Genomic DNA, 103,359 nt, shown 5'->3' with positions numbered 1-103,359 from the left:
CAAATCATGAGTAAGCCAACCGAGACTCCACCCACTACAAGCGCTGTTTTTTCATCGATATGTTGTTGATTTTTAGCCTCAATATGCGGTGGTACTTGTGCGTTAGTAGATGGTTGTGAAACATGTGGTGTTTACGGCTTGACTATTCCCTTTTCGCCCGTGATCGTTTGCGTTATTAATTCGACGTTAATATCTGAATTTATACCTGGTTTTTGTTGATCGGTAGCGATAACAATTTTATTATTATAACCTATCACTTGACCGATCTTAAGTTCCATATTACTCGGAGACATGTATAGTCCCGGCGCATAAACGAAGTCCACTTTGGATTGAGCGTACTGTAATGCATCTTGAAAACGCTTTATAGACGATGGTATGTCAACTGGTGAATTAATGGCGTCCTCCACGTTTGAGACAAACTGTTTTTGCGCATCGAACGCCGTCCCAGTACCGATAATGGATGTTCGTGTTTGCGATTGTGCTCCGAGAATTGCCCATACATAAGTTCTTATCGATTCATTAATTCTTTCAAATCCTGGGTTAGTAAAATTTTTTTCCGTTTTATCATTAAGAAATTCATTCCAAGCATCTGTTGTATCGTTTGGATGCACAAACTTTGTTATAAGATAAGGAATGCCACTCTCAAAGTTCATACGATCTGCTCTAAACTGTTTACTCGAGAGAGCAAAGCCTGAAGGGATCACACCCGCTTTAATTAAATAACCGCTTTTATCTTTAATAGTTCTTTGTCCATTGTACGGAATACCTAGACCATGGCTAGGTCCTTTAATGCACCAATCTTTACTCGTAGAAACATTAAATTCATTACAAATATGTTCGAAGGCCCTCTTATTATAATGATTATTTGCATGATTCCATGCTGGATCCATCGGTAATGGAGCACTAATTTCTTTAAGTATACGTCTAATCTGATAGTACACGTGAAATAATATAACAGACTTATATAGTTTAAATCCTGGGGCATTAACAGATACGCCACATCCCGTTGTGGCACACCATACGGCAAAGTTTAACTGATTCTGCCAAAATTGCATCGGACGGTTAAACCAATCGTCAATCATTTTATCGTTAGTTGCCGTGAAACTGTATTTTTCAAACTCAGCACCGGAGGCAGTTACTATAATCGATTGATTAGTAATGTGAGTCGATTTCATGTTTAAGTTATGATATAGTATCATTGTATATTTAATATGTATGTTACACTCCCGGGAATAACAAATGGTCAGTCTATTGAACTGCTTCATACTATCGATAACTCGGATGGTCAACTCGAAGTAGCCCTATGCGATGTAACGTATTACCCGCGGTGGACCAATATAAGTGCTGCGAAAGAAAATAATGAGATATTTTTACTGATAAACGAACGTACAATTGACAGATTAATTACTATTCCTGATGGGTATTACAGCGTATGCTCACTCAATGATGAAATTTTTAAGCCTAATGGAATGAGTCTCACACAAAATGAGTCGAATGGGATGCTGAAATTAGCCACTGGAGAAAAAGGTTTAATTATTGGTCTCAACTTAGTACCTACACTTGGATTTCAGGACGACTCTAAATCTATACCGGTAAACAAGATAAAACCCAACATAACAACACAGGGAGTTAAATTACCCGATTTAGTTCCCTATAAAGAGTTGTTCATCCATCTTGATCAAATAAGCACGACGGATAATATTCAACAAGAAAGTCCTTCAACTCTGCTCAGAAGTGTTCCAGTGAAAAATGAAAAATACAATAGCGGCAGAACGGAATCTTTCTCGTCATTACAATATAAAAAATTAAAGCGGGGTATTATTTCAGACCTCAAAATTTCTGTATTAGATGTAAAACATCAACCTGTACATATAGGATACTTAAGTGTAACACTCCATATTAAAAATAATGGTTGATGCATCAGGCCCTGGAACAGTAAGACAATGTAATACAATTGCGCTTTCCGATCTCGGAGACAGAAGGATTTGATAAACCCGGTACCAATGGTAAGTTATACGCTTTACACTTACACGATAATGTATACAATCGGAAAGAAGTCACATTCACGGGTAATCTAGGAGATTTAAGCGATGTCGACGTTAGTAGACTCCTTAAAAACACTTCGTACAATATTACTCGCAACGATGATAATAAATGGACTATGGTCGAAGCAAACATCGAGTGGCTACTGAATATCGTCATTACCCCACCTTATGTGATGATGGGTAAGGGACATAATTTAACTAAGATAATAAATAGTGGCATCGTACTCGCGGCTTATATCCCGTCAAAACGAAAAAGTGTGTTAGTTACCCCCCTGCCAGAAAACCCAGGTCATATGTTATATAGTCGTCCGGCCTTAAAAAATGTTACTTTAAATTTGGTTACTGAATTCGATGATATTAAAGTTAACCTGAGTGCAATACCTAATCTTTCTACGCTTATTATTGAAGTCTTGTTCGGAGATGCACCGGAAGATGCCTTCGATATATTACCAGGTCTATCGATTAAATGGCTCAAGAAACACGAGCGTCAACGTTGCAGTATTATTCATATCGGAGCATCGCCCGTTGCAACCCTCGAGGGGGTCCAAATTATTAAAAGTGACAGTATTTCTCTTTCTAAGATATTCTTGCCGTATAATATACATTTGATAAGATTGATGTATAGTCTCAAAACATTTAAGCAAGACCAATTAAAGACTATTATATGATCGTTATATACACTATGAGTTTATATCCGACGCTCGGTGAAGCATTTGAAAAGATGGATACTGTTGATGGATTTCGATTACATCAAATAAGCGACATAAAACATCGAATAGGGAAGGAGAGGGAGTTGAGACTTGGATTATATAAAAAGTATCGCAGAGCCGTGAATGCTCTGGACGGAGTTGACACCGTGCTTTTAGTATCTGGCATGGGACTCGGTGTAGCGGGTATCGGTTTACTATCAACTATAATCACCGCGCCTATCGTGCTCGGCATGGAAATAACTGCTGGAGTCTCTGGACTGGCAGGAATAGCGATAAAATTCATTTCTCGTAGGTTACAAAAGAAAGCATTAAAACACGATAGTATTCGGATACTCGCCGAAGCAAAGTTGAACAGCATTGAGGATCATATTTCGACAGCAATGGCCGATTGTAAGATATCCGAGGATGAGTTTCGTTTAGTGCTGTCGGAACTCACCAAATACAACAAAATGAAGCAGGAGATTCGATCAAAATCTCGTAAGACCAGTGGTATTAGCGAAGACGAGAAAAAAAAGTTCATAGAAGAGGGGAGGCAACAAGCGCGTCAATTATTCCATGCCAAAACCAAAGAACTGGTTGGAGATTAAAAATAGATTGCTTACTATCGTTTGATCACATTTAGACAAATGCTTACATAAATATATAATAATGGAGAAAGCTATTCAATGGAAAGAATTACCACAAGGTTTTTATTATATCAGTGATGTCAAACCAACCAAATACGGTTATCAATTGTTTCTTATCAATTTACAAAAAGAGTGTAGTTATATAGTCTGGTCTCCTAGTAAAATGAACGAAGAACTTAATAAAAATGTTGAATATCGCTTTATCGATAAAAATAATAAAGAATATTTTTATTACCATTTAGACTCATCTAAAGCAATGATTGGCCCCAGGTATTGGTGAGCTAGACCCAATCTCATGACTATCGTTAAATCGCATAATCATTTTGGCATAAAAAATTCCATCTGTAGTAGCAGTATAGGTATATGAATCTGGCTCCAGTGGAAGTGGTCCAGAACCCCCATTACCTATACTACTGCTGTCATGGCCAGATTCGTACGCCTGTTGGCGGCAGTGAGAGTAATTAAGAGTGATCAAATACCCATTAACATGACAGGCTAGATCGTTCGAGAAGTTTCGGCATACAACCGTTTCTAGGAGGCTGGCTGTACCTATAAAACAGCTTCGTGAAGGAAATTTATCATGTCTAATATAATAGGTATTAGCCGGACTTGCTGATCATCCTGAACTTGCTTATCGTGCTGATTTAGACTTATCCCACTATTGCAATAACACTCAATTTGAAATGAGTTGCCCATGTCACTTGGGCCACACTCGGTTGTTTTAATACCATCTTGTTTTGTTTATTACGTTGTTACTTGAACAGAGAAATATTACCACATATTTACATTAAATATCTTTCAATGTACATACGAGTATATTGAATGGCCAAATGCTTACATGTGACTTAACATTACTTGACAATGGCTTAAAGAACAAAATATTTTCAACCAGCTGTAGAGATTTAGTTGATAAAAGGAAGAGGAAAGGAATTATATATATGTGGAGAATGTAAATCTGTTTTTCAACTTTTAATTTGGAAATATATATAATTTTGTTAATGGATTTGTTGTTATATTAGGTGAATGGAACTGAACCCACTCGTGGACTTGGAAAACTATTAAAATATTAAGATAACCTAAAGCCAACGAATTTGTATTAGACAATATCAAGGATTATTATTGGAGGGATATAAGGAGGAATTAATTTAGGGCTCCCTGTATAAATATGCATGGTGGAAAAAACAACAGTGGTATATTTAATACGACATAAAAATGAACTATTTTACCTGGACAGAAATCAGATCATTCTCGAATGACATTATTCTATAATTATAGTCTACGCAAATATACATTGTCAAGAATGAGGGTGTGGTTTCTGCATATTGATCAATTCCCTTCTTTTTAATCAATAACATACAAACATAAGAAACTGAAGATGGATATTCAGAAAATACAACAACAACTGATTGCAGTACGAAATGGTAGAGACGTAAATTTGAAATTAGTTATTGTCTTTTACTAGAAACCTTTCTAATCAAAGTTAGAGTTAAAGAGTGAGTGAGTGAGCGAGTATGGTTTTATGCCGCTTTTAGCAATATTCCAGCAATATCACGGCGGGGGACACCAGAAATGGGCTTCACACATTGTACCCATGTCGGGAATTGAACCCGGGTCTTCGGCGTGACGAGCGAACGCTTTAACCACTAGGCTACCCGACCGCCCCTAGAGTTAAAGAATATCCATTTCTTCTTAAAATAAGTATCAGTGACAAAACAATTAGAAACAAAAAGAAACAGAAAAAATGTCAACTAGCAGAATTATCAAAATAAAAAATAAAAATGCAACAAATTAAGGAGTTAGAGGTATAGAAATAAAACAATACATACTGAAATGGTTTGAAGAAGGCGAAAAACAAACAAATTTTTCTGCCATCTAGAAAACAAGACCTATGTTGTTAATAGCATAATTACAGATTGAAAATTACTATTCAGTGAATTACATATACCAACAAAAACCTTTAAATTGCCGAAAAACATTATGAGTAAAATGTAACTGACCTAAAAGCTGTTAATACCCCGAAAATAGAAAATCAAACAAGTAAAAACATAGAAAAAGAAATAGATCTTCAAGAAATGCACAAAAAAAATACCAACACCAGTGATTCATTTGAGCGTACTAACAAAGTGGTTAACGTTGTATGAAAGGGTCACTGAAAATAAGTGACGTCAAAACATGTTTGCGAAGAAAATATATTTGCAATAAAAATACGTAAATACTGAAAGGCCTTCTATTGAAAACTCCTAACAAACATGAGTCCAATTACCCTCTTAAATGCATTTAATTATATTGAATTATTAGCGACAAGAACATCAGACTGTATTAAAGTAGCATTGGAATGTTTCTTACATGAAGATCGAACTGTATTTATTCCTTACAGATGTATCTATGTAAATGCAAGGATAGTAATGATGACCTTATGTTGGAAACTAGGAGGGAGATTAAGCAATCAGGATTGTTCCTGTTAAAGTATTCAGAAAAAAGCTTTTCATACGTCTCTAAGCATTTTTCAACAAGGCTTTGCTGAAATTTTGTTTTGGTCCAGAAATGGATAAACATGTTAACCTCTTATACTTAATCATGAGTGATCCGAAATGGACACCTATCACATTTCTTTACTTATGAGTTGAGGTGAGGTGAAATGGGGTTTAACGTCGCGTCCAAGATTATTGCACTTATATAGCGACGTGCATGTACGTGTGTGTGTTTGTGTGGCTGTTTGTACTAGTCCGGACTGATGTCGATTATTAGTGCTAGCTCACTGAGATACCATGCCGCAGTCTAACATGAATACCCCACTCAGACACAGTATACTGACTCCGAGCCAACCAGTCCTTGTTTTAGCCCCTTAATGCCGAGCGCCAGACAGGGTAACAACAAGTACCATCTTTTAACGTCTTTTGGTATGACGCGGTCGGGGATCGAACCCCGGACCTTCCGCTCTCCGGGCGGACGCTCTACCGCTAGACCACGGAGGCGGTCTTTCTTTACTTATGAAAGGGGTTGTAGTCTTGGTGATCCACAATATCTATATCTCCGACGAAAACCCCCCAAATAAAACGAATTGTATATCTAAACATAGAACGTAAATTAAGAAAGTATACTGATGAAACACATGGACGAAAGTCTATATGCAGCAATGGAAACACGTAATACATTTTATAAAATGTCCCGACTTAAAATAGAAAACAAAAGCAAAGTGGATAGGTTCAAAGGCAGGTAGCTCAGACAAAATATGTATGGAACTAAGCATTAATTGGCATGTAACTAAATTTAAATCACTTGGCATTAAATGTAACCCAGATCTAAATAAAAGCGATAAAAGCATCTCCATAGTCATAATATATCTCGATTGTACGATTCTGACTACATCATGAGCATGTGTTAATGAATCACAATCAAATAGTGATGATACCAGGTGTTCGCATCCTGCCCCTGGGTGGCATCGCCACAAACACATGGAAACTATTTAGGCAAGTCAATTTACATTGGGTAATAAACACACACAAAATTAGATGGCATGTTTAGGTTACAGTTAACTTGGAGGAAAAACAAACTTACTCCGATAGTACAGTAGTTAAAGAATTATTCTCTTCATTGCCCAACCCCCGAAAGTGTTTTGTCGTATCTATTTACAAAGATGTTTACAAATATACATGGAATGATAAAATAGTTAAGATTAAAAGAAGCATTTTAATAAGAAAGTATTAAGAAGGTTGTCCTAGTATAGCTGATCTGAAATCATTTATTGAATCACAAAAATACCGATCAACTTCGAGTTTTTCTAATCCAATATTCCTATTACAGATATACGCACCTTACGTGCAAATGGAAGAATGCATTAAAAAGCCTGGAACACCTTTTGCAAAAAAAGATACTTGTACTTGAATTAGAAAATGTGGAAGAACTTAAATTTCAACCTGCATTACGACTTCTGCATCACCATTTCAAAAATACATCGCATAATAAATTGGGTGAGGTGAGGTGAAATGGGGTTTAACGTCGCGTCCAAGATTATTGCACTTATATAGCGACGAGCATGCACGTGTGTGTGTGTGTGTGTGTGTGTGTGTGTGTGTGTGTGTGTGTGCGTGTGTGTGTGTGTGTGTGTGTGTGTGTGTGTCTGCTTGTACTAGACCGGACTGATGTCGATTTATAGTGCTAGCACACTGAGATACCATGTCGCAGTTTAACATGAATACCCCACTCAGACACAGTATGCTGATTCCGAGCCGACCAGTCCTTGCTTTAACCCCTTAATGCCGAGCGCCAGACAGGGTAACAACAAGTACCATCTTTTAACGTCTTTTGTATGACGCGGCCGGGGATCGAACCCCGGACCCTGTTCTCCGGGCGGACGCTCTACCACTAGACCACGGAGGCGGTTAATAAATTGGGTTAACAACAGCATGTATAAACAAAAATAATAGAATTATAAAGATTTCTAATGATTCAGGCTTATACGCTCGGAATAACATCTTTACTGGCTACAGAAATAAAATTAAAGACGTTAAGCTACTAGACTTTCAAACTATCTATGTGGAATTAAAGGAATCAAACCGAAAATAAACAACTGCATCTGTAAACTTTACAAGCTATCTTTTCAGTGGAAATATACATAACCATATAAAATATAATTTAAACATTTTCAATAAAGAAAATGGTCATCTCTATTCACAGCTTTAGGAAAGCAAGCCTACAATTATAATAGTTGTATTGCATAGTACAATAACCAGTCTCGATTATCCGCCCCAAACAGATTCAAACAGTCTTGATGAATGGATACCTGAAATTCAGTGATGACACCAGGTTTTCGCAAAAAGGGCAACCATGTCCTGCTCAGCCTGTAGCACCCGCCACTCATTATGTTAAAAGAAAATGTATTAATGAATATGTAACATATATAAAGATAAATACACACCACCAACAGTGGGAATCACAGAATTAATTTTCCAAAATGTATGCCCATGTGCTCTCGTCTATAGTAGCAGTGTCTATCGACAAACCCGAAGCGTTAATGTTAATTCAAATTCTGCCCTGAAGGCCGTCGTCTGTGTTTGCATAAGGACTCATTCGACCAATGTTCTGGTATGTACTTTCAACAACTGGCTCCTTGGTCGTTTCATCTAAAGATATGTAATTATCTTCAGGTTTCTTGTTTCTTAAGGCATGGGTCAGTTCCTTTTTCAATCTGAAATATCATAAGATATAACGCTTGATATGTTTAATCATCAATATCGTTTAATGATTTCTTGGCATTGAAGTAATAAGTTTCCATGTACGTGAATAGGACGGTGCTAATAACGTTGTTCATTGCCATGTTCGAAGTACTGGATCAAATATGATTTGATCAGCATCTTTTGCACATTCACGAGGTAAGCATCAATGCAATCGGTAAATCAACAGAAGAGAAAACATTGTTTTAGCTGTTAGTTGTTGTGTTATTTACACTAAATAAAGTGGATTTTGTGGTCATTTAGTCGTTCACCAATTGTCGTTATTGGATCGTCCATATGTTACCATAAAATAGCTCTCACAGCCTTCTGCTGAGACAACATTATACTGTTAATCAGCATAAAGCAACACAACGCGTTGCTACTTTCTACTTAAAGTAATCGTTAGTACTCTGCATGTAAAACCATGTGATCGTGGTTATTACCTTCTGATGTAGAGGATGCAAATCAGCATAGTGATGGCAGCCAAGACGAGTAGTGTACCAAGTATTGCTATAACTGGCGTCTCCCAGGTTGAACTGTCATCTGACAGGAGTTCTACAATACACGTTCAAAAATAATAGTGGCTGTGTCTACGGAATGTTCTGAGTGGGGTTTTCCAATTTCCATTAGGGACCTCAAAATGTTACTTTCAAAGTTTAGAGTCATGCACACATTGTGTTTTACAGTACTAAAGTAGTTGCAAGTGTTTATAAACTGAATTATATCCTGTTAAACAATGACATAAAACCTATTTACGATTTTTTCAGAAACAAACGAAAAACGGTTGCAATCCAGAGATAGTACAACTGGACGTATGGTCAGTTGTTGATAACTAAACACATGTACATGTACTCCACTTTACATGCATCAGAAGATGGTCCCTGACACCTATACCGGAAACACTTCTAACACATTTATATTGGCAGTGAATAATACACGACTGTATTAAACACGCTTTAACATTTATCTTTTGGTGTCCACAATAGCATTGAGACGTCTTTACATGAAAAGTGTTAAGGTTATAGGCATGCTAATATGTCACATGCATCAGCAGATTGTGGAGCAGATTCCGCCAACACGGGTCGTAAAATACACCCAGGTTAGGACGCCCTAGATCTACAACACATCTCCAAGGTCGTATCATAAGGACCACGAGTCTTCAGAACCAACTACATACACAGCGCTACCTGTGTTTTAGTTTCGAGGCAGGCCCCTGAAAATCGCGGCATTGTGTGATAATCTGCTTACTCTATGGGCTTGTATAATAGTAAAACTTCAGCCCGACTCCAATAGTATAGACAACTTATATACACCGGAGGAATATTCGATGGTTCAGACGAATCTAAATGTACCCGAGACTTCCTTGATTGACATGATCGTGCTTTGATTCATCGACGCATGTTCATGATATTGTCAGAATTGTACATTCGACTCTGGTCATGTCAGATATTTGTGTATTGTCGCTTTTATTTCAACGTGGCACTAGACGGCTGTCTGCGTAACAGGAATGGCGTTTGTTCAATTATGGTATGTGTTGGGATTACCATGACAAACAGAAAGTCATTAGACATTGTCAGTCGGAAGGTCGCAGAACAGTACTGCCACGACACCATAATTGCGCCTATCCTTCTATCATCTGCAGGTTTCTATATGTTGCCAAGTTGTCAATGCACATGAGCATACTAGCAGCGACAGAACACATTTCCAAAGTTGGCACTCATCTTTCCTTATTTGAGCATCACATACTGTCCAAGCCAAGCTATATGGGACCTTGCACTTCATGAAATGTTGGTCAGGATACCTCAAATTACGGGCGATCAAGAACATTCCACATTGAATAAACGAATACTTGAATACTGAATCATGGTACATTCAGCTGTTACTAATGAACACACATGGAATGTTCATTTTTCAGAATGCACCCACGGTTAGTTAAGTGTTTTACCTTCAGTTTCCCTCCAGGACATAAACTCGTGAGATTAACAGATCCTTCAATGTTATGACCCAATCAATAACATCTTGAGACTTCCGTAGTCATGTTTATTGGCATTAATTTAATATACCGTTGATATTTCGTTAATATGATATAGGACAGGTAACAGGTAAATGAAAGGGCCAAACAAATTAACTTTGATAAGTATGAAGAAACATATTCTAACTGAAAGCTTGAAAATGTGTATACAACTAAAATTAGTAAGACGTTTCTCCTTGTGTAGTTTACCTGAAGCATGTGCTGCCACCTGTGTATATTTCAGTCGGAAACCCTGCCCCACGTCTTGATCATCTGTCCTGAACCTGATTGTGAGAGCAGGTCCTGTGCTTTGTACAGACGGTGTGTTATTCCCGCACCAGGTGAGAATGACTTTGTCAGATGGAGATGGACCTTTTACGAAATCAACATTTATATCTTATAACTACATTGGACACATTTGCACTTCATTATTAACTCATAAACTGACACTCGTGACAATGATGACTTAAACGTCAAAAGCAATCATGTTGAGATTTAGTATATCTTTGCATGCATTTACCTTATAATAATATTTTTATCAAAACCTTCTAAAGAGAATATCAATATGGGACATTACCTGATATATTTTAAAATATGAATAGACAACAAATGTATTTTAGCTAAAATAATACCAAAACATGTGTACATATGAGACAAGGTTCATCAACATTTCTACCTGTGATGTCATACAGTATATCAATCAGTTGGGTACACCGTATGTTGCGTTTTCTTTGTGTGCACACAATATCGTACATGTACATATATCTTAGTTTCAAAAGAAAATAAGGGAGTGGCTGCTGGTAGTATAAGAAAAATGAACATTACCAACTTATACATTGTGCAACCTGTAGCACAATATTGTATAGGTAATATATACGTGTGATAACATACCTGATGTAGGCAATGTCTACATTGGCTGTTACGTACCGTCATAGATGCTCACATAGTCGGACCTACAGTTAGCATCCGACTCAAGATCAGACACGAGAACTTCAACTCGCACCACATCTGAAGGGTTCATCGTGGTAATTGTCCATTCACATTCTATGTTGCTTAAACACACAAAAAACCTTTCCAGGACACTATCACCTTCATGTTCCGTGTTTATGAAGTGAACTCTGAGCTTATATTTCAGACACCCTTAAACTTGAAAGCGCTAACCAAACAGAAAAGTACGTATACAATTCATCACTTTTCAATGTCATTTAATTTGTTGTTTCGGTAATATGGTGATGGGGATTTTTTGGAATCTCATATTATTGAAAACTTCATCTTTGAGTTTAGTCATTTACAAAGTGAGTTCTCGATATTAACAAAACGTGTAGTTTTCCTCCTTTCGTTTTGAAATTAATACAGCAATATATCATATATAATCAGATAAAAAAAATTCTCTGGTGTTTTACTGATCGAAACATAACTTACTTCACATAAGTCTTTGGATAGGCAGGTGACGTCAGGTATTCGTTTAACACCGATGCAGTAAGGTTTGTTATTCCACAACCAGGACGTAAAGTTGTTTGTACTTAAAATTAGTATATGGACAGGTTATAGTTCAGCTGTTACTAATGGACACACATGGAATGTTCATTTTTCAGAATGCACCCACGGTTAGTTAACTATTTAACCTTCAGTTTCCCTCCAGGACATAAACTCGTGAGATTAACAGATCCTTCAATGTTATGACCCAATCAATAACATCTTGAGACTTCCGTAGTCATGTTTATTGGCATTAATTTAATATACCGTTGATATTTCGTTAATATGATATAGGACAGGTAACAGGTAAATGAAAGGGCCAAACAAATTAACTTTGATAAGTATGAAGAAACATCTTCTAACTGAAAGCTTGAAAATGTGTATACAACTAAAATTAGTAAGACGTTTCTCCTTGTGTAGTTTACCTGAAGCATGTGCTGCCACCTGTGTATATTTCAGTCGGAAACCCTGCCCCACGTCTTGATCATCTGTCCTGAACCTGATTGTGAGAGCAGGTCCTGTGCTTTGTACAGACGGTGTGTTATTCCCGCACCAGGTGAGAATGACTTTGTCAGATGGAGATGGACCTTTTACGAAATCAACATTTATATCTTATAACTACATTGGACACATTTGCACTTCATTATTAACTCATAAACTGACACTCGTGACAATGATGACTTAAACGTCAAAAGCAATCATGTTGAGATTTAGTATATCTTTGCATGCATTTACCTTACAATAATATTTTTATCAAAACCTTCTAAAGAGAATATCAATATGGGACATTACCTGATATATTTTAAAATATGAATAGACAACAAATGTATTTTAGCTAAAATAATACCAAAACATGTGTACATATGAGACAAGGTTCATCAACATTTCTACCTGTGATGTCATACAGTATATCAATCAGTTGGGTACACCGTATGTTGCGTTTTCTTTGTGTGCACACAATATCGTACATGTACATATATCTTAGTTTCAAAAGAAAATAAGGGAGTGGCAGCTGGTAGTATAAGAAAAATGAACATTACCAACTTATACATTGTGCAACCTGTAGCACAATATTGTATATGTAATATATACGTGTGATAACATACCTGATGTAGGCAATGTCTACATTGGCAGTTACGTACCGTCATAGATGCTCACATAGTCGGACCTACAGTTAGCATCCGACTCAAGGTCAGACACGAGAACTTCAACTCGCACCACATCTGAAGGGTTCATCGTGGTTATTGTCCATTCACATTCCATGTTGCTTAAACACACACAAAAAACTTTCCAGGACACTATCACCTTCACGTTACCTGAATATGAAGTGAACTCTGTGCTTATATTTCAGACACTCTTAAACTTGAAAGCGCTAACCAAACAGAAAAAATATATATACAATTCATCACTTTTCAATGTCATTTAATTTGTTGTTTTGGTAATACGTGATGGGGATTTTTTGGAATCTCATATTATTGAAAACTTCATCTTTGAGTTTAGTCATTTACAAAATGAGTTCTCGATATTAACAAAACGTGCAGTTTTCCTCCTTACGTTTTGCAATTAATACAGCAATATATCACATATAATCAGATAAAAAAATTTTTATGGTGTTTTGCTGATCGAAACATTACTTACTTCACGTAATTCTTTGGATAGGCAGGTGACGTCAGGTATTTGTTAAACACCGATGCAGTGAGGTTTGTTATTCCACAACCAGGACGTAAAGTTGTATGTCCTTAAAATTAGTATATGGACAAATTATAGTACCATAGATAGAGGAAAGATTATAGTGCCATAGATTGAAACAGTTATATCATTGCGTGTCTTTTTTGTTGTAATGAGCCTGTACAGTCAAACACCGTTGTGTCCAAGTGGAAGGAACCTACGTAAATACTTCGAGTTATTCCAGGTTCGACACATCCGAAAATGATGAAAAAAGTATTAATATGCAGGGACCAAGCTTCTTCTTCGAGAAAAGCGTAATTTCGACACATCAAAGTTAAACACAACGCCATGTTACTGTATTTATACCTTGAACTGTGTTTTTATAACTACCTATTTCTATTTAAATAGTTCAAAACCTAACTAATATATTAAGTGTTCATTATCACACAATAAAGGGTCAGCTCATTTTATTTTGAGCAATATGACGTGTCTACTCACCGCGCACTGGGGTACTGAAGTACCCATACATCCGAAAAGCTCCTAAACCAGTGACGAGTACGCCAAACGGACATGCCGATGAATTACTGTCAATGACAAGGAAACCAGCGCTGGGTTGAAAGCTTGTTATGGCGAACGTCTGTGATTCTGTTGGCTGATTCGTCCATGTTCCATTAACGTTTACATGTGAAGTACAGTGCGAACTGGTGATGATGGTAACATAGCGTGTGTACGATATGGTACTTGTCTGAATGTCTGGTATTATACAGCCAGTGCCATAGGCGTCAGTTGCTGGAACAATGGTAGAAAAGCTACGTCCTCCTTTTCCGCTTATTTGTAATACCAGTATTGGTTGAGAGCTTTTTATGTATGTGACGCTTGTAGTACGGAAGTCTTCATCGTGTATCTCTGCTTCATTTAAAATAATAGACTCGACTCCATCGAATGCTTCAATGGTGATATTGGTACCATTATACCCCGATGTAATTCGAACGCGGAATTGTTCCATGACAGGAGCCGGCGGCAAAATGAACGACGTCCCCCATGTCTCTAATGGGGAAACTTGACTCAAAGCTCCATCACACCAACGAGGATAGCATAACATGAGAGCGCTAGAGAACACTGCAACTGAATGACTGATCTCTACGACCGTCCCTCCCAGATCGCAGGTGTCGGAAGCACTACTCTGTGAAGAAGCAATCTGGAGGACTTCTCCCTGCAGCAGGGTTATACTTAACTGGCTTCCCCTTCCGTAGATGTTCCCTCTGAAAGGGGTAGGAGCAGGTGGAGTTGAGATGGACAGTGACGTTTGTGTTGTTATAGATAGCCACCACCCCGAGTAAAGCGTTGTTTGGCACAGATGGTACGATGTACTTTGTAGACAGAGACTGCACTGGAAGGACTGGAAATGCATCGGCTACACCATAGGAAACAGCTTGTTGGAGGACAATCAGAGTTACTTCCGTTGTGCAAATAAGCTCCACTGCACGATCCTCCTCCACAGCAACTCCCGGGGTTAACACTCTGTCTGTCGGTAGATGGAACTGTGTGACAATGTTGTTTCCAATAAGCTTGATATCATAATCTGTCCCGTGACTCTCTGTCACAGTGCATCGGCCTTCCCGCGTATGTGCAATAAAAAGGAAATAAGCAGTCGCGTCTTCATTGCCAGTTTCATAGGCTGGGAATCGTGCAAAGATGAATTGATTGCCGCTGTACGTTGCTGTACCTAATGTTTGAAAAGGAAAAGAAAGGAAACCTTTGATACAAGTAGTACATTGACCTTCCCGTGTATATACAATTAAAGGGAACTGAGGCACTTGAGTGCCATTTATATAAACTGGGAATAGTGCAAAGATGAATTGGCTGCCGCACTTTATTGCTGTAAATGTCGAAAAATTAAAACACATACGAAAGGAAACCATTCGATTTGATACAAATACTGTCATTGTGTTTTTTGTTGCCCGCCTCTAGATTCGAATTCATGTTGATATTGTTATAGCGCAAACCATTTTAATAAATACCGTAAGATTTGATTTATCCAAAATACCTAATTGTGTCAATATGTTTCAAAAGTGAGCCGAAATTCTGTCTCCTTTGTCTGTTAATATATTCACAAACATCCCCTCTAATCACAACCCCCACTTAGGGCAGGATCCTTAATCTCGAGCGCTATCCATAAATGTCAATTAACACATCACGTCACAGGATCTTACGTATGTACCTGCACGTGGGTCACGGATTGTATGCCAAGCTAATTCCATCTTGCCGTCATTAAAATGGCTATCGTTTTTACGTTCTACAAGACGGCAATTGACCATCAGCTTGATGTTTTCTTCAGTAATGAGGAGGTATCGAAACTGTATTAAAAATCAACAGGTGTTATCAATTTTTTACACTTTTGCTTGTAAACTGTTCAAGATATTAAAACATCCAGGCAGCAATCTGTCACAGTGCATCGGTCTTTCCCAGGTTTGTGCAATAAAAAAGAAATAATCCGTTAAGTTGTCATGCCCAGAATGAAATGAATTGATTATTGCTGTACGATGTTGCGTCTGATGTTTGAAAAGAATGTACCATGACTTTAATGCGTTCTCTCTCAAACCGAACTGGAAGGCAACTTTCACAATCATTTTACTCAACAATTTGAAATACCCTGTTTATGAAGGTAAGCAGGTCTGACAACGTAGAGTAATGGTTGAAACTTCCGTACATCGGAGAGCTACTCTATTACAAACGTGGCGTCGTGTCTTCCGCGTCACTAAATAAATGCGTCAACTTCCCATCCGTTGAACTAAACTTTGCTGTACTTGCTTCTTTGAATTATATCTGCACGATGAGATTGTATTACAAATTAACAATGTAATAATTCTAAATTACAGCTTGATGATATGTGAGGAAAAATGCGAGAATTAAAGTCAAAAGTAATTGATCCCAGACCATTTTACCCACACAAAACAACACTTGTTGTTTTGTACGTTGTTGTTTAACACCGCAATCGGCAAATTTCACTTATATGACGGTGGTCTGTAAATAATCGAGTTTGGATCGGTCAATCCAGTGACTGAAATCTTAAGCATCGATCTACACAATTGGGGTACGATGACATACATCAACCATGTCGCCGAGTCTGACCATCCGATCCCATTAGTCGCCTCTTAGAGCCAGCATTGGTTGCTGAAGTGAGTCAAATATTACTCACTATAATTTCGCACATTTTCAGTGATACAGAATGTATACTTCAAACATTTTCAGAAAGAAAAACCCTGAAAAACTCCATGACTTGGTAAGTGCATGTTACGTTGATAAATTCCATAACGTGTTGTTTTGTCTTTTTCATTTATCAAACAGTTCCGCCACACTTGAATTGTTGTCCAGCGGCGTTTGTGTTAGGACACATAATTCTGTACCACAACATGATTTAAATTTACAACACATAGCGAGCTGTCAAGTGAATTTCTTACCTGCAACCGTATTTGCAGCGAATAACATCCACAGTAGTCTGGGGACAAGCATGGCTTTGGGTAGTATTCTTACTGCTTTCTGTTGACAAAAATACAATGTTACACATACAGTGGTCCTATGTAATATTCGGAGGCAAATCTACATGCCAGCGATGGTACATTGGTCAACGCTAATACTTCCAATATTTCCTTTAATGCATTATTAGATCATATTCCTAGTACACATACACAGAGTTCTTGGGGAGTATTGGCTTGTCGAAACAGGGCACTAAATTTTATCTTGTGTTCTTTTTATGCTTGAACGTCACACCATAGTGATTTGAAAATCATTGTGTGCCTCGTAGAAAGCTTCAGAATGTCAAGATAGGTCATAACCCTACCTTGAACTACTTTATGTTTTTGCTGTTTTCTGTTGGCAAGTTTAATTTATTTGACTGATTTTAGATTGCATTGTCTTTGTGTAATTGTGTTATAATAGTGTCGGTATATATCCATATGCATCTTTAATCTGATTTCATATTCATGCATGTTGAACTACTGTCTGAAGTAACAAATGTTATATTTGGGATACCACTTTATTAGTAAAGTACAGATTCTCGTACTTTTTACACTTGTCAGAGGGGTACTTAAAGTACATGTTCTGGACTACCAGTTGTCGGACTTTCATTTAGTGGAAGTCTCGGTGTCTGAGTGGGTTAGAACTAAGTTGGATGGTATGAGAGTTGATATCGACGATGTGACGGAGAGATTTGAGACCGTTGAAGAAAGGTCCCCTGAGGGAGATCATTATGCACGGAGAAAGCTGCAAGATAGATTAGAGCAGATGGAGATGGAGATAGACAAACAAGAGCAGTATAGCCGAAGGAACAATGTGATATAATATGGGTTGTCAGAGAAGACTGACGATACTGTTGGCCAGTGTAAGGAGTATGTGTGTTCAGTTCTAAACAACAACTCGGATCCAGGGGACACGCCCATTAATATTGATTCCATCGCAGTTGCCCATAGACTAGGACCGAACACAACAGGACCAAGCAGGACACCTCGATCCATGATTGTGAAACTATTATACGGTGAGGACAAGGTATGGGCCTTGGGTAGGAGGAATAACTTCAAAAAGAACTCTGTTGGAATTTCGAGCGACCTCGCTATAAAACAGCGAACGGTGTTAAAGAACTTGAGAGAAGATGATAATGTGGGCTACTTTAAGTATAGCAGGCTATTCATAAAGGAAGCCGAGCGTCAGACTAACCAGAATGATAGCTCTTCACAGGACCCAATCACCAATCTAGAGACGGTAAACGCCAAGAAAAAAATCAGGGGATCGAAGTGAAGATAGTCGCAGACGCCTGCGATCTTACATGGGCTCTCAGCATGACACTGGAACTGGGAAATAAGGGTGTGGCCGTGCCCGTGATCTTGATTCTAGTCAAGGTATCATCCCCCATGTTATTTTGCTATTCTGGAATGTGAATGGCTTGATAACAAAGTTATCAGATAATGACTTTATCTCATTTCTCCACAGATATGACATTATTGACCCATCAGATATTGACCTCCAAAACTTATATTTTAACTATATCTATTACAGTGTTAAGGCAGTAAGAACTGCACAGTATGGGCGATTAGCCTGTGGAATTGTGCTTCTTAGTAAAAAAATCTGTGAAACCTTATATAATACTTGCACACATTGGGCTCAATGCGTTTTTTGTGTTATTCGAAAAATCTTCATTTGCACATGGTAAAACAATTTTGTTATGTTCAATGTATATAAACCCAGATAGGTCATCAAGGTATGAAAATATGTATTGCAAGTGTGGTATCACTTTGTTCCAAGAGGACCTGCTTGATGTTATCAAGACAATTGGTGATGTAGATATTTTCCTGGCGGTGATTGTAATGTCTGCACAGGTACCCACTGCAGGTAGATTTCGTTACTGAACAGATTTCTTTGATTTTATTTCAAACAGTTTGAATCTTGTGAGATACTCTTGTGATAAAATTGTGCACAAATATGGTAAAAAAATGTTAGATCTGTGTGCAATCTTGAACTTAAACATACTAAATGGAAGGGCTAGTGTAGGTGCAGGAATAGGCGATTTTACTCATATAAGGTCCATTGGAACAAGTGTGATCGATTATATTATCGCTTCCAGTAATTTGTTTACCCTGTGCAGCAGCTTTAACATTATCTCGAAAGGGGAATCCCCGCATCTGCCAGTTGCATGTTCATTTCGGTCGCCGGCTCAAACCGTGCCTGATGCTGGGAGGCGAGATGGACGGGCTAGTGTAAATGTCAATTACAAATACATGTGGGACATTGACATGTTGTCTGGGTTTCGAGAACATCTTTTGTCTCCAGCTGTTTCAGACATGTCAATGCCATTCTGTGATAAGCATTGAATGATATTGACTCCGCTATAAGTATATGATCTCAAAAACGTATCAATTCTTTAAAATAGTATACATAATCGACAAGACGTTACTGTGATCAAGGCTTTTTCTTTTTCATCTTTGTTTTTTAGAATGATATTTTGATCGTATCCCGAGCAAACTACCTTTGTACAAATGAACTAGTTCAGTGATTCACCTGCTAGACAAGAGTAGCCCTGAAACGTCATTGTCCACTAAAAGCCACAAAACCATATATATAACACAATCCAAATTTCAATATAATACAAATACATCAATTTATCATGGCATAGTTTGAGTACAAAACAACTGTCACAAGGTGGACAGTTTTGGTTTGCAGCATGAACTATTCTTTCCGGTAAACCTGAAATATTTCAGTATAGATAGCAGATATGGCCAAGTCACATGGCGGAAAATATTGGTGACCTGAATTATGTTTCTGGATAGATACGTGATGAGGAAAATGTGGTATAGACTTATCTCTTTCACACCCATTCGTCCTGTTAACGTAATCTGCAAATGGATTGAGTGAGTGAGTGAGTGAGTGAGCGAGCGAGCGAGCGAGCGCGTGCGTGCGTGCGTGCGTGCGTGCGTGCGTGCGTGAGTATATCTTTGTGTGTGTGTGTGTTGGGAGAGGGGGGTGGTGGCGTGATTTCTCTGGCGTTGACGATGGACGTTCTGTAAATCTGAAAACTTACTGACGTTGATTACATGAAATAGCATAAACCATATGTTTACTTTCATATAGGCCAAAGGCCAAAATACAAAATAACAACACAAATACAGTATGCACATGTTTGCAGCAGAGACCAGTGTTCCCTCACCCTAGTCCCCCAACATTACAATAACCTAACCTAGATAACAGCTATATTACAAAGCTAGCTCACGGACACACCCGTTCGTCCAGTTAACGTAATCTGGAGTGAGCCAGTGATTGAGTGAGTGAGTCAGTGGGTATTCTTTGGCGTTTTGGATGTACGTTATCCATCGCTTTCACTAACTTACTGACGTTGATTATATGATAAAGCATAAAACATATGTTAATTTTTTAAAGGCCAAAGTCCAAAATACAAATTAATGACAAAACTACAGTATGCGCATGTTTGCAGCGAAGACAGATAGTTATCTTCTCCCCGTACACCAATCCACCCAAAGACCAGGCCCACGACAATAGGTGATTCAATAGATAACAGCTGCATTTCGAACATAGCTCAAAGACATATGAAAGTATAATTATCTCTAACTTTGATGTCTTTGTCTTAAAATAATATAACATGGACACACCATAACGACATGATATTCATCTGCAAATTCATAAATACACAAAGGGCAAATACGATTTTCCAACGCTAATTTAATATTTGCCCACCTACCCTTTTCAATCATTTTTCAGCAATATTCCAGCAATATCACGGCGGGGGACACCAGAAATGGGCTTCAAACATTGTACCCATGGAGGGAATCGAACCCACGTCTTCGGCGTGACAAGCAAATATTTTAACCACAAGGCTCCATATTAAATACTTTTCGGGGGCTTATTTCGTAATCGCTAATTTGTATCAACCTTCAAGAAGAGAAAATATGCCTTAAATTAAATGTATTGATATGATAAAATATCGATAGGTGTGCATGCCAAATTAGTAAGTACATGTCAAGACAGAGGAACACCTATAATGGGTTTTACGTATTGTAACCATATGGTTATTAGAACACGGATCTTAGCAACACCACCAACTACCCAGCATGTAACAAGGAAGCAAATACAAGGAATATTTGCCTTAATGTCATATCAAATCATGATGCTACTACATGACGTTTTAAATGCCAAGAAGCCATATAACTCAAATAGAGGCTTATCGATTTGCAAAATATAAAAAAACGAATGAATAATATCGATCTAGTACAGTTTCTACCAGAACGTTAATGTTTCTCCGTCAGGGAATTCATTTCCAAAATGTGCATTTTTCATAATTTCGAGAACTGCTCACATTGTATGATTTAATGAGACCACGCTGGAATACATCAACAATTTCATTGCGATAAATCCAAAAACTGATAATGACACTTACCTTTATAGATGACTCTGTTTTAATACAAGCTGTTGACTACACATATGTATATACAAGGTCTGGTTCCTCTGGCCTCTCCCTGGCTGTAGTCATCAAGTGACATAGCTGTTAATTATATATTAGTCTTAATAAATCATTGAGCCAATGTCTGCGCAGGTGGTCATAATAGCTATATATCAGTATCCATGACCACACACGGCTTTGCCTTAATTTAAGTCATGTAGAAATGAAATTGTGAGCATTTGTGATATTTTTGGGGAAACATATCGCTCGTTTTTATTTTAGAGTTGGTGGGTATGCACACGCATTTTCCGTATAAACACAATGGACCTTTATCTGCGAGCTGGAATCTGATATACTTGTTGGTTCAATTCCGTCACAGGAAAATCATATGGTGGGGGATTGTTTTCATGGCAGTGTCAATTGGGCATTTCAGTTTTAGATAAAATACCGGATTTTGGTGAGTGTATTTCACATGTACGTTTACAGTTCCTTGCGACAACTGGCAACAGTTAATGGTACTGATCTAGCAGTTAAACCTTACAAACACATAAGGATAGTAGCGTGTAATTGAGGTAATGAGTGCAGAGTTTATGGTTAGCTTAACACAAAGGACCGTTATCTGCGATTTTGGAATTATACGTTTCTATAATTGACAGTTAAGGCACTCACCTGTCGCTGATATTTAGGTGATGTTGCAATCATACTTTAGGCTGACCGCCTCCGTGGTCTAGTGGTAGAGCGTCCGCCCGGAGAGCGGAAGGTCCGGGGTTCGATCCCCGGCCGCGTCATACCAAAAGACGTTAAAAAATGGTACTTGTTGTTACCCTGTCTGGCGCTCGGCATTAAGGGGCTAAAACAAGGACTGGTCGGCTCGGAGTCAGTATACTGTGTCTGAGTGGGGTATTCATGTTAAACTGCGGCATGGTATCTCAGTGAGCTAGCACTATAAATCGGCATCAGTCCGGACTAGTACAAGCAGCCACACAAACACATACACGTACATGCACGTCGCTATATAAGTGCAATAATCTTGGACGCGACGTTAAACCCCATTTCACGACCACCATACTTTAGGCTCGCCCGGCTGAAAGGCTGGTGTGGTTCGTATGTCAAGGCCTGGTTTTCCATATTCACAGGCATTTCCTCCTTTGAATCAAACCGGGCTCTCACTTGAAGAATGTTTCGCGAGAGAAGAGGTCAGAGTATGCTTTAGTTAGTGTCACTGTCACTTTCAGTGACACACCCAGGGTCTTTTGACTGGAACCGTGAAATCTTCACGGGATTAATCATTATGTTTCCTCCAGTAATGTTCCAAGCAAACATAATGTTGACACCGTCAGAAACATTTATAATTTGAGACCTCTGGCGATTTGGACATTTCGCGAGGGGCCGCTCATCAACAAGCTGGGATGTCACAGTGTGGGATTGAGTGTTTTCGTGAAATTATGTTGGATATTTGCTTGTGCTGGACAGGATGCTTGTGGTAATAGTAGTGTAGGAATGTGAAATGAGGCGTGCAGAGAAGAAAATGTTACAGTAGTTTCCGTTATTTTAAAAAAAAGGTTTGGTGCCGATCTCAGGGAGTCACCACATTCTTGCAACCCACAAGCACGCGTATGAAGAATCTAACAGACCGAAATCATAATCAGGTATATCTAGGATACAAACCTTCACTCGTCGGTTTCTGGCATGACTAAGAGAATCAACTCTTCACAACGAATTTTTACAAACCTGTAGAGGTTATGAATTCTCTGATGAAATCCTCCTTGGGGCACTTATTGCATTTTCCTTGCTCAAGAAAATCTACATGACATAGTTGTAACCATTTTCCTTAATAACAAATGTTACCACACAAAAAACTTCGTTTTTGTATGATATACGACCACCCTTACGGGGCCTCACCCCCAACGGCGCCTCACGCCAGGGTAGCAACTCTCACCCAAATCACTTTCCATATGTTAAATGCTGACGGAATGTGGGGAGGTGGGTGGCCGTGCCCCAAGGAGGATTTCATCAGAGAATTCATAACCTCTACAGGTTTGTAAAATTCTCTTTCTGATTAAATCCTCCTTGGGGCACTTATTGCATCAAGACAGACTCCCAAAGATAATCTAGGAAGTGGCATCCGTCAGCAACAGGCGTAAATAAATACATCGTATTTGATTATTCAACAGAATAAAATATTGAGTTCAATAAATGGAACCAACCTTATCGTGAGGCACCACCGTCGAAAGGCGGGGGCTAGAGACAGGGCGTGGTCGACCATATATTATGATAAAGCCTGTTTTTGCGGCTTGTCATAAGTTGAGAATTCGAAACACCTCCCACCCCCCCACACTTTTTTTGAACAAGTGATATAAGGGCGTAGATCACGAGAGAACATAACCAGCGCTGAGCTAGGCCAGAGGGTCCCCGAGGATCCAAGGAGTGCGTGCGCAAAATACGAGTATTATCGAGTAGTAAGGACTGATACTTATCGACCGCAGAAGATAAAATCCGGACCATTACTGAGCAGTATAACCGGAAGACTGTCTAAAATCTCGAATGCTCAATCAGCTAGAGATTAGAACTTTGCCCAGTTCGGAGAACTGACTGACCAAACCGAGTACGCTCGCTTGAGTGTTTGTCGAGTTGGTAAGGTTTGATGAATCGTGCTCGGCTGGCTCCAAATAGCCGCGGAGCAGATCTGCTCAATGGGCAGAGCCGCGGCGTACGCTTTTGACGCAGCCACTCCTCTAACCTAATGAGCCTTCAACCTGGTAGGGGGGTCCCTGCCTGTAAGCGTATACGCTGCACAAATGGTTGAAACTATCCACCTCGAGATAGATTGTTTACTCGCAGGTGAGCCAACCTTCCTACCGCAGTAACAGGAAAATAGTTGGTTATCCTTACGGACACCCATATTTCTGCTGATATAGGCCTTGAGAGTCGTGCGGACATCCAAGACATGAGCATGTCTTGCAGTGGCCCCCGACGAGGAAGGCTGTGAAAGAGCAGGTAGCTCAATAGGAGCCGTTCACGTGGAATCGTGTGCGACCCTAGGACGGTAATAGTCCGGTAGACGAAAACTGACTGTCCCGGTGATATTTATCGACCCCATGGAAGACAATTATTTTGGGATCGGCTGACATAACACGAATGTCGCCTACCCGTCTGCCGGACGTTACCACCACAAGGAACGCCGTCTCCCAGCTCAACAGCTGAAGAGAGAGAGACGACAGACCCCGAAAGGAAGGACCGGACAGCCAATCGAGAATGATTGACAAGTCCCAAGGGGGACTGATCCGCCGGACTGGCGGTCGGATCCTGTCCACACCTGCTAAAAAGCGCTGCACTAATCGGTGTGCACCCAGAAGTGCCCCGTCGACAGGGACGTGAAAAGCTGCGATAGCTGGAGAGTACCCTCGGACTGTTGATGCGGCCAGGCCGTCATCTAGTCGCGACTGGAGAAACTCAAGCACGGATACGAGATCTGCAGAAAAAAGATCTGCAATCCTTCTATCGACACACCAGGGCGCATAGCAGGCCTATCTATCGTACTTAACGTTTGTCGAATCCCTCCGCGAAGCCAGTATTGTGTCTGCAACTCGTGCAGGAATACCGCTCTTCTGGAGGCGATTCCTGACAGTGGCCAAGCCACCCATTCGGGTGTAGGGCCCCGTTCTGGGATAGGAGGTCCGGTCGTAAAGGTAATATAACAGGAGGCTGAGCCAGAAACCTGAGTATTACTGGAAACCCACTCTGCGCCGACTAAAGAGGTGCCAGGAGCACAATTAGTCGCGCAGGCTGAGTGGCTAGCTGAGACAGGACCTTGGAAATCAGAGGTACTGGGGAGAATGCCCACAGAACTGTCCGTCCAATCTAGCTGAAAGGCGTCCGGTGCCACCGACCTCGGGTCGTGGACTCGGGAGCAGAACGTTGGTGTCTGGTTATTAAACCCAGACGCAAACAGATCCACCTGTAACGACCTGTATAACAGGGAGAAAATCCCGAATATCCCCGGGTCGAGCCTCCACTCGTGAGGAGCGAGGATCCGGCAAGACAGAGCGTCCGCACGGACGTTGTCCACCCCCGGGAGATAAACAGGTAGCACCCTGATATCGTGAGAGTCGCACTATAGTAGGAACTGCCACGTCTTTCGTCGAAGCGACGGAGACGCCGTTCCCCCCTGCTTCCGGATGTAAGTCATCGCCGTTTGGTTGTCCATCTCTAGACGAACCACTTGGCCACGAAGCAGATCCGGGAAGCGTTGGAACACCAACCTGACCGCTCTCAGTTCTAGCACATTGATATGCAGTTTGATCTCCTGCTGGGACCATAGTCCCGAGGCAGTATGATCATTCAGAACGCCTCCCCAGCCGGAGAGTGACGCGTCTGTTTGAACTGTGAGAGACGGAACGGGAGTGATTCCCGACCTCGGTCCACCACTGGAGGTGTGTAATGAGCCACTACGGAGTCTCGAGCACAGTCTCGAGATCTTACGAGTTCGCCCAAAGTCGACGGAGTGCTTGTTGAATGGGACTCATTCTCAAGCGCGCCCGCCAGACCAAATCCACTGTCGCCGCCATGTTGTCCAGTAACTGGAGCCATGTACGAGCAGTGTGACTTGCGCTTAAGGGACTTGATATCTTGTGACAGAGATACACGTCCTCTCACCGTGTTGAAATTAGCCACTAGGAAGACTAGATTCTGAGTGGGGCTCAGATCTGACTTCTTGAGATTGACCATCCACCCTAGAGTGATCAGAATATCTATCACTTGTTGTGTAGCTATCTGACTCAGGGATTGCAATAGAGCTCTTAGTAACCAGTCGTCGAGGTACGGATGGCAGAACCGACCTTTTGACCTGGCCACTTGGGCGGGAATCAACATCAGCTTGGTGAACACCCTCGGGGCCGTGGAGATCCCGAATGGTAGAACCCTGAACTGATAACACCTCCCGTCGAAAGAAAACCTCAGGTATTTCTTGAACTCGGGGTGTATTGGTATGTGGAGATAGTGGAGATGTGGAGATCTCCTGTCTCGACAGTTGAGATCACTGTTTGGTGACTAGGAAACAAGTCGAGTAGAAGCCCTCGCTTTCCTGTCCCTCGGGACCCGGTTCGATCGCAGCTTTCATAAGAAGTGCGTCGACCTCGGCACGGAGGAATTCCGCCTTCTCTCGGGTAGCAGGCACCGGAGTGTGCTTTATCCCGGAAAAGTGGAGGAGCGGATGAGTTTTCCACCGAGGCAAATGGCCATCCCTTAAAATGGACGGGGTCCGGGGATTGTGATGTAACTGTCTCCCATTCCTTCAGGAATAGAGCCAGTCGGCCGCCTACGGGGACATCCGGCTGGAGGCAGTGGACCCCGGCTGTCGGCAGTTCGATAACTTGCGACTGTGGGTTCACCCGGGGCTCTTCGGGCGCTAATGGGAACCCATCGTTCCCAGCCCCGCGAAAAAGCTGTTGGCCTCGACCAGCTGCCTTGCCCCGGCCCGTGCCTCTCTTGCTCCTCCCGGCGCCCTTATACCTGAAGGAAGCGGCGGCTTCCAAGCAGGTGTGGACGTCTGACCCGTGCGTTAGCGTAGGAGGGGACAATTGGAGAGGCCCGCTTACGCGTTTTTAACGCTTGGTACCTCCAACAAGGCCTTATGAGTCTTTGATGGAAGTATACAATTGAGCAGCCTCTCGGACCACCTGCTGAGCCCCAGGGAAGAGGGTGGCACCCTCTTATACGGCAAAGCAAGTAGGTCTTGGCGTGTGTAAGTCGAGTATTTAGATACCGACATCCACCGCCTGCGCAAGCCCATAACAGCGCACATCATCTGCGAGGCACAGCTACGAATAGCGTCCCGCGCAAGATAACTGAACTTCCGTTAGTTGCGCGGCCAACTCCGAAGAGTCGGCCGGCCCCTCTCCCGCTAACTCCCTCTGTACAGCCGACAGATACGCGGAGTGTAAGGACACACGGAGCTGTTGGCATGCATTATGATATTGCTCCTCGAAGCATATGTAAGCAGCCTTCAACTCCGCACCGCACACGGGAAAGGGGGGGGGGGGGGGGGGGGGGGGCAACCGCCGGCCCTGCTTGACCTTAGTCAAGTTGGGTGTCTCCGACTCTGGCATGGGCGCAGCCACCTGAGGCAGTACCTGGACAATCCTGTCCCGCACGTGTCTCTGCACCCGGCCCGAGGCCGAGTCCCGTGAAAGCCTTGGCCTCGGAAGAGGCGTCTGGCTCCGCTAGGGAAAATTGTGCGTCGGTAGTGCACGGGCCGGGGCCGGCGCCCGCCACCCCTTCGCTGGGGAGCGATTTTGAGCCAGAGCCGAAGCTCGGTCTCGGATCGTCCCCGAGACAAAGGGAACCAACCTGGCTCCGGGCTAGGTATCCACCAGTGGAAGCCTCGGCCTCGGAAGAGGCGTCTGGCTCCGCTAGGGAAAATTGTGCGTCGGTAGTGCACGGGCCGGTGCCCGCCACCACTACGCTGGGGAGCGACCTCGAGCCGGAGCCGAAGCTCGGTCACGGATCGTCCCCGAGACCAAGGGAACCCCCCTGGCTCCGGGCTACGAATCCACTAGTGAAAGCCTCGGCCTCGGAAGAGGCGTCTGGCTCCGCTAGGGAAAAATTGTGCGTCGGTAGTGCACGGGCCGGCGCCCGCCACCCCTCCGCTGGGGAGCGACCTCGAGCCGGCGCCGAAGCCCGGTCTGAGATCGTCCCCGAGACCAAGTGGCCTGCCTCGGCCGACGCCGGGCATATCACAAGGTCTCGAAGCCGCGTCCGGCGCCGACAACGGGGAAGGCTCGGTCCGCATCTCCTCTCGGAGCTGAGACTTTACCTCCTCCATCATCGACGCCATCTGCGACTTAAGTAACGCAGAAAAGTCTGCCAAAGACAGTGCAGGAGAGGGTGCAGTGCTTACTACGGGGACCCTCGAGCCTTCTCCCCCGGCCCCCGGAGAGGGAGCGGGGGAGACAATCTCGGCAGCTTTTTTACCCTTTTAAGGTGGTGAGGGAGGGGATGTCTTAGTAGATCTGATATCTACCCCCGCCTTTAATAGACCTCTTTAAAGTGGAACAAGTCAACTTGTCTCTTTTTGGGGGCCCCGGGGGGTAAAGGCATTGTCCTCCGCCAGACATATTAGGCAGCGTTCGTGCCTGTCTTAGAACAACCCGTACACAGTTGGAAGGTCTTGTAAACAAGACCGTAATTTCTGAGGTGGGCGGGAAGGGTATCAACGTGTATCAGTGCGATATAAAGATCGGAAAGATACGTGCATAAATTGTGAAATTAGAAGCAAAGGCGTAATGTAGAATGCGATTTGTAACGCGATACTAATAGCCAATGTCGTAGTATAATTATAACACCAAAGGGGCGTGTTACGCGCTAAGGTGTAAAACACGTAAAAAAGGTAAGTGTAGTTTATGAATTAACACACCACCTTGGGTTTTGTAAAGGAAAAAATTGTAGACCAATGCTGTATGATATAACAAAACCCCAAGCCGTTTCTTAATGGCCTTGGTGTTACATGTATCAGCCCGTGGAACTACAATATGGACGCCATTACGGCCATTTGAATTCAAAGGTACCGTGCACGTGGCGTATTATTACAACTCTATAACTTCACAATGCGAGGTATTACGCCTTTGCAATGAAAGAAATGTACCATACATACAGTTTGGTCAGCCATGGTTCTTGTCGAACTATAGATTTCTCTTATTTTTGTCTTGTGTGAAAAATCAACACGTCTGTCTCTTACAGATGACATAAGGAAAGTGATTTGGGTGAGAGTTGCTCCCCCTGGCGTGAGGCGCCGTTGGGGGTGAGGCCCCGTAACGGTGGTCGTATATCATACAAAAACGAAGTTTTTTGTGTGGTAACATTTTTTATTAAGGAAAATGGTTACAACTATGTCATGTAGATTTTCTTGAGCAAGGAAAATGCAATAAGTGCCCCAAGGAGGATTTAATCAGAAAGAGAATGTGATGTATGGGCCCACCCGTACCCGGAAGTCCTCAAAGCACATCACACGGTCTAATTACTCATGCTCTGCGTACATGTTCACGAAACCCCTGAAACGTGACTCTCTTTATCAGTTTTGTGTTTGCCAGTTTTGGTACGCTAGTCAACAGTCTGTACCTTTACCTTAGACATGTACACTGATCTAAATTAAAAGTATCGTGTTTCTTTTCAGAAAACCATTTTAACAATGTAAATTAATTTATATAGAACACGAAAAATGGGTCGCCAAATATCCCATTGTTCGAGGCTAAATTCCTACTTTACTATCAATGATTTACAGGTACTAAATGCGATATCTTTCTTTACTTTCTTTTTTTGCTGAGGTAATTTGAGAAGCTGCCTCAAATTCCAACATGAATCAGCGTTCCAATGTTCACGTCATGGTAGTGCTATGATATGTCATAGTTAAAGATGCTGTGCACCAAAACCATAGCAGCTCTTGAATGTAAATCTCGGTAGGATATTATGATGACCGATGTGGCCTTGTATTTACTCACATATAAGTACACCTGTGTCTTCAAAACCCAACTACCGGGATCGTTGCTTGAGATATCAATCACTGGATTGTCTGGTCCAGACTATATATACTAGCATAGCTTTGCTGTGTGCGGCGTTAAACAACAAAGCACACACATATAAGAGACACCGTCGTCCACATCTGAAGAAAGAGTTTCCTGTTCCTCCGAAAGTAATTTAGCCACGAGCGACCCTTTTCATGCTCTATGAAAATCCGATAACACTAAATCATCATGTTAATATAGTTTGACAACAAAACAATATCACAGGGCGGACAATTCCGATTTATAACATTAATTGTGTAATGGAATAAACATAAATTCTTTTCCATTAGACAGGTGATCAGGACAATTTGAAAGAACGTTTGTTTCGCACTTTTCTTGTTTCAGCCAAACATCTTTTTTTCTCTAACACACCCATTATATCTACATATAGAAGAACTACGCGATAAATCGTAAAGAACAATGAAGAACGAAGCGTAGTTTATTTCACGATAAAACGTTGTTCAATCATGACGTCATTCTGGAGTTTCGAAAATGCGTTCGCAACTTGATGACGTCGTTGTTTGACGACGTTATTTTTAAGGGGGGAGTGTCAAGTGAGTTGTTCCCTATATATGTAGCTTGGCAACGCATATAAATTCGATGGTCTAACGATCGCAACCAAAACAAGGAGAGATATGAAAATCGGTATTGGGAGAAAAGGTACAGGTAATCGACGTAAGGATTGTGAGAATATGCGGGAAATGGGCTTGTCCGACGTTGCCGAGGTCGGATTCTATTGAGGAAGTCACCATTACTTAAATGGGGGTAAACATTTTGTTAAAGCTTTACACTTTATCAACATCCTTAAAGAGTCTTTACATTATGTTGATATTTCATATACGAAATAAACGACTCGTCGTCGTTTATCGTACAATAAAACACTGCAGGTAGAATATTTATTTCTTAAACAGTAAAAATCATCTACAAATGGAGGGAGTGCATGTGTGGATGGGAGGGTAAGTTAGCGGGTAGGTGATCTTCGAGTGTGTGGTAAGGGTGAGTAGGTTATTTATTTATGGTTGAGTGAGTGAGTTGATGGTTGGGTGGGTGCTTTTGAACTCATTACTCTTATCTATGTTTTTAAAACTGTTCACAATATGAGTAAAAAATCTACCTGGACAATGGAATAGTCCCCTACTGTATCTTTACCGGAACTGCCTTTATATTACAGTTTGACCAAGCGGTTATATGTATGTTATATTGTGCGATTAGCTGCGTGTGTGTGCGTGCGTGCGTGCGTGCGTGCGTGCGTGCGTGCGTGCGTGCGTGCGTGCGTGTGTGTGTGTTAGGATGCCGCGGTGGGAGAGGGTGAGAGCATCAGTCCGCTAGGTATTCTGTGAAAATTTTTATTGACATATATCATTACATTAATATTTGGTGACCTACTGCTGACATGTATTTACAATCAGTGTGTTGTAATAGTAGAAATACGTATATGAATACCAACATTTAAATGTATCTGGCAATTATTATTTGCAGTTGTCAAAGACCACAATCACAGTATGACAATCTTAAAATGAAACACATATAGTATAATCCGATCTGTCAATGTTGTATTGTAGACATGGGTTGTTGGGTCGTCTAAAGCGTTGGCTTGTCCTGATGAAATCAAAGGTTTATATCTGACATGTGTGTAAGATGTGTAGCCGATCCCTGGTTTCCATCCTCGTGATGTCGTTGGAAAACTGCTGAGCATCGCTGGGCAATAGTGTAACCTCCTATTCACTCACCATATAGCGGAGTCTAATAAGTGACTTTTCAATTTGTGAATCTGGAACCAAGTGTATGGCTTTGTATCAGAGCAACGGTGTTTTGGTGCAGTTATGAATGTGGATTTACAAATACAAATATCTATTTTTAAAAGTAAAAGTGTTTACTCATCAAATTGCACGTGTTTCACGTGGGTGCGTTGTTCCTAGAGGTGTAGTTTATGCATTGTAGTATTAACTTAAGGCCTCGTGGCTTCACTTACAGTTTCTAGCTCAGAAGAAAATATGTTTTGAGTAGGAAACAATGTCATTCTTCCCAGCATCGAGTCACAAAATATATGTAAGTGTAGAGACACGCGTGTATATAAAGGGAGGGGGAAATGCAGACACATTAAGAGCACAACAATGAACTGCTCCAATTAATACAACTGTCTTCCTACATGTTAATGATCAGTTATACGTGACTGTAAACAATATTTTCTTGACATTATCAAAAACATTAGATGCGATGTGAGCGATTTATCATTCGTGGGCACTCATATTTACTTCCTCCAAACACATTTTAACTGTTGCAGGTGAGCATTTTAACTTGTGGTGTGTTACCAAGCGGTAGTGTGGCCTTTCTAAATATGATCTGGCCATAGTCCATGTTAGATAGTGGAGGCTAGGAAGTATGCACGCACTCAACTATTTATGTAGGAAATACATATATTAATAATAACTGTGGCTGTCCCGTGTTATCATCCGAACGTGTTTATAAAGAACATACCAGAGTGCATTATACCAAGTCTGTATTATAACTCCATAATTGTACCTTGGTTGATATCACAACTCGATCGCATACAAATCTAATATCATTTTAAATTCATCGCCCTTGTTCCATGCACGGAGCAGAGGGACAGCCCGATGTTAAAGAGTTGGCTCGTCACGCTAAAGGTTCAATTTCCCACATGGGTGAAATTTGTGAAGCCCATTCCTGGTGTTCCACGCTGTCATGTTGCCGGAGATTTGCAGTAAAACCTCACTCATTGACTCACTTACTCTTCAATGCAAAAATTCATTCAACTTTCTCGTGTCTTTACGATCCTTACCTTTCATTGTAATTTCGGCACCTCTGATTATCCAAGCCGTCAACCCTATTGCAAAGACATTAAGCGTTTCCTTCCAGAGTTGTACTTTAATGAACAATATATTAATATCTCGTACACTGGGAACAGTTTTTCAATAGAGTACTGTATTGCGTTTGTCAGGCATTGAGTTGATTAATATTGTTTACACATTGTTCCATAAGCTCGCTCAAAGTATTCCATCAGTGTCTACAACCATGTACACGTGTTACAAATAGAATCAGTGGCTGGGTAAATATTGTTTTTTATATCAGTCCTCGTAAGTGTATCAGTTTCTGATCTATGATACCTATTCATCGTAAGTGTATCAGTTTCTGATCTATGATACCTATTCATCGTAAGTGTATCAGTTTCTGATCTATGATGCCAATTCATCGTAAGTGTATCAGTTTCTGATTTATGATACCTATTCATCGTAAGTGTATCAGTTTCTGATCTATGATACCTATTCACTGTAAGTGTATCAGTTTCTGATCTATGATACTTATTCATTGTAAGTGTATCAGTTTCTGATCTATGATACCTATTCATCGTAAGTGTATCAGTTTCTGATCTTTGATACCTATTCATCATAAGTGTATCAGTTTCTGATCTTTGATACCTATTCATCATAAGTGTATGGGTTTCTGATCTATGATACCTATTCATCGTAAGTGTATCAGTTTCTGATCTATGATGCCTATTCATTGTAAGTGTATCAGTTTCTGATCTATGATACCTATTCATTGTAAGTGTATCAGTTTCTGATCTATGATGCCTATTCATTGTAAGTGTATCAGTTTCTGATCTATGATACCTATTCATCATAAGTGTATCAGTTTCTGATCTATGATACCTATTCATCGTAAGTGTATCAGTTTCTGATCTATGATACCTATTCATCGTAAGTGTATCAGTTTCTGATCTATGATGCCAATTCATCGTAAGTGTATCAGTTTCTGATTTATGATACCTATTCATCGTAAGTGTATCAGTTTCTGATCTATGATGCCTATTCATCGTAAGTGTATCAGTTTCTGATCTATGATACCTATTCATTGTAAGTGTATCAGTTTCTGATCTATGATGCCTATTCATTGTAAGTGTATCAGTTTCTGATCTATGATACCTATTCATCATAAGTGTATCAGTTTCTGATCTATGATACCTATTCATCGTAAATCTATCAGCTTCTGATCTATGATACCTATTCATCGTAAGTGTATCAGATTCTGATCTATGATGCCTATTCATCGTAAATGTATCAGTTTCTGATCTATGATGCCTATTCATCGTAAGTGTATTAGTTTCTGATCTATGATGCCTATTCATCGTAAGTGTATCAGTTTCTGATCTATGATACCTATTCATGAGTAACAACGTAATCAGCGTCTCAGGCAGTAAGAAAGAAAGGATCTTTCCAAAAAGTGAGTACGGTTTTACGCCGCTTTTAGCAATATTCCAGCAACTTCACAGCGGCGGACACCAGAAATGGGCTTCACACATTGTACCCATGTCGGGAATCGAACCCTGGTCTTCGGCGTGACGAGCGAACGCTATAACCACTAGACTACCCGACCGCCCCGCTTTCCAAAAGGAAAGAGATACGATGTCAATGGGCCACCATCAGACGACAGTATGTCGGGACGCATTCTATTAATAAAACTTACCTGAGTAGCAAGAAAATACCAGTTCAGCAATGATTTATATGCAAAGTTTTACATGTAACAATCATACCTTATGAGCTAAGCCATCGAAATAGAACCCTAGTCTCTATGAACACTAAATTTCATTATTACAAAGAGCATACTTTCAGCTACTGAACTATGCTCCGGAAATGAATCCAATTTTTATTTCCATATGAATAAGACATACTATTATCAATATCATAAACACCAAATTCACGAAATTAGAACATCTCCATTCAATGGAATAAAATATAGCTCAATAATATAAAACTTGTTTCAGTGTAGACGAGGGGCTATGCGATTTTTTAAGAGTCAGTAGGAAGTTTATTTATTATGAAATTGATTGCAATTAGCGTTAAGAAACATCCAAATAACGGTGCACCGGTTGACACGTGGACGCCATTTCCAACAACTGTCCACTTGGTCCAAGGGGTCCTACTCCCATTTTTAAAAGGAAGCCCGAGGTCTTTAATTAACTGCCCGACAAAGGAGTGCAGTTGAAAAGACCGAGGGATTCTGCAAATGATTCTGCCCTGAAAAAAGCGTCACCGCACAAAAATGGATAGAATTTGTTATCAAATAAAAATAAACAACAATGTCGGTTTTGAAACATTTACTGCAATCAACACACAACGAATGACACTGATCCATTTTACAAATATGAAAACGTCATAGAACAAATCAGATGACGTCACTATTGAACATCGGTCTTTTGAAGTGCCCTCCTTCGCCGGGCAGTTAATGGAAAACCTCGGGATCCTGCAAATGAAAATGCCCTGAAAAATAGCGTTACCATAATTATAGCTAAAATAGATAAAATTTGTTATCAAATAAAAATAAACAACAATATCGGTTTTGAAACATGTATTAAAATCAACACGAATTTCACTGACCCACTTTTAGAAATATGGAAACGTCATATAATAAACCAGATGACGTCACTATTGAACGTGGCATCACCTTTCCCTATCCCTATGACGTGCCACTATGTTGCGCGCGCTGTAACAGACTTTTTTAGTCAACAAAACATTGTTGTACTGCCATGGTCGTCTGTTTCTCCAGACCTCTTAACCATTGAACATGTCTGTGATGACATGGACAGACGCCTTCGAGAGGACCAGAACCAGCCGGTAACGCTAGCTCACTGCTGTCAATCTTTTTGTTGACATTTGAAACAACATCCCCAGGCTGTTTTCAAACATCTCGTGTCTTCAATGCGCCGCTGCTGCCTCACCTATATCAACGCATATGGTGGTCCTACAAGATGTTGATGTTGTTAAATGAGTTGTAACACCACCCCTCCGGTTTGTAGAAGAAAACCTAATCCTAAAATCACATGTACCCCGAGTGATACTGCTACAACGAATGTATCTCTTTATCATGTTTCAATCTGCCTTTGTAAAAAAATATTAAAACAAATTGAAAAGCTGTTCGATTGAGCTGAGTTAACTCGTGCTGTGCCACAGTACACAAGAGAGTGGTGGTACAATATCCAATGACAATACATAATATGATGGCAGTGGTCAGTATTAAATACAAAATTACATTTTTAATATTTAGCGATAGCAAAAGTCAGGGATAATAATATATTCACCCAACGACGAGTGTTCTAGCTTCCGAGAAGGGCCTTGGCAGGGAAGCCGGGGTGACGATTGAGCTTCACACGAAAGCTGGTCTTGTATATGCCGTCGAACCAGCCACGGGGAATTTCCACATAGTGCCCTCACAACATAGATGAGCATACTGACTCCGAGCTGAACAGTCCTTGTTTTAGCCCCTTAATGCCGAGTGCCAGACACGGGTAACAACAAGTACAAGTACAATCAAGTACCTCTCTTTTGGTATGACGCGGCCGGGGATCAAACCCCGGACCTTCCGCTCCTCGGGCGGACGCTCTACCACTAGACCACGGAGGCGGTCCTCACAAAATAGAATATTCCACATGTTTCTATGACACACAATCACAGTCCACAGTATTTCGAAAATTTACACATGACCCTTGCATCTTAATATAGTAACTTCCTCAAAACTGTTTACAATAAACAGTACTACTTTCCTGACAACTAAGCACTGTCAAAATACAGTGCAATGAACTTCCACTGAATCTCAACAGAAACAATATAACACAGTTTCAGTCATTGTTCAACAATAAAATACACTGCCATATAACTCTTGAAAGTCAAAATCGTAAAATGGACTCTGCTTTTGGCAGAGGTTTCATATGATTATGGAAATGCTTTTGTCGCGTTTATTGTATCTTTAAAGATATTAAAAAACATTGCAAGTTGTAGTGTAGTGTTGTGAAATATGGCATATGGAGAAGAAATAAGAATATAAATGTGTAGTTTCTGTTATATGAGACAAGGCTCAGAGTATCGTCATCTATTTCTTTCTGTGTATGGATAATAAGGTAGATTTGAAGCAAATGATAAAAGTATATCCATGAACCTATCATTTTCACTTTACTATGTCACAATATATCAACTTTAATAAAAACGAACACACACAGTTGTGGAAGTCAAGACAGTGCTATGATGTATCATAGCTAGAGACGCTGTGCACCAAAAGCCAATACAGCAGACACTCTTAAATCGGCAAGACATTACATATAACATTTGTAAATGGAAGCAAACCCTGAGGAGAAAACATGTACAAAATGCACTAATCTCGGTTAGATACTAGAATGACTGATGTGACTTTGATCTGTAGTATTCACTCAAACATAAGTACGTCTGTGTCTTCTTACCCCGACAACTTGGATCGATGCTCACTGGATTGTCTGGTTGCGACATTACTAGTATTGTATTGAAGATTGCGGCGTTAATCAACAAATCTGCATTCAACGGAGTGGATCCAGAGAGACGGTCGACTCATCGAGTCAATTATGTTATGTTGGGCTATGTGATTCCATACGAGTCAGGCAGTTTATACGTCATGACATTGATTGTAATTATCGTAAGCATCACAAATGACGATGCACAAAAGACACGGGAATGCATCTGTTGACAAGAAGACAACATTTCTTTAATTTGGTGGAATACTGCGAAACATAAGTGCGAGTCCGTTTTCCTTCTCGTTTTCCAACGTATCTGTTCTCAAATCCTGCAAAAGAGCACATGCAATTGTACAATCTCAAGGATAAATTCAAAGAAAATATGTCAATAATGCAGTGAGTTGTGAGATGCATACATGTTATGTCTATCCATCTTTGGAGTTTGGTGAACATTCTAATTCATCGGGAGTAGATTATCCGTCATAGAGTAGAGGAAATACAATGTGAAATACAGCCTGTATGTTTGTTAAGAAGCGATATCGTGAACGGGTGAGATATATAGACTTTATTTTGATAATTGAGAACCCCTTTGTACAGGAAGCTTAAGGAAATGTTGTAACAAAGAAGCACATTTACCTGAACTGATTTGTCTGAGCAAGCATGAATAGTTCTGGAAGGAGCAGGGATTGCATCGGGGTGCCCGAGAAGAGGTCCTCATTGCATAGCAGGTTTTCTATGAAAACAGAATACATGGCTCAAATAATACATTTTTAATTGTAGCAAAGGTTACCGTGACAATAATGAGGATGAATTAATTTCAAAATTAAACAATTTGAAAACTGAAGCATCATCGATCTATTGTTCATTCAGGATCGTTTTGAGACACATATATAAAAAATGTATATAAACATCCTTTTAAGAAGCAGCCTGGGAGATTTGAAGAGGTACAAATGAAAACATTACTGAAGTAACCAAATAGTCAACATAGTAAGTACCATATACTCTTCTATTGTGGTGACGGTGTCAGAACGACAATAGCCCCAACCCCCATCCCCACCACTAGAATATTATATGATCGGATCCTTTTTACACCAACAGAAAATAATCAATAATTTAAAATTCTTCTCTTTCATTGACACGTGGGCAACAATTTCATTTTCCAAAATGTTCTAATTTGATTCTCTTGAGGTTGTTCATGTATGCTTAGGAATGAATTGCAACTCACGATTCACCGTTTAGGCTGTGGAAACTGCCCAGAGCTTAACATTCGTAACATTCAACCATATACGCATTGCACAGGACATGGGAAAAGGCAAGATAAGCAGGAAATGGTAAGAAGCATACACTAATGACAAGGAACAAGTTTCCCCATGTGTACATATGTGTCAGTACTATGCACGAAAGAATATTAGTTCTGCAGAAAGAAATGGTTCTGCGGGTGGATAGGCATTTTAGGTAAATGGTAAATGAAATATATTTGAATAACTGATAATGACTCACCTTGAACATGCAGCACGAGGCTCCAGAGGTAAGCGTTCATTTCACATTTTCATTTTAATTGTTTTTCTGGTATGTGTTCGTTCAACAACATGATACAGTCACACCTTTCGAGCTTAAAAACACACGTTCAAGTCACCAGCACACATTTGTCAAGCACTATACATTCACTAAACACATACGTACGTCACATGCAATATTGGTTTGCTAATGCACATATAATTTAAACAATCCACTTTCACATGGCGGTCATTCTCAACAAAGGTACTTAATGTTAGGGCAGTTACTGAACATAATTTGATTCTGAGTCATATTATCATAAATAGTTTTAAATGACAGGATGCCATTTGATACAAATAGAAAATATGTGTAACAACATAATGCTCATGTTCTTCACTTCCATCAGTTATAACTAGTTTACCTGAATCCTGTCCTGCCACCTGTGTATATTTCAGTCGGAAACCCTGCCCCATGCCTTGATCATCTGTCCTGAACCTGATTGTGAGAGCAGGTCCTGTGCTCTGTACACTCGGTGTGGTATTCCCGCACCAGGTGAGAAGGACTTTGTCAGATTGAGATGGGCCTTTGGCGAATAAATGTTATGATCTTATTGGGATATATTTTCCTTTTATTATTAACTGACACATATAACACTTTGTTATAATCCAACATATTTTGCAATTTAGAAAATCATTTGTGTATACATTTACCTTGCATGTATCATGTATCTACCGGTAATATCATCTGGTATGTTAACCCGTTGTGTACACTATTTGTAACGTGTTCTATCTTTGCAAACGTTTCAAAGAACAATATTTTCGCTGAATAGTATCCCTTAAGAAATAGTGTGGCAAAATATTATGCAACATCTCACATCATAATGTGTGGATAAGATATACAAGTGATAACATGTAAGGCAAATGTATTTACGTTGGCTGTTACGCACCGTCGTAGATGCTCACATAGTCGGACGTACAGTGAGCATCAGACTCAAGGTCAGACTCGAGAACTTCAACTCGCACCACATCTGAAGGGTTCATCGTGGTAATTGTCCATTCACATTCCATGTTGCTTAAACACAAAAAATACAACTTTTCAGGACACTATCACCTTTACGTTACGTGTATACGAACTGAACTTTGTGCTTATATTTCAGACACTCTTAAACTTGAAAGTGCTAACCAAACAGAAATATAGGTATACAATTCATCATTTTTCAACGTCATTTAATTTGTTGTTTTGGTAATACGTGATGGAGATTATTTGGAATCTTCTATTATCGAAGACTTTATCTTTGATATTAGTCATTTATAAAATGAGTTCTCGATATTAACAAAACGTGTAGTTTTTCTACTTTCGTTTTAAAATTAATACAGCAACAGCTGTGTTTATTACATTAAATCAGATAAATAAATATTCTTTTTGGTGTTTTACTGATCGAAACATTACTTACTTCACATAATTCTTTGGATAGGCAGGTGACGTCAAATATTCGTTTAAAACCGATGCAGTGAGGTTTGTTATTCCACAACCAGGACGTAAAGTTGTTTGTCCTTAAAATTAGTATATGGACAGATTATAGTACCACAGATAGAGGAAAGATTATAGTGCCATAGATAGAAATTCTTATATCACTGCTTGTCACCGTTGTGTCGAAGTTGAAGGAACCTACGTAAATACTTCGAGTTATCCGAGGTTCGACACAACAGAAAATGATGAATACAGAATGAATATGCAGGGACCAAGCTTTCGCTTCGAGACAAGTGTTATTTCCACACATCAAAGTTAAAAACAACGGTATGTTACTGTATTTATACCATGAACTGTGTTTTATAAACTGTGTCTCGCTATTTCTATCCAAATAGTTCAGAACCTAATTGATATATAAAGTGTTCATTATCACACAATAAAGGGTCAGCTCATTTTATTTTGAGCAATATGACGTGTCTACTCACCACCACTGTCACCGCGCACTGGGGTACTGAAATACCCGTACATCTCATTATTACCAAAACCAGTGACGAGTACGCCAAAAGGACATGCCGATGAATTACTTTTAATGACAAGGAAACCAGCGCTGGGTTGAAAGCTTGTTATGGCGAACGTCTGTGATTCTGTTGGCTGATTCGTCCATGTTCCATTAACGTTTAAATGTGAAGTACAGTGCGAACTGGTGATGATGGTAACATAGCGTGTGTACGACATGGTACTTGTCTGAATGTCTGGTATGAGATAGTCAGTCCCATAGGCATCAATTGTTTGAACAATCGCTTTGAACACACGGTAATCTAGTGAGTCATCGGCCATTTGTAACACAAGTATCGGATGAGAGCTTTTGATGTATGTGGCGTTCATATTACGAAAGTCTTCATCGTAAATTTCTGCTTCATTCAAAAGAATAGACTGAACTCCTGAGAATGTGTCAATGGTGATATTAGTACCATTATATGCTGATGTAATCCGAACGCGGCTTTGTTCCATGTTAGGGACCGGGGGCACAATGAACGACGTACCCCATGTCTCTATTGGGGGAACTTGACTCATAGTTCCATCGCATCCAGCATAGCACAACATAGTAGCGCCAGAAAACACTGCAACTGAATGACTGCTCTCTACAACAGTTCCTCCCAGATCGCAGGTGATGAAAGAAGTACTTTGTGAAGAAGCAATCTGGAGGACTTCTCCCTGCAGCAGGGTTATACTTAACAGGCTTCCCCTTCCGTAGGTGTTCCCCCTAAAGGGGTAGGAGCAGGTGGAGTTGAGATGAATTGAGACGTTTGTGTTGTTATAGATAGCCACCACTCCGAGTAAAGCGTTGTTGGGCACTGATGGTACGATGTACTTTGTAGACAGAGACTGCACTGGAAGGACTGGAAATGCATCGGCTATACCCCGGAAAACACGTCGTTGCAGGACACTAAGGCTGACTTCCGTTGTGCAAATAAGCTCCACTGCACGATCCTCCTCCACAGCGACTCCCAGGGTTAACACTCTGTCTGTCGGTGTGACACTGTTGTTTCCAATTAGCTGGATATAATAATCTGTCCCGTTACTTTCTGTCACAGTGCATCGGCCTTCCCGCGCATGTGCAATAAAAAGGAAATGAGCAGTCCCGTATTCATCGCCAGTGAAATAGGCTGGGAATCGTGCAAAGATAAATTGATTGCCGCTGTACGTTGCTGTACCTAATGTTTGAAAAGGAAAAGAAAGGAAACCATTGATACAAGTAGTACATTGGCCTTCCCGTGTATATACAATAAAAGGGAAATGAGGCACTTGAGTGCAATTTATATAGTCTGGGATTTGTGCAAAGATGAATTGGCTGCCGCTCTTCATTGCTGTACCTGTCGATGAATGAAAACTCAGAAGAAAGGAAACCATTCGATTTGATACAAATGCTGTCATTGTGTCTTTTGTTGCCCGCCTCTAGATTCGAATTCATGTTGCTATTGTTATAGCGCAAACCATTTCAATATATTTCATTTATCAAAAATATCTAATTGTTTCAATATGTTTCCAAAGTGCGCATACGCCGAAATTCTATCTCCCTTGTCTGTTTGATATATTCACATCCCCTTTAATCATAAGCCCCTCAGGGCTGAACCCCTAATCCCGAGCGCTGTCTGTAAATGTCACCTGGCACATCACGTCGGCGGATCTTACGTATGTACCTGCACGTGGGTCACGGATTGTACGCAAGTCTTAGCTTTGGTTACGGCCGTCGCCTCACCAACGACTACGTCGACGCTGAAGAACTACATCCTGCCTTTGCGCAATGACAGAGCGGGTCTCCGCACCGGGAACGTATTGGCCGCTCGGTCCCGGTGTGCGCTCTGTCACGTGTTTGCCATAACTTGTACCATTTCGACCTATTTCAACCTGCATCATTAAACATGGCTGCTGTCTTTTAAATCTTCACCCCTGAGTTTTGAATTCCGTCGACCGGGGGAACGGGTTGCCCAGTCGTCTAAGGCGCCGCGATTCGCTGTGCAGAGTTGCGTCCCTTTGGCATGCCAGAAACCTATGATTGTAGGTTTGAATCCCGGTTCGCCCCCATTGTGTTTCTAGGTTTGTTAGCACTACACCCGTACTCGTGGGTTTCACCAAAGTGGTAAACGTCTGAAACCTGGGCTTTCCTCACACATTAACCTAATACACAGTGATATAACTGGAATACTGTTAAAAGCGGCGTTAAACCTAACACACTCATTCACTCTTCCGTCGACCACCCTGAACTACCACCCGACGGTAAAATGTACGCTCTTGGACAATATTGTTACAGTTGTAAAGGCATCAATTAACCGTTTTGTCGCGTTCTTCTGGAGTAAGTCGATCATGCCGTCGTAATGGCTATAGTTTTGCCGTACAATGTTTTCGTTCTACAAGACAGCAACTGACAATGAGATAGCTTGATGTTTTCTGCAGTAATGATGGGGTATCGAAACTGTATTAAAAATTAAACAGTGTTATCATAAATTTAAACTTTTTCTTGTAAACTGTGCAAGATATTAAAACATTTAGGTACCAAATCATGTTCTCTGTCACAGTGCATCGGCCTTTCCCGGTTTTGTGCAATATAAAAAAAAATAATCCGTTAAGTTGTCATGTCCAGAATGAAATGAATAGATTTTTGCTGAACGATGTTGCACATGATGTTTGAAAAGAATGTACCATGACTTTAATGCGTTCTCTCTCAAACCGAACTGGTAGGCAACTTCAATCAGACATTTTACTCAACAATTTGAAATACACTGCATATGTAGGTAAGCAGGTGTAACAACGAAGATTAATAGTTGAAAATTTCGTACATAGGAGAGCTACTCTATTACATAAGTGGCGTCGTGTTGACCACGTCAACTTCCCATCTGTTGAACTAAACTTTGCTGCTGTTGCTCCCTTGAATTATATCTACACGATAAGACTCTAACGACTTGCCCCTTAACATTGTAATATTTCTAAATTACAGGTTGATCATAAGTGTGGAAACATGCGAGAATTAAAGTCAAAAGTAATTGATCCCAGACCATTCTACGAACACAAAACAACCCTTGTTCTTTTCTACTTTGTTTGTTTATTTGTTTGTTGTTTAACACCGCACTCAGCAATATTCCAGCTATATGACTGGTCTGACCGAGCCTGACCATCCGATCCCGTTTGTCGCCTCTTACGACCAGCATTGGTTGCTGAAGTGAGTCAAATATTACACACTATAATTTCGTACATTTTCTGTAATAAGAAATGCATATTTTAAACATTTTCAGAAAGAGACACCCTGGAAAACTCCATGAGTGCATGTTAATTATGTTGATAAATTCCATAACGTGTTGTTTTGTCTTTTTCATTTATCAAACAGTCCCGCCACACTTGAATTGTTGTTCAGCGCTGTTTGTGTTAGGACACATAATTCTGTACCATTTACAACTCATAGCGTGCTGTCAAGTGAATTTCTTACCTGCAACCGTATTTGCAGCGAATAACATCCACAGTAGTCTGGGGACAAGCATGGCTGTTGAAAGTATTCTAACTGCTTTCTGTTAAAAAAAGATACAATGTTACACATACAGGGGTACTATGTTATCTTCGGAGTCTAATCTACATGCCTGCGATGGTACATTGGTTAACATTAATTATTCCAATATTTCCTTTAATGCATTATTAGATCATATTCCTAGTACACATACACAGAGTTGTGGAATTCTTATACGGTGAGGACAAGGTATGGGCCTTGGGTATGAGGAATAACCTCAAAAAGAACTCTGTTGGAATTTCGAGCGACCTCACTACAAAACAGCGTACGGTGTTAAAGAACTTGAGAGAAGATAATAATGTGGGCTACTTTAAGTATAGCAGGCTATTCATCAAGGAAGCCGAGCGTCTGACTAACCAGAGTCATAGCTCTTCACAGGACCCTATCACCAATCTAGAGACGGCAAACACCAAGAACAAATCAGGGGATCGAAGTGAAGATAGTCGCAGAGGCCTGCGATCTTACATGGGCTCTCAGCATGACACTGGAACATGGAAATAAGGGTGGGTCCATGCCCGTGATCTTGATTCTAGTCAAGGTATCATCCCCAATATTAGTTTGCTATTCTGGAATGTAAATGCATCGATAACAAAGTTATCAGATAATGACTTTATCTCATTTCTCCACAGATATGACATTATTGGCCTATCAGAGACCTGGGTCAAAGATAATGACCTCAAAGATTTATATTTTGACTATATCTATTACAGTGTTAATGCAGTAAGAACTGCGCAGTATGGGAGATTAGCCGGTGGAATTGTGCTACTTATAAAACATCTTTGAAACCTCATGTAATATTTGTACACAATGGTCATAATGCGGTTTTTGTGTTATTCGAAAAATCTTTATTTGCGCAAGGTATTTGTTTTGTTATGTTCAATGTATATAAACCCAGATAGGTCATCAAGGTATGATAATATGTATTGCAGGTGTGGTATCACTTTGTTCCAAGAGAACCTGCTTGATGTTATCCAGACAATTGGTGATGTAGATATTATTCTTGGCGGTGATTGTAATGCCCGGACAAGTTCCCAGGTAGATTTTGTATATGACAACATTGCTGAACGTCTAGATACAGACTTCTTTGATGTTATGTTTAACAGTTTGAATCTTGTGAGATACTCTTGTGATAAAATTGTGCACAAATATGGTAAAATATTTTTAGATCTGTGTGCAATCTTGAACTTAAACATACTAAATGGAAGGGCTGGTGATGATGCAGGAATACGCGATTTTACTTATATAAGCTCCATTGTAACAAGCGTGATCGACTATATTATAGCTTTCGGTAATTTGTTTACCCTGTGCAGCAGCTTTAACATTATCTCGAGATTATCCCGCATCTGCCAGTTACATGTTCATTTCAGTCGCCGGCTCAAACCGTGCCTGATGCTGGGAGGCGAGATGCACGTGCTAGTGTAAATGTCAGTTACAAATACAAGTGGGACATTGACATGTTGTCTGGGTTTCGAGAAAATCTTTTGTCTCCAGCTACTTTAGAAATTACTTCCCGATCTTGTTCAACTTTTTTTTATATTATTTGCTGATGACATCATTCTGATATTCTGATATCATTCGCTCCAAAATGGTAAAATTAATTGGGCTTCAAAAATTAGAAGTATTTAATCAGCTGATAGGTTTTGGCCTTGTGTGGGAGCAGCAATGTATTACGAATATACCCATGTATATAAATGAATTTCTATGTAGATTATCTTCATATGAAAAAGACTGCATGCAACTCTTTAAGAAAGCTCTAAATCATATAACATTCGTTGTTTAAGCAAACGTTGAGCCTGGAAATGTATATTACTATGTTACCACAAGAGAAATTGGAACCTATAGTGGAACGAGTTTGCCAAGCATGTAAATACAATTATGTTGAAGATGAGTACCATTTTATTCTAGTATGCAAATGTTACCAGATTCTGAGGGCAGAAAATATTATGAATTCCCAGCAAGGCACAAGTTCAACATCATAATGCCATCTGTCCATCGAGCAACTGTAAAAAGCCATGTATCTTAGACAATCATTGTTAAATACATAAATGTGATCCGCGGACTTCCACTGTAAATTTACCGTTTGTATCATGGGCCTATGGCCTACATTACACTTGAATAAAGACTACTAGAGTGGGTTAGATCGCTGACTATGTGCGCTGGCGATTAGGTGCCTCGATCTGGCAGTGTGGATTCGAATCTCGGACGGGACGCAACCCAAAATAGTACGAGAATCTGTATATAACATTTGTTACATTTGACTACTTTCTAAATGGCATTGTGTATTCATACTGTTTGAAGACAAAACAGCATATACATGTCTCATATGACATTAAATGTTATGTGGCAGTAGATATTATTGCAGGTTTATTGGTAGTGGTGGTCAAAAGTGGCAGTTGATGAGTGAGACATTCGTATAATACCGAATGCTGTAGTTGCCTATCTGCACCAGAAATGTTTTTAAGAGTTGTCTGCCCTTTACAATTCTCAACCACAGGACAAATATGGTTGTTCGAGGCGGTTTGTGATGTGGCAGTTTCTAGAAGGCCGGTTGAACCTATATAAAAGTGACACGAGGACGATTCATTGCCTTTTGCGAACTGACTTATATACTTGACTTGTGCGGCAGGATACCTATCTGAAAACACCGGATTCCTGAAACCTTCCAACACTATTCCAAATTCAAGAACGGAGCATCTGCCTCTCTCAAGTGATTTAAGCCCTGATATTCGTGAGTGCACTTACATTATTTCTAGGGCCTGTTACATATTGCTGCTGTCACTTATTTCATCAATTGCATTGCCTTTTGTGAGTATTTACCTAATATTCCGTGTTTCAATATACTTTGTTAATTATTAATTTGATCTAGGGTGTCCATTTACTAATTACTGAGTTAACCTTTTCGTTTTACTTCGGAAATCACTTTGCAACATCATGCAAATCCAGAAAAATAATAAAATACAAAGTTGTAGAGTAATCAGTGAAACTCATGCATACATGTTTAACTGTATTAGAATGTGTATCAGATTTCTAAATATGTAGAAAATAAACCTAAAATGACGTGTTTGGGTTTTGAGAATTTGGTTGGTATCATAAGTATGCTGCAGATTTTATCATGTGTAAGATTTTGCAACGATTTCTAAGTAGAAATTTTAACAAATCCGAGAATTACTCCAAATTTAAGAAGGTGACGAGAGACAGCAATAATTAAAGATATAACTATTAAACTTTGAAAGGTCAACTACTTTTAAGGTATTATTCTTAGGAATTAGAGGAAACACGTGAGTAAAATTGGGTTAAACGCCGCCTTTAATTGTAATTAGAATTATATCATTGCGTGTCAGATCAATGTGGGATGAAAGCCCGAAGTGTTGCAGTATATCGTACTGACAAACCAAGACTCGAGATCATTGTACCCACCATTATAGAATCCTTGACTTCCTGAGGGACAAATCCTCCGAAGAGATATGCAATGTTCACATATTGTACAGTCAAATTGTAGAGGACTGAAGGCTAAAATAAATGAATTAAAGCTATTTATTTGCCCAGGATTTTAATCCATCAACATTCCGTCTACAGGAAACGTATCAAAAGGAGACAGATAATTTCAACTTATGTAAGTCCATTGCATACCATTATTTTTCTCTGCCGGGTGATAAGGCCACTGTTACGACGTAAATTGTAATAAAAAGGTAAATTGTAATACTTGCAGCAAATTGTAATACTTTTGACGTAAATTGTAATAACAACGTAAATTGTAATAATATTTGACGTAAATTGTAATACGCAAATTATAATAAAAAGTGACGTAAATTGTAATAATCTCTACTTGCGGTAAATTGTAATAACTTTTTACGTAAATTGTAATAACCTTATAAGTTTAGTGTCAATGGCGTTAAATGACTAGAACCTATCCTTGTCAGAGTTGGTACAGGGTTTATCGTACAATCGTCTGGGTGTGGGGGAGGATTGAGGTCGTTATCGTACATTGTTGTATAATTATATGTATCTGTAAACGCATTGGAATTTCATTTCTATGGTTGTCCAGAAGAGGATTAATTACTAGAATGAAATTAGTTTTCTTATTTATTTGAGAAATACTCTGTGTGTTTTGTATTATATTTTGACGAAGAATTCAACAAATACAACAAATGAGTGACAGATCTCCTGTGCAATGTCAAATGAAATAAAACAGGCGTCAGCAACTGCAGCATAGATTTCCCATGGGAAAGAAGAATACTTAATACATAACATTATGTACAATGTTTATATTAATATCAAAAGAGGTGCGTGGATGTTCTTTACCTACATTGCATATACTATTAGATATTGTGTATTCTCGATCTCTGTGAACTTCTCACAGATTAAGAAATGATAATAAATAAATGCAAACCATGTTAACTTATGCAATATTTGTAGCAATGTATGATTAACATATGGATCATTAATATAACAGAAAAATATTTCCTTTCATAGAAAGAAGTATATTTAATGAAATAAATGAATAAGTGTAACTGTCTGGATTCCTTTCATATGTCATGAAGAACTAACAACAACTTACTGACAACTTTTGCTGGCATAATAATTCCTTGCCCTGACAACAAATACAGAATCCATCGTGATAGCGGCACGAAATCATAATTCAAAGCATACACAAATAATATCCGGTATCTTCGGGCATGTCTTGTTGAGTTTCAAAGAGCATCAGAATGTTTAATAAATTTGTTGCAATCTGAAATATATCTGTTTTGATCAAAATTGAAAGGATGGAAAATCTATAATGAAAAGGGTTTTGTCACTAAAATAAATATTCTCTTTGACCTTTGACGAAGAATATTCTAAGATCATTAAACTCGGCAATCGTTGGTGGATTGCGCCAAGCAACCTTGATACCAAATTTGGTACCTCACGTATAATGCGGTACATAATTTTCGAAACAGATAATTACGTTTTTCATAAGTTATCACTAATTTGTGACATACATACGGACAAAAATTACCTCAGAGGATAATCTTCTATGGGGGTTTAAGAGGATTAAAATAAGTCCAGCTAACATCAAGCACTGTAATAAAATATTGAAATTATAGCATACCTTCTTAACATTCCAATGAAAAGAATAGTGACTAAGTAAGAAATCAAATTATATTTATCTCCAATACTATGCCCTCATCAGTATACACACACACATACACACACACACACACACACACACTAACAAATGAACAAAGTAAGATATTTTAAAATATAAAATAGAAACACAAACCTATAGACATACGAATTAGAATGTAGCAAATACATTAGATAAACGTATCTTCTACGTAGATAAAAGTATGTCCAACGAAGACATAAGTATATTCTTCGTATATAATACGTTTTTCATTTTTGATCACTAATTTGAGACGGACAATAATCCCCTGAAACATAACTTCCTTTGGGGGTTTAAGAGGGTTAAAGTAATTCCAACAAACGACAAGCACTGTAATGAAATTACAACATTCTTTGTTAAAATTCTGATGAAAAGACTAGTAACTTTCTAAGAAACCAAATCATACTGTTGCATGCATGCATGCGTGCGTGCGTGCGTGCGTGCGTGCGTGTGTGTGTGTGTGTGTGTGTGTGTGTGTGTGTGTGTGTGTATGTATGTGTGTATGTGTGCGCGCATGTAGGTGTGTATGTAATGACAGTAAATGTGAGCTCTATGTCATTGGTATCACATATATGACTGCACTTCTACATACTCTAGATGACAGTATCATGTACGTTGATGAAAGTATGTAAGTGGACGATAGTATCTAGATGGCATACTATCATCTACGTAGAAGATACTATCATATACGTAGATGAAAGTATCTTCCATGTAGATGATAGCATGCCACAAACATCACATCACTTCCAATAAATGTCTTTCACTATGTTGACACCACCCTTTTATGACGAGTGTACGATAAAGTCTATACCAACCATCCCTAACTTAACAGTTTTGTACGTTTGTCATCATACACAGTATTTCTCGAGTTGTACATGTGAAACGCAAGCTCAACTGACAAAGATCATTTCTAGTCATTTGGCGTCTTGGACACTACGGTAGTAAGGTTATTACAATTTACGTAGGAATTTATTACATTTTACCGCAACTAGTGATTATTACAATTTACGTCAATTTTTATTACAATTTGCGTATTACAATTTACGTCAAATATTATTACAATTTACGTTGTTATTACAATTTACGTCAAAAATATTACAATTTACTGCAAGTATTACAATTTACCTTTTTATTACAATTTACCTCGTAACAGCCACTGTGGGGATCTTCGAATTCAATTACTTTGCGGCAGGATGTTAACCACGGTCCTGTTGTACTTAAAAAGTTAAAACCAATCTCCAAACCTTTGCAGTGCGACTTACTTTACATATTGCATTTACATCTTGCTCTCTGTATTTACCGTCTCCTTAAGCTCTTCAGCAGCCTGAACTTCAAACACTTTACGACCAAGCCCTGTGTAATCATTGGTGATTTAAATGGCCACGACCCACACTCGGGTGGTACAATCAATGATACTAAAAGTAAAATACTTGAGGATTTCATTACCAATACCCATGCGTGTTTAATGATGACTCCAACACTTACATGCATCCCGCACCTGGCACCTTCTCTTCTTCGAATGGTCAGTAGAAATATTTGAACGTTAAAGAAGAACAAGAAAAATAGAAAATTAGTTTTACTTCTGGTAATGGTGAGGATTGAAATGAACTCTTTTAAATCCATTATAAATTGCTTAAATATTTACCTGATTCATGCTCAGAAACATTGTTTAATGTATTTGATCATATCTCAACAACGGGAAACTTCCCTTCATCTTCGCGAAAAGGTGTTATAATTCCAATACCTGAACCTGGCCGGAATCATTTTGGTCCTTCCCATTATAGGCCAATTTTGCTCACAAGCTAATTAAGACCGTGGAAACGCTGGGCAATAAGAGACTTAGAAACAAATAATCTTATTTCAAATTTTGAGTGTGATTTTAGAAAAAAATAGAAGTACTATTGACCACTTGGTTAGATTGGAAACGTTTGTTAAATAAGATATCACCAATAAACAACCAACCATGTCTAAATTGTTCGATATGAAAAAATAAGTAAAATAAGACAGGGGAATATGGAATTTTAAAAGATTCTCATGAGATTGAGAGGCGGTCTGCCTGATTTTACATTCTATACTATATAAAATATCTTAAAGCATTGAAGGCACTGGAGTTATTAATAATAGTTTCCCATTGCAAGTGGGGAGGGGATCAGTCAACCCTCCTTCACTTGTATAATCACTAATTTGTGCTTAACACGACTATTGCTTCTTAAACTACTTGATTCGATTCCTTCATTTCAGAACCTCTCCTATTGACAGTGGGTACGTTAGGGCTGATGAGGGCCGTATAAAACTATCTTTACAATACATAACAAAATTACCCGACCCAGCATTTAGCTGTGTGTTTAAGATCCTCAATGAGAATCGTTACAATAAGAAGTCATCTTTTATTCCACCTCCAGGAATAAGAATGAAACCTTTAATTTCTGCTGCTAATATTAAACTTGAAAATATATCCCCTCTACGTTTTGTGTCTTCTTCTCCGCGGCAACTGATAAAGTACGAACCAACCACCTGTGGCTTTATCTAAACTAAAGGAATCTGAAACAAATTCAATATCAACAAGAATGTCATCAGGTAAGAAGGGGATATGATACGTTCAAATCAATATGTACGTATGTATCAAAGGGTTTTGACACAGTCGTTGGATCCACAACCACATCAAGATTACCCAGAACATCTCTTTTTAAAGCCTTAAAACAGTTGTCGAACCACGTATTAACACAATAAATTGCTCACTTTGACATTTTTGGACTGGTTGAAACATGGGAAAATGATGTTGACAATTTTATTAGTCCTTGATTTATTCAGCAACATTTATTAACGAATACAACCTGGTGCTATTAAAAACTCAAGCATTGTATTTGGACGGTGATTAATTGTCAGGAATGTAGACCTATTTAATGAAAGCAGTGGCGAGAAAATGGAGTAGGCGCATCCGTGCCTTATCTTCCGTTTCATCACTCATTTAATCCCACTTTACATCAAGACCCGCTTTCGTGTAAAGATCACTTATCACCCCGGATTCCCAGCCTTGGCCTATCTCGGAGTTGTTGCGAGTTGACCATTATTCTTGTCATTGTCATTTGTACTGCTCTCACATATCATACTGCCATTGAATAGTGTTCAACCACTCTATTGTGTACTGACATTGTAATTGTTGTGCAGTAATTTGAATGACATCCTTCAGTTTTTTGGTGACGACGGTCAAAGATGTATTAAAAAGGGGTACTATGGTTTCATGTTGTTGTTTGCTGACGATGTGGTGTTATTTGAAAGCATTGTAATTGGTTTACAAAGGAGATTAGATAAATTATCTGTGTATTTTTACAAATGGCAGTTGTTGGTAAATGTGGGTAAAATTCAGGTTATGATATTTCGAAAAGCTGGAACGTTTTTTATATTTTAACGGTTCCAAATTGGAAATTGTTTCTTTCTATAAACATTTGAGGGTACATTTCTCCAATACAGGGTCTTGGTATGTCCCACAAAAATAACAAATTCCGAACAAGCCATAAACATCTTCCGTACATTTAATCCAGCAATTAAAGTTGTATTATACATATATGATGCTAAGGTTCTTCCGGTGCTGCTGTATGGTTCTGAAGTCTGGGGGTTTCATCGATTTCCAGCCGAAAACAACTATTACAAACCGGTTCTTCATTTAGGTTGAGCAACTCCGAGCAAGGGGGTGAGTTAGGTCGCCGATTGATAAGCGTCAACGAATATATCAAATATTGGGTCAGCGTTTTGTATCGGCAAGATTATAGTATTTAATGTAAAACTTATGAACTCGAGTATTCGCTTCAATGTTGGGCAGTCACGCTAAAGAGCCAATCATTAGTTATGGATTTGGTTATGTTCGGTTCCGTCAAGATGTTGAGTGTGCAAAACTTTTATCTCAGAATTTAAAGAGAGATGTTTTATTGATAAACAGGCTTGGTTTGAAATATCAATAAAATTTCAAAAATAGATATGTTGGGAAGTAGAACTAGATATTAGATGCGAAATTTCTAGCACATATATCTGAAAATGAATATTGTTCTAAAATGTTAAACGCAGCACTAAATTTTTCGGGTACATGTCAAATTGTAAATTTTCCAGGTAAAATAGTGTGACACTGACATATACCAAAGTACAACACACATGACATGACAGGGAGTCAACACTGTGAAACATGTGTTCATCACACAATGGGAAGTTTGTCTATAGTCAAGGAACCAGTATATAGAAACGCCCTGTGTAATTTCCGTTGTTCAAATCATATATCAATATTAACTGCAGAAGAAAGAAAACTTAATCTTCCACGTTGCTTAAAGCTTTGTCCATACTGTGTATTTCGCTGTGTTGTATCTTAATCTCACTTTTGCTTGATATGTCCATTTTAAAGTAAAGAATAGATGTCCAGGAACTTCTAAAGTATTACACATTTATAACTGTATTTATATATAAACAGCTATTGTCATCTATTTATAAATAATTGTCAATCGTTTTGCCAACTTTATATTTCTTGGTAGGAAAATGCGAAGCAATTTTATTTCTCGAAACACAATGTCTAAAAAAAACATGTGACATGATGTGCATGACATTTACTTTTTTATGGGGCTTCTGTCAATTGTACTTGTGTAATGAGCCTGAGGTTCCCTTGCAGAAATATACTTTATCTCAGTCAGTTAGTAGCTACATCAGAGATCTAATAAAAAGATAGTGGGACAAGTAGGTATGCATAAATTACATGCAATAAAACAAACTATTAGGGTGTCAGTCCAGAGGTCAAAATGCGACGATGTTATTCTCGTAAAACACATGAATATTTATTGAAAGGTGTGCATCCTCCGTTTTGATTTTGATTTGACTGATTTTGTGGATTTTACCGCCATACGTGTTACATATATCAAAATTTCATTGTTAAAAGGACAATTTTCTTAAAGGTAATCTTCATTTAATTATTTTCAAACGAAACATGTTCACTTGATAAATTTTGATGTTGCACCAGTAAATAAGGTTTCATATTGTATGGATTGGTGGTGTATATCGCAAATGTGATTGCCAATGGCTGTGCCCTCGATGGAAATTGGAGTAGCGTAAAATTATTGTCCCCCTGACAGAGTACCGTAAGTTCATGTCATTCAGCCTCCGTGGTCTAGTGGTAGAGCGTCCGCCCGGAGAGCGGAAGGTCCGGAGTTCGATCCCCGGCCGCGTCATACTAAAAGACGTTAAAAGATGGTACCTGTTATTACTCTCTCTGGCGCTCGGCATCAAGGGGCTAAAACAAGGACTGGTCGGTTCGGAGTCAGTATACTGTGTCTGAGTGGGGTATTCATGTTAAACTGCGGCATGGTATCTCAGTGAGCTAGCACTATAATTCGGCATCAGTCCGGACTAGTACAAGCAGCCACACAAACACATACACGTACATACACGTCGCTATATAAGTGCAATAATCTTGGACGCGACGTTAAACCCCATTTCACTTCACCTCACCTTATGTCATTCAAAGATTATTTGTTTGTGCCACTGTTTTAAACGTAGAATATTTTTCTTTTGAAATTTTAGCTACAATTGCTAACTATCGCCGGCGACTATATGGATGGTGATCATCCTGCTGGGTTCCATGCAGGAAGCAGAGGTACTGAAAGTCCCCATGTTCCATAGTATGGTGGCCAAACTGGATGCTGGTGATCAACTGCCCGTTGTTTTAGTGTATTGTTATGTACAATCAAATCTATTTATTGTTCCATGTTAGTTTCAACTACAAATCTTTACTGTCCATTGTCGCCAGGTTTTAAACAGACTAAATGTATTATTATTGACAAATCAAGTGTCTGTTCAAGTCACTATATGACTGACGAAATATTTACTCACTCACACACTTCTAGTTGTGAATAGAACACTGTGGTAATCTTGTTGCTTTACTGTCCATTGTCGACAATTTTTAAATATTCTAATTGTATTTATTATCATTATCATTATTACATACTGATTAAATTACAAAATGAAGCAAAGAGGGTTTGGGTGATCCTGGCAGAGTCAGGCTGGTTAGGCTCATCATCAGCCCCCTCTACACGCAGACCAGACAGCAAATGGGACTTCTCCCAGGAAGCGCTGCCCAGTCAAACCCACCCAGAACTCTTCGGAGAATGTGAAGCCTCCCCTACACCACAGCCTTCTGCATTACCCAGATTGTCACAAGGGCTGTATTCCTGATGGGAGAACTCGGGTACTCTCCCAATGTTTGTCAACAGGCACCGTGAACAATGGGGAACTTGGTACTTGGGTTGGTTGGTCAGTTGGTTTGTTGTTTAACGCCGCTCTCAGCAATATTCCATCTATATGACGGCGGTCTGTAAATAATCGAGTCTGGACCAGACAATCCAGTGATTAATATCATGAACATCGATCCACGCAATTGGGATCGATGACATGTATCAACCAAGTCAGCGAGCCTGACCACCCGATCACGTTAGTCGCTTTTTACGACAACCATAGTCGCCTTTTACGGCAAGAATGGGTTGATGAAGACCTATTCTACCCTGGAATCTTCACGAGATGAAAGCGAGGTCCGCATATTTAAAATGTTTTTTCCCGAATCTTGTCAATCACGTAACTATAAAAAAGGACAGAAAATTCAATAACATAAATGATTTCATTTATCAAAAAGGACAAGATCAGGTTCGTTGGCATGGATACGTCTGAGGCTGTAAACGAGCCTATTCCAAAGAATGTTATATTTATCATTTTCTATGAAGCCCTGGGGCGGTCGGGTAGCCTAGTGGTTAAAGCGTTCGTGTTCGGAGTTCGACTCCCGACATTGGTATAATGTGTGAAGCCCATTTCCGGTGTCCCCCGTCGTGATACTGCTGGAATATTGCTGGAATATTGCTAAAAGCGGTGAAAAACAATGACGCCCTCTACATATTCCGGGTCACCATGGGTGGACCTCTGTGTCATAACCACTAGCATTGCGGAGACGGTAATAAATGATCGATCTACACTATCATGTCACTTAAGATACGGTGTTTTTGCCAAAGCTGGGCATCCAATGACAATGTGTTTAATTAATTGCATAATCTACATTAGTAGTTGTGAGCAGCGCTCTGGGACCGCTCCTGGCTTCTGATTGGTCGAGATGATCACGTGACCTCTGTGACGTCAAATCCGGTCACGTGACCTGCGCATGCGCGCAGGGCATGCTGAGAGTTGCGCGCGCATCCAAGATGGCGTCACATCCGTTTCCGGTGGCGCGCGCCTCCAAGATGGCGTCGCCTCCGTTTCCGGTGGCGTGCTCACATCCAAGATGGCGTCGCCTCCGTTTCCGATGTCGTGCGCCTCCAAGATGGCGTCGCCTCCGTTTTCCGGTGGCGCGCGCAACTCCAAGAGGGCGTCGCTTCCGTGTCCGGTGGTGCGCGCACTTTCAAGAGGGCGTCACCTCCGTTTTCCGGGGGAGGAGCAGGAGGAGGAGGAGGGAAGGGGTAAAAAACCCAGAGAAGCGGTCGTAAAAGGTGAACAAGATCGCCATGGTTGGTGTGGGTGTGGTGGTGACAAGGACATAGACAAGGCGGCGGTGGTGAAGGGAGGAGGGAGAGTGGTGGTGGTGGTAAAGGGAGGGAGGGAGGGAGGAAGGCGGGAAGGGAGTCGGGTTCTTTGTTTTGTTTTGTTTTGGTGGGTGTGTGGCGATGGCATGTGGAGATGATAGCTCACTGAGACGAGCTTATCATACACAGTCGACGACTCTGCCACTTTGTTGCTAGGTTGACGTCATATCGGCGAAGGATCTTGCAACAACATTCCACAAATCATGTCATCGGGTATGGTGATGTGTTTGTCAACTTTGAGGTGTAAGGTTTCGTTCTACAAGGCGACCGTGTATTGTAGCCCACTATGACAGCAGTTCGTCTAAGTTAAAAGTCGGTGAGTGGCGAATTTAAAGGTGCTAAAGGTGTTGGCTGAATTATAAAGGTGAATCGACAGGCACAGACATGAACGTGATGTAAGTATATGCCTACGTACTGTCATTCGTGTCTCCATGCAAACAGGGTGCCGCGCGTGACGACAAACAGACGTTGACGTTGATCCATAGGATGATTATTACTATGAATTATACCGAGGAGTTGGCTCTCGTGTAGGTTGACATGTGTACTGTCACTCTGTGTCTACATGTACACGTCATGTACTTCGTGTTGCCATGCAAACGCGGTGACACGCGTGACTACAAACACATGTTTATCCTTAGGATGATGACGCTGTCATTCGTTCATTTATGCCGAGGTGCTGGCACTCGTGTAGGTTGACATGCGTACTGTCATGCGTGTCTTCATGTACGCGTACTGTCATTTGTGTCTCCATGCAAGCATGGTGCCACGCGTGACGACAAACACGTTTATGCATAGGATGATGACGTTGTCACTCGATCGTTCATTTATACCGAGGTGCTGGCACTCGTGTATGTTGACATGCGTACTGTCACGCCTGTCTCCATGCACACGTGATGTACTTCATGTCTTCAAACACACATGGTGTACTACGTCTCTCCATGTAAACGTGATGTACTTCATGTCTTCATGCAAAACGTAGTGTCATGTGTGTAGGATTATTAATTATACCGAGGAGTTGGCACTTGTGTATGTTTGCATGTGTACTGTCACGCGTTTCTGCAAACAGACGTGGTGTACTTCGTGTCTTCAAACACACATGCTGTACTACGTGCCTCCATGCAAACGTGATGTACCAAGTCTCTCCATGTAAACGTGGTGCCACGCGTGTCTTCAAACATTTATCCATAGGATGATGACGTTGTCACTCACTCATCCCTGCTGAGGAGTTGGTACTCGTGTATGTCTACATGTGTACTGTCACGCGTGTTTCCATTAAACGTGATGTACTTCGTGTCTCCATGCAAACTTGGTGTCATGCGTGTCTCCATGCAAAACGTTGTGCCACGCGTGACTACAAACACGTTACTAGAAGTATAGATCGATATACATGCGTGACGTTTGCAAACGTACTTCGTGTCGCGATGCGAAAGCAGTGTCACGCGTGTCTCCATGCAAACGTGGTGTCATGCGTGTCTTCAAACAGACGTTCCTGATCGATAGACATACGTGGTGTTTGATTCTTGTCTCCAGGCAAACGTGATGCTACTCGTGTACACCACCATACATACATACATATTTATTTTATTTTATTTTGAGACGTTCCATGGTGGTGTCACGCATAGACGTGTACCTCCAAGAGGACTGGGGTGGGTGTGGGTTCTTTGTTTTGGATTGTTGTTTGGGTTGACAAAGCAAAGGATGAAAAGCGTTCTTTTGGGTGAGATGGGTGGCCCTGAAAAGGGCCGTTGGAAACAAACTGGAAGCAAGCTGGACAAGGATTGTCTCCTTGATGATTACATTTCTTTCCTTGATCTCGATACTAGATAATAATACGGACCACCCCAACAGTCGGGTACGTCAATTCCGTGTTGAATAGTTCGTTGTAATGCTGCCATAGCCTCAGACTTGGTCTTAAACCAGTGTGGGCTCTGCGATGGGATCGTCTCCGATTAACCCCGTGGGTAGGCCACTATTGTCCACGAATAGACTTTCCTCCTCCGTTGGCATTGTTGACTGTTGGTCTGACACGTCAGACAGTTGCATCGAGGCGACATGGTTGATCTCTCCTTCAGTGCTCGGACTGTGACGGTGTGCGTGGCTTCACTCTTGTTTTGTAGGAGAGGCACTGAAACCCTGCTTCCTGATTGGTCGAAAACGCAGCACGCTGATTGGTTCGTTCCGGCGCCTGGTCTCGGATCTTTTTTTTTCCAAACCGGAAATACATACCCTTGTGATGGATGTACAGTCTGTCTGTCTTACAGTGGTGTACATTCAGTCTTACAGGGTTGCATGGTCAATATTACATGGGGTGTACACTCAGCCTTACAGGGGTGTACACTCAGTCTTACAGCGGTGTACACTCAGTCTTACAGGGTTGTACAGCCAATCTTTCAGTGGTGTACACTTAGTCTTACAGGGTTGTACACAGTCAGTCTTACAGAGTTGTACAATCATTCTTAAGGGTTCTACAGTCAGTCTTACAGGGGGTTGTACAGTCAATCTTACAGCGGTGTACACGTAGTCGTACAGGGTTGTACAGTCAATCTTACAGTGGTGTACACGTAGTCGTACAGGGTTGTACAGTCAATCTTACAGTGGTGTAAACGTAGTCTTACATGGTTGTACAGTCAATCCTACAGTGGTGTACACGTAGTCGTACAGGGTTGTACAGTCAATCTTACAGTGGTGTAAACGTAGTCTTACAGGGTTGTACAGTCAATCTTACAGTGGTGTACAGTCATTCTTACAGGGTTGTACAGTCAATCTTACAGTGGTGTACACGTAGTCGTACAGGGTTGTACACTCAGTCTTACAGCGGTGTACAGGTAGTCTTACAGGGTTGTACAGTCAATCTTACAGTGGTGTACACTTAGTCTTACAGGGTCGTACACTCAGTCTTACAGAGTTGTACAGTCATTTTTACAGTGGTGTACACGTAGTCGTACAGGGTTGTACAGTCAATCTTATAGTGGTGTACACTTAGTCTTACAGGGTCGTACACTCAGTCTTACAGAGTTGTACAGTCATTCTTACAGTGGTGTACACTTAGTCTTACAGGGTCGTACACTCAGTCTTACAGTGGTGTACAGGTAGTCTTACAGGGTTGTACAGTCAATCTTACAGTGGTGTACACTTAGTCTTACAGGGTCGTACACTCAGTCTTACAGAGTTGTACAGTCATTCTTACAGTGGTGTACACGTAGTCGTACAGGGTTGTACACTCAGTCTTACAGCGGTGTACAGGTAGTCTTACAGGGTTGTACAGTCAATCTTACAGTGGTGTACACTTAGTCTTACAGGGTCGTACACTCAGTCTTACAGAGTTGTACAGTCATTCTTACAGGGTTGCATGGTCAATATTACATGGGGTGTACAGTCAGTCTTAAGGGTTGTACAGTCAATCTAAAAGAGTTGTACAGTCAGTCTTACAGGGTCGTACACTCAGTCTTACAGAGTTGTACAGTCAGTCTTACAGGGTTGCATGGTCAATATTACATGGGGTGTACAGTCAGTCTTAAGGGTTGTACAGTCAATCTAAAAGAGTTGTACAGTCAGTCTTAATGTGGTGTACAGTTAGTCTTACAGTGATGTACACTCAGCCTTAAATAGTGTACAGTCAGTCTTACAGAGTTGTACACTTAGTCTTACAGGGTTGTACAGTCAGTCTTACAGCGGTGTACAGGTAGTCTTACAGGGTTGTACAGTCAATCGTACAGTGGTGTACACTTAGTCTTACAGGGTTGTGCACTCAGTCTTACAGTGGTGTACAGGTAGTCTTACAGGGTTGTACAATCAGTCTTACATGGGTAGACAGTCAATCTTACAGGGGTGTACGGTCACTCTAAAGGGTTGTACAGTTAGTCTTACAGGGTTGTACAATCAGTCTTACAGGGTTGCACAGTCAATCGTACAGTGGTGTACACTTAGTCTTACAGGGTTGTGCACTCAGTCTTACAGTGGTGTACAGGTAGTCTTACAGGGTTGTACAATCAGTCTTACATGGGTAGACAGTCAATCTTACAGGGGTGTACGGTCACTCTAAAGGGTTGTACAGTTAGTCTTACAGGGTTGTACAATCAGTCTTACAGGGTTGTACAGTCAATCTTACAGTGGTGTACACTTAGTCTTGCAGGGATGTACACTCAGTCTTACAGTGGTGTACAGTCACTCTTACAGAGTTGTACAGTCAGTTTTACGGGGTTGTACGGCCAGTCTTACGGGGTTGTAAAATCATTCTTAAGGACAGTTCAGTCAGTCTTACAGAGTTTTACAGTCTGTCTTACAGGGCTGTACAGTCAATCTTAAGAACTTGTATAGTCAGTCTTACAGTGGTGTACAATCAGTATTACAGTGGTGTACATTTAGTCTTACAGGGTTGTACACTCAGTCTTGCACATGAGTGTACATTCAGTCTTACAGAGTTGTGCAGTGAGTCTTAAGGGGTGTACAGTCAGTTGATGTAAGTTAATTCAATGGTACAAGGTTACCGACAGTATTACCCGAGCGTACTGTCAGTCGTACGTCAGTGATCAATCAGTTTTATAATTATGTTGAAATCAATATGGATGTACAGTCAGCCTTACATGGGTGTACAGTCAGCCTTACAGGGATGTGCAGTCAGTCTGACATGAGTGTACAGTCAGTCTTACATGGATGTACAATCAACCTTGTATGGTGTACAGTCAGTCTTAAGGGGTGCACCAAAACAAAACAAAACAAAGAACCCGACTCCCTTCCCCCCTCCCTTAACCACCACCACCACCCTCCCCCTTCCCTTCACCACCGCCGCCTTGCCTATGTTTAGAACCACCACACCCACACCAATCATGGCGATCTTGTTCACCTTTTACGACCGCTTCTCTGGGTTTTTTACCCCTTCCCTCCTCCTCCTCCTGCTCCTCCCCCGGAAAACGGAGGCGACGCCCTCTTGAAAGTGCGCGCACCACCGGACACGGAAGCGACGCCCTCTTGGAGTTGCGCGCGCCACCGGAAAACGGAGGCGACGCCATCTTGGAGGCGCACGACATCGGAAACGGAGGCCATGCCATCTTGGAGGTGAGCACGCCACCGGAAACGGAAACGACGCCATCTTGGAGGAGCGCGCCACCGGAAACGGATGTGACGCCATCTTAGATGCGCGCGCAACTCCCAGCATGCCCTGCGCGCATGCGCAGGTCACGTGACCGAATTTGCCGTCACAGAGGTCACGTGATCCACTCGACCAATCAGAAGCCAGGAGCGGTCCCAGAGCGCTGCCCACAACTACTTACATTTCATATTTACATTTTGATGCAAAATCACACATTGACGGTTTCGAGTGGTTCTGAGCAGCTAACAGAAAACCTTCTGTTTCACTTTTCAGGCCAGCCGACTTCATCGAAGCGAAGGACTCTGCAGTGTTGCTGATCTTCTCAACACACAAAACTGAGTCTGAGCTGACTTAATATGACACGTATAGGCCTGACCTTCCACGAGGTGGTCTATAACTCCTCCTCCTGACTGATACTCCCTCTTCTACCTTGCCACGTTTCAGATAAAGAACGTTGCATTTGTCGAGTCCAAAGGACATGCCGATATCATTAGAAAAGGACTCGACAAGGAGTATATGTTTTTTAGTGTGGATAGTAAGTTCAAGGTCATCCATGTAAAGGAAGTGAGTAAGGGGTGTTGAGGATCTGTCCTGTGAAGGTCCAGGATGATAACCGTCCTCTTTGCTAAGCAAAAAACTTAAAGGATTTAGTGACAAACAGAAAAGCAAAGGACTGAAGGAATCGCCCTGAAATATTCCTCTTCAAATAGTAATGGGTTCCGAAGTCGCCACCTGCGTCTGTGAATACGTCTCAAGTTGAGTTGACCAAAAATTCATTAACGACTAAAAACAAGTAGTCGCTCGGGAGGTCAATCCATTCCGGTGACTTCAAAATCCATTCGTGAAGTACAGAATCATAAGCTTTTTTTAGTCTATCCAATACATTGAGAAGTTATGGTGGTAAGTTTTAGCATCTTCAAGGATCATTTTCTAAACCAGCAATTGATCCTTACAACCCCAACATCCCTTTCTGGCTCCTTTCTGCTCCATGTAGATAATGTCATTCGAAGCGCAGTACGATGACACGAGATCTGTATGTCACCCTGTAAATATTTTGTACTCTGTGTTCAAACAAGTACTTTGGCGGAAGTTTTTAGGGTCAGTCAGATCACCTTTCTTTGGGACAAGTATTGTTCGCCCTTTGCACAAGACTCAACATCCCCTGCATCCGCAAGGGAATTAAACCAGTGAAGTAATGGCGTTTGGACACATGAGAACAGTTTCCAATACCGATTTCGAATACCATCAGGCCCTGGCACCGTTTAAGATTTGGACTTTTCAATTACATTTTACATTTAACATTCAGGTGTAATGAAACACACCAATAGTGACCTTTTCTTTTCGTGTACACGATCATAGTAATCCTCTACCCATGGTGCCGGGTATAGACCACACCTGTTTCCAAAACCTTTCACTGGAATCCATGGCGGGTCTTTTCTCATCACTGTCATTGGTTGCATTCAATTGCTTGTAAAATTGTTTTTCATTTGGACGAATGCCGGTTTTATTACAAGTTTTAGCAGGATCACGATGGCCACATGGGGTTTTATGCGTCTCATTACTATAATGCAGTGAATGGTTGGGAGCTCAATAAAAGTGAGCTAAAAACGTATCAATTCATTAAAATATTATGCATAATCGACAAGACGTCATTATGATAACTTTCCTTTTCACCTTTGTTTGTTTTTTAGAATGATACATTGATCGTATTACGTGCAAACATAAACTACATGTACAAATAACCTAGTTCAGTCATTCATCTGCTAGACAAGAGTAGCCCTGAAACGTCGTTGTTAATGTGGCATAGTTTGAAAACAAAACAACTGTGACAAGGTGGACAGTTTTGGTTTGCAGCATGAACTATTATTTCAGGTTTGGGAGCGTTTGTTCTCTGGCGTTGACGATGGTCGTTCTGAAAACTTCCTGACGTTGATTGTTTGAAATTGCATATATTTACTTCCGTATAGCCCAAAGGCCAAAATACAAAATAATAACAAATATATTGTATGCACATATATATAGCAGAGTCAGATTGTTCCTTCACCCCAGTCCCCAACCTACCCAAAGACAAGATCAGCGACCAACGGTGCTTAAATAAATAACAGTTCTATCACAAAGTTAGCTCACGGACATATGAAATTATAATTATCTCTAACTTTAAACATATGAAAAATGTATTTAAATCAGTTATGAATTGTTTTGGGACGTTCATCTTGTAACAACTTAAGAAATCGTAGTACACTTGGAAATCTACATACGTTTTGAGATAAATAGTAATGTAATGTAATATGGACACACCATTACATGGTATTCATCTTCCAATTCATTAATACAGAAAGGGCAATTACGATTTTCCAATGCTAATTTAGAATTTGCCAAACTCCCCTTTCCAATCATCAATTATGAGAACGCACTCTGAACCGAGTTCAGACTATTCTATATTTGGAGATATCAATTTTCAATAGTAAGGGAATGTTTAATATTCAAATATAGTCTAGTTTCACAGATTGGAAATAGAGACCTAGACAAATATCGGCAATCGTCTAAAGTAAGGTTTCGTACGACAAAGTCTAAAGTCGTCCAGTTAAATACCTTTCTGGTGCTTATTTCGTAATCGCTAATTAGTATCAACGTTTATGAAGAGAAGATATGTCAAAAAGTATGTATTGATATGATTTAAAATGTCTGATGAAATACCGATTGGTGTGCATGGGAAATTAGTAGGTATATATCACGACAGGGGAACACCTACAATGGGTTTTACGCATTGTAACCATATGGGTATTAGAACACGGATCTTAGCAATACCACCAACTACCCAGCATGTAACAAGAAAGCAAATACAAGGAATATTTGCCTTCGTGTCATATCAAATCATGATGCCACCACATGACGATTTAAGTGCCCAAGAAGCCATATAATTCAATTAGAAGCTTATCGAATTGCAAACTTGACAAAAGAAAACGAATGAAAAATATCGGTCTAGTAAAATTTCTACCAGAACGTTAATGTTCCTCCGTCATTGAATTCATGTCCCAACTGTGCATTTTTCATAATTTCGAGAACTGCTCGCATTGTATAATTTAGAGAGACAACGCTGGAATACATCAACATGTTCATTGCGATAAGTCCAAAAATGATAATGACACTTACCTTTATAGATGACTCTGTTTTAATACAAGCTGTTCACTACACATATGTATAAACAAGGTCTGGTTCCTCTGGCCTCTCCCTGGCTGTAGTCATCAAGTGACATTGCTGTTAATTTTATATTAGTCTTAATAAATCATTTAGCCAATGTCTGCGCAGGTGGTCATAATAGCTATATATCAGTATCCATGACGACACACGGCTTTGCCTCAATACAAGTCATGTAGAAATGAAATTGTGAGCATTTGTGATATTTTTTGGGGAAACATATCGCTCATTTTTATATTAGAGTTGGTTGGTATGCACACGCATTTTCCGTATAAACACAATGGACCTTTATCTGCGAGCTGGAATCTGATATACTTGTTGGTTCAATTCCGTCAGAGGAAAATCCTATTGTGGGGGATTGTTTGCGTAGGCAGTGTCAATTGGGCATTAAATTTTAGATAAAAGTCCGGATTTTGGTGAGAGTATTTCACCTGTGCGCGTTTACAGTCCCTTGCGACAACTGGCAACAGTTAATAGTACTGATCTAGCAGTTAAACCTTACAAACACATATGGATAGCATTTTAATGTAGGTAATGAGTGCAGAATTTATGGTTTGCTTAACACAAAGGACCGTTATCTGCGATTTTGGAATAAATGCATTAAATTATATAATTGACAGTTAAGGCACTCACCTGTCGTTGATATATAGGTGATGTTGCAATCATACTACTGGCTCGCCTGGCTGAAAGGCTAGTGTGGTTCGTATGTCAATGCCTGGTTTTCCATATTCATAGGCATTTCCCCTTTGGAACCAGCATGATCAATGAAGTTGAAAGCTTTCCACATCCTTTGTGTTTTGTGTTTCAGGTACAAGGTTGATATTTCCCATATTAAAAACACGAGGGATGATTTCTATTTATCATTTTCACATTAATGTTTCCCTTTATAGAAAAAAAACATTAGAATTAACATCAGAGACTTGTCGAAATCTTACGTATAGATCTTATGTAGTGATACATGTTTTCTATTGCCGTGCGAAGTTACTGTGAACCAAAATAAACAACCTGTTAACTCATTCATGGCATGTTCCGTCGCTGCGAAAAAATGTTCCTCGGATTATTTTAAACAAAATACTTTTTTGGCAGAATAATTTAAACTTTAATAACGGTAAGAACAACGATTCTGTGACACCTGATTATATCTCCAGTATAATTCCACTGATATTTAGCTTTCGAATCAAACCGGGCTCTCACTTGAAGAATGTTTCGCTAGAGAAGAGGTCAGAGTATGCTTTAGTCAGTGTCAGTGTCACTTTCAGTGACACACCCAGAGTTTTTTGACTGGAAGCGTGAAATCTTCACGGGATTAATCATTATGTTTCCTCCAGTAATGTTCCAAGCAAACATAATGTTGACACAGTCAGAAACATTTATAATTTGAGACCTCTGGCGATTTGGACATTTCGCGAGGGGCCGCTCATCAACAAGCTGGGATGTTACAGTGTGGGATTGAGTGTTTTCGTGAAATTATGTTGGATGTTTGCTTGTGCTGGACAGGATGTTTGTGGTAATAGTAGTGTAGGAATGTGAAATGAGGCGTGCAGAGAAGAAAATGTTACAGAAGTTTCCGTTATTTTAAAAAAAAGGTTTAGTGCCGATCTCAGGGAGTCACCACATTCTTGCAACCCACAAGCACGCGTATGAAGAATCTAACAGACCAAAATCATAATCAGGTATATCTAGGATACAAACCTTCACTCGTCGGTTTCTGGCATGACTAAGAGAATCAACTCTTCACAACGATGTATGGGCCCACCCGTACCCGGAAGTCCTCAAAGCACATCACACGGTCTAATTACTCATGCTCTGCGCACATGTTCACGAAACCCCTGAAACGTGACTCTCTTTATCAGTTTTATGTTTGCCAGTTTTGGTACGATAGTCAACAGTCTGTACCTTTACCTTAGACATGTACACTGATCTAAATTAAAAGTATCGTGTTTCTTTTCAGAAAATCATTTTAACAATGTAAATTAATTTATATAGAACACGAAAAATGGGTCGCCAAATATCCCATTGTTCGAGGCTAAATTCTAACTTTACTATCAATGATTTACAGGTACTAAATGCGATATCTTTTTCTACTTTCTTTTTTTGCTGAGGTAATTTGAGAAGCTTCCTCAAATTCCAACATGAATCAGCGTTCCAATGTTCACGTCATGGTAGTGCTATGATATGTCATAGTTAAAGATGCTGTGCACCAAAACCATAGCAGCTCTTGAATGTAAATCTCGGTAGGATATCATGATGACTGATGTGGCCTTGTATTTACTCACATATAAGTACACCTGTGTCTTCAAAACCCGACTACCGGGATCGTTGCTCGAAATATCAATCACTGGATTGTCTGGTCCAGACAATACTAGCATAGCTTTGCTGAGTGCGGCGTTAAACAACAAAGCACACACGTATAAGAGACCCGTCGTCCATATCTGAAGAAAGAGTTTCCTGTTCCTCCGAAAGTTATTTAGCCACGAGCGACCCTTTTCATGCTCTATGAAAATCCGATAACACTAAATCATCATGTTAATATAGTTTGACAACAAAACAATATCACAGGGCGGACAATTCCGATTTATAACATTAATTGTGTAATGGAATAAACATAAATTCTTTTCCATTAGACAGGTGATCAGGACAGTTTGAAAGAACGTTTGTTTCGCACTTTTCTTGTTTCAGCCAATCACCTTTTTTTCTCTAACATACCCATTATATCCACATATAAGACAGCTACGCGATAAATCGTAAAGAACAATGAAGAACGAAGCGTAGTTTATTTCACGATAAAACGTTGTTCAATCATGACGTCATTCTGGAGTTTCGAAAATGCGTTCGCAACTTGATGACGTCGTTGTTTGACGACGTTATTTTTAAGGGGGGAGTGTCAAGTGAGTTGTTCCCGATATATGTAGCTTGGCAACGCATATAAATTCGATGGTCTAACGATCGCAACCAAAACAAGGAGAGATATGAAAATCGGTATTGGGAGAAAAGGTACAGGTAATCGACGTAAGGATTGTGAGAATATGCGGGAAATGGGCTTGTCCGACGTTGCCGAGGTCGGATTCTATTGAGGAAGTCACCATTACTTAAATGGGGGTAAACATTTTGTTAAAGCTTTACACTTTATCAACATCCTTAAAGAGGCTTTACATTATGTTGATATTTCATATACGAAATAAACGACTCGTCGTCGTTTATCGTACAATAAAACACTGCAGGTAGAATATTTATTTCTTAAACAGTAAAAATCATCTACAAATGGAGGGAGTGCATGTGTGGATGGGAGGGTAAGTTAGCGGGTGGGTGATCTTCGAGTGTGTGGTAAGGGTGAGTAGGTTATTTATTTATGGTTGAGTGAGTGAGTTGATGGTTGGCTGGGTGCTTATGAACTCATTACTCTTATCTATGTTTTTAAAACTGTTCACAATATGAGTAAAAAATCTACCTGGACAATGGAATAGTCCCCTACTGTATCTTTACCGGAACTGCCTTTATATTACAGTTTGACCAAGCGGTTATATGTATGTTATATTGTGCGATTAGCTGCGTGTGTGTGTGTGCGTGCGTGCGTGCGTTCGTGCGTGCGTGCGTGTGTGTGTGTTAGGATGCCGCGGTGGGAGAGGGTGAGAGCATCAGTCCGCTAGGTATTCTGTGAAAACTTTTTATTGACATATATCATTACATTAATATTTGGTGACCTACTGCTGACATGTATTTACAATCAGTGTGTTGTAATAGTAGAAATACGTATATGAATACCAACATTTAAATGTATCTGGCAATTATTATTTGCAGTTGTCAAAGACCACAATCACAGTATGACAATCTTAAAATGAAACACATATAGTATAATCCGATCTGTCAATGTTGTATTGTAGACATGGGTTGTTGGGTCGTCTAAAGCGTTGGCTTGTCGTGATGAAATCAAAGGTTTATATCTGACATGTGTGTAAGATGTGTAGCCGATCCCTGGTTTCCATCCTCGTGATGTCGTTGGAAAACTGCTGAGCATCGCTGGGCAATAGTGTAACCTCCTATTCACTCACCATATAGCGGAGTCTAATAAGTGACTTTTCAATTTGTGAATCTGGAACCAAGTGTATGGCTTTGTATCAGAGCAACGGTGTTTTGGTGCAGTTATGAATATGGATTTACAAATACAAATATCTATTTTTAAAAGTAAAAGTGTTTACTCATCAAATTGCACGTGTTTCACGTGGGTGCGTTGTTCCTAGGGGTGTAGTTTATGCATTGTAGTATCAACTTAAGGCCTCGTGGCTTCACTTACAGTTTCTAGCTCAGAAGAAAATATGTTTTGAGTAGGAAACAATGTCATTCTTCCCAGCATCGAGTCACAAAATATATGTAAGTGTAGAGACACGCGTGTATATAAAGGGAGGGGGAAATGCAGACACATTAAGAGCACAACAATGAACTGCTCCAATTAATACAACAACTGTCTTCCTACATGTTAATGATCAGTTATACGTGACTGTAAACAATATTTTCTTGACATTATCAAAAACATTAGATGCGATGTGAGCGATTTATCATTCGTGGGCACTCATATTTACTTCCTCCAAACACATTTTAACTGTTGCAGGTGAGCATTTTAACTTGTGGTGTGTTACCAAGCGGTAGTGTGGCCTTTCTAAATATGATCTGGCCATAGTCCATGTTAGATAGTGGAGGCTAGGAAGTATGTACGCACTCAACTATTTATGTAGGAAATACATATATTAATAATAACTGTGGCTGTCCCGTGTTATCATCCGAACGTGTTTATAAAGAACATACCAGAGTGCATTATACCAAGTCTGTATTATAACTCCATAATTGTACCTTGGTTGATATCACAACTCGATCGCATACAAATCTAATATCATTTTAAATTCATCGCCCTTGTTCCATGCACGGAGCAGAGGGACAGCCCGATGTTAAAGATTTGGCTCGTCACGCTAAAGGTTCAATTTCCCACATGGTTGAAATTTGTGAAGCCCATTCCTGGTGTTCCACGCTGTCATGTTGCCGGAGATCTGCAGTAAAACCTCACTCATTGACTCACTTACTCTTCAATGCAAAAATTCATTCAACTTTCTCGTGTCTTTACGATCCTTACCTTTCATTGTAATTTCGGCACCTCTGATTATCCAAGCCGTCAACCCTATTGCAAAGACATTAAGCGTTTCCTTCCAGAGTTGTTCTTTCATAAACAATATAATTAATATCTCGTACTTCAAGTATCTGTGTTTGAACGAGCGGGATTCACGGACAGTTTATGTTTGCATCTTCCACGGGCGGTTAATATGCCGATAGACAAACTCGACTTGTTGAGTTGATAAAGCGACACTTCCAGAGTTGTTCTTTCATGAACAATATAATTAATATCTCGTACACTGGGAACAGTTTTTCAATTGCGTTTTTCAGGCATTGGGTTGATAAATCTAGTTTACACATTGTTCCATAAGCTCGCTCAAAGTATTCCATCAGTGTCTACAACCATGTACATGTGTTACAAATAGAATCAGTGGCCGGGTAAATATTGTTTTTTTATATCAGTCCTCGTAAGTGTATCAGTTTCTGATCTATGATACCTATTCATCGTAAGAGTATCAGTTTCTGATCTATGATACCTATTCATCGTAAGTGTATCAGTTTCTGATCTATGATGCCAAGTATCTTGTCTGTGTTTGAACGAGCGGGATTCACGGACAGTTTATGTTTGCATCTTCCACGGGCGGTTAATATGCCGATAGACAAACTCGACTTGTTGAGTTGATAAAGCGACACTTCCAGAGTTGTTCTTTCATAAACAATATAATTAATATCTCGTACACTGGGAACAGTTTTTCAATTGCGTTTGTCAGGCATTGGGTTGATAAATCTAGTTTACACATTGTTCCATAAGCTCGCTCAAAGTATTCCATCAGTGTCTACAACCATGTACATGTGTTACAAATAGAATCAGTGGCCGGGTAAATATTGTTTTTTTATATCAGTCCTCGTAAGTGTATCAGTTTCTGATCTATGATACCTATTCATCGTAAGAGTATCAGTTTCTGATCTATGATACCTATTCATCGTAAGTGTATCAGTTTCTGATCTATGATGCCAATTCATCGTAAGTGTATCAGTTTCTGATTTATGATGCCTATTCATCGTAAGTGTATCAGTTTCTGATCTATTATACCTATTCACTGTAAGTGTATCAGTTTCTGATCTATGATACCTATTCATTGTAAGTGTATCAGTTTCTGATCTATGATACATATTCCTTGTAAGTGTATCAGTTTCTGATCTATGATACCTATTCATTGTAAGTGTATCAGTTTCTGATCTATGATACCTATTCATCATAAGTGTATCAGTTTCTGATCTATGATACCTATTTATCGTAAGTGTATCAGTTTCTGATCTATGATACCTATTCATCGTAAGTGTATTAGTTTCTGATCTATGATGCCTATTCATCGTAAGTGTATCAGTTTCTGATCTATGATGCCTATTCATCGTAAGTGTATGGGTTTCTGATCTATGATGCCTATTCATCGTAAGTGTATCAGTTTCTGATCTATGATGCCTATTCATGAGTAACAACGTAATCAGCGTCTCAGGCAGTGAGAAAGAAAGTATCTTGAAACGTATTTCAACTTTATATCATCATTTAATATTAGATATTCTAAAGAGATGCAGGCTGTAGTCAGATACTACTACACAACCCCACTCTAACCCCCCCCCCCCCCCCCCCCCCCCCCCCCCGGGTTTAAGGTTTTAGTAGGAGAGACCAGGTATACCTCAAGTGCGATTTGTTTGCTGTATTTCTTACAGCTCTATCAGTATGCACAACTCCTTCAAAACAACTGGCCAATGTATCAAGCAAATGTTAACATTTTAATTTGATGTATAATTGTTTCTTTTTTAACCCCGCACAATAATCGACTCTGGACCAGACAATCCAGTGATTAACACCATGAGCATCGATCCACGCAGTTTGGATACGATGACATCTATCAACCAAGTCAGCGAACCTGACCACCCGATCCCATTAGTCGCCTCTTGTAACAAGCATCGTCGCCTTTTACGGCGCACATGGGTTCCTGAAGACCTATTCTACCCCGGATCTTCACGGGTCCGGTGTATGTAAGCATTTGATGTCTAAGATATTTAGTATGAACTTTTCTAAATACACATCTGGTATGTACTTGTACACATTTGGTATGTGCTTGTACACATCTGTTATGCTTAACTATTGACTGTGTATGTTTGTAGCAGATTCTTTCAAAGGTCTGGACATCGGTTTTGCGATTCACACACGAAAAGAATACACAGTTAATCCTTTCATAAAATAAAACTCCCAACATATGTTCTCAAAGTTAACAATAGTTGAACAACAACCACATAAATGTGATTAGCTCGATAAACATTTCTGGCGTAGGTATACATTTTGTTGTGTGACATGGATCAGTCGACTTCTTTGGTAGCCAATCAATGCAGAGTAGCATCTAACAACGTTCAAAGAGCCTGTCGATGCAACGTGATCCCCATCTCAATGCTTCTAAACATCGATGTCTGTCTGTCGATTGGTACATGCTTGGTCACCATACCCATGATATGACATGGACACAAGTAACACCGTAGTGGATTTAGTATGTGATTATCCTCCTCCAGTATCTCAATAACCTGCTTTGACAGATGTTAGTGGAAGAGAAAGGTTGAATAGATAGGTGTTAAAAGGTACAATTTGGCATTCTGCATATTGCTGAAGCTGTTTCATCTTCGGACATGTTTGAGGGACAACGTTCCTTGCAATGCCTTTTGATCATGAGCTGTTGAGAATTATGTGCGGTGATACATTAACTTCAGATTTACATTCCATGAAGATAAAACCAGATCGTATCCTTTTCATGTTCACAATATCTCTAGCGATGCCAAACACTGCTTTCCAAAAAGTGAGTACGGTTTTACGCCGCTTTTAGCAATATTCCAGCAATATCACAGCGGCGGACTCCAGAAATGGGCTTCACACATTGTACCCATGTCGGGAATCGAACCCTGGTCTTCGGCGTGACGAGCGAACGCTATAACCACTAGACTACCCGACCGCCCCGCTTTCCAAAAAGGAAAAGATTCGATGTCAATGGTCCTCCAACAGACGACAGTATCTGGGGACACATTCTATGAAAAAAACTTTCCTGAGCAGCAAGAAAATACGAGTTCAGCAATGATTATATGCAGTTTTTCCTGTAACAATCATAGCTTATGAGCTAAGCCCTGGAAAAAGAACCCTAGTCTCCATGAACACTAAATTTCATTGTTACAAAGAGCATACGTTCAGCTACTGAACTGAAGCTCCGGAAATGAATCCAATCTATATTTCCAGGTCCAAGGGGTCCTACTCCCATTTTTAAAAGGAACCTTTTAAAAGGAAGTCCGAGGTCTTCAATTAACTGCCCGACGAAGGAGTGCAGTTGAAAAGACCGAGGGATTCTGCAAATGATAAAACCCTGAAAAAGCGTCACCGCACAAAAATGGATAGAATTTGTTATCAAATAAAATTAAACCACAATGTCGGTTTTGAAACATTTACTGCAATCAACACACAACGAATGTCACTGATCCATTTTACAAATATGAAAACGTCATAGAACAAATCAGATGACGTCAATATTGAACATCGGTCATTTGTAGTGCCCTACTTTCGCCGGGCATTTAATGGAATACCTCGGGCTTCTGCAAATGATAATGCCCGTTACCATTATTATAGCTTAAATGGATAAAATGTGTTATCAAATAAAAATAAACAACACTATCGGTTTTGAAACATGTATTGCAATCAACACGAATTTCACTGACCCACTTTTAGAAATATGGAAACGTCATAGAAAAAACCAGATGACGTCACTATTGAATGTGGCGGAAATTTACACATGACACTTGCATCTAAATATTGTAACTTCTTCAAAACTGTTTACAATAAACAGTACTATATCCCTGACAACTAATCACTGTCCAAATACAGTGCAATGAGCTTCTACTGAATCTCAACAGAAACAATGTAACACAGTTTCAATCATTGTTCAACAATAAAATACAATGCCATATAACACTTGAAAGACAACATCGTACAATGGACTCTGCTTTTGGCAGAGGTTTCATATGATTACGGAAATGTTTTTGTCGCGTTTATTGTATTTTTAAAGGTATTAAAAACATTGCAAGTTGTAGTGTAGTGGTGTGAAATATGGCAAATGGAGAAGAAATAAGAATATAAATGTGTAGTTTCTGTTATTTGAGACAAGGCTCAGAGTATCGTCACCTATTTCTTTCTGTATGGATAATTAGGTAGATTTAAAGCAAATGATAAAAGTATATCCTTGAACCTATCATTTTCACTTTACCATGTCACAATATATCAACGTTAATAAAAACGAACACACACAGTTGTGGAAGTCATGACAACGCTATGATGTATCATAGCTAGAGACGCTGTGCACCAAAAGCCATAACAGCAGACACTCTTAAATCGGCAAGACATTACATATAACATTTGTAAATGGAAGCAAACCCTGAGGAGAAAACATGTACAAAAGGCACTAATCTCGGTTAGATACTAGAATGACTGATGTGACTTTGATCTGTAATATTCACTCAAATATAAGTACGTCTGTGTCTTCTTACCCCGACAGACCCGTGAAGATTCTGGGGTAGAATAGATCTTCAGGAACCCATGCTTGCCGTAAAAGGTGACTATGCTTGTCGTAAAAGGCGACTTACGGGATCGGGTGGTCAGGCTCGCCGACTTGATTGATACATGTCATCGATCCAAATTGCCGTCATATAGCTGGAATATTGCTGAGTGCGGCGTTAAACAACAATCCAACCAACCAATCATACCCCGACAACTTGGATCGATGCTCACTGGATTGTCTGGTCGCGACATTACTAGTATGGTATTGTACACTGCGGCGTTAATCAACAGATCACCCACAAGCAAGGATAAACATGCTGCGTTTGAGTGTTGGGAGGCGGGTTGGAGGGGATGGGTGTGTATTTGCTGGTTGCTCCATTAATGTTTTTTGTCAAAAGATATATATTAGCATTAACATTTGGTGACCTGCTGCTAACATTTATTTACAACCGTTGTGTTGTAAGAAATACATATATGAATATCAATATAGTCCCGGCGATAATAATTAAATACATTTGACGATTATTATTTGTAGTTGTCAATTCGAAGCATTCATTTCATATCAAATATTATACACTTTACTCAAAGATGATATAATTAAATGTTCATATGGTAAGGGCCGCATATCTACTTCACCATGGACTCATTAGCATCAAACTGCATGACACATGGGAGTATGGGTAAATCTGGGGAGGAAATCTTCCTCTGTAGTATTCATTGACATGTGCTAGCTGGCCGCATATGAAAAGTTACCTCAGGAAAACCCGTGTAAATAGAAACAGTTCTATTTCCATAAATAAATTTTCAGACAGCTTTATGTTGAGACTTCTGTCAGGAATATTTACATCATTTTGTTCTGTCGTGCGCATATGTATCGTTGAAAGACGTATTTTCAACTTTGCCTTACAAATAGTAGGATTAGGTGTATGTGAGTATGAATCGGTATACCGTACAAAAGCGAAAGGACAACATTACATATGTATTTTCATCAAGGGTAATAATAACAAAAATATATATGAGCTTCTGTCTGAATCCCTTTGAAACAGTGATGATACGGGCGGTTCGAGAAAAAGTGTATCCTGTCCCACTTTTGGTACCCGTCACAAACACATGCAAAGGCAGTCAATTGTTCACATAAAAAAACACGGGAACACATGCAACACATGTCTGCCATAAAGGTTTTGGAAGATGCCTTGAATGTTGTAGCCTTGATCAAAGAACTTTTATTGTTTGTTTGAATAATTTCACCTTTTTTACAATACTTTATTTTTGTACTGCTCTGGAACACTACAGGGCCACTGCTGGTGGCGCCAATGCTGGTGCTGTGTTGCCCACTGAAGACAGTCCCGGCGGATGACGTAGTGTCCTCGGTGTGGCCTGTGACAGTGGAGGTATCCGCTCGTGAATCGTGGACGCACGGCGTCCGCACTGATGTGTCGCTGGTGTGTCCCAATGGTCTGTCGAGCACTTTCCGCAGCAGTAACAAAGAGATCTTGAAGATGCTGTCGCACAATCTGACGATCCTGACGTCGGGTGGTGGCCCTTGGACGGTCATCTGTAGTGTTGGTGGTCTGGTACCGTTACTGAAGCCAGTATATGGTCCTTACGTGGACTGCATTGGCTACTTGCCGGGCGGTTTGTCCAGCTTGGTGTCGCTGATTTCTTGTCAATCTTGGCATGTGGTAACAATTCAATAACGAATGAATGTAATCCGATCTGGGTGAATTTTTATAGGGCAAGAAATGGGGGAACGCATGTGCATTTCAATTTGCACGGAACTCACGTGCATCGGGTTACCATGGTCGTTGCCGTGATGGGTTTGGGCAATCGGTTTTATTGTCATCTGCTTTGTTTTTTATCATCAAATTTCATTTTTCCAAGGTATTGTTAAAATTTAGAAACTTTGACAAAAATTACCCAGATATCTAAATAACAACTTTTCATGCAATAGTACTTGGGGTGACGGTTTTTTTGCGTTTCAGTATAATATACACACAAACATCACCAAGTTAGAGACATCTGCATTCAACGGAGTGGATCCCGAGAAACGGTCGACTCTTCGAGTCAGTTATGTCATGTTGGGCTATGTGATTTCATACGAGTCAGGCAGTTTATACCTCATGACATTGTTTGTAATTACCGTAAGCAACACCAATGACGATGCACCAAAGACACGGGAATGCATCTGTTGACACGAAGACAACATTTCTTTAAATGGGTGGAATACTGCGAAACATAAGTGCGAGTCCGTTTTCCCTCTCTATTTCCAACGTATCTGTTCCCAAATCCTGCAAAAGAGCATATGCAGTTGCACAATCTCAAGGATAAATTCAAAGAAAATATGTCAATAATGCAGTGAGTTGTGAGATGCATACATGTTATGTCTATGCATCTTTGGAGTTTCGTGAACATTCTTAATTCATCGGGAGTAGATTATCCGTCACAGAGAAGAGGAAATACAATGTGAAATACAGATGTATGTTTGTTAGGCAGAGCTATCCTGAACGGGTGAGTTATAAACTAGAATGTATTGTGATAATTGAGAACCCCTTTGTACAGAAACCTTAAGGAAACGTTGTAACAAAGAAGCACATTTACCTGAACTGAATTGTCTGAGCAAGCATGAATAGTCCCGGATGGAGCAGGGATTGTATCGGGGTGCCTGAGAAGAGGTCCTCATTGCATAGCAGGTTTTCCATGAAAACAGAATACATGGCTCAAAAAATACATTTTTAATTGTAGAAAAGGTTACCGTAACAATAATGAGGATGAATTAATTTCAAAATTAAACAAATTGAAAACTGAAGCATCATTGATCTATTGTTCGTTCAGGAAAATCGTTATGAGACAAATATATAAAAATATATATATATATACATCCTTTTAAGAAGCAGCCTGGGAGATTTGAAGAGATACAAATGAAAACATTACCGAAGTAACCAAATAGTCAACATAGTAAGTACCATATACTATTCTATTGTGGTGACGGTGGGAGAACGACAATAGCCCCAACCCCCATCCCCACCACTAGAATATTATATGATCGGATCCTTTTTACACCAACAGAAAATAATCAATAATTTAAATTCTTCTCTTTCATTGACACCAAGGCAACAATTTCATTTTCCACAATGTTCTAATTTCATTCTCTTGAGGTTGTTCATGTATGCTTAGGAATTAATTGCAACTCACGATTCACCGTTTAGGCTGTGGAAACTGCCCAGAACATAACCTTCGTAACATTTAACCATATACGCATTGCACAGGACAGGGGAAATGGCATGATAAGCAGGAAAGGGTAAGAAGTATACACTAATGACAAGGAACAAGTTTCTCCATGTGTTCATATGTGTCAGTACTATGCACGAAAGAATATTAGTTCTGCAGACAGAAATGGTTCTGCGGGTGGATAGGCATTTTAGGTAAATGGTAAATGAAATATATTTGAATAACTGATGATGACTCACCTTGAACATGCAGCACGAGGCTCCAGAGGTAAGCGTTCATTTCACACTTTCATTTTAATTGTTTTTCTGGTATGTGTTCGTTCAACAACATGATACAGTCACACCTTTCGAACTTAAAAACACACGTTCAAGTCACCAGCACACATTTGTCAAGCAATATACATTCACTAAACACATACGTACGTCACAATCAATATTGGTTTACTGACGTACATATAATTTAAATAATCCACTTTCACGTGGCGGGCATTCTCAACAAATGTATTTGATGTCAGGGCAGTTATTGAACATAATTTTATTATATGTCACATCATCACAAATAGTTATGAATTACAGGATGTCATTTGATACAAATAGAGATATGTGTTACAAAATAATGCTCATGTTCTTTACTTCCATCAGTTATAACTAGTTTACCTGAATCCTGTCCTGCCACCTGTGTATATTTCAGTCGGAAACCCTGCCCCACGCCTTGATCATCTGCCCTGAACCTGATTGTGAGAGCAGGTCCTGTGCTCTGTACAGTCGGCGTGGTATTCTCGCACCAGGTGAGAAGGACTTTGTCAGATGGAGATGGGCCTTTGGCGAATAAATGTTATGATCTTATTAGGACATATTTGCGCTTTATTATAAACTGACACAAATAACACTATGTTATAATCCAACATATTTGGCAATTTAGAAAATCATTTGTGTATACATTTACCTTGCATGTATCATGTATCTACCGGTAATATCATCTGGTATGTTAACCCGTCGTGTACACTATTTGTTACGTGTTCTATCTTTGCAAACGTTTCAAAGAACAATATCTTCGCTGAATAGTATCCCTTAAGAAATATCTTTGTCAACTTCATACACGCATGTTAATAGTTTCTTTCAAAACATAAGAGTGTGGCAACTCATATTTAAAAAAAATGATGAACATTACCAGAAAATATTATGAACATCTCACATCATAATGTGTGGATAACATATACAAGTGATAACATATCAGGCACATATATTTACTTTGGCTGTTACGCACCGTCATGGATGCTCACATAGTCGGACGTACAGTTAGCATCAGACTCAAGGTCAGACACGAGAACTTCAACTCGCACCACGTCTGAAGGGTTCATCGTGGTTATTGTCCATTCACATTCCATGTTGCTTAAACACAAAAATAAAACTTTCCAGGACACTATCACCTTCATGTTACATGAATATGAAGTGAACTCTGTGCTTTTATTTCAGACACACTTGAACGCACTAACCAAACATATATATACAGTTCTTCATTTTCAATGTCATTTTGTTGGTTTGGTAATGCGTGATTGAGATTATGTGGAATCTCATATTATTAATTCATCTTTGATTTTAGTCATTTATAAAATGAGATTTTATATTACGAAAACGTGTAGTTTTCCTACCTTCGTTTTTAATTAATACAGCAACAACTGTGTTTATTACATATAATCAGATAAATAAATATTTCTATGTTTTTTTACTTACTTCACGTAATTATTTGGATAGGCAGGTAACGTCAGGTATTCGCTTAACACCGATGCAGTGAGGTTTGTTATTCCACAACCAGGACGTAAAGTTGTTTGTCCTTAAAATTAGTATATGGACAGATTACAGTACCATAGATAGAAACAGTTATATCATTGCTTGTCTTGTTTAATTTTAATGAGCGTGTACAGTCTAAAACTGATGTGTCCAAGTTGACGGGGCCTACGGAAATACTTCGAGTTATCCGAGGTTCGACACAACCGAAAATCATGAATAAAGAATGAATATGCAGGGACCAATCTTTTACATCGACACAAGCGTAATTTCGACACATCAAAGTTCGAAACAACGGTACGTTAGTGTAGCTATACCTTGAACTGAGTTTTATATCTCGCAATTTCTATTCAAATAGTTCAGAACCTTATTAATATATTAAGTGTTCATTATCACACAATAAAGGGTCAGCTTATTTAAATTTGAGCAATATGACGTGTCTACTCACCACCACTGTCACCACGCACTGGGGTACTGAAATACCCATACATCTCAAAATGACCAAAACCAGTGACGAGTACGCCAAAAGGACATGTCGATGAATTACTTTTAATGACAAGGAAGCCAGCGCTGGGTTGAAAGCTTGCTATGGCGAACGTCTGTGATTCTGTTGGCTGATTCGTCCATGTTCCACTAACGTTTACATGTGGAGTACATTGCGAACTGGTAATGATGGTAACATAGCGTCTGTACGACATGGCACTTGTCTGAATGTCTGGTATGAGATAGTCAGTCCCATAGGCATCAATTGTTTGGACAATCGCTTTGAACACATAGGCATGTGCTGACTTGTCGGCTATTTGTAACACAAGTATTGGATGAGAGCTTTTGATGTATGTGGGGTTTGTATCACGAAATTCTTCATCGTAAATCTCTGCTTCATTCAAAAGAATGGACTCAACTCCTGTGAATGTGTCAATGGTGATATTGGTACCATTATATGCTGATGTAATTCGAACGCGGTATTGTTCCATGTTAGGGACCGGGGGCACAATGAACGATGTCCCCCATGTCTCTATTGGGGGAACTTGACTCATAGCTCCATCACAACTTCCAGCATAGCACAACAAAGGAGATCCAGAGAACACTGCAACTGAATGACTGCTCTCTACAACCGTCCCTCCCAGATCGCAGGTGTTGGAAGTACTACTTTGTGAAGAAGCAATCTGGAGGACTTCTCCCTGCAGCAGGGTTATACTCAACTGGCTTCCCCTTCCGTAGATGTTCCCCCTGAAGGTGTAGGAGCAGGTGGAGTTGAGATGGACAGTGACGTTTGTGTTGTTATAGATAGCCACCACCCCGAGTAAAGCGATGTATGGCACTGATGGTACGATGTACTTTGTAGACAGAGACTTCACTGGAAGGACTGGAAATGCATCGGCCACACCCTGGTGAACACGGCGTTGCAGGACACTCAGAGTTACTTCCGTTGTGCAAATAAGCTCCACTGCACGATCCTCCTCCACAGCGACTCCCAGGGTTAACATTCTGTCTGTCGGTAGATGGAACTGTGTGACACTGTTGTTTCCAATAAGCTGGATATGATAATCTGTCCCGTTACTCTCTGTCACAGTGCATCGGCCATCCCGCGTATGTGCAAAAAAAGGAAATGAGCAGTCGCGTAATTATAGGCTTGGAATCGTGCAAAGATGAACCGACTGCCGCTGTACGTTGCTGTACCTGATGTTTGGAAAGGAAAAGAAAGGAAACCATTGATACAAGTAGTACATTGGCCTTCCAGTGTATATACAATAAAAGGGAACTGAGGCACTTTAGTGCCATTTATATAGACTGGGAATTGTGCAAAGATGAACTGGCTCCCGCTCTTCATTGTAAAATTAAAACTCATAAGAAAGGATACCATTCGAATTGATACAAATTCTGTTATTGTGATTTTGTTGCCCGCCTCTAAATTCGAATTCATGTTGATATTGTTATAGCGCAAACCATTTCAATAAGTACTTTAAGACTTGATTTATCCAAAATACCTAATTGTTTCAATATGTTTCAAAAGTGCGCCGAAATTCTATCTCCTTTGTCTGTTTAATATTTAATATATTCACAAACATCCCCTCTAATCATAAGCCCCCTTAGGGCAGGAGCCTTAATCCCGAGCGCTATCTATAAATGTCAATTAACACATCACGTCGCCGGATCTTACGCATGTACCTGCACGTGGGTCACGGATTGTATGGCAAGTCTTGGCGTCGGCTAATTAATCATCCATCATGCAGGTATCGAGACTGTATTACAAATCAACAGATGTTATCAATCATTTAAACTTTTGCTTGTAAACTGTTCAAGATATTAAAAACATCCAGGCACCAAATCATATTCTCTGTCACTGTGCATCGGCCTTTCCCAGGTTTGTGCAATAAAAAGGAAATAATTCGTTAAGTTGTCATGCCAAGAATAAAATGAATCGATTTTTGCTGAACGATGTTGCACCTGATACTTGATTTGAAAGTACCATGACTTTCATGTGTGCTCTCTCAAACCAAATCGGTAGGCAACTTCAGTCAGACATAAAAGATAAAAGACCTTTGGGTAATCAACACTAAAAAACGCCTTGATAATATCTATGGTATTATAAGCAAATGGAAAACACGTAATTTGACTTTGATGGGTAAAATAACAGTTGTTAAGACCTTAATTCTCTCTACCCTTGTACATATTTTTTCCGCTCTCCCAAATCCATCAAAAGCTTTTATTGATCAATTGAATAGAATTCTTTTTAACTTTATTTGGAGTGGCAAAAGAGATAAGATTAAGAGGGATTATTTGAAAAGGAATTATAGTCAAGGTGGATTGAAAATGACTGATATACCCAAATTTATAGCATCTTTAAAAATTTCATGTTTAAAAAGATATTGTGAAAAAAACATTAATTATGACCTTGCTAGTTTTCAGCTGGCTCATATCTACACTTTAGGTGCCAGTTTGCACAAGAATTGGGAAATTGTAAATCCGTTCTGGAAAGATACCCTTATAGCCTGGAGTGACTTTATGCATTCATATGACTTTGAAGTCTTAGAAAAAGCAGAAATTGCTTCCCAACCCATATGGTTAAACCATTATTTTAGAGAACCAGTATTAATTTTTAATGACTGGTTTAAAAAAGGTATAGTTACGATAAAAGACTTGTATGATGAAAACGGATGGATCCCTTTCCCACGTTTACAACAACTTTATGATCTTAAAGAAACTTTTCTCGACTATAACCGTATGTTTTTTAATATTCCAAGAAGTTAGAGACAAAATATTGATACAAATCTACATTCCTCTTCTAATCTCACAGTATCTCCTTGGATTTATGATCTTACACGTTCTATTAAAGGAACAAAAGTGTTTTATAATAAACTGATAGGGAATTCCCTCACTCTCCCTAAATCTTGTTTGAAATGGGAAAATCAGCTGGGATGCTCTTTTCCATGGAATCAAATATTCAGTGTATATTGCCATGGGTTAAGGGACACAAAACTCAGGGATTTCCAGTTTAGATTTATTCATAAAGTAATATTTACTAAACGTGAGTTATTAAGAATGAAACTTATTGATAACGATGAGTATTTTTCATGTTTATATCGAATGTCATGTTGTTAAGAATTTTTGGTCAGATTTCTGTATTTACTTGACTCATATTTTGCATAGAAAAATCCTTATAACTGACAACGAGCTCCTCTTTGGTACCTCTGATGTATTAATTAACCATTTGATTGTAGCTGCTAAAAGATTTATCTTTGTCCAGTGTATTAAGAATGAAAATGTTGACTTTGTTGCTTTTAAGAACACAATAAGAAGTATCTATGACGTTGAATATCATATTGCACGTAGAAATAACGACTTCTCTGACTTTAATGGAGAAATGGGCTTTGTTTACTCAACCTGCAAAATAACTTATTCACTTGATGTTTGCAACATAATTTGATGTACCATAAATACCGCATCTTCTTAATTGTATACATAAATATGCCTTCATCTGTACCATGATGTGGATTATGCCTTCATCTGTACCATGATGTGGATTATGCCTTAGGCCTCCTCTGTACCATATCCTTTTGAGAAGTACCTGTATTCATAAAGCTGTATTGCTTTCCAAGTGCTTATGTATCCTGTGTATATGACTGAATAAAAATTTAAAAAACCCAAAAAGAGAGAGCTACTCTATTACAAACGTGGCGTCGTGTCTCCCGCATCACTAAATAAATGCGTCAACTTCCCATCTGTTGAACTAAACTTTGCTGGAGTTGAATTTTCTTTGAATTATATCTGCACGATGAGATTATATTACCAATTAACAATGTAATGCTTCTAAATTACAGGTTGATCATATGTGAGGAAACATGCGAGAATTAAAGTCAAAAGTAATTGATCCTAGACCATTCTACCTACACAAAACAACCCTTGGTGTTTTGTACGTTGTTGTTTAACACCGCACTCGGCAAATTTCAGCTATATGACGGTGGTCTGTAGATAATCGAGTCTGGATCGGACAACCCAGTGATTGAAATCTTGAGCATCGATCTACACAATTGAGGTACGATGACATACATCAACCAAGTCGCCGAGCCTGACCATCCGATCCCATTAGTCGCCTCTTACGGCCAGCATTGGTTGCTGAAGTGAGTCAAATATTACTCACTATAATGTCGCACATTTTCAATGATAAAGAATATGCATACTTTAAACATTTTCAGAAAGAGAAACCCTGGAAACCCTGGAAAACTCCATGACTTGGTAAGTGCATGTTGTTACGTTGATAAATTCCATAACGTGTTGTTTTGTCTTTTTCATTTATCAAACAGTCCCGCCACACTTGAATTGTTGTCCAGCGGCGTTTGTGTTAGGACACATAATTCTGTACCACAACATGATTTAAATTTACAACTCATAGCGTGCTGTCAAGTGAATTTCTCACCTGCAACCGTATTTGCAGCGAATAACATCCACAGTAGTCTGGGGACAATCATAGCTGTTGATAGTATTCTAACTGCTTTCTGTTAAAAGAAGATACAATGCTACACATTCAGTGGCACTATGTTATCTTCGGAGGCTAATCTACATGCCTGCGATGGTGCATTGGTTAACATTAATGATTCCAATATTTCCTTTAATGCATTATTAGATCATATTCCAAGTACACATACACAGAGTTCTTGGGGAGTATTGGCTTGCCGAAACAGGACACTAAGTTTTATCTTGTGTTCTTTTTATGCTTAAACGTCACACCATGCTGATTTGAAAATCATTGTGGGCCTCGTAGAGTTTCAGAATGTTATGATAGGCCATAACCCTACCTTGAACTACTTTATGTTTTTGCTTTTTTCTCTTTCGAAGTTTATATACTTAATAATTTTATTTGACTGATATAAGATTGTGTTGTCTTTGTGTAATTATGCCATTTTAAAACAAAGTTCCGTGAACTTTTAATGACAGTTGGATAGATGCATTCATTTTGCTGACACTCCAATAGTTTGAGTATGGGTATTAAATCGTCCAATAGTTTTCCTATGAAAGGTTCCCCCTCCCATAGTTAAACAAGAGCCCACAACGGCCTCGAACAAGCTTCACGTGCGAAAATAATCGCGAGATGTCTCCTATGCGTAGTGTCGGTACACGTCCATATGCATCTTTAATCTGATTTCATATGCATGCATGAAGAACTACTGTTTGAAGACAAATGTCTCACATTGCATTGAATATTATGTGGCAGTAGATAGTATTGCAGGTTTATTGGTAGTAATGGTCAGTGGCAGTTAATGAGTGAGGAATTCGAATGAGTGAGAATACCGAATTCTCACCCACGTGACAGATATGGTTGTTCGGTTTGTGATGTGACAGTTTCTGGAAGGCTGGTTGAATCTATGTAAAATAACACGAGGACGATTCGATGCCCTTTGCGAACTGAGTAATATATTTGCCTTGTGCGACAGGATACCTATCTGAAAACAACGGGTTCCTGAAACCTTCCAACAATATTTCAATTTCAAGAACGGAGCACCTGTCTCTTTCAAGACACTCGACAGTGATCTAGGTCCTGACATTCTTGAGTGCACTTACATTATTTCTAGGGCCTCTTACTTATTGCTGCTGTCACCTATTTCACCCACTGAATTGCCTTTTGCGAGTGTAAACCTAATATTCCGTGTTTCAAAATAATTTGCATAATAATAAATAATAAATCACCTTGCAACAACATGCAAATGTAGAAAATAAGTACCCGTCCTTTTAATAATAAATAAAATGCAAAGTTGTAGATTAAGAAGCGAAGCTCATGCACACATATTTAACTGTATTAGAATGTGTATTAGATTTTAAAATGTGTAGAAAATAAACCTAAGATTACATGTTTGAGTTTTGAACATTCGGTTGGTATCATAAGTAATATTCTATGCTCACAATTTAAGAACGTGACGAGAGACAACATTAATCAAAGATATAACTATCACACTTTGACATGTCAACTACTTTTGAGGTGTTATTTTTAGGAATTACAAGAAACACTAAATCTATTGTATAGAAATGGTTTTCCAAGCACGTGAGTAAAATTGGATTAAACGCCACCTTTTATTGTAATTTGAATAGTGTCATGGAGTGTCAGGTCATCGTGGGAAGAAAGCCCGAAGTGTTGCAGTATATCGTTCCCGATAATGTTCACATACCGTACAGTCGAACTGTAGAGGACTGAAGGCTAATGTAAGAATATATTTGTCCAGGATTTTAATCCATCAACATTCCGTCTACATCTAAAGGAGACAGATAATTTTAACTTATGTTCGTCCATTGCATTCCGTCCTTTTTCTCGGCCGGGTGATAGGGCCACTGTGGAGATCTTCAATCAGTGCGAGACAGGATGTTATCCACAGGCCTGTTATACTTGAAAAGAAACTCCAAACCTTTGCAGTGCGAATTACTTTGCATGTTGCATTTACATATTGCTCTCTCTATATACTGCATTCTTCAGATCTTCAGCAGCCTGAACTTCAAACACTGTACGACTAAGCCCTGTGTAATCATTGGTGATTCAAATGGCCACGACCCACACTGGGGTGGTACAAGCACTAATACTAAAAGTAAAATGCTTGAGGATTCACTAGAATATCATACATGGAACGACTGCAAATGGTTATGTACCCTCATGAAATCAATCACATAATAAAGGCGATAAGCCATCGGTCATGTTATATGACAGTGAATTTTATTGTAAACACTGATTGTAACTGCATTACATTGTTTATGTTGATATTCAGTGGTTGTTCTTTGCATTATATTTGTACGATTAGCTGTCAGGAATGTAGTACCGTTTAGTGTAAGCAGTGGTCAGAAAGTTATTATATTTAGAATTATCTGGAAACTTCTGAAATAGCATGGATGGACGTCAAGTGTTATAGAAACATGTGGAATATTCTCGATGTTCAAATGACACAAGCCTGGTCTGGCACTGTGTGGAAAGTGCTGGACGCTGGTCAGATCATACAAGTGGAGCAGGCGCACTCCTGTCTCATGTCACATTACAACAAGACACGCTTTCTTGTCAAGATCACTTATCACCCCGGATTCCAAGCCTGGGCCAATCCTGGAAGTTTGACCACTGTTGCTGCGAGGTGATTATTATTCTTGTCAGTCATTTCCACTGCTCTCACTACCCGTGAATATCCGGGGTAGAATAGGTCTTCAGCAACCTATGCTTGCCGTAAAAGGCGACTAACGGGACCGGGTGGTCAGGCTCGGTGCACGGTTGAAACATGTCATCGATCCCAATTGCGTGGATCGATGCTCGTGATATCATTCACTGGACAACAACCAACAACCACTGCTCTCACATGTCATACTGCCTTTGAATATTGTACGACTACTCTGTTGTGTGCTGCCATTGTAATTGCTGTGCAGTAATTTGTATTGATTTGTAAACCTAGTTGATTTTGTAATAAATTGTTGATCGTATACCATTTGTTAATTGTTTGTTCGTTTTTCGTACAGATTCCTGTTTTAACATATTGTTTCAATTTGGGAATCGACACGTAACAGAAATCGGGGGCGTGTCTAATATTGTGTGAAGCCAACAATCACTATCACTATGGTATTTAATGTAGGTGAGCTTGTTAGCCAACCTTTTATTGAACAAGTCTCTGTGCTCAAAAGCACTGAACTGGTCAAACTGGCCAAACATTACAAACCTGACATATAATCGGGTATGCTTAAGGTTGATGTCAAGGAAATTTTGATAACTTACCTGGTTGAGGAAAATATTTTGGATGAAGATGCTTTAGCCTTGCTTGAAGAAACAAGTGATATAAACAAATAATTTAGGAGACCAATTTTCGAAGTCAGCCTTTACAAGTATCTCTTAGATAAGCGTGCAGACCTTCATTCATGCAACTTAAGCAGTTTCTGAGAAAACTTGTCCCCATTGCACACAGTATGTTTAAAAGTAAAAAAACATTTTCAGGACCAATTTTCGAATTCAGTCTTGACAAGTATCTCTTAGATAAGCATGCAGTTTCATTCATACGGAAGCCTATTAGGGACATTTGTTTTTTTGTGAGTTTTCTTTTCTTGAAATTTCAAGATACAAAGTTGATATCACGAGATACACACTTAGTTGAAATTGCAAGATAATGATCTTGAAATTTTGAGATTTTAACTTGAGTTTTAAACTTAGTATCTTGAAATTTCAAATTGACCTCGTTTTATTTGTTTTCATTGGATAACTGCGTGACCTCAGTCACACCGGAATAATTTTTTTCATTCATGAAAAAATCGCGAGACTTCATTCACTTTTGCAACTATGCCTGGAAGGCAGAACTGAAGGAATCTCATGAAAGCGAGAGACATTCACAAACACTTTATTAAAACCAAACACGATTGTCACACGCATCAAATTCGCTTTGCATTCTATATTAGAGTTACCACAGGCATTATATATAATCGAGCTATATCCATTTGCAATGTACGACTACCGATAAATCAAGGCTGGGTCCGTATGAGCGTGATCCAACCGACCACTTTCGCAACTTTCCATTTGATTTAACGTTAAAGGTTAAGCGTGGTGAAATGAAATCAGTTTAAACTTTCTGGACAGTAGAATTCCTTTTCACATTTTAAAACGAGTATTTGTTTACGTAACCATACTGGTAGGCGGCTTATGTTTTGTCCTAAAAGTAGAAACAAAATCAGAAAAATATGAACACCTCAGAAATGATGGCTTTCATAGTTGTAATGCTACCTCACTTGTCAGCTAGTTCCTTATCGACTTTTTAAAAAAAATCTTGAAACTCTAAAATGTCAAGCACTTAACCAAAGAGTATTCAAGGAATGGCAAATGTGATTTTTTGCAAATACAATTTTTGGGGCAATTCATGTTTCATGATGGAAGGATCACTTTTATTCACATCAGCTGATATTGTGATTGCATTCAAGGGAAAAGGGGTTTGCAGCTGTACATATCTGCACAAAATAAACCAAATAAGGTGACAAAGTCTTGGGTCGAGACTGACAGGATAGAATCCACCTGACAAGGGTAATAATGTATACAGGGGAATTTATTGTCACTCCACCCAAAAGGCTGAGACATATGGAACATGATATGGACCAACACCAACTGGATGTTCAGACACCCATAAAATAATCAAGGATGTTAGATCCAAGGCTGGTGATGATCTGCATTTATTTTGATTCTTGTACATCACACTGACTGATGACAACAGTTCACAATGGTTCATGTTCCTTTAGGAACATGCATGAGCGTCACTGTCACACACCTGAGCATACTACAACAAACCTGGAAAGTCCTGCCAGACTAATTTATTATTATTGCATTAGTGAGAACCCAGAAGAAATTACATACGATAGGATATTTTCCATTTACTTATTCTCCAACAGAGCAGTAGTGCAAGAATTGCGAATGTCCCCCATTCCTTTTTCAAAAGATAACATTCTCTTATGAACATAAGGCTAACTCACCAGCTTAAGGGACACCCCGGTTCTTGCGATTTTACAACAACAAAATCATGTACTGTTACAAGAAATTAATGTATCATATTCATATTACAATTAAATTTTAGAATTGTTTTGTTTTGAAACAAACCACTTAACAAGATATCCATATGAGTTTTGTATGTATGTATATGTTAAGGATCTTATCTATTTATATATTATTCATGGAATACTAAAATTAACATCAAATAGTTACTTGTTCACATAATTAATGTTCATGTAAAAGATAATAATTGTTGAATAATATATAATATATATAATAATAAAAATATCGAATTATAACCTGTTAAAATTAAGATATCGGAGATATTATTATTGAAAACAATTTGCACAAATATAACGATTTAAAAAGGTTCCTAGCATGAAACCCAAACCATCTGCAATAACGTAATTCATGTAAGTTCAAGAAAATTTATAAATTTTGTGTTCGCTTTGGACTTATCCTTGGTAAGATTGAAATCATCAGGATATTTTTATATAGCAATGTGTAGTTTTCTACCAGGAATAGATTCGTAAAATATTTCTTCAATTGGCTTAATGAAAAACCGACTGTTTGAAATCGTCCATCCTCCTTACAGCGCCTTATGCTAAAAACAATTCAGCAGGCTTAAGGTTAACTATATACCTGGAACTTGATTTAGCACCGCCAAAAATTAAATGACATAGAATGATGAGTTTTAAAAATGAGTACGTTGTAGCCAAATATTATATACTATGACCCTTGCCCATACCATTGCCACTACCGCTGTTGTGATAACACGGAAAACACTATGGTTTGATATTTCAATTTGTATTGAACAAGACGTTTCCTTGATGTACACTATATTTGAGCATGTTTGGCACTTGGAGATCTTATTTTTATAATATGATATCACATTATGACTCGTACTTTTGAGTCTTCAATATGGGCGGATTCACTGATAACTACACATCCTATAATATGTGACTAATGTTCGCATTTTTAGACTGGTTTTAGTCTCCCGTGAATCTTGCTGGCTTATTCTTGCCGGGGACTTACGGGCAATAAGTGAGACTCTCGTTTGGCAAAAGAAACAATGTGATACACGTCATATATACTAGTGGTGTGGCGGACCTTGTTATTTCACAGTTTTGGGTGCTTCGGTATCTAATCACGGCGCACCCTGACAAAAAAGCAAGTCAACCCGATACAATAAATAAACTGCAAAATCATCTTCCTTCTTTGTAAGGGGATGACATGGATACCGCTTACCACTGATGTATACGTCTATTTCAAATGAACTTTTAGAGCGTGACATGCCAAAGTCACATGAGGTAACGCAGACCACACGTTACATTATTCACACCGAGAATATCTGATTACGTACTTGTGCATTATCGTGATATAACGGTTGAGTTTCCTCTTTAACTTGTAACTATGTCATGATGTTCGTTTCGTGATAGATGAAAAACCTGTTTGACGATGTTCAGGGGTATTAGCAATGGAAACGAATAAACACCCATATACAGTTTTGCCATATAAAATTTGATGTTCATATGTTAACTGGAAATCCGCACAAATGTTTTACTTTATTTCACCGTAGCTTTTATTTCAGCCAGGTAGTGTATTTTTTTAAATTCAAGTGAACTTAAGTTATGACCTGTTTTACTGGCGCCCGGCATACTTGTAATGGGGCTCAACATATATATTACATTTTGACTTTGACTTGTCCTTGGGACTTTGACCATACTGAAAGCTGAAACTTCCTATGAGCATAACTCACAAAGTGTTTTTCAAAATGTAATGGAATTCGGTGTATGTGTAGTTAATAGTGGGGATCATCATACATGTATATCTTCTGTTTTTCACTACATTTTCAAGTTTGACTACGCTCTTTAATGCTCTCAAACTGCACTACCCCATAATGTGGACATAATAAACTCAGAAACCACTGGACCAATGAAATTGAAGTTTGTATGCTGATTCCCTCCAATGATGACACACATTTGTTCTAGAGGTTCGAATCCGATTTTTAATATGGCAGCCCCGATGACCATATTGAAAAACCTCCAACATTTTTGTACAAAATTGTATGGAATTTGGTATACGTTTAGGTTTCTTCTTTGATAGGCAGCAAGACTGTCATCAACTTGAGCAGCAAAAACCTCAACAAGCAACAGATTGCTGTCCTTTCCAAAGGGCTACAATTCTCACCAACCAACATCCGGACCAACAACGATGAATTCATAGCCAACATGGAGAAGGGATTACAACAAACGGGCCCCAGGAAGTAATGTTGACTTCCTACGACACCAGATTGCCAACATCCTGAACAAATGTCAGCCCCAGAAACCCAACCTAACTCTTTATGAAAGGAAAAGTCTAAACAACCTAAAATCTGACAACACCACTACCATCGCCCCAGCAGACAAAGGCAAGGCAACTGTCATGATGGAAACCACCCACTTCAACACCTTAACCGACAACATCCTCAATGATCAATCCACCTATAAGCAGCTAAAGAAAGACCCCACCAACAGCCTACAGAAAGAGCACAAGACCTTACTCAACCAACTTCGGGACAGCAATGAAATCGGCCCCATCCGCCACAAAAAGACTCATCACCCCTCACCCTAAGCCACCTTATGCCCGGGCTACCATAAAAATCAACAAAGGCCCTGTCAAAGCCCGTCTCCTAGTCTGTTCCAGAGACACTGTTCACTAAAATACGGCCCGGCACCTTGCCCGCCTTCTCGCACTTCTTAGTAAGACTGCCAAGTCCTTTGTGGCAGACTCGTCAGAATTCTGTAAGAAGAATCTCGACATCCCCCAGCAAGGACGTTGTCGACCTGTTCACGAATGTACCCCGGGACGAGGCAATGGAAATCATCAGAATCTGCGTTGAGGAAATCCTCCCATCCCTAGACACCCGCCTAACAACTGACAGCATCATCCGACTCATACACTCCTGTATCAGCTCAGCATACTTTACCTGGAGAGATAACGTCTATCAACAAACCCCCGGCCTCCCAATGGGATCCCCACTATCACCCTTGGTCACCGATATATTTATGACCCACCTTGAAGACAAAGCCCTGGAAACATCCCCAATAACTTTGCTGGTTCCGCAAAGTTGATGACACCTTTGTCATCCTAAATCTCAACAATGACCCCAGAACTCTATTGGACCACCTGAATTTCCAAAACCCACGAATGCAGTTCACCATGGAGCTCCCCTTCCTTGATATACTCGTACAAAAGATAATAACGACAAACTCCAGACCACTGTTTATCGGAAACCTACCCACACAGATCAATACATACACTATGCCTCCAACCATCCACCTCAAGTCAAGAAAGGAATTGTTTCAACCCTATCAAGACGACCTCACAACATCCACAAAGCAACATCTAACTAATGAAATAAGCCACCTCAAACAAGTATTTACACAGGATAACCTCTATCCTGAGCAACTAGTACAACAGACGATAAAGAACATCACCAAGAAATATCAGAAATCCCCATGTCCACAGTCTGCACCCTTTGTGATCAGTCTCCCCTACTTTGGAACAGTTGGCCACAAAATCCAGAGACTCTTAAAGAAACAGGCCAACATTGATGTAGTTTTCAAGAGAAGTCATACCATTCAGAACACAATTATAGCCACAGGGAAACCACCATTAAGCCACAAAATAGAACCATCAGGAGCAGTGTACCACATTCCATGCAATTGTGGCCAAGGTTACATAGGAGAACCCAAACCACAGCATTCAGTAGGAGAGAGTCACAGCCCTCACCACCAACCTCAAAGACTTCAAGATCAGGAAACTACAAGAAGCCATCAACATCAAAAGACTCCAGCCGTCAATCAACCGTGACCAAGGCTATAACATACCCCCGGCATACCATCAACTCATCAAAGACCCCAATCAGCCATAATCCCGTTGTTTATATTACTGGCTTCATCCTTTGTTTATGTCACTGATTTCACCGATGATTGTCATCACTACCCTTGTGTGTACATACAGGCGTCTCTACTCCAGTATAACAATATCTACTCTACTGTATAAACATTGCCTCCTACTTGTATATATACTTGCCAACCACACTCTGTATATCACTTGCTTGATAACGGTGTTAGAACCTACACCGAAACGTTGCTCTTAATTGTAATAAAGAAGTTGTTCATCCATAAATTCTTACCCTTACTACGTTTAAGTTGTTCTGGGACTGAACATATTTGTTCCATTTTTTGCCAAACCATTATATGTTTATCTTGTTTGGACCATGGCGGTTCATTAAATAGCTGCTTAACATCACAAGATTGATAATACAGTAGTCTATTTATAATTGAATGAAAACATGTGTCACGCACCGCTGCACCTTTGCGCTGGTAGTTTTAAGCCACGTACCAAACTAGAATGGAATCCGATTAGAGGGCATGTAATTACAGCACTTTTACTTGGACATTTATATACTTTCTACGAATGCTATGATTGTCTATTCTCTCGGGACTGCAAATTGATGTTCGCAACAAAATCGCAATCATTTTTGCACTATATTTGCCCTTCAATGAATTGGTTATGACATGTCTCATTTGGTCTGCTAAAGCTAGTTTTTAAAATTCGCAATATATTGTTGTTCAGTGTTATTTTAAGCTCATATCATTTGTCAGAAATATTACCACAATAATAACAGGGAGATTGTTTTATGAAAGCTTATATGACGGGAACAGATCAAAACGCCAGACGTTAAACCGGTCACAAACACCATAGTCAAAGCGTCCACACAGAATAGCCAAAATGGTCACAGACCCTAGTCGAAACAGCCACATAAAAAGTGATATGTTAGTTGTTCAGTTCTTTTTTAATTTAAATCCTGAAATGCATGATACATTGATAGATTACATATTGCATAAATAAATGGTGTGTGTATGGTATGTTTCTTATGGCAGTATGACTTGCAAATGTCATTTTACACACTTCCAAGATTGACATCAATCACTCATATATAATTTTAATCATGTACATGAGAAAACTGTTCACCCATTATCATCAAATCATGTACATGAGAAAACTGTTCACCTATTATCATCAAATCATGTACATGAGAAAACTGTTCATCTATTATCATCAAATCATGTACATGAGAAAACTGTTCACCTATTACCATCAAATCATGTACATGAGAAAACTGTTCATCTATTATCATCAAATCATGTACATGAGAAAACTGTTCATCTATTATCATCAAATCATGTACATGAGAAAACTGTTCACCTATTATCATCAAATCATGTACATGAGAAAACTGTTCACCTATTATCATCAAATCATGTACATGAGAAAACTGTTCACCTATTATCATCAAATCATGTACATGAGAAAACTGTTCACCTATTATCATCAAATCATGTACATGAGAAAACTGTTCACCTATTATCATCAAATCATGTACATGAGAAAACTGTTCACCTATTATCATCAAATCATGTACATGAGAAAACTGTTCACCTATTATCATCAAATAATGTACATGAGAAAACTGTTCACTTATTATTATCAAATAACAGTTAGACACTAATTGAACAGAGTTCACCCCCAGAAGAGGGTTCACTTTAATGACACAGACTATACCAAGGGATTAAGTGATCCGTGTCTCTTAATCCCCTATCATACACTATAACAACATTTGGGAAGAGGGCACAATGAGGTTAAACATTAATGATACTGATACTGTAAATCTGCCTTTGTTTGATGTGTACACCAAGAACAGGAACTCCTCCACAAGATCAGGGGTCTAGCTGCTATTGTGAAAAGACAAATGTCTCACCTGGTCACAGACGCAAGGACTAATTGTGGTTGTGTCCTATGGATAAAACTTTCATATCATTTGATTAAAAGGGACAAAGATATATTGTAAGGATGTGAGTACATTCGCCATGAGGGATCTCCTTATTGTGCTTACAGCATGTTTGCTTGTTTGGAAGTTGATATTTTAAAACATAGAGATAGCTTTGATGTAATATTGGTTGGAGATTTTAATGCCAGTACCAAGGATATGAGTGATATCGTTTATTTTGAAAGTGTTATGTCAAAACACCTGGGTATACCAAATGATATAATCGATGAAGTAAATGACACTGATTGCTTATCTGACCTAGGCATTTCAGACACAAGGTGTTCTAGTGATTCTGGTTGAGTGAATAATCATGGACATAAACTCACATACATGTGTAAAAATAACTCACTGTTTATAGCAAATGGCAGAGTTGGTCAAGATACGGGTGTATGGAAAATACATGTAAAAATTGCAGTGGCATTGATTATACCGTCTCTTCTCTAGGCACTTCAAATTTCAGATTCAGATGTTTCAGATTTTGAAGTTGAAAAATTTGATCCTATTTTATCTGATGCCCAATGCGCTCTGAAATTGCTTTTAAAATGTGAATCAACAAATGTTAACAATATCACGGGTCAAACCCAATCAACAAGGGACATCTGTCAATCAGACTCTGAAATTGACAACACTGACTCCACGGGAATTCTGAGACGCTGGGATAAGAGGCATGCTGACGATTTTGTACAATCAAAAACAGTGATATTTCTTGTATGATGTCTCCCATTGATTCCTTGGTGCCCGGTGATATTTGTAATGACGATGTAAACCTCATTGGACATAATATTAACAACGTTTTCTAACTCACAGCAAAATCAGCATTTGGCCTGAAGCGTGTCAATCATCTACCGACGTAGACCCGGATCTGAGCCCTGGTTCGGAGGCCAATGTGACATCAGTAGGGGACGGTATCACCAGGCACAACGGAATTTTAATCAACATAAAAGTTTACAAAACAAAACTTTTATAAAGTAGTCGACGTTATAAAAAACAACCTTCTCAAATTCTATAATAGTCACCACTTTAAAATGCAAAACAATATTTCTAATTTACGGATAAAAGACACCCGTTCATTTTGGAAAATGTTACGTCAAAAAGATAATGATGCATATTTGCCACCTATCGATACACTCTTTGATTATTTCAAAAACCTAAATGCAGATAATGTAGACTCCATCCCTGATGATTCGACTGATTTTGATATTTCTTTTGATGACAATAATTGTAATGATATTTAAAACACTGATATAAGCGAACAAGAAATTGAATGCGCCATCAAACTACTAAAGAATAACAAGGCATGTGGCCAGGATAACATTATCAATCAATATATCAAAGCAAACACTTTTACCCTTGTATACCAGACTGTTTAATCTTATATTTCACACTTGGATGTTTCCCGAACAAAGGTTAAACTGAATTATTCGTCCGATCTACAAAGGAAGGGAAGTACAGATGAGCTGGAAACTTTCGGCCCATCTTATAAGTTGCCTCGGAAAAGTGTTTACCTCAGTTATTAATTAAAAGTTTAAACGATTATTTTGAAAGTAATAATATTCTGTCAGAATCACAAGCGGGTTTTAGACATGAATACTCCACAAATGATCATATTTTGCCCTGTGTGCAATTATTGATTTACTAAAAAAATAGAATGAAAAAAATGTTTTGTGGTTTCGTTAATTTCCAAAAAGCTTTTGACAATGTTTGGCGTATAGGTTTATGGAAAGCAATATTAGCATAAGGTATTGATGGAAATCTTATTCGTATTATTGTTAATATGTACGATGGCATTAAATCATGTGTGTGTTCAAACGGTGTATATTCAAAACAATTCCCTTGTCTTATTTGTGTCCGTCAAGGAGAAAATTGTTTTCATTGTTTCAAAATAATCTGGAACCGTTTTTATAGTCTCAAAACTGCCCTAGTGTTTCTATTCAATCTCAGTCACTTAATAGTCTGTTAGATCTCTTCGTTGTTTTGTTCGCATTACTATATGCAGATGATACAATTTTGTTAGCTTTTAATCATCAAAATTTACAAAATATGTTTGATATTTTTTCACTTTACTGCAAAAAATGGAGATTGCATATTAATACTAGTAAAACAAAAATTATGTTTTTTGGTGGTACAAAAAGAGTCAAGAGTAAACGTACATTATTAAATGGCTCACCAATCGAATATGTCATTGATTATAAATATCTTGGAATTCACTATACAAATAAAAACTCTTTCAAAACTTCTATAAAAACAAATTGTGAATCTGCCTCTGAGGCCATATACTTTGAATTACGTATGCTAAAAACCGAAATATGTTTAAATTTAATAAAACCCTTTTTTATTGTAAACAAATAAATGTTATTAAGAAACTCTGTAATTCTGTAATGTCATTATGAAAACTGCAAAAATCTTCCATGTAAACCACCCCGCCATCTTAATATATATTTACTGTTTGCAAATTTGTACCTCATATGCTGAGGATCCCGGCCTGAGCGTAAATAAAATTCTGTTCTGTTGTGTCTGAAATCCTAGCTGGAGGCCAATTCGCCATTTTGTTTCGTTTACAGTGCATTAGTCTATATGGCAATGAAGTGATTTCCGTAATTTTCGGCTTATTGAAGACGCAAAATTGGTATTCTACCATGAATTCAATCAGAGGCTATTATATCACAATAATCCCCCTCTGATTGAAACAGACGGTTTGGCGGCCGCATCACCGCGGAAGCTAATATTCATAGAATAGTACTATTTTCAGTCATTGTCGGTAGGCATATTTAAATAATTATATCTACGATTAGAGGTTACAAAATGCACAGATGCGGTTACTACAATATTCAAAAGATGTGTGGCAATACATTTCGGGCAGAAAACACGATAGAAATCTACAAAGGGAATGTATTTACGTTTTGGAGACAACAGAGAGCTTGGAATTTTGGCGCTTTTCTGTATACGACTGTGACGTCATATCTTTCGCGTCACAATGAGCGATATGACGTCATAATGGTGACGAGCGATGTGAGCGAAAGCCTTGCAAAGCCTGCTTAGTTTTCTTTAGGGATGCCCACCTCATGTTAGCTTACCACGCTGCCGTGTTTATATGCTTTCAATGCCTGTTATATGTTCGAGTGAAGTATTACGGTGTAAACAACCTGCTTGAGTATATACACCGCCATATTTTGTTCGGAATTCCGTAATTCAGATCGATAACCCACTCAAAACACTGTTCTCAACCCATGCCGTTTCACTCAATATATTTGCTGACACCAAAGAGTTCGCGATTTATTTAGTCATGGTAGAATGGAGATAAACATAGTTTTACTGTGTTTTCAATGTAGCGCTGCGCGTTCGGTTCCAAATTCAATTAAGCGCGGTTAACACTACAGGTAACCTAGCTCTACATTGAAAACACAGGGTGTTTATCTCCTACTTGTGTGGACGCGGGGCTGTACTAGTTCATCAAACAAACGTACCAAGTGTCATTCCTTGAAATTACCAACCGAAAAGGCCGATTTAGAGAAGAGGAAAAGGGAAACCGACTGGACAAGCCATTTTGTGATTCCCTGCATTTTGAGGCTTCTGTCTATTAGAGAGATCCACACAAACCCGGTCCGGACTAGTACAATCAGCCACACACATACACATGCATGCACGTCGCTATATAAGTGCAATAATCTTGGACGCGACGTTAAACCCCATTTCACCTCACCTCGCCTACCATCGTACAACAATTACAAAGGATCATGCACATTGATCAGATTACATGCCAAGGTTATATATTTGGCACAATTATTGTGTACATAAATTCACATATTCCGTTCATGATCGTGCCTACTTGAAATCCTTGTCTGATTCAGTTGGGATCTCTTATGTTATTCACAAAGCATGCAGGATGAACTTTTCTACATTTTTTAGGATGCCAACTCCAATTCCCCTGATCCCCGAATACTATCTAATTTTCCCTCTGAGTCTCATTTGCCTACCCGTGAAACCAGAATACCAGCTGTCAACACAAATCACAAAAGCATTGAGAAAAGGATGTGATAACAAGTAAAATTACGGAAGATATATCGAAAAAAAATATATTAATAATATATAAATATATAAAGGTAACTTTTGCATACATCTTTAATTGTTTATTATGCTGATGTGTGTCTATTATAAATAATCACAGGTGTATCCAGTTTTTCAAATGAACTGTTGTACCCTCGTTGAGGGAGGGAAGTTTCACAGGTTGTGGATTTCAAAAGGAGAGGGGTTGGGGGGAGGGTGTGGTTTAACCCCCTGAATCCCGCCTCCACCACCGACGATTATTTCAGTCATTTTCTGTCTGAATCGAAGATAATTTATTGTTTGACAAAAACCTGTTATAGGCCAGATAAGTGTGAATTTGGTGTATATTTTGAAAGACATTAAAATGTAACAGAAATGTTTGGTGTGATATTGTCAGTTTTCGTTCCACCTGTAAAGAATCGGAGTAGAATAGGTCTTCAGCACCCCATGCTTGCCGTAAAAGGCGACTGTACTTGTCGTAAGAGGCGACCAACGAGATCAGGTGGTCAGGCTCGCTTACTTGGTTGATGCATGTCATCGTATCCCAATTGCGTTGATCGATGCTCATGATTTCAATCATTGGATTGTCTGGTCCTTCAATTGATTTTTTACAGACCGCCGTCATATAGCTGGAATATTGCTGAGTACGTCGTTAAACAACAAACAAACATTTTTTGTTCACTTTTCTATACTTTACACTTTATTATTGTTTAATAAAATTATTTAATTCTTAATTTGTGTTTCTATCTAATGGACGGTAGTACATATTATATTATCCACGGGGTCAGGACCACCCCTTTTTGAAAACCAAATGTAGTACGGTAAAATTTACTGCGAGAGGATTTTAATAATTTGCCGCCCTCCCCCCTTCAATGATGGTGTATCCAACCGTGTGCATGTAGTGAGCTACATGCATACCACTTATAAGATATACATATTATTATAACTCTTTAAACGGCAGAACAAGATCATTGAGACACCTTTAAGTATGCCTCATATAAAACAGTTATTAAAGCAAAAATGGAATCATACGAGAAGAGTGTGTGTGACGAAGGGATACATGCAGACATTTGTAAAATGCTCGGATAAGTGAATACAACACACCTTTAGTTCGTATAACAAACGTTGGCTCTGCATTTGTGGACGTTGATGTCACCATGGATATTGTAAGTTCCTGACACAAATAAACATACTTACCCGGTAAAGATTATATCCCTCTATATCTTCCCCGAGAGCTCAATGTAACAGAGCAGGTTCTACGAGTGAGCAGCCAGGTAGTGTATTTTTTTAAATTCAAGTGAACTTAAGTTATGACCTGTTTTACTGGCGCCCGGCATACTTGTAATGGGGCTCAACATATATATTACATTTTGACTTTGACTTGTCCTTGGGACTTTGACCATACTGAAAGCTGAAACTTCCTATGAGCATAACTCACAAAGTGTTTTTCAAAATGTAATGGAATTCGGTGTATGTGTAGTTAATAGTGGGGATCATCATACATGTATATCTTCTGTTTTTCACTACATTTTCAAGTTTGACTACGCTCTTTAATGCTCTCAAACTGCACTACCCCATAATGTGGACATAATAAACTCAGAAACCACTGGACCAATGAAATTGAAGTTTGTATGCTGATTCCCTCCAATGATGACACACATTTGTTCTAGAGGTTCGAATCCGATTTTTAATATGGCAGCCCCGATGACCATATTGAAAAATGGGATCCCCACTATCACCCTTGGTCACCGATATATTTATGACCCACCTTGAAGACAAAGCCCTGGAAACATCCCCAATAACTTTGCTGGTTCCGCAAAGTTGATGACACCTTTGTCATCCTAAATCTCAACAATGACCCCAGAACTCTATTGGACCACCTGAATTTCCAAAACCCACGAATGCAGTTCACCATGGAGCTCCCCTTCCTTGATATACTCGTACAAAAGATAATAACGACAAACTCCAGACCACTGTTTATCGGAAACCTACCCACACAGATCAATACATACACTATGCCTCCAACCATCCACCTCAAGTCAAGAAAGGAATTGTTTCAACCCTATCAAGACGACCTCACAACATCCACAAAGCAACATCTAACTAATGAAATAAGCCACCTCAAACAAGTATTTACACAGGATAACCTCTATCCTGAGCAACTAGTACAACAGACGATAAAGAACATCACCAAGAAATATCAGAAATCCCCATGTCCACAGTCTGCACCCTTTGTGATCAGTCTCCCCTACTTTGGAACAGTTGGCCACAAAATCCAGAGACTCTTAAAGAAACAGGCCAACATTGATGTAGTTTTCAAGAGAAGTCATACCATTCAGAACACAATTATAGCCACAGGGAAACCACCATTAAGCCACAAAATAGAACCATCAGGAGCAGTGTACCACATTCCATGCAATTGTGGCCAAGGTTACATAGGAGAACCCAAACCACAGCATTCAGTAGGAGAGAGTCACAGCCCTCACCACCAACCTCAAAGACTTCAAGATCAGGAAACTACAAGAAGCCATCAACATCAAAAGACTCCAGCCGTCAATCAACCGTGACCAAGGCTATAACATACCCCCGGCATACCATCAACTCATCAAAGACCCCAATCAGCCATAATCCCGTTGTTTATATTACTGGCTTCATCCTTTGTTTATGTCACTGATTTCACCGATGATTGTCATCACTACCCTTGTGTGTACATACAGGCGTCTCTACTCCAGTATAACAATATCTACTCTACTGTATAAACATTGCCTCCTACTTGTATATATACTTGCCAACCACACTCTGTATATCACTTGCTTGATAACGGTGTTAGAACAAAAAAATGGCATAACCTATATCTAAACTCAAATAGCCAAATCAAAAAAGTGCTCAGCAAACCACTAACCAAACCAAAAATTCTCCATCCATCCAAAAAAATCGACAGAGTAATCACTAAACTCCAAACAGGACACACCAACCTAAATAACCACCTAAAAAAAATTAAAAAACACACTACAGGTAACTGCCCACACTGCAAACAACCAGAAACCCCAGAACACGCACTCATCCACTGCACACACTACCTAACACATCGAACCGCATTACAAACCACCCTCAATCTAAACAAGGCTCTAACTCTAGAAGCAATACTAAACCCACAAAATAAACTAGAAAACTT

The 103,359-nt window shown here is 39.4% G+C and overlaps 2 protein-coding genes and 3 long non-coding RNA genes across 8 annotated transcripts; all 5 read right to left on the bottom strand.

Moving 5' to 3' along the window:
* Positions 1-8,239: 8,239 nt before the first annotated feature.
* LOC125372450 lies at positions 8,240-11,018 on the bottom strand. The gene is made up of 3 exons (XR_007218140.1): positions 10,816-11,018; positions 9,038-9,149; positions 8,240-8,569 (listed from the first exon to the last, which is right to left on the bottom strand). It is a non-coding gene; the product is annotated as an uncharacterized LOC125372450 (long non-coding RNA).
* Positions 11,019-12,495: 1,477 nt separating this feature from the next.
* LOC124127449 lies at positions 12,496-13,878 on the bottom strand. Its single transcript, XR_007218139.1, has 3 exons — positions 13,720-13,878; positions 13,224-13,348; positions 12,496-12,668 (listed from the first exon to the last, which is right to left on the bottom strand). It is a non-coding gene; the product is annotated as an uncharacterized LOC124127449 (long non-coding RNA).
* A 450-nt stretch (positions 13,879-14,328) lies between these two features.
* Positions 14,329-17,271, bottom strand: LOC125372448. The gene is made up of 2 exons (XM_048382510.1): positions 17,211-17,271; positions 14,329-15,475 (listed from the first exon to the last, which is right to left on the bottom strand). The coding sequence occupies exons 1-2, from the start codon at positions 17,260-17,262 to the stop codon at positions 14,928-14,930; spliced, it is 600 nt and encodes a 199-aa protein (XP_048238467.1). The 5' UTR covers positions 17,263-17,271; the 3' UTR covers positions 14,329-14,927.
* Positions 17,272-37,642: 20,371 nt separating this feature from the next.
* On the bottom strand, positions 37,643-38,517 carry LOC125372446. Its single transcript, XR_007218137.1, has 2 exons — positions 38,165-38,517; positions 37,643-37,857 (listed from the first exon to the last, which is right to left on the bottom strand). It is a non-coding gene; the product is annotated as an uncharacterized LOC125372446 (long non-coding RNA).
* A 591-nt stretch (positions 38,518-39,108) lies between these two features.
* LOC125371658 (cubilin-like) lies at positions 39,109-101,448 on the bottom strand. Of its 4 annotated transcripts, XM_048401656.1 has the most exons (7): positions 101,382-101,448; positions 85,202-85,280; positions 80,732-81,963; positions 80,230-80,329; positions 79,763-79,887; positions 77,867-79,314; positions 77,167-77,556 (listed from the first exon to the last, which is right to left on the bottom strand). In XM_048401656.1, the coding sequence occupies exons 3-6, from the start codon at positions 81,768-81,770 to the stop codon at positions 79,076-79,078; spliced, it is 1,503 nt and encodes a 500-aa protein (XP_048257613.1). In that variant the 5' UTR covers positions 81,771-81,963; positions 85,202-85,280; positions 101,382-101,448; the 3' UTR covers positions 77,167-77,556; positions 77,867-79,075. The 4 variants fall into 4 exon arrangements, with proteins under 4 accessions (XP_048257606.1, XP_048257613.1, XP_048257621.1 ...); XM_048401649.1 differs by lacking the exons at positions 77,167-77,556; positions 77,867-79,314; positions 79,763-79,887; ... (1 more) ...; positions 80,732-81,963; positions 85,202-85,280 and adding exons at positions 39,109-39,608; positions 39,972-40,096; positions 40,479-40,578; positions 40,981-42,210; positions 44,478-44,556 and having other exon boundaries at positions 101,382-101,442; XM_048401664.1 differs by lacking the exon at positions 85,202-85,280.
* Positions 101,449-103,359: the final 1,911 nt, after the last annotated feature.

This window comes from Haliotis rufescens, unplaced genomic scaffold (assembly GCF_023055435.1).
Source record: "Haliotis rufescens isolate VD_foot unplaced genomic scaffold, xgHalRufe1.0.p SCAF_1, whole genome shotgun sequence".
Classification (NCBI taxonomy): domain Eukaryota; kingdom Metazoa; phylum Mollusca; class Gastropoda; order Lepetellida; family Haliotidae; genus Haliotis; species Haliotis rufescens.
The sequence above is the reverse complement of the archived record's forward strand: the minus strand, read 5'-3'. Positions and strand labels throughout refer to the sequence as shown.

Coding starts and splice junctions, on each gene's coding strand:
- LOC125372448 (XM_048382510.1), bottom strand. CDS start 17,262: ATGCTTGTCCCCAGACTACTGTGGATGTTATTCGCTGCAAATACGGTT. Junction 15,476..17,210: donor CGCTGCAAATACGGTTGCAG/GTAAGAAATTCA, acceptor TTCAAACATTAG/GTACAGCAACGTACAGCGGC.
- LOC125371658 (XM_048401649.1), bottom strand. CDS start 44,529: ATGCTTGTCCCCAGACTACTGTGGATGTTATTCGCTGCAAATACGGTT. Junction 42,211..44,477: donor CGCTGCAAATACGGTTGCAG/GTAAGAAATTCA, acceptor TTCAAACATTAG/GTACAGCAACGTACAGCGGC. Junction 40,097..40,478: donor TATCCAAAGAATTATGTGAA/GTAAGTAATGTT, acceptor TTTGTGTTTAAG/CAACATGGAATGTGAATGGA.